Source organism: Pagrus major, chromosome 24 (genome assembly GCF_040436345.1).
Source record: "Pagrus major chromosome 24, Pma_NU_1.0".
Lineage (NCBI taxonomy): Eukaryota > Metazoa > Chordata > Actinopteri > Spariformes > Sparidae > Pagrus > Pagrus major.
In genome coordinates this window covers 6,700,162-6,822,057 of record NC_133238.1, presented here as the reverse complement: position 1 = coordinate 6,822,057, position 121,896 = coordinate 6,700,162, and the positions used below count along the sequence as shown (strand labels likewise).

General features: G+C 41.0%; 4 protein-coding genes across 6 annotated transcripts in view; 3 read left to right on the top strand and 1 right to left on the bottom strand.

Annotated features, from left to right (window-relative positions):
* The first annotated feature begins 7,705 nt into the window (after positions 1-7,705).
* Positions 7,706-11,372, top strand: LOC140992242 (probable ribonuclease ZC3H12C). The gene is made up of 5 exons (XM_073462531.1): positions 7,706-8,518; positions 8,663-8,802; positions 8,907-9,141; positions 9,415-9,521; positions 9,708-11,372. The coding sequence occupies exons 1-5, from the start codon at positions 7,710-7,712 to the stop codon at positions 11,291-11,293; spliced, it is 2,877 nt and encodes a 958-aa protein (XP_073318632.1). The 5' UTR covers positions 7,706-7,709; the 3' UTR covers positions 11,294-11,372.
* A 4,888-nt stretch (positions 11,373-16,260) lies between these two features.
* On the bottom strand, positions 16,261-43,964 carry LOC140992074 (radixin-like). The gene is made up of 15 exons (XM_073462312.1): positions 43,785-43,964; positions 39,944-40,034; positions 28,499-28,582; positions 28,090-28,185; positions 26,964-27,086; positions 26,436-26,587; positions 26,114-26,197; positions 25,643-25,789; positions 23,659-23,755; positions 23,398-23,561; positions 22,731-22,861; positions 22,147-22,307; positions 21,083-21,175; positions 20,594-20,830; positions 16,261-19,463 (listed from the first exon to the last, which is right to left on the bottom strand). The coding sequence occupies exons 2-15, from the start codon at positions 39,953-39,955 to the stop codon at positions 19,299-19,301; spliced, it is 1,746 nt and encodes a 581-aa protein (XP_073318413.1). The 5' UTR covers positions 39,956-40,034; positions 43,785-43,964; the 3' UTR covers positions 16,261-19,298.
* Positions 43,965-47,542: 3,578 nt separating this feature from the next.
* On the top strand, positions 47,543-112,533 carry mcf2la (mcf.2 cell line derived transforming sequence-like a). Of its 3 annotated transcripts, XM_073495514.1 has the most exons (35): positions 47,543-47,596; positions 49,532-49,653; positions 85,237-85,317; positions 88,374-88,488; positions 91,525-91,615; positions 99,189-99,302; positions 99,498-99,614; positions 99,774-99,923; positions 100,158-100,282; positions 100,381-100,495; positions 100,584-100,703; positions 101,070-101,261; positions 101,350-101,541; positions 101,680-101,833; positions 101,951-102,003; positions 102,140-102,219; positions 102,398-102,464; positions 102,647-102,762; positions 102,950-103,019; positions 103,107-103,199; positions 103,310-103,402; positions 103,495-103,620; positions 104,305-104,526; positions 104,614-104,706; positions 104,799-104,877; positions 104,966-105,038; positions 105,137-105,243; positions 105,487-105,579; positions 106,296-106,313; positions 106,645-106,719; positions 107,627-107,701; positions 108,917-109,026; positions 109,144-109,256; positions 109,341-109,444; positions 111,072-112,533. In XM_073495514.1, exons 1-35 carry the CDS (start codon positions 47,580-47,582, stop codon positions 111,149-111,151), a joined length of 3,645 nt encoding a protein of 1,214 aa, XP_073351615.1. In that variant the 5' UTR covers positions 47,543-47,579; the 3' UTR covers positions 111,152-112,533. The 3 variants fall into 3 exon arrangements, with proteins under 3 accessions (XP_073351615.1, XP_073351613.1, XP_073351614.1); XM_073495512.1 differs by lacking the exons at positions 105,487-105,579; positions 106,296-106,313; positions 106,645-106,719; positions 107,627-107,701; XM_073495513.1 differs by lacking the exons at positions 47,543-47,596; positions 49,532-49,653; positions 105,487-105,579; ... (1 more) ...; positions 106,645-106,719; positions 107,627-107,701 and adding an exon at positions 69,890-70,099.
* Positions 112,534-115,108: 2,575 nt separating this feature from the next.
* cab39l (calcium binding protein 39-like) overlaps positions 115,109-121,896 on the top strand; it is a 15,599-nt gene continuing 8,811 nt past the window's right edge. The window contains exon 1 of the mRNA XM_073462513.1: positions 115,109-115,327. The gene's annotated coding sequence lies outside the window, so the exon portion shown is untranslated. The remainder of the gene's footprint in view (positions 115,328-121,896) is intronic.

The window sequence follows — 121,896 nt, the reverse complement described above, 5'->3', positions numbered from 1 at the left end:
AGGGTCATCCTATCTTCTCAAATGTGAGGATTTGATGCTTATGTGATAGTAAAACTGACTGTTGGATGAACAAAATAAGCAACAAACAGCTCAAATACATTGTCTGACGTGAAACTGCTACATATTATTTATGATCGGTGCATTTTATTTAACTTTCTTCCACATACTGTAGCTACATATTGTTGTGTTCCAGTAGGAGTAGACCGATAAATCCGTTCGGTTGATTTAGGATGTTTCACAAATCGGTATCGGTGGACTCCATCGATAGTGGTGGACGGGAGGCGCGGCTAACTCACCCTCTCCACCATCCAAGGTGAGCAATTGTTCAGCGAGGTCGAGAGCCTATACGACAAGCACAAGTGCTGCCTTTCTGGAGTGAACGCATACAAGCTCCATTTCCTCCATTATAATGTCAGGCCTTCAGCTGGAATTTACGGTGGCCCTGAGGGTCAAAACACGACGACATTTGAGAAAAAAACAACATTTCTCAGGGAGGTGTGGCAATATCTCAATCAGAGAAATCTGCAGTCTGCAGCTTGTGTTGATGTTGTCGGCAGACATGAGGCTGATGTTACATATGTCAGGAGATATGTAGGATGGAGGCAGATCTGTGTAGTAACTCCTGCCCCACAACGCTTATTAACCTCGTTAGCTGTTTTCAACTGCAGCCACAGAGAGAGCCCAGCTAATCAGCCAAGAATTGAGCAGATGCTGTCATTCTCGCCGCCAGCTCTGAGAGAGGTTGTCATGATTGTGATGTTGCAGTATGATTATTGAAAGGACTTTATAAATAAAATGGGGATTTACATGATGAACAAGTAGCCGTGTGCAGTAATGATGAAAATTGAGATTGACAAATTTGAGATGAGCGTCAGAATCCATTGAGAATCGCCCTGCATGGCGTTGACAGCTGAACTGTGATCAAATCCAAATCTTGCGGCCAGTGAAGATTCACACCTCTGAAAATGAAACAACATTTTGAAAAACGTTTTGTTTTTTCTCAAACGTTTTTCGTGTTTTCTGAAAAGTCGCGTTTTGTGCAATCTGGTTGTGTTTTGATCCTCGGGGGCCACCGTAGAAATATCTGATCATAATAGTTAAAAACATATAGATTGTCACACCTACTGTTTTTGACTGATTAAACCTTTTTTGTTCCTTGTATCACCTTTAACTGTGTAATATTTAACTCTTCAATATGTGTTTGCACCAAAGACACTGGTGCAATTAAACAAAGATATTTACATTAGTCATTTTAATATGGATGTGACTTGTTGAACTCATCCAGATTCCGTTGTTTGCACACAGGCTCTATAATCGCATAAAAGACAGAAAGGCAGAGATTTGTGCTTCCGAGTCATCTGCCCGGAGTGTGCAGCAACAATGAGGAACATGTCCCCTCCTCATACTCATTGGGACATAAAACTTTTTGATGTCCCTCGCCCCCCACACTTGTCCTTTTTCCCTTTCAGTCTGGCCACACTCTCCTCTTTCCTTTTGCACTCTCTTAAAGGCCACGCTAGTCTTTCAGCCAGCCTCGGCCCTTTCTTTCTGTTTTGAACCCCCTCCACCACCACCACCACCACCCCCAGCTCCGAACAAAGAGAGGAGAGTGACTGTGGTGCTCTGTAGCCAGGTGTTCTCCATTGCTGCCCCGGGCCGTAATAGCACCAGCCCTCACACTGCAGCTGCCCTCCCCAGCCTCCCATTGTGCGGCTCTATTGTTCAGCCGCCCACCCCTCGTTGATTCATCGGCCACACAGGGGAAGCCCTTTCAGACTGAGGAGAGGAGTGTGTGTGTGCTGGTGCGCGTTGAGTACGCGTGCCTTGGGGAAACTGGGTGTTGCAGGCATTTGCCCACAGCCACTCCCCTCCTCCTCCTCCCCTTGTCTCTGCGCCTCATTGTAAAGGCCGCTCCGTCTGATTGGTGGAAAAGCGGCCACTCTAGACGAGGGAATGGCAGACATTGTTGGTCCATCTGTTCTGCCACTCATTGTCCAACTTGCCTGCCTCTGTGGAAAGAGGATACAGCTCTGGAAGACACTGAGGACAGAGGCTGGAGTTGGATGCTCCGCTGCACCATCAGCCTCGGATATAGCCGCTGTTGGAACTATAGGACTTATTTTTTTCTCAGCTTCCCCTGCAGTGTCTCCAAGGATTCAAATCTGTGGAAATGAACTTTCCTTTCTTCATTGTTTATTGATCTTTTAAGGTCTGGTAAGTGTGATGAAGTCCCCACTTTTTGCCTATAACCTGACTTTTATACAAAAATTTGACTTTTTAGCTTGTATTAAATCAAAAAATCTACTTTTTGTGGCTGTTTTCTCTCCTGTCTTGAAAAAGCAGAGATACTAGGACCATCAGGATGATGCAAAGGGCCCTACTAGCTACACTGTATCAGTGTTACCTGCATGACAGGCTGCAGAGCTGCAGCATCATAAGTCACTTCTTTGCTGCAAACGCACCAGAATGACTGGATTCAGTTGAGTTTAAAATGTGCCCGGGTCACGTAGAGTTCACATCGAAATGTTCAGAATACAGCGGGGATGGAGCAGTCCAGCTCCTCGGCCTGATTGATGATGGTTCTGGATGTAAAGTAGTGCAGTCTAAACACTTTAACCTCCATGTTACATAATATCTTCCTAGTCATAGGAGTTTGTAGCACTGTTGTACACCGGCCTGAACTTGGTGTCAGTCTGCAGCTGTTACACTGACACTGCAGTTGTTTGAATTTCAGTTTGATCTCTGTTGATATGAAAGTTGACGGGGGGAAGGGCCAGTGTTTTGGGGGTTTGGGGCGGGACGGGGGGGGGAACAAAAAACAAGCGTCTTCTTATGTGGGTCACATGAGGCTGGATGAGGCAAATAGTGCGTTGGCTAAAGATGTTAGCCTTGAATAGTGTCTGTGTATGTGTGTGTGTGCGCCTGTGCAACTTCACCATCTGACTGCGCGTCTTCAGTTTGTGTGTATCAGTGCCTGTGTGTCCTGCTGCGTCTTTATCCTCGCTCTATTGGATATTTGGAGACAGGGGTGCAGTGTGTGTCACTGTGTGTGTGTGTGTGTGTGTGTGTGTGTGTGTGTGTGTGTGTGTGTGTGAAAGGGAGACACCAGTTGCGAGTGCCGCTCAGCTCAGCCGACATCTGTTGCCCTGCTGCTGGCGGGGAAAGCCTAGCGCATCATCTACACACACCAACACACACACTTACACACAGTATTCCCCCGGCTGACTATTCTTGGACAGCCCCCCATTTTACAATAAGTTTTGCACAGTGTCAGGCTTACAGCGCCTCACCGCCACCAGACGGCCCCTCCCAGACCCCCACCCACCAACCTACCCACCCACCCCCACCCCTTCAAACCCCAAACCTTCACCCGCTGCACACACACTTTTTACACAAAGCTCCCAAATACAAAGCGCTGTAAGGACTGTGTTACATATTCATTGCTGCCTCCATCAAAGCCACCGGTGCTTCTATGTGTGGGAGCTGATGTTTTGAAAGATGCGCCCACTCAGCCTGGAGGTCTGGAGATGGAGCGATGAGGTCGCTCCACCATTGGTCCGTTAAGACCAGGATTCCATTAAGCACTGAATGCATTATTCTATAGAGCTCGGACCACACTAGAAGACTTTTTTTATCATCAGATTTGTCCAGATTGTGAACATTCAAATGAGGTTGATGTGATACAGCAGCACCAACTGCCTTAGAGCAAGAAACTGGCATTCTGAACCCTCACAAAAAAGAAGATCAGACATGACATTTTATAAGTAAAACAACCAATCCATAAGAGATCCTACAAGGACAGAGAAGTCGATCTGGCCTCTAAAGGATCCTACAAAGAAACAGAGTTTGTTTTAGAGCCAAACTGTACCACCAGACTGCAGAGCAGCTTCTTCCCTCAGGCTGAGAGACCCCTCAATTCTTCCTCAGCACTCTGGCCATAAAAAACTGTTTTAATTTTATGACTTATCCAACCCAGATAAGTCGGAATCTGACCAGGTGACAGGTACTAAGAAAAACTATTAAAACTACACAGAATATCTTCTCTTTGATGGCCTCGTTCGTTTATGTAGTTCATATAGAGGCATCAATATTTATTTGAGAATTTTAACATAACTAGTCCAAAGTATAACTGATAAAAATAATCATTATTGGCAGCCCTATTTCTAATTACCACTTCAGCTTAACAGTTTCTTAAAGGAAACTCTCAAACATACATTGGTTCAGTGTATGTAATAGTTTCTTGTCTTTTATGATCAGTGGTGCTGTGCTGAATAAGGCTGGGTATCATTTGAAATATTTCATTGTAATGCCAATATGATATCTGTTTTGGTAATTGTTCATTACCTCATGTTGAGGAACATTAGAGACACTGGATGCCACTGTTTTTTAATATATGGTGCTATTGACACATTTCGATTGGTATCAGAAGTAGCGAGATTTTATGTAGGTATGCACTGATCCAACTTTTTCTCTTCCAGTACCAACTACAATACCTCAACTGAGTATATGCCATTACAGAGTAGTACCAATGTGTTGTGACACCACTCATTTCTGTAACGTTTTAAACTATTTCAACATCCAGCCATAACTGACCGTGACTATAACTGAGTGGAAACACTGAATTTTATAATGACACTGAAGAGGAACCGTATTTATTAATAAGGACGGATCACATCATGACCAATATGACCGACTTAATCAGGTCGGTATCAGCAGTTTGATACCCAGCCCGACTGCTGACCCCAGATCCCAGTTAAACGACATCCTCTGGAGACATTTGAGTCATTTAGACTTTTCTGTTACAAAACGCTTCTTTAATACCTGAAGAGTTTCAGTGTAGTTAGATATGAGTAATGATCTCCCTATGTTTGTGTCCTTGACCAGTCATTGAACTGTCATGTCTACACAGCGGTGATGGTGCTGCTCATGCTTTGGCTGGATGATGTCAGAAGCTTTGAGATACTTGAATGGAAACATAGTCTGGCTGTCAGTCAGACAACAACAGAGTAGAGTGAAATGTTCCCAATAGCCCCACTCTCTCCACAGCAACATGAGTCACTATGTGAGGCAGACGTTGTACATGTGTGTGTGTTCATGGGCACCATCAACGCCCACACTGGTTGATGCAGAGATCCCGGTCCTCATAACTCCTGCAGCTCTATTGCTGTCTTGGCTGGCGGGGTCGGTTGCCAGTGAGGCACACGTAAGCCCCTCCCTCCCCCACACCAGACCTTTTTGTAATGTGTGTGTCTCTGTCTGTGTGTGTGTGTGCATGGAAGGCGGGTCGCCGGCTGAACGCCGCAGCCTCTGTCTTGGCATTTGGAAGGAAGAATGCTTTCAACAGCTGTAGCTTAGCAACAGTAGCTCAGCCGCGTTGCTAGGCAGCCCTTTTTCATAAAATGCGCACTCACTCCACCCAGACCACCCCCCACACACCCTCTCCCCTACCCCCCTCCCACCCACCATCTTTAAGTCACTTCCCTTTCCATCATCTGCTTTGTCCACATAATGTGGGCCTGGGCTGTTATTCTGGGTTGTGAGACACTGAAGTCCAGCCAGGTTGAGGGAACATCTAACTGTGAATTCACATTTATAGAAATTCCTAGTATTGTTTTATTCTGGAGGGTTTACTAAACTAGGGCTGTAACAAAAGAGTGGTCTCATTAGAGATCAATCTGTCGTTTATTTTCACGATTAAACTGTTAATTCTATAAAATGTCAATGTCATAATTTCCCAGAGCCCAAAGTGACATCTTCAGCTTGCTTCTTTTGTCCAACCAACAGTCCAAAACCATAAGACGATTTATTTACTCTCATAAATGACAAAGGAAAGCACCAAATCCTTACATTTAGGAAGCTGTAGCTATATATCCTCGTGCAGCAAGACGTCTTAAAAAAAACTTTAGATACTCATGTACCTTGGTCTAGTCAGCATACACCTGGCCTGTAATTTTGTTCCTAGAGATTAACATATCAGTTTCATGATCTCAGATTAGCTTTCCAAAGTGTTCCCTGTAATTTGTGTAGCAGCTAAAACCTTTGACACCAATCAGATTAGCCTAACCAGATCCTACTTCCTTGTTGCCCAAGAGCAATATGTTGATTGGCTCGGTAGCTTCGGAGCCCCTCAGTGTTTTAACGAGTGACTCTGCACTCCCCAGTGGGAAGAGGCATATGGACCTTAATTACCAGGTAGAATGCGAGGGGGGAAGGGTCTGTCGGCCCCATCACTAACGGCTTGCTGTCCTTTTTTAAACGGCTCACCCTCTGCTACCCTTTAGATTAATGTGCTGTGGCGATGGTGCTGAGGGGCCTTTAAAAACGCACTGGGGCCAGACTGGGGGAAAAAAAAAAACGCGGGAGTCCATTAATTAGGGTGAGAGGCCCCGTCGGCTCTTTGTGTTAGCCAGTCTGTGCCATGGCGGAGTCCCCAACTGCCCGCGACAGCCAGTCCGAGCCAGTGTAAACAGCAGCAGCTCTGAGCCTTATAGTGTTCGGAAGTCTTAGGCAAAAATGTTCTGAGTAAAATAAAGGTGAGAAATCTGATTTACCTAAAATAATAGTCAGTGTTGACTCTGAATGCAAATTATTTCCCAGGCAAGATAAGTGGACAGGTTGCTCGTGTAACAGACATACTTATGTAATCACCCAAATGGTTCAGGGATTTACCCAGAGGCATCTTATTCTGAAAGGGTCATTTCAGCGCACACCATTCAGCAAAGAACAATAACTGAACTACAGCAATAAATGGACTAACAGGTGAAATGAATTGCATTGATCATCTTGTTACAATTTAATGTTTGCTGGGAAACCTTTGGTCCAAGCATTCATTTGGATGCCAGTTGATACTCACCACCCACCCAAACGCTACTGCAGACCAGGTATACCTGCTCACGGCAACAGTACTACCCCAGTCTCACTGTGTTAGGGCTTGAGAAAGGTCTGGCTGCACCAGTTCTCACAACGGTATGAGGGAAAAACACTCTGGCTTGTTTGTATTTCTTCAAACTAATCACAAAATCAGGGGGCGCTAACCAGGATGCAGAGATGGTACCCCTGCAAAATTGGGAACATGTTTTGTGCAAAGGGGATCTGAGCCCTGGCATTAAAATGACTAAATCCCTGCAAAGGTAACTTGAATTTGGACACCCCCAGAGCTCCTGTGTCCATTTCTCGATGGGTCAGAGCCAAGTCCAATCCAGGGACCTTCATCATAAAGTATTTCTGATTCTGACTCTTGGAATGGAGTGGGTTCCGGTACTTCCCGGTGATTCTCAACCAGATTTTGATCTGAGTACTTTAGAGGCCAGATCGACTCCTTGAGCTATTTGTCATGTTCCTCCATTCCTAAGCAGTTTTTGTGTGAATGGCAGGGTGCATTGTCCTGCTTGGGGGGGCCATTGCCATCATTGCCATGACGGGGTCACCAACAGTGTCAGTGGGTGGTGCATATCATTGTCATTCACTTCACATGTGAGTTCTTTTAATGTTGTGGCTGGTCAGTGTATATGACGGATAACAGATTTTCATTTGATTACCAGTGCTTATCTAAATTACGTCTCTCACTGAGATAAACTGGTGTTAGGTCCCAGTATAGTCTGTATTTCACAGTCCATCCTCCTTTCTGTCTCTTCCTTAAGGCACCAATGAGTCGAGCTTTGTGAGTGGGCAGCAGTCAGCCCCGTGTGCTGGATGTCTGTGACAGATCCATGGGCCAGAAGGACCATGTGGAGGCAGGAGCAGGCCACATCCTCGACCTGGGGCTGGATTTGGAGTATCTCCACGTAGCGGGGGCTGACTGTCAGGCTGGCGCCGCTGACGGGCCCCCTGCTATGGAGGAGCAGGCGGAGAGCTCCAGCAACAGCAGCACCGCCAATTCCCCTCCGCCGACCGTGGTGGAGGATAATGCTGGGTCTGACGCAGAGGGCGAGCCGGTACCCTCTTCCAGTGCCACCCTTGCTGCCGGCTCTGACCCAGATGGAGCAGAGGGAGGGTCGACTCACAGCAAGAGCAGCCACCAGCCACTTTGTCGGACCCAGTGTGTGGACTTAGGCACTGAGGGTCCTCCTGAGCCCCCATCTGAACTCACATCAGAGCTTGAACATGACACCCCTGCCCAGTCCTCACCCAGCTCCCCATGTAAGCACCCACCTGAGCCTTCATCCAATCCAGAACCAGCATCTGAGGCCGGTGGGAAGGAGTACCAGGCTAAGCTGGAGTTTGCCCTGAAGCTGGGGTACTCAGAAGAGACGGTGCGACTGGTGCTGTCCAAGCTCGGCCCTGACACCCTAATCAATGATATACTGGGAGAGCTGGTCAAACTGGGAACCAAGTCAGACAGCGAGCAGCCAGCTGGATCATTAGCCTCTACCTCATCATCATCATCCTCCTCTTCCTCCTGCGGCTGTTCTGATTTACTGGATGGCCAGAGGTCGGACTCACCCTGTCCTTCGGACTCTCTGTGTGACCAGGACAACCTGCGGCCAATTGTGGTGGATGGCAGCAACGTAGCCATGAGGTGAGCAGTCTACGAGCAAAATGTCCTTTATTGATTCCACACAGCAGACTTTTACATCACAGAGTGTGTTTATTGCTGAAAATAGCTGTCTGGACCTACAAAAAGACCCCAATATATTAATTGTGTCATAATTATGTCCTGTAGCCATGGCAACAAGGAAGTGTTTTCCTGCCAGGGCATCCAGCTGGCTGTCGATTGGTTCCTGGAGCGTGGCCATCATGACATCACAGTGTTTGTGCCTGCGTGGAGGAAAGAGCAGTCCCGCCCCGATGCCCCGATAACAGGTCAGTGCAGGAGTCTGTTCGACACACACATGCAGTCGGTAAAGATAACTCTAGCACAGGATTTTTTTTCTCAACCTTGACATCTCTCTCTCCCTCACACACAGATCAGGAAATCCTGCGTCGCCTTGAGAAGGAAAAGATCCTCGTCTTCACTCCTTCGCGGCGCGTCCAAGGCCGACGCGTGGTTTGCTATGATGACCGCTTCATCGTCAAGCTGGCCTATGAGTCAGACGGCATCATTGTCTCCAACGATAACTACCGAGACCTGGCTAATGAGAAGCCTGAGTGGAAGAAGTTCATAGATGAACGGCTGCTCATGTATTCCTTTGTAAATGACAAGTAAGTGAGGGATGACTGAGGGACAGATTTAGGCAGTTCAGATCTCTGTTACTGATCACCTTTCATATCTCATTCACAGCTATTACATCATCACATCTGGCATTTCACATCACATTTTCACTTGGTTTTTAAAATGACAATTACAGCTTATTTTATTCTATCTATTCAGTTTATACTGAAATTGAGAGATGTAATCTAAAGAATGTGCCTTGTCCTTGACTTTATAGTCATGTAACTGTCTTGTCCTTTCTAATCTTTCCTCCTGTCTCTCAGATTCATGCCCCCAGATGACCCTCTTGGTCGCCATGGCCCCAGCCTAGACAACTTCCTGAGGAAAAGACCTGTCATGCCTGAACAGAAAAAACAGCCTTGCCCATATGGTGAGAAAAAAAATCACGTTTTTAGAACAAACTACAAATACACGTGACTGATAACATTATTTATCTTAGTTGTGATGATACCGTGTCTTCAAAATGTTTGAATGATTGTGAAGTGTATGTTTTATTGGGGGGTAATCTCTGTATATCTACTATGTAATGACACTGAGACCTTCTGTCAATTTCCAGGAAAGAAGTGCACTTATGGTCACAAGTGTAAGTACTACCACCCGGAAAGAGGTGCTCAGCCTCAGCGTGCCGTGGCTGATGAGCTGCGTGCCAGTGCCAAGACCTGTGTTACCACAAAAAACCAGGGGGACACTGGGCTAGTGAAGAGCCACAGCGTGCCAGCTGGCAGCATAGAGGCAAAAAAAGGCGCTCCGAAAAGGCAGTCGGACCCTAGCATCCGAGCTCTGTCATACAGCGATGCGGAGGAGAAGCTGCTGGCGAAAGGGAGAGCCGAAAGCCAGAAGAGCAGTCTGTGTAGCAGCAACAGTAGCAGTAGAACCATGTCCCCAGCCCCGGGAGGCGGCCCGCCATCCGGTCTTAGCCTTCCTCAGGACCAACAGTCCAGAGCAGCGACTCCTCATGCTCTACCAGCCCCTGGCCATGACCTTTACCCTCACTGTGAGTCTCCAGACTTGAGCTACTACTCAGTGACGCGTGCCTACTCGGGCCTGAGCCTCTCCTCCAGAAGGAGCCCAGACTGTCGCTTCCCTAATGACACAGACCTGCGGCTGGGCTCTATGGGCTCAGCGGGCTCCGAATGTGGCAGTGAAAGCAGCGTGAGTTGCGGTAGCAGCTGCGACTCGTATGGTGAGAGGCCGTGTCCTGCATGCCCCCCAGACACCTTACTGGAAGACAGCGTCCATTTTGCTAATCCCCACAGCCGGCTGTATCCCCATCACGCCTTGTCAAACCATGAACTTTGTGGCCTTCATCCTGCCGATTACACAAATATCCAACACAGCCACTCATCTAACGCCGGAGTACACAGCTACCACCTGGCACGTGGGCAGAGTTGTGCCCACGATCAGCCTCCACCAGAGGCACCCCCGAAGCGCCCTCTCTACCCTTTGCCCCCTCACCTCCAGCACCAGCCGCTGGCTGCACGCTCCAGCTGCCCAGGCGACTACCACTCTCTGCCCCAGTCCAACCCCCACCCCCCTGGCTCCCCCCTTGGCCGCTGCCTGGCCCCGACACGAGCAGAGAGTGTGTCCGACTCGCATCTGTATGAGCACCTCTCTACATCGCACCATCACCACAGGCCTAAAGCTCTGCCCAGCTGGGACACATACTACAGACAGCCTCCGTTACCGCCGTCCAGGTATGAGCCGTCTGCCTATCAGAGCCTGCCAGACACACGCCAGTCATCCTGGCACGCTCCTCCCTGGGCACAGGACGGCTACGCCCAGCACCACTCCTCTCACCCAGCTCTCCACCCATCCCCGACACATTACTTAAACCACCCACCACCTCCAGCCCACCCTCCTCACCCGCCTCATCCATCCAGCACTCCTCTCTCGCCGTACCCGCCTCACAGTGCTCACCTTTCAGTGCCCTCCCACGCTCCTCCCCCCTCCTACATGCCACAGCACCCGGAATCCCCTGCGCACAGCCGCTACGGGGACGTGAGGGAGAAAGTGTACGTCAACCTGTGCAACATCTTCCCCTCGGAGCTGGTGAGCCGAGTGATGGCCAGGAGCCCCCACATCACAGACCCTCAGCAGCTGGCAGCCGCCATCCTTGCAGAGAAAGCCCAGACAGGCTACTGAAGAATGAAGGAAAATGTGATCTCCTATTAGAGAACAATAGCAGTTATGTAGTGTGAGTAGAAAACACAGACTGTGGGTGTTTTGCATCAGAGCAAACTGGAATTTGCCTGTGCAAGCACGTTGGGTTTGCATAGTGGAATTTTAAATATTGGAATGCTTTTGGATCGTCTGCAAGGAGGGTTTTATCTTTTCTTATGACACTAATGAGACATTGCATAAGATTTAAGAATATAAAATGCTGAAGATAATCCAAATCCAGCTCTGGTCACTGTGCAGCGACAACGAAATCAACTCAACTATAACAAGTGTGGAGAGAGCGAGTCATTTGACGAAATCTATGACCTTGACAGAAAGTGCGACTTGTGGAGAAAGTTCTAGACCTGCCCAGTTATTCATTGTTATTTATTTAGTAGCATATTATATTTTCACACGTTCACATGTACGACTTGTTATGCATCACATTTGAAAAGGCACTTTTTCAGCCAAATCTTGTAAGTTGGTATCGCATACATCAAATATGACTGAAATGAAGGATAATTGAATCATTTCCACCACCTTTATGGCCAGATTCTGATGTGTAGGCACTACGCACGCACATTATGTGCGTAGTTCACTGTACTTAAGCTCAGACCTGAGTCAAATGGTGTTTGATATTTCTTGTAAAGCACCAGATGGATGGGATCTTCTACTTCCTAACTATAAAGGTATCACAGATGAGCATTCAAACCTCATTTGATTTGTGATTTTCTTAATCGGTTATGTTGCAGATCCCCATCTGGTACTCCATTATCACCTTTCACCACAGTTTCAAACTACTATTTTGCAGAGGTCTGTGTATCGTATTAATCTCTGTCTGTGTTGTGCGGCCTTTTGTGGGTTGTTTTCCATGTTGGTAAAAATGGGTGTCTGAAAGATGGTTGTCTTATTGGAGATGACGTCAGTATTTTGGTCAGAGTTGTAGCTGTAGAGATGGGTGACCCTGTCGTGTGTACCTTAGTTTTAGTAAGGGACATCTCTCTCTCTCTTTCTCTATCTATCTCTCTCTCTCTCGCTCTCTGGCCCTTTATTTTGGGTCAACTCTGGCATCTGCTACAGACGGAGAACATCAGGACATCGGTAAATCAAAAACATGTATGTATTGTAAATATATTTAACGGATTCCCCCGCTGGGCTTTTGGCTAACAGCGTCTACTGTTGTCTGTAGCAGATCCCAGCTGAATCCATGCTAGACGGAGAAAAACCTTGTTTGATACAAATTGTATCATTAACTAAGTCGCTGATGTTATATACAGTACATGGACTTGTTGATCTGTATTTATCAAACACTCTTGATGTATTGCTATATGATGAAGTGCATTGACAGCAGTTACGTTCCAATCGAGATGTTCCAACTTTTTAATCTTGTGGAAATTGCTTTGAGACAATTATTTCACATATGTTATGAAACAAAAGGAGTTGTCTGCCTACTATGTTTAGGTATCGCAACTTCTTTATCTGCGCTTTTGGGTTTGAAGCTGGCTTATTTTCCTACAAGAGCTCCAATTAAATTATGTGTGAGAAGTATTCTTTGGTTTACTGGTTAACTGGCCATTTGGAAAAAACAGATGCGAATTAGTCTGTTTTTTCAGTGAGGTTGGGGTCAGTTCATTTTAAGTTTTTTTTTTTAAGCTTCTTTATTAAGCCAGTAAGTAGACATTCATTAAAGTAACATAAAACATTATGCTTGAATAATCAAAAAAAACAAACGTTTTTTTCGTTAACTAATCTAGTGTTTCTATTAAATCATAAAATTGAGTGAATAGACCCCAACCATGTTTAATAAGTAAAGTTTTATATTTGGGTCAGTCCCATATCCCATGGCGGCCATTTTGAATGTCTGTGACACTACAGCTCTACCTGGAGTTAACAGAAAGACGAGGTCTTCATAGAACAGCTAGCTTAAATGTAGCAAGAAGTTTAGCTAGCTAGTCTGGTAGCTACTCTCCAGACACAAATGGGGAGTATTGATTTAAGATTGTCGGTTTAATATATTGTCTCTTTTCTTGTGTGTTAGAGGGTAGTATCTCAAAATAAAATACATTTTAAACTTCACCATAACAGAAAAAACGATGACTGTCGAGAATACCTGAGCACTTACTAAGCTAATGCTAACATTTCCTTAGTATTATTACTCACCTGACCTGTCCAGGATATAACCGGTCTATCGCTTATTGCATGCTGGGATGCACCTTTATAAGTAGAATATTCTAACAACGCCCCTTAGCTGTTCTAAAATCCCTGTAGCTCACAACCTCTTGTGCTTGCTTTATTAGCCTACGAGTATGCTAGGTCGCCGTACTTAGATTTATATGGCCAGATTAAAATGTTAGCTGACTGCTGATTGATCTGGATTCTTTGGATGATTTTATTTTAATTATTCAGTAATCAATAATTAATGTTTGTCAGGTTCTAACTGGTTAGCAGCAGGACTTAGCTCCGCTTTACTTTGACCAGGTGGAGACTAACAAAAGTGCAAGTTCAAAATGGCCGCCAAGGATTTTAAAGTCAACAGAGTGAGCTCGTCATACAGTTCATCACAAGCCAGCTACATAAAGCCCACTGGTTTCTTTCCTGTCCAACATGTCACATTGTACAAACGATGATTAATTGTACAATAACACGTGCTGTTGATGAGAGAACCTCTGTGTGTATTGAAGAAGCGCCTTCTCTCTGGCCTCCTGGCACTGTGTGTCAGTGTGGCACCTGAGAGTGGGCCCAAAGTAATGCCTCTTCATGGCATTGTGCTTATGACACATCCAATACTCTGAACTATGTTCAGCTAACTGTTATGCATGTTTTGATTTGTTTTTGGTTTCTGCATGGTTCCTTGTGTTTAATTTGTGTACATAGCTGTGTTTCTGTCCTGGAAGTTTTGTCTTGCCGTTACTGTGACATGATGCTAGCTGTTGAGACGCCTCGAGGCTTACTTATACACAAAACTGGCTTGTTTTTCTGCTAATGTTTCTGCTTCCGTTAATGTTTTATTGCATATATCAGTTAGTATTGGTTTCAGTGCAACACCCGTTGACATTCAGTATAACGTCAAATGGGAGTGCTGTCTTGTTTTCTATAAGGCCCTGACATTTACTCCAAAGTATCAGGAAGCATGTTTTTGGAATGCGTCCCACCTGATTTCAACGTCGTTTGCTTTGGAAGTGCACTTGGCCATAGCTAGTGATAACTGAAACCATGACGATGAATTGACTTCTGTGCTGTAGATATCTCTAGGCTGTACAGGCCAGTACACTAATAGGTTGAAAATCCTTGGTTTCAGATTCTATTAAAATTTACCAGTAGAATAACTGTAACTAATTGATTATTGTAACATTTTCACCTGTAACTGTGATTGTTCATTAAAGAGAGTACTGCTCTAAAACATCTGCCATCCATCAACATTGTAGTAGTTAAGAAATGCTTGTTTAAATAATAACAGTGCTGTGTTTTTTACATCTTGTAGGTATTAAGGTGCTAAATCTGATCCCTCATCACCTGATTTTACCATCCTTAGATTAATATAAAGAAGAGAGGGTTGCAATCAGTAAAATGTATTTTGATTAATTTACTTAATCAATGTACCTAGGGAAATGCACCAGCTGGTCAGAGCACAGTGGTTATTAGTTAATTAATTATTTAGTCTCTTTCATTATCAACTAATCTATTAAATCGTTTGACTACCACATATGACTGCAAACTTTTATATTTTGGATTTCAGGATTTTTTTCCTGACAAAAAATACTGATGAATCTAGAATGTTAATATTTATAAAGAGTTGTTAGTTGCAGCTCTAACATATGGAGGTAATGCCATGTGGATGCTTCTCAGTGACAGGGACCCAGTCTAAACTGACAGCATGATAAATGAGACTAAATACAAAAAAAGCTTTCTCCAGAGGGTGCATGACCTCAGAGCAGGGGTAAGATTCACTTCTTATACTGAAGCAAACTAAGTTCAAAACCAATATAACACTGTCAGGTCTTTGACAAGTTAAAGCCTGGTCTTTAACCCCGTGGATAATCTGCGGAAAGACCTTAAGATCAGTAGATCACAGGTCACTGGGGCACCCAACCAATCAGACGGGTTAAAAAGCACTTTCAAGTAAGAACTTGGCCAACACTAAAGATTAAAGCTGCATTGATTTGTTTATCTGCAACTATTTTAATAATTGTTTTGAGAAATGTTTTCAATAAATTACAAAATTCTCTAGATCTAGCTTCTCAAACGTGAATATTTACTAGTCTTATTGATCGTTAACTATTTTTGGGCTTTGGACTGTGAGTTAGACAATACTATTTATTTTAAAGATGTCAACTTGATGGCAATTTTCACCATTTTCTGACATAAAAAATAAAGTAATACAAATATTCATAAATAATGAAATAATCATAAAATAATAAGGATGCAAATCTCAGACTCGAACTTGAACACTTAATGATTAATAATTGGTACTTCACAGTTTATGGTGTATGTAAGTTAAAGTTTTTTGTTAATACATAAAATATTTATAACCCCTTTTTGTCAATTTGGGGGTATTTTACAGAATGTAGATGAACGAAAACAAAATTTAAATGTCCTACAAGGAACTTTTACCTGGTTATGAAAGTCTCAATTTAATACTACTGCTGCCTACATAAGCAAACATGACCATCAGCAAGAAGATTGGCTATTTCAGTATAATTATAGTTATTTTTAACGATCAGATTCCAACATATCCAGGGTTGGGTAGACAAAGTTGACTTTGTTTTACAGTTTTCATCTTTTGTCCACCAGAATGAACAAAAGATGAAAGTTCCTTATATAAGCTAATCTTTCTTGTTCAAGCCTATAATACAACAAAATGTCCAAAAGTGAAGAAACTCTTCACAATGCTTTTAAATCATACTAAATAATAAGCATAGATATTACAAATACAAACGGGTCAAAACACATGCTCAAAATTTAAAACTTTTATTTGTGAACCAATGAAATGGACTGCAATCCATCTGCGCCTTCTATCTCAAAGAATACTAACATGAACATAAGGAGAAAAAAAAACGACAGAAGAAAATAAACGTTGAAACATGACAGCTGGTGCCAGAGCAGGCATCATCACAGACGCTGGCTTCATTGGAGGGGACAGGACAGGCATAACATTTTGCTGTGAAGAAAAACTGAAGCCTTACAGCTCGAATGTTTGGGGGGGTGCGGATATGTCAACAGGAGTTTTCCCCTCCAGTGAAGCTGTCTGGTGTAGCAAATGCGCGCTGCTGGTTTAGGGTCTTTGAACACAATACAAAAATATGAGCTGGAAGCACAAGATGATTCTTTTTCCACCTGCTATGGCAAACACAACACTAACAATGGACACTGCGGAGTTAAACACAAAAGGCAGGCTTTCAGTGTCATGTTTCATACAAGTGCTTTAACTTTAAAATTGACTATTAAAAAAAATATCAAACCAACACCAGCTGTCAAGTATATTGTAACAAATAATACCATATCATTTTACATCATATTGTTAATAATTAAAAAAAAAAAAAAAAAGGAAAATTCATGTATTTAAAAAAAATGCACCCTGGAACATATTTTCCACCCCACAAAAGATGGAGTCAATTTGTTGTCTGAGCATAAACACTGTTTTTAGATGAGGGTTTATAATCAGATTTTAAGGGAAGAAATTGGCCTCCTCTCTATTTGAGCCTGGAGATTTGATCACAATAGCAAGGTCCCTTTACATCGACAACTACTAATAACTCATCTCTTTATGTATTCACAAGTCTCTCAGTCCCATGAATCATTGCAGGTCTGCAAACTGTCTCCTTAAAGTGAAAGTAACCGAGGAGATAAAGTTTTGAGCAGGCATTGAAGACCAGTTTAAACATTTTACAGGGGAGCAGGTGGCTCTGTAAACTCTTGGCTCCTAAATGCCTCACAGGACCCTGACAGGTAATGACCAAAGATTCTCTGTATACAGTGCATCTCCATTCTGATATTTGCAGTATTAGTTATTTCATCTTCCACATTGTTTGGGATTTTTCCCAAAATGAACCATAACATCTGAGCCAGCCCAAGGGCAAGGAGAGACCACTGGGTAAAAGTAGCTTCAAATGTAAGAAATAACACTTTTCAACCTACTGTACTGTACTGTAGACTCACCTGGGAGGTATGTTTCACATATACCCTTAAAGGAACACTTCAGCCAGAATTGAACATTTCAGGTTTTATCTACTACCCTCCATGGCAATGCAAGGTTGGGTGAAATTTCATAGTCTACAAACATTCCTGTAGCTTCACAGCAAAACAGCGATGCAGCATTCTCCTTAACATCTAAAGTAGATGGGGACTTGTAAATAAACCAACAAAAAAGTTCAGTTCTTTAGGAGAATGTTGCAATGCTGTATTGCTGTGAAGCTCCAGAAATGTGCTGTGGACAAGGAAACTAGGAATCTTTGGGTTAACTGTTGACTTGAAATCCTTCAACCAACGTACAGTCACAAAGTAACCGAGCTCTCACAAAATGTAGCCTGTCCAGGAGAACCACCCGAGGATGTAACAGCAACAAAGTAAAATCATGACCTTAACTTTCTGTTTTTTGAAAGGGAGGAGGGGAACAAATACATCCTGAGTGTTTGACTGTCAGCCACCACTGCTAACATAACTGAGGTAGAGATTTGTCCTGGGTCGAGGACCGATGTTTTCATAAGCTCCCCAGCCAGAGAGGTGCCAGGCCTCATCTTCCATACATTCTCCTTTCACTCACTCAAACACACGCAAAATACACCCAAACACTCAAACGGTTGGACAGACAGACAAACAGCCTCATATCTCGGTTCCTCTGTCTGTCCATGTAACAGCCTGGGTTCCTTTGTGAGCTGGCAGGCAGAGAAAACCATCTATGGTGACTGGGAATCAAACACTTCGATGCATCTGGGAAACACACGCAAGGCTACACAACTACCAATTAGCTTATCTCCGTAGCACTTTTAAGCTTGAGGGCGATAGTTCAGTGGCACAAGCTCATTACATGCTATCCTATCAGCTCTGCATGTAAAGAACACTTTCCCTTTGTTACCTTTGCTACATTCAATCATCAGAACCTGCCATGTGACAAGTTGGGTGGCTCTTTTCCCTACAAGGGTCAATTCGCTTCAATTTTATTCACAGAAAGGGGTTTTTCATCAAAATTGGAAAATACTGCTTTAGTTGATATTCAGCATTAACTTAAACTATTAAAATACTGCAGTGTTTTGTTTTTTTAGTTTGAATTGACTGAATAGAGTGACATGACCTCAACTCAGCGCTCTAAATACTCACAGATGCTAAGAGAGTTGGCAGAGCTAGCTTGTGATATGTTTTGACATTATGTAACATAGCAGCACTTTTGAAGCTGAATAAAAATAGTGATCCCCAAAAACTCCATTCTTTATTCATAGGCTGGGACTAAACCTTGCATCAATGTATTCAATAGACAACTAAAAAAGAAGGGTGTAATCAATAAAATGAGTCAAACAGAAGCAGAGAACAACTTAAAAACAAGGAGAGGACGGTTAATCTTAAACTGAAGGCATGGAATCATACTAAACCTTTGCATACAAGTCGTCAAGCAAAACAAAAAACAACAACAAAAGTAGCTTTCTATGGCCATGTTTTCTCAAAATAAAAAAATCCAATTGCTTCCATTTTGGTTGTACAGTCTCTCTTGAGGATTACAGATATTCTCTGCAGTACGATGGTATTTGCTTGTTTAGAGTGGTGTTGAGGCAGCTCCACATGAAGGAGATATCCAGAACTTTCAGAGTCGAGATGTGGGGCAGGACTTTGGCAGTTTTTAACAAGATGATTTCTCAAGATTTCCTTGGTGCATTGAGGGGGACTTGGTGGGATTACAAGGACGGCAGCATCTGTTGTCCATGAAAATTGAGCAGCCGCTTAGGGGAAAGTTCGGACACCCCAGAGGGAAACAGGGGCGAGGGGGACGCAGGTGCCGTTCTCACATGGACTCAAATTCATCGATGCGCTGCTTTGTGTTGCCGGATCGGATCTGGCGCAGCGTTTTGTATTTATCTCGGCCTGCTTTTACATTCTCGGCATGTAGGACGTCATTCTGTGTCTTCTTGGTTTCGTCTCTGGCCTCGGCCAACTCTGAACTTAATGTCTGAGAGATCAAAGAGAAGGACGGATGAGATTGTGATGAGCAAGGAAAAATACGAGACAACAGAGAAAAGAAGCAAGAATTGTTAAAAGAGAGAAAAAAAACAGTGGGCGATGAAGGAGTGTAGAGGTTGCAAAGAAGAAGAGACAGGACACAGGTGCAGGAGAGAAAGAAAAGAGGAAAACACAGCTCAGTCATTTCAAAGTAAACACTGGACTGACGCGAAGCATTATCTACATCTATACTTACCCTTGTATGTCAACATGTTTTCAGTGTTCACTGACCAACTTAATCCTTCCAATGAGGTTTAACAATTTAACTTTTACACCACACTGCAGTTACAGTGCAGTAGCTTTTCAGTGCTGTTCATTGGGGAGCCCAACGCAGGCTTACAGATGCAGTGGAGACACAGGCCTGTAACTTGATTAGTTTTGCTTGATATATCTGATAAAACTATCTGGTTGATGTTTGAATTTTTCTTGCCATAGCTTCAGTACAAGTCCTGGCCTATACGGTAGCCCAGCTTCAGCATGTGTAAGAGATTTAAAGTCATGTAAAACATGAAGATAGATATGATATCATCAGTTTGATCAATTAATTACCAGTAGGTCTGCTTTAAAGCCGGGCTACAGTCTAAGCCAGCACATTGACTCCTGATAAAAGCAGGAGTTTAAAGAAGAATGGACAAAGAAGTTTACCTTATCTTACCCTTATTTGCCATTTCTTTGCTGGGGTTTCTTCTTTGCAACAAAACTGCTGTTAGAAAATAATATTATCTCGTTGTTATTCTTGTTTGTGAGATGCAGATCTCTTTTGGTTAAATAAAAGTGATTAACCTTTTGTATAGATTAAAGACATATATATATATATATATGTTATTTTTGTATATTTTGTAGTGTGGTTTTGTTTTAAATGTTTTATTAATCTGTTTACCTATTAAATGGTGTTTTCATGTCATTTTCTTTAGGATTAGAATGAACTTAATATTGAGTGTAAAAGTTCATTGACCTTAGGACAAGTAGCTCCCATGGTCGTTGTAATTTTATATGTTAAAGGTTTGGGAATAACCTTTCAGACTTCACAAGCGGCCATTTTCCAACCTCACCCTGAAGGTATTCTCCCCTTGCTCTCACCTGCAGCTGTTGCTTGACCCTCTCGTTCTTCTGTGCTTCTGTGACGCGCGCCTCTTCACTACGGAGGTCCAGCTGGCTGACCCCCTCGTTGGAGAGCTCAGCGCTGGCCTCCGCATGGTTCTCATCCTGCTCATCGTGCTCGCTCTCAGCATTGCCGCCCGGAGGTGCTGGCACCACTGTTATTGCAGTCTTCAGTTCCTCCCTGGCCTTTTCCAGGTCCTCCTGGGCGGACATGGCCTGCAGAAGGAGAGGGAGAAAGTAAGACACAGACACATACTGGATTTACACCAGACAGCTGCCAGTGAAATGTGCTGACAGAAAATGAAGGCTGATTGTCTGTGGTTCTACCACGTTGTAAACAAATCTGCTGTTGATTACACTGAGTCTAAAGTAAAGTAAGTTAAGCTGTAAACAGACTCAGTCATTTTCCAAATTAGACAATGAAGCCAATGTTAGCCCATGGAAGATTGTGGGAGTGCAGACACGTACCTTGTGCTGCCACTCTGTGGCCTCATCGTCTTTCTTCCTTTTGGCTTCTTCCAGGAGAGAGATCTTGGCTGTGAATTCAGCCAGTTCAGAGGCCTGAGTTAAGATAGAGACACCGCTGTTACACATGTGGTACATTTAAGTACATTTAAAAACAAAAGAATGTGCTGTGAATATTTTAAACACCCATCCTAAATAAGCTAACTAGGGCTGCCCCCCCTTACTGTCAGCTGTGCAACTAATATGGGGAATAGTTGGTGTTTACGCTGCAAGCACAGGAGCGTTGGAGCAGCGGTAGGAGGAGGTTTTGTGGAAATGCAGCTTGCGCTGGAGCCGGGCGAGTGGCCATTGGAACTGGATTCAACAGCCTCCTATACAACTTTTCCACCAACAATGAACCAGTTCCATACCAGTTTAGCTCCTAATTTGGAACTGTTCTGTTTTGGAGCATTTCAACCAAGAATACATTTGTTGAGAACCTGAAAAGCAGGTTCCCGCTAGAACAAAAAATAGCAGGTTTTCCTTGAATAGAAGTGTGAACCAAAGTGGGCATGTCATATTCTATAGGTTGTTGTGCATCGGACAATGTCCTCTGTTGATGATGCATCCTTGGTTACAACAGTTCCGCTAAAGACTGGTGGAAACACTGGGTGGATCGCTAGATAGCACCAAGGTGCAAATCATCTTGAACTACGGAACTACAGCTAATTTGGCCAGTTTGATGACATGGAATATATTAACTGTTACCAGGGTGATTTAACATTACAGTGACTTAACAAGGACTTTAACTCCGGGCAGGCTACAGCAGGACAAGAGAGGCCTGAAGTGGCAGTTCCCCTGTGTTTTGAACAATGAGGCTTGTGCACTGATATCGAGTGAAGAAATAACATATATTTATGTAAAATTTATATAATTAAAATAATATCATAAAAGGTGCACTTACTAATCAACTAGGAAAACCTGTGGTGTGTGTTTAATTTCCCCTGACAGGGAATTGTGTGTGCAAAAACATATAAATATCAGTCAGACTGTTAAAGCTCACACCATCAGTTGAAACAAACACATACCAGTTGTTCCTGGGTCTTCTGCTGGTCTTCAGCCTGTCTGGCAAGCTCTGCTTTGGCCTCCTCGGCAGCTTTCCTGTCTCTCTCCAGCCTCTCGGCTTCCTCCCTCGCCCTTTTTCTCTCCTGCTCCAGCTCCATGGCCAAGCGAGTCTGTTCCTCGAGCTCTGGAGAAGGACACACACAATTACGTCTTTTCTAGTTTAATTCAATTTTCTACACATTTCAAATTCAAATATAAGTGTGCAGTGAGGTCAGATACTGTTGATTCAGGAAGAGAAATCTGGTGCACTTACAAACACAAAAAGTATGATTTGGTGATCAGGTTTGACCAAAGCATAATTATCCCTAAATATGATATTGGGAAAACACGTCTTTCTTAATTATAAACAGTAAAAGCAATAAAAATAACAAGTGGGTTAGGAGAGAAATGTCAGTCACCTTTACAGTTCCTTCTGGTTTTATGAGTATGATGAAAAGACATGACTCACAGCTAAAGAGATTTTCTAATTTGAAACAAGGAAGGGAGTGGGAGGCAGCAGCAGCAAAGATAAGCGAACAGACGGAAGGATAAAAGGAAAAGTGAGTACCTTTCTGAGCTCTCATTGTCTGCTCTTCAATCTGTCTCAGCCTCTCCATCAGCTCGTCTTTCTCGCGCTCTATCCTCTCCTTCTCTTTCTCGGCATACTCGCGCTTTTTCTTCTCATTCTCCAACTGAGCCCTGAGAAGTTTTGCAGTGACAGGTTTCAGAATACTTAATACATACTCTACGTTTTTCTAAATGACAAATACAGAGAAACACAACACTTGTATCCTGACATGAATACAACTTAGCTGTATACCCCTTCTGCCTCAGATAATGTATGTAAAAGAGGCAACACTGCCCTCCAGTGGAAAAGCTCTACCAGCTACTGTTGGTACATATTTTTATGCATTGTCAAAAGTCAGGGAAGGGGGGGGGGTAACTGTCTGAAAAACTATTTGCCAGTGATAAGCATTGATTAAAAGTTATCTTTTGATGTTTGAAAATAGCAGTCTGATCTTTTTGACTAACTGGAATTTACAGGTCTTATTTTAGCTCAAGTTCAAACATTTTAAACCGGAAAAGCTTTCATTAATAAGTAAGTATTATATTAAATATTTATAAGATCTACAAAATGTTGGATACGCATTATATTTGAATTATTTTTCCAGTGGGCTTTTCTCTGACATCAGGAACAAAATGATAACATGGTTGGGCATGTTGCTCTGCAGTACCTCTCCATCTGTTTGTGGTGCTTCTCCTCCCGAGCCTGAGCCTTCATCTGCTGCACCTCAATGGTGTCGGGCTTTCTCCTCCTCATGTACAACTCATGGTTACCCATACACAATGCCAAGATGCGCTTGTTGATGCGCAGTCGTGGTGCATAAAACACAAAGTCCTAAAAAAGAAGAGGGGCAGAAAATGTACTCTGTTATGAAGCAGAAAGTCAGATATCTGTTGACTTGTTTTATACTTCTGATGAAATTGACACTCACAGGTGCTTTCTTGTCAATGGGTTTGATGACAAACTTCTTGTCATTGAAAGAGATGTTTCGAATCTCACTCCAAGGGAAGCCAATCTTTGGTGTCAACCTGAAAAAAGACAGCAGTGGTTAACAATTTACACTTTAAACTTTTCAACTCATACGATGACAAACAGCACAGGATGTTACACAGTTGGCTGTAGAATGTTTGATAACACTCAGCCAGCAGACGGTGCCTTGTATAAACAGACAGCAGTTCAAGAAATCAGGAAAACGAATACTCTTTTTCAGTTTAGGTTTCATTCTTCAATTTGTTCAGTATACTGGTTAAGAATAGCAACAGGAAAGCAAAGGAGGTGGATGAAACCTACAATGTCGCTTCCTGCCAAGAATTAAAAGGATGTCGGGTGGAACGGAATAGAAAAAGAGATGAAGTAATTTCGAGGGAGTTGCTGCCTCAGGAGAAGGAAGGAAACTATCCCTTATTTCCTTCCTTTGTCACCTGGACAAGAGAAGGAGGATGGCACTTGTGATGACCTAAGATAACATACAGGAAGGGAAAAGCAGTGACAGGAAATGCTACAGGAGTTGTGATTACATCTTTCCTTTCTTCTACTAAAGCGGAAAGAAATCTCTGACCAGAGGACAGGAAAGACTCTCCTATGGACAGATACAGTCTTCCTTTCTCCACCTCTCCCTCAGATTTTTCACTTCCAAAAATATCTTTGCTTCCTCTAAACTTGTTCAACATTGTTCGTCTTATGTTGGCATGGAGCCTCTCGCAAAAGGAGAAAATAGTAGAGCAAGTCTGGCTGATTTATGGGCTAAGTTAATATCAAAGAACAATAAAATGCAAAGCAGAAAACTAAAGATTAGTTTGAGGTCCACCATTACATTGTTTTTCCATGAGAACACACTCAATCATGCTTTACTGACAGTAACTGCAAGACCAGCTCTGTGGACACTAAATATTGTTCGACTTATTGGCAAATGGATCTACTGCAGTCTGGCTTGTGAACACAGTGATAGTGCCGATTCTAATTAAACCAAAATACATGTGTCATAACTTAAATGAACAATGTCAAAACTAAATAGCCAGTTGTTCACATCAATAAAGTTCAACTGTCTGAGTTATTAAAGTAACTTAAAGTAAATTAACCCCTCGACAGTCTATTAAACATTTTAAAAACCATACTCAGATAAAAAAAATAAATAAAATAAATAAATAAATAAATAAAAAGCTCCAGGCAAAGACAAAAGCCAAAAGAAACATACCATTATGTTTTTCTTGTTATTGTCAACAATCTAAATGCTGGAGTAACTGCAGTGTCCCCACACAGGGCGCGGTTATGTGATAAATCCAGCTAAAAGTTGCCTGTAGTTTTGAGCCAAGAACTGATTTCAATTTTAACTTGGATTTCAAAATTCTTTACAAAATTCTGACATGTTTTTCACACAATTTCCAATAAATAAGAAATAAGGCTCTGATCTTGTAGTGAGGTTGTTTGACACAGCAGGTATAACAGATACTGTTATGACGACACGTGTGGACACACATCGGTTGTGACATGCTGTGTAATATGCCTCTACCACTTGTTCTCGTGTCTGTTGTCATGGCTGTTTAGTAATCAACTGCAAACCGCAGCTCTGAGCCCCTTGCAGGCACGTGTCTGTATGTAATCCTAACATAAAAAAAACAACAAAATAAAACATGACATCCATTTTGGGAAATAAATTGGGATCTGAATCTAAAAGCTGAAGTCTCAACATGTCTCAGCCTTAATGGCAACTTGAACGTGAAACCTGTTCAGGTTAACAACGTAGTATTTTAAAGGATCTTCTGTGTTTGCTTGATCATTTATCATCACTTAATCACTTATTTTGTAAATAAACTGAACAAATCCCTTTGTGTGCTGTGTGTGTGTGTGTGTGTGTGTGTGTGTGTGTGTGTGTGTGTGTGTATGTGTATGTGTATGTGTATGTGTGTGTCCCTTACTTGTCTTCGTGTTCGTAAATGTTGAGGCCAAGGGCATCCACGCCCAGCCACAGCTGTGTGCCCTTCTTGTTTTTGATCTCAAAGTAGTTGACTCCGTACATCTCCAGGTCCTGGGCAATTTTTAGATATTCCATCATAGAGTCCTCCCTAGAGAAGAGGACAAGGAGCAGGAGTTAGAAGATTTTACGTTATATATGTTTTATTGGAAAATGTCCAGAATCCAATCTGTGTGCATTGTAATTTTTCATTTTATAAAACAAATTACTACTAAATCATACTACCAAATCACACCTTGCCATATACTTAGGCAACACTCTCAGATCTACTCTACGATAAGCAATAGAACAGACAAATACTTCCACATCCGACATGACACAACAAGCCCAAAGGTGTACACCCAGACACAAATGTTTCTTCACTCTCTCAGGGTGTTTCAGGTAAAGAATGTGATATGGAAAGTTTGACACATACCTGAGCATTCCTCTGTGCTCTTCGTGCCAAGTCTGTATCCTGTCCTCCCATTGCTCTTTGGTCAGCTTGTGCTGCTCCAGGACTCTGTGCACACAAACACAATGTATTCACCTGAAGGGATGTCAAGCAGTACATAATTGTTTCCTCAGGAGGAAATCATTGAAAATTCCAGCAGAGAGCGAGCCGCATTCCAGGTTTCAACGGATCTAGTCTGTGTGTGAAAACTCAAGGAACGCCCTCTAACACATCGCTCTTTGCTTTCAGTCACTTTGGCTCACAGAAGCACTGTATAGAGTGTGACATATTTTGTGTGTGTATGTACCTCTGAGGCAGCAGTCTGTCATGAGTAAGGTACCCAGGCTTGTGCACATCTTTGTTGTAGTCTCCATATTTGGCCTGGACAGCGTATGACCCCAGTAGCACAGCTGTCTCTGGGGGACAGTAGTTCTCATCGTTCAGGATGGCCTCCTTCACCTGGCAGAACAGTAGGGAATGAAGGAGTTAACAAACTTTAGTTAGTTAGAACGTATTTATTTTATTCAACACTCTTTTTTTTCCTCCAAATAAATGTATTACTAATTACTAAATACACCATTTACCAGGTATGGCTTGCAAATGTGAAGCAAGCATAGAGAGCTGAATGGTGGTAACAACTTTATACGATATGAAAATGTTTTTCAATGGTTTAACACCGAACAAATAGAGAATTAGTGCCACTGTTTATCTCCAAGCATCCTAGGATTTGCATTTTATAATGGAAACACGTGTGAATTCAAATTTACTCTTGCCAGTTTCTGGAAACATTTGTACTACATTTGGATGGAAACTTGACGAGTGAGTGGCTTGTTACCTGAAGGAAGAAGAGTCTCTGGGTGATCTCCTGGATTAGTTCCTCTGAGACATCCTCAGGGAAGAACTTGGCTCTGAACTTAAACTGCAGAGGGTTCTCTTTCTTCACATCCTGTTGAGTCACCTGGACAATAAAAACAGCATCATCATCCATCCATGTAATCAACACATTAACTTTGTGTACAGCTGCACAGTGAGTGGACTGGATGGAAGAACAAGTCATAACAAAGCTTGTGACTCTGGTTTGTCATGTGAATTGTGCTCCTATTTAAATCATCCTTTTTAATACATTTCCTTTAATCAATATCAAAGCACACTAGGGGCTGTAATAAACAAGCATGACATAACACTTCTGTAATCTGGTCACTGAGACTCACTGTGAAATCTTTAGATGTCTGGGGACATGTGCTATTCATACTGTATGCACACAGTTGTTACCCACACACATACAAAATCGTTTTCATTGCTAGAAGCAATCCTGTCCTATCAGGCTGACATCATGGCTGGGAGGCCTCGCATATGCATACACATACACATCTGTGCTCAGAAACACATCAGTTTCACTACACAATGTAAGGGTAATTTTTCCATCACATTTTTCTGTGGTCACTGCCTCACTCTGTCGCTCTCTCTCAAACACGTGTAGAGTGTTGAGGGTACATTTCTTTCACGCACACTGAAACACAGATGCTCTGTAATAGCAGGGATGTTAAGGCTGGAGGGTGTGTTGGCCAGAGTGAGAGAGGAAGCCTGGTAAAAGAGCACATCTGAGGCTCCAGACCACCGCAAAGCTTCAAGGAAAATCCAGACAGACAACAGCCACTGACTGGATCAAAGACAAACAAATAAAGTGTGAAGAAAATGAAAGAGAAAGATCATTACTCGAATCGAGGGTCTAAGGACAGAGTATGTCGTTCACTAGACAGATTGTAAAGCCCACTGAGGCAATGTGACTGTGATTTTGGGCTATTAAATAAAATTGACTTGACTCCTGAGAAAGATTTCAAAAGCGAAGGCAGAGAGACAGTAAAAGAAAGAAGACTGTAAAAGAGAAAGCATGTAAACGAAAAAACTGTGTCTCTTGGTGGCTGTAACAAAGGAGAAGTTTAAAGCAGTGGGAGGCTGACCTTCTTATTGAGTTTGAGCCAGGTGATGTAGCCTTTACTGTCAACATACTGTAGGCCAAAGAACCAGACCTCCCGCAGTCCAACCGTCTTCACCACCTGAGAATAAAACAAGATGCAATCTGAATTTTGGGGTATGTGGGAGTACATTAATTGCTTTGTGGCTGACCATATCAAAGTCTAGTTTCAGGGATGCACGATATACATTTCTTTCAGCCGATACCGATAATTCATGACTGATATTGATAAGATTACTAATAATTTCACAAATATGTACAACACAAATATAAAAATTGTGTGTAAACATCTACAGTATATTCAGTAGTTACAAAGATGACCTCTATTACCAAAGATTTAGCCTTTCGAAGAGCAATAATCAGTCAACATTTTTGGTTATGTCACTCATCCTCACCTGGTCAAAGAGCTGTTTTCCTGTGGTATTAGGTTGGATAGCAAACTCCAACTCTGCATCCATGGTGGTCACACGGACGTTGATCTAGAAAATAAACACAACAAGGAGTTAACTTTGTTTGCCCTAATACACAGACAAAGACTTTACATCGAAAAAAATGTTTTGTGATGCCACAGTGACCTTGACCTTTGACCATTCAAATCTAATAAGTTCATCCTCGAGTCCAAGTAAAAATGTGTGCCAAATTTGAAGACATTCCCTCAAGACGTTTCTGAGATATTGCATTGACAAAAATGGGATGCCACAAGTTCACAGTGACCTTGACCTTTGACTACCAAAATCTAATCAGTTCATCCTTGAGTCCAAGTGGACATTTATTCCAAATTAGAGGAACTTCCGTCATGGGGTTTTTGAGATAACGAATAATATAGTTAATATGAGGAGATATGAGTTATATTTTCAAATCTGAGGTAGCACTGATCACTGTTAATTCTGACATCATTCACCCTGTTATCTGTTGTGGAATAAAAAGTCTTAAAAAGAGTCTTCCAGGAAATTACAGAATTCCTACAGAAGAGAATGGAAGAATGTTTACTCAGTATATGTGCAATGTGTCCATTTCCTTCCATCCTAACACAAGTTTAATAAAAGGGACTGTGTAAATGTGTCTCTCCCCCTCTTTCCATTCTACACTGCCAGAGTGAGCGAGCCCCACGTTCAAGGCAGCCTACTACTCGAAAGTCTGTTGGGGTGGAGCAGAGGATGAAACTCAGTCATTGGCTGTGCCCTGTTAAGCGGCACTGGCAGTAGGCCTAGCAGCAGCTGATGTTGCAGAACAGAGTGGGGCTGAACTCTGAGGCATCTGACATCCTTCCTCCTACACCTACGCACACACTGAGCTGAGCTGTATGTTGCCCCAGTAGCGGTTAACAACACATGAAGAGAGACCGAGGAAAGCATATTGTACAGAGGAAGGCGAAAAACCGAAGTAAGAGGCAGAGTGCAAAAGCAAAAAGTTTAGCAAGTGTGCACGAAGAAAGAAAAACTAAAAGCAGGGCAGATAGAGTGCAACGGGAAGAATGAGGGATGATCTAAATGTGCTCTCTTTGAGATTATGTTACAGCGAGGTTAATGTAGAGGAGCCAACCATAGAAAAAAAGGAGGGAAAGGAAAAAGGACAGAAAAAGAAACTAAGGAAGAGAACCTTCCATTTCCTGTAAGCAATTATACAAAAAACCTCAGGAACGCTGACTTTGCATTTCTCTCCCGCTCCTCTCAGTATCTCTTCACTGTCCCTCCTGCCTCTATCCCTCTGTTTCTCTCAATATCCCGGCAATGAATAATCCATGAAACTTGTGTCTATACAGCACATAGCTGGACTCCCCCGCGCCACACGGAGCTCAGACCACAATGTATCTGCTTTAGTCTCCCTCTCATTAATTACCCATGAAAAGTTGCAGCACTTTCTCTACACTATAGACATCCCGCATGAACTCTCCAGCCTGGCCTTCACTATTACTGTAATGCGTTAATTCATATAACATGACTTTAAAAAGGAACTAAACTGAATTCCACATGCTCATAATCTGACCTGCTTAAGGCCAGGACTCATTTTGGCTGGAAAATGTGGGCATCTTCCCAAAGAAAGACTAAATAACTAAATGATTGTATTCTGCCTTCAGTCAGTGTCAGTTTTCATTTGATTCAGTTGCTGCATCACAGCTTCAAATTCATCCCCTTTGAGAACAAATCTCTCACATGCTTGTTGCCAATGTGTCTTTCAATGAAGATTCCACACAGAGAGGCACTTTATTTTCAGTTCATGCCAAGACTGAGACTTAATTCCTGACTGGGAAATTAACCCACAATGTAATATATGCCAGTTATCTGCATGGGAGGAAAAATAAACAGATTCTCAATAGGATGGCCTCTCAGGCAATAAAGGTGAAATCAGAGTTCAGTATGTAGTAGAGGGGTGGAGCGTCTTATGATATGCACAGATTTTCTGTGTGAAACTAGCTTTCATATCAGTGGCATTATGTTCTGTGTTTTATTTTGTGTGTTCCTCACCAAATTGTTTCTTTTAATTTGTTGACCACACACACCATTGCAATACAGCCTACTATAATAACATTTGTTTAGCCTCTACTGAGTTATTCAAATTATCTTGTGAAAATGTCTGTATTTTTCACATTTCAATATACTGCATATCGCAGAAAACAAAAATATCGCAATGTCAGTTTTTTTCCCAATATCTTGCAGCCCTAGAAGAAAGCTTCATAATTAAATCAAGTGCCACTCTGGTGGTTGGATAATTTCTAGTCCTAGTTTAGTTTTTTGCGCGATTCCTACAAGTGATTCTGACATGTTTTATGGACAAGAGTCTAGATAGCTCATGGCACTCTCAACCAATGACACTGACATCCAATAACATTGGCTGCTTATTACAACACAGCCCTGTCAGCATCATTTCAATGAGGATGCTGAGGATATGGTTACATGATAGAACACGATCTACAGCTGAAAAGGACTCTTGACTCCAGCTAGTTTTTCTTAGATGCAGATACTTGAACATTAACAACAGATTGTTCATATACTTCATTAACACAAATCCACAATCAACCACAACAAAAAATTGTGAAAAAACTATTTAAACAGAAGCCAACAATTATATTTTGCAAAGTTCCATCAGAAGCTGCTATAAGGCAAAAAGTTGACTGCGTCCTATTTCATACAACTGAAGTCAGCCATTGGGAACACAGCACAGTAGATAATACAACTTTGAACCAAGAGGAACCATGACCCAGAAAAAAACACTTGTTAGCATTCACACCTCCACCCTCTTTTTCTGCGCCTATGCATATTGCCCACAGAGTGTGATATGATTGAGACTTTGACATGAACACATTCTGCCAAAGTTTCTTTCACATTTTCCATGATTTACCGTTTACTCCATGCTTGTGAGTCTGTGGCAGCGAGTAAACAGATTGTGGCTCTTTGCACTGTTAAATAAACAAACACACACAAAAACTTTGAGGAGTCATTTAAAGTTTGAGCTAGAGATGATAAACATCTGTGAATACTGGAGAGTCATTTGATGTGGGATTGAATGCCAGTGGCACCCATTAAATACAAAAAGTAGATGTTAGTGGGTGTTTTGTCCAGTGTGAAAGGGATACAAATGAAGCTAACTTAGGCAGAACATCTAAATCTGCTCTTGCAAGCGCACAAAGCAAGCCCCTGATGAAAGTCACATTGGCAAATAACATGTTCATGGTTCACTGATAGATGAATTAAGACTCTGGGTTAGTTTCAAGAGTAGATGCCTCATTGACTTTCTAAGACAGCAGCCGTTATGGAGAATGTAGTGCTGAGCTGGGGTTACCAAGTGACCGGCCTTGAATGCCCCTTCCCCAGCATTTGTGTAAGGCCCGCCTTTGTGTGTGTGTGTCTGCCAAAACATAGCCAACCCAAAGAGCACAGAGAGGTGGAATCCTGTATGGGCCAGACGGTCAGTTAATCCTCTCTCTCCTGGAGAGAGAGGGGGAGGAGACAAGGGACAACAACATGCCGAGGCATTGACACTGCTAATCACACACACTGACAACTGAGAAGTCTCAAAGGAGCAACTTTTGTAAGCCTGTCCTTATATGACACCGTCTGTCTGGTGATACTAGACACACTGATGGGGAGAAATTCTTAAAAGGACCAAATTACTCTTTAAAAAGAGAGAAAGACCAGTTATAGTTCGAGGCAGGAGTTAGACCAGCAGTGAACTACAACAGGGAGTCTCTAGGTAACCCACGACTTGATGCTGAGGGCTACGATGCGATTATTAAACTTAATCGATGCATCTTAATGCATCACAATTTTTGATTTCTATACACATTTTATTTTTTCTCACTGTGAGACTACTTGCTATTTTTAAAACATAACATATTTGTTATGATCCATTATTAAAATAAACAGATGAATTCAATTCCATTATCTTTGCTCACTTTCAGCCATCCTCACCAAATTTTAACAGGTAGCCTAGCTTTGAATGGTAACACAACGCACATGTTTATATCGGTTACATATCACCATCCAATTGGCACAGCAGTGAGGAACATACAGCCTACAATGATGTCTACATCATTTTTTCTTTTTAGAGGTGCTTGAAATGGAGAGTTAGGTTTAGATTTCTGATTGTTGACTTTAACAGACCATATTCACATGGTGGCCATTTTCCTCTGACATCACGCTCAGGGTGGGAAGCTAAAAAGTCATACTGCTGTGTTCCAGTTTGCAACTCCTATAATCTCCTTTAAAAGAGAATCTAACAAATTGTTATATTCACTGCTTTCTTATTAATTAGCACCCACCATGCTTCCTGGAAAATGACAAAGTTACCCATTTTGCTCTAAATTAAATAATTACATAATTGCCATCAGTAAACACCGGACCCTGTCTGCTTCTTGCACTCGCGGGAGGGATGCTGTTTTCTGGGGGAAAGTTCACTGAAGTCTTGGTTGGGAGGGCTCACCGTCGCGGTGATTATTTTCAATACAAGTTTCCAGAGACAGTAACTACAACAACACAATAGTGGAAGGCGACAAAGACATGGTGAATTAAAGTTTCTTGATCTGAATCACGTCACATAATCACCGCCATTCAACTGTGGGAGCTGCCCGACTCTCTCTGCCGGGGACGGACGCTGTTTTTTGGGCAGAAATGTGACGAAGAGTCTATAGGACAGACAGGATGACAGAGGCTTTTCCACGTATGGACGCAGTATTTTTTTTTCTCATATGAGTTGCCACAGACACTACCAGTTACCACATTACTGCTGTTTGGTCCTGTAACATTGCTTTGTGGGTTGAAGTGTGGGACATTTCTGTTTTATGAGTGACGTAGACGCCGTCTCGCCTCTCCTGTGGGTCTGATACTACCTCCGGAGGCGGATCAGAGCCGGGGCAAAACTGTCCCCACTCTCCGCATCTGTAACTGTCACACAAACGGTGAGACAGTATCGACGCACGATTCCCGCATTGAAAGGGCAGTGTGAATGGAGCTAGAGAGAAGAGCTTTTCGTGAGCCTAAAACAAGACACTTCCTTCACATACCCAGTGAACACTGGCACACTGGCTAGAATGGCAGCAGATCATCAGCAGATCAGCAGTTTATCTCCACCTCCGCAGCAGAGTCAAAATGCAACACAGCTGACATTGTGGGTAAACTTCATGTCCATCTACAATCACATGACACTAGGGTCTAATGGCAGGCAATGGGGAAGATATGACAAGGATTTTTTAAAGTTTTTAACTTGTTTGGATTTTCTGTGCTTTTATTGGCTAGCGGTTTCTTTTTTTCCAGTATTTGTTTCTCTGTATTTTAAACTGCATCTCCTCCTATCTTGAACAAAACCCTATAATTTACAGTCACTCCTACATGTACAGTGTCACTAAACAGACCTCATACTTCAAGAATGCACTAAAGCACTGACTTGAACAGCAAGTAAACAAATGAGGCCAAATAACATGAAAGGCTAATGAGTATTTCAATGGGTCTCATTAACATTTTTTGTTTTTTGTTTCTTTGCACTTTTGGGATGTTTCTAAATCCCCTCTCCATTTCAGCTGTCAAGATGAGTTCCAACTGAGACAGGCCCCTTGTTAAATGTGCAGCTGTTTAGTAACTGTAAGCTGTTAAGAGCAGCTTTGCTGAGTGAGGCCTTAAGAGAGAGAGAGACACACACACACTCACGCATACGCACATGCACACTTCAATCAGTAGAGCTACTAATCTGGCCTGCTGGGCTCTGAGCAGCTGTCTGTCCCTCTGATTAACCCCCCTGCAGTGTGAGGCAGGCTTCAGAGGGAGGGGGAATGGAAGGAGTTAGAGTGGAGGAGGAAGCACCAGCCCCGTTAATAACACAGATTGCACAATACTACCGCAAAGAAGACCCTTCCACCCTGTCATCCCAGCACTGTGGATGCAAAAAAGGTGTGACATGTAAGGCCTTGGCCACAGTTTTAAAAGTCGTAAGATCGCTGTGCTGTTCACACGTCAAAACTTAATGCTTTAGGATCAGTGACAGTGGGTCACAAATTACAAGAGCACAAATACATGACACAATGGACAGGACATGGGAACGATTCGTCCAAGCAGTCATGGTTGCCTATTGTGTATTCTGATAGAAACTATAAGCTATTATTGTGCCCGTTTCATACACACAGACACATGATAAGACTGGGGAGAAGAGTAGAGGTGTGGATTATAACAATGCATTGTGATGTGGACATGGAAGATTCTGCATCGATGCAGAGACGGAGCATAATCAAGAGTCTGCAGCTTATGTTGATTGTTGATTGTCCGGCCTCAGCTGGACAATAAAGTTACATCACGACATTGCACCCATGCTTTGAACTGTGGGCGTACTTTAGCGTTCAAATCGCTGACAGCTGAATTGTAATTGAATCGAATCGTGAGGCCAGTGAAGATTCACACCTCTAGAGCAGAGAGGGAGAAATGAGAAGAATGTCTGCTCTCATTGGATGTAGCTCGCTGCTGTCTCTCTGACTTGTCTGCGACTCAACCAGATATTTAGCTGGTTAGATATCCAGCACATGTCAGCAACATGCCAGCAAGCTGTCCCAGTTAGGGTTGGGTACCGAACTCTGTACTTTAAAGGGTACCGGCTGAATTCACAATAAATCAATCTGTGCAAAATGTTGGTACCCGAGAGCTCATCTTAAGCATAATGTTATGGAGAGAAAGAGAGAGAGACGTACCCCAGCAACAAATCACTTCTTTTGCACAGATGTCAGTTCAGCTCTGTTACTATCTCTGCTGCCGGCTAAAAGGTGGAAAAACAATGATGCTTGCCCACATTGTCATACTTTCCGTGTGGTCGCTGGGGTGATATCTTTTCAGATGATGGAAAAAATTAGTTGCGTTTCTCGTCTTGGGTGGAATGAACCAAAGGCATATTTTGCAGACTGTCTTAATCTGCTCTGCATGGTTTTGGAGATATCCAAACCACTACAATATAATTAATGTTGTATTACCATTTTTAGCTAACACTTTCCTCTGCTTTGGAGGATAAGGCAACTTCACTTTCAGCACTTGAGTGTGTCAAAAAGCATCACATATCTACGAGTTTGCGTTCCGCTTATTCAATAGGTGTTTGATAGAGGTCGATATTGGCCTTTCACATCTGTCAGTATTGATATTGGCCTGAAACGTTGCCTGATATGTGCCAATATGAAAAGTTTCTTTAAAGAGATTATAATGCAGATAAAGATGCCTTGGGTTATTAATATTTATTAAATTCTTTGTTAAGTTTATTGCTTCAGTACACTGGTGTCATTTTAGACAATGAAGTTTAATGTTAAACTGTAAAATATCCTACTCCATTACATATCTTTAGCACGTGTTCAATCGGACCCAAAAAAAAATCGAGGTTGGGCATCATATTGTCTCCCTTTTGGCACACTTACAGATGAATGAACCTTTTTGGTGGTGACTTTAATAAAATGTAAGCCATCCTAAAGCTTGTTTGATTCCCTTAGCTGTGGGCTCTGTCCTGAAGTTCAATTGCTGTCCACTCTGCAAACAGGCAGCGACACAGAGAGCAGAAAGGCAAAAGTTGCTTTTGTGGCCCTGGGTTCCTGTCATTTTTTCTTCTTTTCCAGAGGACATCCACTTTCACATCCACTTACTGTATGTGCAAGCCAAAAAGTGCAGAATGACTGGCAGTGGTCGGGTTAATTTCTGCTGTGTGATAGGCTGTTTGATCCATCCATATCGAATAAAGAATGTTCAAATGTACTCATCCTTATTGACATCAATTTTTATCATCCAACAGAGACTGTTTTATTGCCCAGCCCTAATCGCAAGCATCCTTTTCACAAGAGGACAAAAAAAAAAAATCTACTTAATCCATGTCCAGCTGACTGTAGTACAGAGAGGATCTGAAAAGCTTCTGGTGATTTTACAAGGTACACTAAAGGGATAATACAGAGGAAAATGGAGTCTACTTGATTATGTACATATCTTTTGTTTTGTAAATGAGATGAATGGTCAAACAATACTGGCAAACAGTTTTAATGTTGCCAAGCACCAGTACTGCAAATGCTCTGTTTCTCCTAAGTACTACAACAATTTCCCATGTCCAGTTCTCTCTCTCCTGATCTACTATAATTTCCAAATGTAATGTTCATCCATCTGAGTCCTTCCCTTCCTGACAGTGCCTCAGTGATAATCCTCTCGCTTCAGCTTGCTTCTGGTACCTCCACAGAGAGAGGATGTTGACATAGACTGGGCCCCAATATACACAGCAAAGCCCCTCTCGAGCAAACAGGAAAGCAGCCACGAGCTAGGAAGCCAGAGAGGGCCATCTTCCTGTGGGGTGCTATCACCTCATAATTCACCCAGTCCTGCAGCCTACAGAGAGCACTAAACAGGAGGGGTGGGATATGATGTCAGGAGAAACAGCACATTTCTCTGGATTAACAAAACTGTATGTTCATAGACTTTATGAAATGTATTGTTTGATGCTTTATCCATACTGATGTTAATGACATCAGATAGGGATACTTCCAGTATATCTTATTCATGATCTAAATATCATCATTAAAAAATCCATTGATATAATAACCACTTAAACTTAGCAGTTAACTTTAGTCATGAAAAAGCACTGCTGCAGCACTAAATAGGAGGCTTTCCTGTACCACTGGATGTAAACCCCAAAGACCAGAACACTAGTGTAGACTAGGAATGTACAATAATATATATATATATATATATATATATATATATATATATATATATATATATATATATATATATATATATACACACACATACACATTTTATATATACATATATATATTAGGGATGCAACGGTAGAGTTTTCCCACAGTTCGGTATGCATCACAGTTTTTGGGCCACGGTACGGTTTCGATATCTTAATATAAAACTACTCACACTAGCAAAGGCAATATTGCATGTAAAAATAATTAAAAGCAGATAGTCAAACCACAAACCTTATTATAAAAATTTAACACTTATCTTAATTGCCTTCCATAAAAAACATATGCAGTATCCAATCAAGTTAAACAGCAAACATTATTGTAGTATTGTATTGTACTGTATTGTATTGTATTGTATGCCTTTGTGTATTGAACCTAACAGGGCGTATTGAACGGTTCGATAAAATATTGAATATTGTTGCATCCCTAATATATATAATATATATAATATATATATGTATATATATATATATATATATATATATATATATATATATATATATATATATATATATATATATATATATATATATATATATATATATATATGATGATTGGAAATACATATTAGTTTTTATGAATGAAATTATAGTAGAGCTGGGCATATGGCCTTAAAATAATCGCACAATATTTTTTGACTTTCTCATGATACATACATATCTTGAAATTTAGAAATGCCTTCAAAAGCACTACATAAATGCTGGACTGGGTGGACAAAATCAAGTATTACAATATTTTTGACCAAATACCTCCTCAGTATCAATATTGCAAAAATATTGTATTGGGATGCACCAATTTATCGGCCTAACATCAGTATCGCCTGATATAGGGGTGGCTGGTTGACATCGGCTTGTCAGCAAATAAAGTGCCATTCAACAATACCAGTGGTTGATATTAATCTGTTTGCATCTCATTCATTCTGCACTGGGTACATGAGCTGTCCAGCCCCACCTTCCCACGGACTGCAGCCATATGCTTGCATTACTTTCTCCATGACTCTGGCTACGTGCCGTGTGCATGTGCTGAGCAATGTGCATGTGCTGAGCAATGTACTGTGTGCACGTGTGGTTTGTCTTCAAACAAAAGTAAAAGAAAATGTCGGCGGAGAGAGAGAGAGCAGATCACCCAAAGAGCAAGAGGACACAAAGGGACAGGGCCCAGCCCACTCAGCATTGTTACATTTTCATCTGTGTTTTATTTTTTTGTCACCTGTAATATGACCATAACCTTTGACCTTCGGCCTCTTGCTCAACCACATAGGAGTTAAAATCAAAACTGCAACAACTTTACCTCCAAACTGAACTTAACAGGATGTGTTCCCAGTTGACTGAAAAAGCATTACAGTAAACAAGGACCCTATGGTTTAAAAGAAACTTCTATAAAGTTGTGATTGTCATTGCAAAACCACTACTGAAAAAAAAAATCTGTATTTTATTTCTTGGTTACAGATGAGTGCTGACACTGGAACAAAAGAGGCCCATTCCAAAAGTTTTGATGTCTGGCACCAATCCCAGAGTAGGTCATGTCTGATGCTTCCTCTGTTTATTATGTCAGTGCCTCCCTGCGACAAGCTGTACTTTCTCTGTCAGTTATTGTCTGCGACAGAGATGCCGCTCTCAGCAGAGCGCCCAGCTCTGTCCTAGGAGCTGTTTTTGGGCTGGTGCCCTTGTGAATCAGTGGACTAGAGAGGGAAGTAGAGGATGACATCAGTGCCTGGCTGTTCCTCTTCTGTAGCTTCCCAAACCCCCCACCCACAGATGAACACAAACACCTACCACCTCAAGAGCTAGACTGGTGCTTTACTTGTAGACTGGCCTGAAGCCTGTTGTTTCCAGTTCCTAGGAAAGATCTGATGTAATCTTGAGCAACTTGACCTTGAAATCTTTCCATGAGAATAACTCTAATCAAATATAATGTAATACTAAGTAATCAGTACTGCTGTGTCATAGTTTGATTACTTAGAGGAACAAGACACCTAGACAACTTCATACTTTAAAAATCTCTTACTGTGATTTGAAAACTAGTTGTGTAACATGCAATATCCCCAGACTCCAGCATGAGCTCTACCCAAGTCTGTTTATGATGAAAAAACAGCACGACAGCGGTGGGACAGCCATGAAGGGGCTGCATCAAATTGGTTTTGTTTTGGCGTTGTTCACATCCCAGAACTCTGGCATTCTCTCCACCCTTTAAGTAACAATGGCAGCAGTGTTGCAGTTGTGAGGCCTGCGGGCTAGGCAGTTCATTTCACACTCTGGCTGTTGTTTACTTGGAAGAGGAGTACGAGAAGTGGGAGCAGCCTTGGGGATGAAACTGCCACTTCCCAGAACGCAGAAACATAGCTTTCAGCGGCAGTGCAGGCCAACTATTATGACATCTAGAGAGCAGTTCTGAAGATTCAGTTTAGACAAGCAGACTCAGGAACAAAGAAGGAACAAAGAAGCTTTCATGTTTTGTCTACTGCCTGACAAGTTGTTACACTGCAATCCAACTGTTTTACATCAAACCATCTGAATTAATTAGCAGGGAAAGTGGCTAACTCCTGGTTCCTTGGAGCTGCAGTTTTCTTTTATTTCTGTAGAACACCGTATGATTAAAAGGTGCTGACATTTATATGCCAAGTATCTTCCACAGCCTTTCAGCCTCTTACCGGTTTCGGCATCTTTGCTTCCTCTCCTTACACCCAGCAGCTGAGAGGATAAATCCGTCACAGGACGGCAACAACACCTGTATCACAGAACCTGAAAGCAGAAGAGAAAACTTTTCCATCAGGCACACAGTATACATGGGTGAAAAATTATGAGCAGCTGCCTTGGAACAATATTATTTATTTCTGTTATGTTAGAGCTGCAATGATTAATCAAGTAGTTCTCAGCTATAAAATAAATCACCAAACCAGCAGTTTGAGTATTTTTTTAAGACAAGTCAAAATTCTCTGAATCTAGCTTCTTAAATGGGAATATTTTCAGGTTTCTTTACTCCTCTATGACCATAAACTAAATTTCTTTGGGTTGTGGCCAAAACAAGACTTTTTAGGACATCATCATCGACATTTTTTTTTTAAAACCATTTTCTGAATTCTTATTGACCAAGCAACAATTAAAATAATGGTTAGTTGCAGCCCTAGTTTTTTTTGCGCTCTCTCTGTAACTAAATGATTGCCAGAAAAATAATTAATTACAATTCAATTATCAAGGCCTGAATTCAGCAGTGCCGACAGTTGAATGCATACAGAAGAAAATAACAGAGCATTAAGTTTTAGGAGAGGATGAATAAGACACACATTGAACTGAACAAAAGTAGAATACTCCAGAAAACTGACAGAATGAAAAAAATTAAATGATTCCCATTCCTAAATCTGTTAATGACTACAAGGCAAAGGCCAAATGCACAGAGAAGTTGTTTTGCATGCATTCTCAACATACTTTGTTGTACATACAGTAACTATTGCAAGGATGAATGGGGAAAATACTTTAAACATTATGCATTACATGATGTCTCATGGACACTGTACAGTGATCAGCAGTTTTACTTTATCATAATAAAAGACCTGCCTGACACAAATTACCGGATGAGAGGACAATGGAGTGGAAGTGCTGCTGGGTAATTCTGGTGATCACATATAGGTGTTGTTTGGAAACTTCAGGTGTACTCTGCTTATTCCATCTTATGAAGGGTTCATTGTATGGGAAATATAATCTTGATTAAAAACATAAAATGCAAGTCTCTTTCAAAAGCATTCCAAGGCACACTGTAGGACTTGTGCACAATTAAAATGCCTTTATTTGACATGGCAATATGTATTTAAAATGACCAACACGTTGGTTGCAACACATTGGTTATATTTTACCCATGCAATGAACTCTTCACAAGATGGAATAATCAAATTAGTGGATATTTGTCCTACAGCCTGAGAGATATATTGGGTTCACACAGATATAACTAATATTGGTGTATATATTGGCCGGTACGTGCCGATATGAAAAGTTAATAAGGCAGAGAAAGATGCTTGGGATCATTTTTAACTATTAAATTCCCAGTAAGATCAGTAAGTGTTGGTGCACTGATGTCATTTCAGACAACAATATATATGTATATATATATATATATATATATATATATATATATATATATATATATATATATATATATATATATATATATATATATATATATTAGTTTAACAATACACTTTGTTGTCTGAAATGACATCAGTGTCAACTGTCATCAACTGTCATCGTTGAAAGCTCTACCTGATTTGGCCCATTACTTATATCAAGCCAAAAATCTGATTTCACATTCTGATTATGATTTTGTCTAACTTGGACTGCTGTCGTTGATGAAGTCCCTGCCAGGTTTTCGTGTCACAGTCTAGGTACGCTCAGTTTTCCCCCAATCGAACGGTTTTCTGCCCAGCTGGGCGATTTTGGGTCACAGTGTGAAGGGTAAAATGGACTAGGCTGGGTTGACACAATTTGGGCTGGTTTACCATGAATTGGGCAGGTTTTTAAACTAGGCTACATTTAAGATAGTATATTTAGCATACATTCATAAACTGTAAAACTTAAGTATGCTAACACATTCAGTCACTCAGCACAACTTTGACTTGACATAATTTGTATTTGTTTTGCTGAAAGTAGAAATGAGTTACCATCATTACCAACCACGACTCTCAAACCCACACAAGCTGCAGTGTTTTTGCAAACCTGTATTTTTATTGTAACATAAACCTCTATGCTTGCAACCTTACACCATCATTTTTATTTGCTTGGCTTTTTGATTGCATGGGATTGTCTGCATACTCCTCTCTTCTCCTTCTCACATTCTGTCCACCTTTTGGTGCACACTTGTGTGTATGTGAGGGAGCTTTAGGCTTCTGTCAGGGCCTTTTGCAGATTACCGATTTAGATAAAACCAACATTTTTGGTATTAGAGCTGTCCCTGTAATTCTTCTTCATTTTCAAAGCAGAGGGCAGAAATGGAAAAAAAATTAGAGTTGCGTTGTAGCTACAATGTAGCCTTCTATCTTTGTTCTAGTGAACAGTTGAATTGTTGCTTATTATCTCATATTGAAAAATCATGATGAGCCATAATACTGTTGCTATTGTTTATGATTTTTTTAAAACATTTTTCCTTATTATATATTATTAAATTTTGTCTATTATTATTAGAGGTAATATTTGGGGTTTTTTGTTATCAATTGAGGCACATTTTGAGCAGTTATTGAGCTGATAAGCAATAAACTAATCTGGCAAAAACTTGTTATGCTAAAGTTGAAACACAATCCTGAAAGTTTGGGCATGACCTCTGCTGACCTGCCATATGATACTGAAATGATCCAGGAAAGGTCTTTGTTATTTGAACATGTCACATCAGTCCAGTCTGGATGCTCTTGTACCTGCTGTATTGTGCTATGTCATAGATAAAGTCTGATCTCAGAACTATACAAAGACTTCTATGAGCAAATGACAGAACAAGCCACCTGTGCTGTTTCCAATTTAGGAAAAGCTATTTTGACAATATGAGGCATTCCTGAGTTATTGGCACTACTGAGAGATTAAAGTGACATGCAGTTTTTCTATTGTACAATCCTGTAGTGACAGGTTGGTCACTAACCCAAATTAATTCCACCTGCTTTATTTTTAAACTAAGGCTCAGGGGATTCTCTGTTACAGCAGAATCCAAATCAGGGCCAAAAGGTCCAAAATACAGATTGGCAACAGGAAAAAAGAACAAAAATTCTCTTAACACTCAATGATAATGGCCTTAAAGGATGACAGTGTGACCCAAATGAAGGTTCTGTATGATAAAAATGTGCCAGTTAAGGACGCTCACTGAACATCTGAACTGCAGCTTTAGCTTGAGTACTCCAGATGAAGACATGCCCACTTGTAGCTTGTACGCAATTAGCTTGCCTATTTTGCCCGCCGAGAGTTGTCTTGTAATTTAACCACAATTTTAAAGAATTGGTAGACAACTGCTACACCCTAAGCTACAACAGCGTGACACAGTGAAATAAAAAAAAAAAAATACGTACGCTTGTCGTGTCAAAACGCTCTTTTTCGACTTAACCACACCAACGTTCAACCTTTATCAAACTCTTCATACCAAAGTACTTTCCGTGAAGTCGAGGTGGCCTGTTGAAAGGCTGACATTTTCAAGCTAGTGGGTGTAGTCTAGCTACATAACGGGACAAGCCTAGCCAACGTTTGCCTCGTTGGTGCATGTTAAGTTTTAAAGCCTAAAAAAAAGGTTGCCCATAATTTATTAGCCACACTCGCCACCAAAAAACAGAAACATTCCCAAAATGTTGCCTCAACAATACGTACGGCAAGCTACAGTGTGTTTACAGGCACTTTCAGGGGCACAACTTCGTAACAAGTCGGCATTTCTACCGTGCCGTATAAAATATGAATCGGTCGAACACGAGGATATCCGCTATTGCATCAAACTTGAAGAGAAGCTCATCTTTTTAGGGAGAGGCAACTCACCGGAGGGACGAAGTATCTTATCTTTGAATCGATGGGAGAGCCCTGGTGTCTTCAGACGTAACTGAATATCCACGATGAGAAGTCCGCACTGGCTCTCGTTGCTTATCTCTTGATGCTGTCGCCGAAACAAATTCCCGCAGACATAGAAAAACCGTGGAAGTCTTAACAACCGTAAGGCGATTTGGGGTGCCAGCGTCAAGTCAGGCGTGATGAAACACAGCGGCATCCGGTCCCACCTTTAAAAATAAAAGCCTCATGGAAGCCTGGGGAAAATGAGTAACTTATGGCTAGCCTATTGCAAAAATTTTAACGTTTTTCTCTCAATAAAAATAGTCAATAATTAATTTCTTTATTAACTATTAATAAAAGTTGAGAAAGACCGAGTTGCAACTGTGACTTTGCAAAAATCTCTTGCACCAATGACGCTGCTGGATTGCACGAGAAAAAAACACCTATGGAAAATAACAACAGTGCTGAAGAGCTAGTTCCACTTCGTATGTTGACCATCTAACCAACAGCTTTAAGATACGTTGAAAGATTTTTTTACTTCAGTACACCTATAATCATGGTTTTAGTTTACTTTGAAGGAAAGAAATGTGTGATTTCCGGTCACGTCTTCAGTTTTTGTCGAAAACCTGACGCAGCTAATAGTGGAGATGTTCAATATGGCTGTCAGCAGCCGAGGAGTGGATGCGAGGCATGTATGGGGCATGCATCGTGCCATGACCTGTATGGAGGGTGATTATTACCAGACTGAGCATTGTTATCTGTGACAGGGCTGCTTATTATCAACCCCCTAGACTGCGTCTGTGCATTAGCTTGCACTGGAAGTAGCAAGCCTGCCTTTGGCACAGAATCACATGCACCCAATCTGCAGCTGCAGTAGTTGCAGAGCCAATCATGCATCACATTCAACAGGTAGATATATCTAAACGAAAAAGAGCATTGACATCTGACATTTGAGCTCTGAAATTACATAATGTTAAATACATTTGATTTATAAATATTCCATACAAAGTAGATTTAAAGTAGACCAGGTTTCTTAGTGTTCCTGTACTTTGTTGCAGGCGGAATGTCAAAAATGTCCAGTTCAACAATTATACATTGTTTCAGTAGTCTTCAACCTATCTGACAAAATTGTCTCCTAGCTTTATGATTATGTTCATAAAATGAAAAAAAAAAAAAAAAGTATGAGTATTCCTTCGATTCCACTGGATACTTACCTGTGCCTGAAACAATTATATCTACATTTAAATAGTTAAATCAGAACTAATAATCCAAGGACCTGATGTCACATACAGCCACAGAAATAAATAGGCTTCTGTATCATGTATTTACATGTATTGTACAATGGTGTGATAGCTGCCATTTCTTATCGTTCTAATAGTTTAAATGTATAAACATACGATCAAAACTCTCTACATTACATATATGGAGCATCAGGCAGGACTTTTAAGGTTGCAGGTATCATCTGATCCACTTTATTTATGCTTCTACAGCTGATTAGGACCAGAGGCTTTATCATGTAATGGATATATTAGCTGACAGTCTTTTCGTAAAAACTGATCACATTTAAACAAGAGTTTAGGGTGGTGTTTTTCATCAGACCCCCTCCACCAAAACATCTCAAACACACATGTAGACAGTCTGCAAATTTTTTTGGAGTTCTCTCAGCAGCAGTGATGTTATAATGTTTTGGAATGAATAGTTGACATGTAGTAGGTTTGTAGTGTGGATTCAGTCATTTTCTGCACTCTTTTGTGCTACCACAAGATGTCATGGTGTCCCTTCTGTTGGTGGGTGGGTGATTAACGGCTCCTCCATTTGTTGGTGCATAAGAGGCATTTAATGTTGTATTTAATTTGTCGGGAGTGTGTTTGATGTCACGTTACCCTGTTGACCCATTCTTACAATCCATCCCACACTAGTCAGGGAACAGGTAGAACTGCTTAAATATGCCAATATCGCAGATGGTTTTCTGTGTTCAGGCTGTTACCTTGGCAGCAAGAAAAGGGATCAGAATGAACTTACAGCAAGCTTCAGTGGGTGAATACGTTCAGGATTTAGTCTGACCTGACAGCTTAGAGCTGTCCAAGGTTTGGATGCTTCTATTAGAAAGTACTGCAGACAAATAATCCATGACTACAGCGCTCAACACTAGGAAAACCCATCTGATTAAAAATGACATTGTAAGTGGACAATCTATTGACTCAGTATGAGGATTTTATCAAATCTGACAGATGTCATGTTTGACTGTAAATCCCTCCTTCCTTCCTACTTTCTTCCTCTTTTCCTTCATACTGCAGACGTTTGTAGTTCTTAGATATACAGAGAAACTAAAAGGACTATATTAGTGGCATGTTTTGGTTGAGTGTTTTTAAGATAGCCATATTTTGTTAATGTAGTTTTCAGAGGATTTAATGAAAAGAAAGACAAAAGAAAAGTCTGGACACTGTAGTTAGTTTCTATAAACATGGAAGGTATTTTCCCCCTCAAAACTCAATATTACCATGGACAACAGAGCTTTCTGATGACACACACCCAAAATTATTAAATAAGCATGATGTTCTAGTTATTTTGGGGATATTTCAATAAAGACAGTGACTCATAATAAATGATATTAACAAAAAATGTTAGAAATGTATTCATTCATCATTGAAATGTCTTCAATTCATATGTTGTACATAAAAAGTCATTTTTATCAGATTTTACGGATGCTGATGTCCATAGAAACATATTTTGCTTCATTTGAACGTAGATAAATCTCACTGAAATGTTTTATCTTCTGCTGTTTTATTGTATCTTAAATTGTTTGTTAATCTGTTTCAGTGTGTCAGTGAAACATTTTGGTATTTTAATGAAAATATGTACAGCACATTGAGCTTCTTAAGTGGTGTACCTTCTTTTTCCACAGCTGACAACAATGTTATCACATCTGGAGGGAAACATGAATGTCTGGATTAAATTCCGTGGCAATTCATTTATTAGTTGTTAAGACATTTCACTAAAAAACACAAACAATAACCTCATAATGGTATTATAGAAAAGTCAGAGCATCCCCCAAATCATGAGGCTACCTTGGCTGGGACCCATGAATGACTGAACAAAATCTGTATTTCAGGGGTGTCCAGACCAAAATAAGCAGCAATAATAAGATAGACTAACAACATAATACTACGGTGGCCCTGAGAGCTCAATGCACTGCAACTTAAGAAAACACGAACACAATCAGATATCTAGAAGAAACAACAAAAAATGTGCTGCCAGTAATACAGATAATAATGGAACTTCCCAAGGGTTTTTCCAATACCACACTTATGGGAAGCCAACTTCAATATCCTGACTTCATAAGTCACAAATCATGGCAACAACAAGCGCGTCCCAGCCACAGATAACACAAAAAATAAAGTATATGACAAAATCAAATTAAACAAATTCAATTACAGCTAAAATGCCAAAAGGAATCAAATAGCCTAAAGATAACATTTTAGAAGGACAATGTATGTGTAGTTTGGGACTCAACATAGGGTCATAAAATAAAATCTGCAGGGCCATAAGATGATTAAAGGGATAACACAGAAAGAAATATAGCCTAGGCATTGAAAAGAGAGGTGTTGTAGTTATAAATCTGAGTCATATTATAAAACAATTTTAATCTTGACCACTTTTTGAAAATATTTCACCATAAATGCATCATGACTTTATGTGTGCTGGTACCCCTTGTTTCCTGTGAGAGGAGGAGCAGCAGACTGAACTGGGTCCACCTTGGCTAATTGGTAGGCGGAGCTGTTCAGCATGGGGATAACGTGCAGGTAAGGGCACACCATTTTACTAGCTAGTGAGCTAACTGGGTACAAACAACATCCTCAATAACATCTACACAATAAAGAACAATATAAACTTACGGTGCACTAAGAATTACATGTATGCAATGTCCGAAAAGGACGCACGGAGGCAGCGCAGCCCCGTCGGTAGGAATCCTAATTAATTTACAGAGCCATGACTGAAGGTTTCCATCAAGCACGCCAAACTCCGTTTACAATCGGGTGCGTTAAATGTTTGCATATCGACAAAGGCAACATATTCATCCCACTCTGGATATTTTAATTTGTGCAGTCAGGCTGACAATTCGGCATGCAAATGGTTCGAGAATTTAATCTAATAATAATAATGATAATTTAATAACTAAATGGAGATATTGATCACATTTGAGTACACAGATCTTTGCATTGTGGGGGAAATGTCAAGACTTTATTGAGGTATGTGCTGCCTGATGTGTTGATGCCTATTTGCTAATATAAAGTACTGCTCTGTTTATTTGCTTCTGATAAAGCATATTTGGTATTTGACCAGGAAAAATAACACTTTGATTTTGGAATAAAGTTTGGAGGGATGATGAAGAAGAGAATTTTGTAAATCAATTTTGTAGTTGTGGTTTGTCTCTGACGTTCATGATAACATTTATTAAATGACTTGGGATAAGGTTATGAATTCCTTTTTGAAACTTTAATTGACTCCCAATGAAACCGAGAACATCCAAGTTTTTAACATCAGCAGGCCCAGGCTGTCACTGTCTCTAGATACAGTGTGAACAGGGGTGTTTGGCCTTCCTATGTGTCCTTGACCTGGAGCAAATATTTGTAGTGGTGGTAATCATAAACTGAAAGTGAGTTTGTGTGCTTTCTTGGGAAATCTGTTGACTTCCCCTAGTCCCATGTGCTCTAGACGTCCCCGGGGCCACTTCTGTAAACTTGGCTGTTAGAGGTGTCACATTGTATCGCATGTGGGACTGGTCTTGGTCTTTATTTAGCCTGGCATATCACCACATCACAAGATCTCTGTTCATATGACTAAGGGCATGCTGCTCTATTGTCAAAGCAATGAAAGGAGCCACTGTGAGGCGACTGGTAATTGGATGGGGAATTGGAAAAAATTGCTTTGATTGTTCTACCAGGAGTCATCAGGTGTATGTGTACTGTACGATCTGTGTGTGTCTTTGAAGACCAGAGTGGATATTGATGGACACACTCCTCACGTGCCAGTGAACAGTTTGAAATAGTGAACTTTGACACTGTGTTGATACTACGGCTAAATGGATTGACTGAAACAAGCCACCAACACCAGAACTATGATCAGCTGCAGAATACACACAATGCTTACATCATATGGCTTTTACTTGGATCATTCAGCAGATTATGGCACAGATCACTGGAGGCTGTGATCTACTGGGGAGACATGGATGAATTTGCTTGTGTATTAAGACATTTTGTATATTAAATGCTAAATGGTGCTCCAGTACTGTATGTCTCTACAACATTTTGTTATCTATTGTCATAAATGAACTTGTTGACCTAAGTTGACCACACACATCCGAAATGAGAATGTAAACTGCTGCACAGCTCAGTTTAATGAAAAGATAAAATTAGCGTCCATAATGTTGTTAACACCACTGAGGACAGACGTGTGTGTTTGGTACACAGAGGCATGGATGTTGTTAAGTGTTACGCAATTGCAAAAGTGCCTTTCGTACTGTCCCTGTGTGTGTCTTCCTTCCTCCCCTTTCTCCCCGTGCACTGCTGACCAAATTAAATGGACAGTGCATCAGTCTCTTTCAGTTCTCATTATTCCTGCTGTGTGCTTTCACCTGAGTCCACTGCTCAAGTATGGTCATGGTTCAGTGTTTTGCTCTTTTAGATTCACTCTTACCGTTGTCGTTTCAGTAACAGTAGGAATCTGTGCTCTTTTAGGAGCTGTGAAGTACAAAGTGGAAAGTCTGCTGAGGTTTGGTGTCCAGGGGCAAGAATGGGACAGCAGCAGTCGGTACCAGAAGACCTGGATCAAACGCCGGAGGTGCTGTCGACAACGAGCGGTAGGGAAACTTGCCTTATATTAACTTAGTCCTCTGTACTCGTGTAAGGAATGCAAGGAACACTTGGCCTGCTTTGCACCTCCTGTCATTTACACATATCTTTTATCAGGATTGTTATACAGTTTAGCAGGCTTTCATTTACACCTGGCCTCTGACAACACAGTCAGAAGATTTTACCTGCGTATGCTTCTGTTTGTTTGCAAGATGACTAAAAAATTGAATGAATGGATATTTGTCTGAAACTTGGATGACAGATAAACATTTGTCCAATGATCATTTGATCACATTTTAAATGGCTATCTTCACATGATTTGCTTTGTTATCCCGTAACTATGTTGGGTAAATGTGCTAGTGTGGACAGGTATCATTCTAATAGTCAGAAATTGTATTAAGGCCACACAAAAGACATATGAGAGGCTGGAGTTGTTGTTTTTTTAATGAGCATTTTTAAACTTTTCATCATCAATTAATCAGCTGATTATTTTCAGGATTAATCTGTGAATCATTTAGTCTTTAAAATGTAAGAAAAAAAAGTTCACCGCAGTCTCCTAGAGTCAAAAGACGCTCCATTTACTATCATAAATGACAAAGATGAGCAGCAAATCCTCAAATTTTGGAAGCTGGAACCTGCAAATGTTTGAGGTTTTTGCTTGAAAAGTAACTGAAACAATTAATCGATCAATTAATTGACTAATCGGTTGATCGATAAATCAGTGCAGCTCTAAACGAATCCAAAAATTGTTGTGTTCGGTTCATTCATTCTCATTCACTCTTTTGGATGTGTTGTGGGGATGTTCATAATTGTGCTGTCATTGACTGTTTTTTAAAATAACTCCAAGTGAGGCTTTTTTCAATCCAACATATAGGATCCATAATATAGAAGTCAGTAGTGAGATACTCATTCAATCTGTTCCTCGTTTAAATGTTTTTATGTCTCTTAGAGAAAAAATGATACCAAACTCACTGTATCCTGAGGTTGAAGATGCACTCAGATCTTGTATTTAAGTAAAAGTAGTAATACCACAGCGTAGTGTTACAAGTTAAAAGTCATGCATTTAAATTTCACTTAATAAAAGTACAAATATAAGCAACAAAATGTACTTCTAGTATCAAAAGTAAAAGTACTCATTATGCAGAATGGCATATATAAGAATAATATATATCACTGGGTTAGAATTTTGATGCGTAAATGTGTTTAACACTTATGAAGCTGGTAAAGGGTGTTTAACCCTAATCCTTTATAGAGTTTATCTGCTGGCTAGCTTGTGAATTTCCCCTCTGGGATCAATAACACTATATATATATATTTATAGCCTATAATATTACATCATCATTGATTTGTTGATTCAATTTTGTATTATTAAACTAAATCTGCTAAACTAAAGTTATCAAATAACTAGCGAAGTAAAAAATTCAATATTCTCATAAAAGGGCAATAGAGTATAAGTAGAAAATGGAAATATGAAAGTAAAGCACAAGTACCTATAAATTGTACTTGGTGCCTTGCGTGCGGTTCCATAAATTATTGTCACTCGCTGATTGGAGATAAAACTTATAAAGATAAGGAGATAAGTGCTCTCACATGTTCATGCATGGGCTACAAGTATGGTGCTTAATTTGATTAGTTAAACGTGTCAAAATGAATCCAAGAGAACATAATTTGAAGGTTGGGTTTGGGTTTCATCCTGGAGGTTACAGCAAAACAAAAAGTAATTTATCTCAGTAGGACAATATGTACGAGTGACTATACAGTTTGCTTTTACCGCTATCATCTTCCCACAAACAGTGTAGACAGTTTGCCAGGACATCTGTAGATGATGATGCAGAAAACTGTGACTTTTTTAGGGTTCAGAGACTTAATTTAGTGTACTACACGCAACATTCATTGAAATTTCAAGTTTTTCATCTGCTTTGTCATAATCTGAGTTAGGTTCAAAATATCCCGACCTATGTGCGCAAAGTGCTCACAGGCACTTTGTCAAACTAGCAGGAGTCACTATTGCAGCGACAAGGACATGATACTCACCTGCCTCTGAGATCACTTAAATAGAACACCAATAAATCAAAAAATCAAAAAAACACCAATAAATAGATTGGGTGCCCAGCCCGGCCAAAAGCACATATGTGTGGTGTTAAATTTAGTTTGGTCAGTAACAGCAAGATTTTTGGCTAATCCCTGCACATTTAAGTCAACATTTAAGTGTTGTCTACACACATTGATTGTAGTAAGTTTAGTTAGTTAATGACCGTTTTAAGTAACTCATTTAGTTGCAAAATATATTAATTCTTTCTTGCAGATGGAGTGTGACATTTTAGGGGAGAGTAGTAGATAAAAAAAAAAGTTCCAAGATCCAAGTTGAGCTTTTAGAACATATTCAGTGGTATACAGCCCCGTTGTAATACTGTGTAATACTGCGCCTGACAAGTTACATTTGTTTAGATTCACTACAGTGACCATCAAACATAGCACACATAAACCTGTTGGTTCTATTTGATCTGTAGCTGACCCTTAAAAACATAATGTCCATACTCCATTACAACTAAAGCACCTTGCATCTATGTTTCTGTATAGTGTGTCTGTCTGCTTTAACTGAAACAGAAAGGATTTTCCCAAGCGTGTTTCCACCCAAAGTGAACTTTTAGTCTGTGAAACTACTTTAAGGAACTAAAAGGTTCCCTCACCCATTTGTCTGTGTTTCCACTGTTGTTTAATACCCTGAGGCGAATTTGTCCGCTGACTTATGAAAAAGCAATGGCTCACTTTTGTTGGCCAAAATGTTGTCAGTCCATCTGTCATGCCCTTTTTTCAGTATCACCATGCTGATGCTTTGAAGTTCAGCGAACAAAAAACAAACTGGTTCACGCTATTTTTAAAAAAAAAGGTGGCTGAAATAAAATGCTGCCAGTACTCAAAGAATCGGAAATGTTCACCGCTGCGAGCAACACCCCCCAAGTACTACTATCAGGCACTTTTTGGGGTAAAATAATGTCCAGAACGTTGCGTAACAATTCAGTTTGAGCCCACAACCTGTTGCATGCAAGTACCTTCATTCCCTTGAAGTCGAAGTGCCATGTCATTGTTGTTTCAGATATAAATAGTGCCACTGTAAATAGACTGTAATGGTATTTAACAATGTAGGCAGTATTGACTCGTATAAATCGTTGTCAAGAAAGCAGTCTGACAATGGCCTTTACCAAGAATAAGACGGACTAATTAGGTTTATTGTCGCTGTGATTAGTTTTGCAACCACTTCAGAGTAGGAGGGCATCGGTTTTGATCTTACGGACTGTGACTCTTCTACTTGATGGACTGCTAAATCTAATTTCGCCATGTAATGAAAAGTGCATGACCATTCTGTGCCTGCTGCCTTTGAAGTTTAACTTGGGAATGTTTGTGTGATTGCGTGATGATAAATTAGATGAAATAAAGATAATGCGATAGTCTAAGGGAGGTGGAGACCTTCACAGATGGCACCAGTGTAATTTCAGGTATCTGCTTGTCAGCGATGATGCCTCAGAAAAGTCTGAAGCCACTAATGCCACAGTCAGAAGCTCCTATTGTGTAAGCTGCTGCATTCTTCTTAGAATGATAGGCTCCCGGTATATGAAAAACAGGACTACTGAGTAACCTTCAGGATTTGGTTGACATTGTCGAGACCAGAGAGACCCTTAAGTCATGTTTCCACTGCTATGGACCCTTGGGACCCAGTGCATTTCTACCGCAGCGACGGCCAGCGTTGCAAGATGGACCATTTTAAACTATTGTACCAAAGGCTTCAAATTATCATCGCCATGAGATAAAAATAGGCGTAGATGTGAAAATTTAAAAAACATACGTATGTTGAAATAAAAACTGGGCTTGCTGGGACATTCAAAACACCTCGACTTGAACTGTAGCATACCTCGGTGAGAAAGTTCAAGCTCCACCTCCAAGTCGCATCCAATGAGCGTTAAGTGGCAGGGGCACGACGTCGAATCACGTAGTCATAGCCTACGCCAAGCATAATTGGCCGAGAAGAGGTCTGGATCCATATTTTGCTATTCTGATCATGTCTGGAAATGAATTAAAATGAAACAGTGTAGACTTAAACCAACTACTAAAGTAAGTGTCACAAAATGGTCACATCATCGTACGTTATGGCATTTTTGATCATACAGAGGGCAAAATGATTGTACAAATACAATGCTGGGGACTAAATTAAGTTCTGGGGACATTATTTAACCCCCCAAAAAGTACATGCTCCAGGGGTAGAACCCTACAAAAGTACAGGAACTAGTACTCGCAGCATTTTAGTTCAGCCACCAGCTTTAAAAACCTGCAGCAGCATACCAGTTTGTTTTTGTTCATTGTGCTTTGGAACATCAACATGGAAGTACAAAAGAGAGCACAAGACGGATGGCCCGGCAACAAAGTTCAGGCCTTATCACATGCAAAAATGACATTTAAAAATTTCCATCACTTTTTCATACTGGACATTAGCATAATCTTTGCAGGTAGCAAACAAGAACAGGCTGAAGGAATCTTTTAGCTCCTTGAAAAGTAGTTCCTGGGTTGAAAGTTCTGTCTGCTTTGTCTGTTTATTGTAGCTTCTGTCAGTACTTGGCAACTTGTCACAAAAGTAAGTTGTAAAAACCTAAAGACAAGTTTTTATAACGAGAAGTTGACAAATGTTAACTATTAATTTGTCTCAGACCTGAGATGACGGTGGTTTCCTCGCTACCTTTATACCAATCGTTAAAGCTACTAGGAGGAACTTTATTAATTTTTTTGTGATTCTGGCGGCCCCCGTGCCCAAGAGATGATGATGATGATCACCAGACTACAGTAGCAGCATATTTCCTCAGACTGTGAGACCCTCACTTCATCCTCAGTACTCTGCCTTAAAATAAAAAAAGTTTAGCAGTAAATGAACTTAATTTTATGATTTATCCAACCCGGATAAGTTGTAATCCAACCTGGTGACAGACATTAAGAATTACTATTTAATTATACAGAAATAGCCAATGTTCTCACTGTTGTTATTGTTTGCTTATGTCGGTCATAGTGGCACCAGTATGAAATTGAGACTGTTTCATAACCATTTCACATTTAATCTGGACTTTCTATTCATTACTGTCTTAAATTGACATTCTGTAACTTGAGTAGTTCTTTTAACTTCATAACAGTGGAAGTGAACTTCTTGTATTGCACATCTTTGATCTAAAATCAGTGTTATGTCTGTGCAAAAAGGTCAGGTTTCCCTCGCCGTCTAATACATGAGGTTACCTCAGACAGATCCTGTCATTGCGCTGCAAATCTCCAAATCTTCTTTTGGATAAAACCACTATATAAAAGCAATCCTTCGTGAATGTTATGATGTTTTTAGAGGCTGCTTCAGACTTGAGGATTGTTTTGCAGGCATCAGTTCGTGTTTTATCTTCACCCTCATTTATATAAATGTGGTGGATGTAATCTTAGAAATGCTCTTGGTCTTGTTTAGGGGCTTTTAAAAGCTTTTATCAGCCTCTATTGTGCATATAATACTGGCAAATACAATATCATCATTCATGAGACTTAAGTGAGGTCATCCTGGAGAAAACAAGCAGCAGGTTTGTTTCTCAGCATTTTTATAGTTCATTGGTTTCCTGGATTTTTGTAGCTTGGTCTCCGATCTCTGCTGCCTACATGTTTTTTTTTTTTTGCAGTGATTCTAATAGAATGAATTATGAAGTGAAACAGAATGATGGTTATAAAGCTTGGATAATTTTACTTATTGATTCATTTGTTATTTTGATTATCGCTGTGTTAAATTTGGCCCAAAACAACGTGCTATATATATATATAATCTCAGATGTGAACAGGCTTTTATTTTGTAATTCTCTCCCCACATGGAATGTTACAATCACCTTACTTTAAAACATTTCCTTAGTCATATTGAAGCTAAAGTAGGGGTGGGCGATATTCCCTTAAAGTCTGTCACGATACACAATATTTATCTCAATATTTCCAAATGACAATTGGTGCTTTCACAAAAGGTAGGCAGTTTAATTGTATAGCACAATTCAGACACAAGGCAACTGCTTTACAGGGGCATAACGATTACATTAAAAGACAAAAAATTGCATTCAAAATACATTAAAACAAGTTAAGAAATAGGAAAGTAAGCTAAAAAAGAATAGGTTTTAAAAGAGACAAGACTGGAAAATAAAAGTCACAGTGCAGTTCAAAGCCTTGAAATGGCAAAACATGAATACAATGAGATTTTTTTGTAAAATAATCAACAGCAATGTGATTATAGTGACTAAGTGGGTAAAGGCAAGTACTAGAAAACAAGTAGAACAGTCTGTCAAGTACAGAGAATTACATCAATTTACTAATGTAGCCTTTAAAACCAGGAAAAAACACACATGCCATATCACCATAAAAAACGATAAACAAAATATAATACTATATACTTATATATCTATCTTATATCCGCATCAAATTGTACTCACTTGTATACCAGCCAGCTAAATACACCAGATTTTTTTCATCAAGATCAATGCGTTATTCCCTGATAATCAACAAAAATGTTGGAACAATGCTGTATCTCGCAATGTTAGAGAAAATGAGAAAAAAAAATGCCTGGATCCGTCCTGTTATCCTTATCTGCATCAAAAGTTAATGGGGTCTATTCTGGGCAGAGGCCCATCCTCCATTTACGTTTCATGGGAATCCATTCTGTAGTTTTTGTGTAATCCTACTGACAAACCAACCAATAACCAACTCACCAACAAGGGACAAAAACATGAACTCCTTGGTGGAGGTATTGATACAATAGTATCCTCCCTAGCAGAGAGAAGGGTACCCTCTTGTTGGGCATGAGAAATCACACACCCGATTGTACGTGTTTATGGAATTTAAAGCCAAAAGTAAAACCAGAAAACAGTATCTGTTTTAAGTGTACTTTTATACCTTGGTGAAAGGTCCAAATCAGTCCCTTAATTGTATAATAAGCTGTAGGGGGGTTTATGTCACAGCCCACCCTCCAGCCCTCTCTTCCTGTGATAAACACAGAGCAGACATGAAGTGAGATAAACAATCACACAGTCACAAGAACAAACAGCAGCTTCATTGAGGAGGAGGAGGAGGAGGAGGAGGAAGAGAATAGTCAGGCGGCTTGAACAAGCTCATAGACGTAGCATGAAGCCTGGTCTGATGTGACGATGTCTCTTTTGGAGTTAATTCAAGAAAGCCAAGAAGTGTTGAATCAGCTGCTTCACAATCTGTCCATATCTATCAGTTGGTTGACCCGACACACACACATCAGGAGCCGAGGACCGACCAGGAGAACAGGTTAGAGTTTTCTGTGTGCTGAAAACTGTAAAAGTATGCATTTTATGTTCATTCTCTCACGTTAACTGACGGTCCATGTTCACAGAACCTTCTGGTCCGTAGTGTCTGTTATATAAATTAATATGGCAGGATAGCAGCGCAGGATTTCCTGTCGCCGCAGGGAGATTCCCTCCTGCTGTGTTTCCCCCTCATTATTTAAACATCACTCTTTAGTTTCCTGCTGATGCTACAGCCAAATGTTGAAGATACAGTATGAAATTTGACCAAAGGGACCACAGACCACATGGTATTTGAGGTGTTACAGTATTTCGGTGTCTGAAATATATTCAGGTGCAAGTTCAGAAATCTGGCTCGAAGACAATAATCAGGTTTTGCTTGATTTTCAGCATTTACCTTTGAAAGATTAATGACTTTGGCTATAAAACATTTTCTATGGCTTATAATATGTTGTGGAACATATTGTTTGCACCTTAATTGAACAATGAAGGCCCATTTTTAAGGTGCAAATTCAGAAAATACATTTAGTTTATGAAGAAGCCCTGCTCCTTAAATTTAGCCATTAATTGTCTGATTGTCTGACTGAAAAATTAAAATGATGAAGGACTAATATTTTTAGATATATGCAATGAATATTAACACTTTCACATAAAAAAAAATTTCAAGGAAATTAAAATAATCCTTCTTTGAAAAATCCACAGTCAAAATAACCTAATAAGTGGGCTTTTCAGCTCTGAAGCTATATTTGGCATGATCTGCGGCACTCAATTTTTGTGATAGAACTTCATTAATACTACATATAACCAAAAAGTGAAATCTAGTGGAGATATGATTTTTTTGAAAATGACAGATAAAAAAATGACTTCCTGTCATTAATTTGATTACTGTAACCATTCAGCAATAACTTATAAAATGAATACATGTTGCTAAGTTTCCATAGGGTCTCTTGGATGTCTAGGACAAATTTCAACCCAATCCAATAAAAAATAAGCGATTGGTGAGGTTAATACACATACAGAGAATCACAAAAATGATTACATTTAGCTAGAGGGCCAAAATTCATAACTTAAAAAGTATTTGGAGTGGGGCGCCCGGGTAGCTCAGTTGGTAGAGCACACATCCCATGTATAGAGGCTTTGTCCTCGTTGCAGCGGCCCAGGGTTCGCGCCCAACCTGCAGCCCTCTGCTGCCTGTCATTCCCACTCTCTCTCATCTCATTTCCTGTCATCTCTGGGCTGTCCTATCAAAATAAAGCCATAAAAGTATTAATTAAAATACACAGCTATGCCATGAACATGAACTAGGAGGCCCTAGGTGAGTTGGCCCCAGGCTAATGACTGATGTACTCGCCATAGAACCGCTTAGTAGAGTCTACTAAAATAACACAGTCTGACTTCTGCTTCTTGTCTTTAATGGACAATTTACTGCTCACTGTCTTCAGTGTGTTATATGCAAGAACTCAAAACCATTGTCCATCCATACACTTAAACATTTCACCAATACAACAACCTTAGCCCAGGATAGCGGTCAAAAAAGATGTCCCTTGGGATGCCCAAGATGCAACATGTAAATATGACAGCGTTGTTGTTTAAAAAGACTTTAAGGGAGTTAAACTAACTATTTCTCCCTGCTTCCAGACCTTGTGCTAAGCTAGGCTGAATGCATTTGGCCAATAAGACAGTAAACAAATGTAAAGTGAATATTCCTTTAAGTGTAGACTCAGACCAACAGAGGCACACACTTTATGCAGTGTAATTCCTTAAACGGGGCCCTCTTTGGTGTTGGACCTTGGTAACTGATTACCTGATACAGCCCTTGTGAGTGTTCTAATTGATAACTTAGCTCATGTCTCAATGCACCGGCAGTCAAAACGTGTGTTCACTAGCTGGATAGTGGAAGGACAGATGGGACAGATAAACAGGCAGACAAACAGAGTCAAAGATTAGAAGGAGAAGCAGACTGGTGGATATTAATCATGTCTGCCAGCCTTTGCTGTGGTTGTAAGCCTGCACGGAGGAAACAGAATCATAAATGCACACAGACTTACAGACGAGGTGAGTGTTGTCTTTATGTCCGAATTTCTGTTATACTCCTCCTAAGACCCTGTTGAGTATAAAGGACAATCAGGCGCTGACACTGGTTGCACTTTGTACGGGGGTCATTTTAGGTTGCAAGTTCCTCCAGGCCGAGACTTTTAAAGAAGAAGCTGCATTTGATTGGTAAACACTCTCACGTTAGTCACGCGGCACAGCCTAATCAATGTTTGCTCACATGAACAAGTCTCTCACGGGGCCAGGAACTAGACAGGTCCGAGGATTAATCTTGGTTTGTAGACATAAGATGGGTGGTTGATTTTGTGTTTGCTTTTCTATCATATCTTATAATGAAACCCCTTCAGGCGCGTTATGTGTTTATAAAGACAGCTGACTTGCAGCATGTTGCTGATTCATATCTACTGACGACAGCGATACTAATAGTTAAAGCTAAGAACATTGGCTCTGCTTAACATTTGATAGTTCTAGCAAATCATTTGCAAATGCAACCTAGCAGAGGTTTGGATCACTGTTTGCATAATACCGGCAATATCAGTGTTAACATCAGAATACAAGCAGCCATGAGTGTTTGTGTAGTTGTGTTAATACTGTAGATAAACGTCTTTCTTCAGTTTAAGGCATGGAATAAGAGACAAGGATCTGTGCTGCAGGAGTCACACTGACAATCAGCTCCTGGCTGGACTTTGAATTCTTTATTATTTATGTAACTTTCATGTTCAGTACTCGTGTTTTAAAGGAAAAGCTCGCCCAAAAATGGAAATGTAGTCAGTATCTGCTCACCCTCATGCTTATACTACAGCCTGCTCTCACCCCCAACATATAAAATGCAGCAGCCTGGTCGGTGGCCCTAGTAATCCCTACAGTGAAGATTTTGGCTTAAAACAGGCTGTAAATAACATCTTTTCAAATCAATTAGGGATCTCAAGGTTTCCAGAGACCTGGATTATGCCAGGTACGCAGCCATTTTGTGTGTTATTCTGTTTAAAAGATGGCCCCATCTACTTCAGTTGCTTAGGAGAATGCTTAAACGCTATTTTGCTGTGAAGCTCTCAAAATGTTTTGTGGACCTAAGTTTCCATCAGTATGGGGGTGAGTAGATAATGAATGAATTTTTATTTTTGGGTGCACTGTTCCTTTAAGGAAAAGTAACTTTGAAAACTACCAGGTGTGTAAAATACAAGGCGACAAGGTGTGTATCAGTGTAGTTCTTAGTCTCCTGCTTAGTCAGGTATAGGTATGCAGATTTCCACAGCAGGAGGGAGGGGCGGAGGAGAGAGGAGTGGTGTAATCACTCAAGAAACTTTGACAGGTGTGTGTGTGTGTGTGTGTGTGTGTGTGCAAGAGAGAGACAGACAGACAGACTGGGAGGGTTTGTAAATGAGGAGAGCAGGATGAGGCGGCAGACACTCTTCTCTCTACCTTCGGAGATGGAGACGGTGAAGGAGAAGGAGAAGGAGAAGCAGGAGAGCAGGTGGAGGGACAGGATGGAGGAATGCACAGGAGGAGAGAGGTTTGTGTGCATCTCACTGGAGGAGATGGAGAGCTTCTACAGATACAGCCAGCGCTGTCAGCAGCTGCACTGTGAGTTTTGCAAGGACGTGTGTGTGTGTGTGTGTGTGTGTGTGCGTGTGTGTGTGTCATTGAGCTTTAACTGTGGTGTGTTGTGTGTCAGCACGTGTAGAGGCTTATTGATGAGTCAGTGTTGGGTTTAATATCATGGCTGTTTTTTATGACTTAATGAAACACTCTATGTGCCATATTTAGATGTACTTTTTATTTTATGATGCATTTTGTATATAAAGAGATGTTTGAACCATTTTACAGATGTGGCTCTTCAGTCTTGAGGGTTTTTTTCTCCTCCTCATAACTCCTAAGACTGTTAATACTGTGAAAAGTCTTCCCAAAGTTGACTCATGAAAAAGTAATTGCAACGATTAGTCAATTACTTGATTAGCCGATCAAAAGAAAAATCTGTTGACAAACTATTTTGATAATCAATGAGTCGTTTCAGTCATTTTTCAGGCAGAAATGTCAAACATTTGCTGGCTCCAGCTTCTTAAATGTGAGGGTTTGTTGCTTTTCTTAGTCATTTGTGATAGTTAAAGATGAGACTTTGGGTTTTGGACTGTTGGTTAGACAAAGAAGCAATATGAGGATGTCACTTTAGGCTCTGTGATTAGCATTTCCACAGATATTTTATAGATTAATCATGAAAATAATCATCAGTAGTATTTAAAGTCCTAATATCGACTAAGTAAATATGGCTAAACTAGTTTCAAGTTGTTCCCTTAAACTTCCCTTCTTCCTTGTTTAACAAAATGTCAATCATATTGTCATATTTGTTTTTTCACCCATATCTTGTATCACGATTGAGCTAAAAAATATTGGGATATTACTTTAAGGCCATATCAGCCCTATTCTATACCATGAACTATACAGCAGTTAGATTTTCATGTGGACGTAAAGCTGAAGAAGTAACGTTCTGCCTCTGATGAATGTCTCCTGTGGTTCATCATAGGAGACCGAGGTACACGTGGGAAAAGAGTAATTTGTTATACGACTACATCCTTGTTTACTCAAGGTGGTTCAATAAAATGGTCGAATAATTATCCAACAGCCTGTGTGTGTGTGACAAAAGAAAGAAGGAGGTGTGTGTGTGTGTGTGTGTGTGCATAGTAATTGATCATGCAACTCCTGGATGTCTGTGTGCATGTGCAGGACTGTGAAGTGCATGCTGGAGGATTTTTTAGATTTTGGTGGCTGTCAGTGATGGTTCGAGTCTATTCTGGTCCGTTCCCGCAGGCTTTGTACTGTATTTAGAGATGATATGTGTATTTTTAGTAGGAGCTATTCTAGAAAGGCTGTGTCATGGAGACAGGTGCAGCGTTTCTGCTCTTGATCTCCATTTCCTCCTCACTGCTGCCATATTGGCTCATGTTCACATCACTTGTTTGTTTGGGAATATAAAATGTTGATGCTAAAACGTGAGGCGAGGTACATTTATAGATTATATTTAGTATATTTTAATTAAAAAAAAATGTCAAGAAGTACTTTTGAGGCCCTTCACAGCTGTCTTTAAAACATCTTATTATCTTAAATGAATAAAGTTTGATGGATTTATACATGTTGTTAAAGTTGCATAGTTTTGTAAAAGTCAGCTGTGGTCTTTGGCTTTGTAACTTCCTGTGGTGTTTCCCTGGATGATGATCCATCGTGACAGATGATTGTCTTCCCCCCAAGTGGCAACTTCCTCTTTCATGAGAATTCACATGGTTTCATCTGTTTCACTTCATTTTAACACGCTTTCCCGTGCTAGCCTTCGGTAAGTCCCTCGTTTGATGCCAGCTGACTGTTTAACTTTAAGTTCCTGGTCATCATCTGAGTTGTCAGTGTGAGCGACTCCTGATCATTCCACACACCCGCACACACACACACACACACACACACACACACACACACTGCTCTCCTTCAAGTTCATCGTCCTCATCTTGACCAGGGAAAACATTCTCAAACTGTTTCACAAACATAAATTATTATTTTCTGTAGTTTTTTTCCCTTGCTGTGCACACAGGAGGTCCCAGTGTTTTATCTGTGCTCAAGACATTTCTAATTGTTTATGTATGTTATGGGTAAATTAGATTAAATGCATAGCAGGCTGACCTAGAGGTGTGCTAGTTTAACCATCAAAATTGATTTGATTATTTTCTTGAATAATTGATTAGTTATTTAGACTATAAAATGTCAAAATGGTGAAAGATGTTGATCAGTGTTTCCAAAGCCCAAGATGACGTCCTCAAATGTTTTGTTTTGTCCACAACCCAAAGACACTTAGCTTACTGCCATAGAGGAGGAAATAAAGCAGAAAATATTCAGAGTTAAGCAGCCAGAATAGAGAATTTTGCCTTTTTTTTTTTAAATCATAAAAAAATAGTCACTGATTAATTCATTATCAAAATAATTGGTGATTAATTTAATAGTTGACAACAATTCAAATAAATGATTAATCCTTGCAGCTCTGAACAGCTGTTAAGTTCAACTACAGTCATGTCTCATGTCCTTCAGCAGCACTTTAAAGGGGCAATTTGTAAGTTATGAACAAAATTTCAAAATCAGAATGTGAAGTGTAGTCTTCCATGTACGGTGTTGCAAAAACCTTTGGTGAAGTTAGCAAGCTAACCAGCTAGCCCTGGCCCGTCCTGTCTCCTAATATTACTTCGTACCGCAAGAGGTGATAGTCTGATAGTCCCAGTAGTTTCAGCTGGGAGATGTAAAAGTGGCAAGTTCGCTAGTTAGCCTGACAAGTACACAAAATACGCTTACACAAGGTCAAGTGTTTTCTTTACTAAACACAAATACGGTTGTTTAACAAAATACACCTTTAACATCATGTTTTATTTGGCATCTTAATGCCTTATGGGTAGTCAACAATAGAGAATTAAAATAAAATTAGGGATAGCGATGGGGATATTATCGCCTTTGACTTCTTCAGCTTTTGGACAGCGTACAAAAATAAATTAACTATATTGCAGTGGAGTAATTCTTGCTCAAACACAACGTCATTCCAAACAACCTTATTGGAGGGGTGTGCCGGATATGAGCCTGTGTTGTAGTCTCTACCATATGTGCCTTAGACACACGTTTCTCAGCTGTTTAGTGATTTACATTGGAGCATCCTGGCAGCGTTGAGTTTGTTTTATTGGGTTGTACTCGAGCATGTGGGTGTCAGCTGTTTGACTGTCAACAAGGTCTTGGGGCTCAGTTATCAGCATTATCACCAGGATGAGGGTTGTATCTTGTAAAACAATAAAAAAGAATTGTAACAATTCTGTCACATGTGTTTGGCATCAGTTTAAGTCATTGTTTGATCGGCTGTAATGCTTTATTGTTTTATGGATGGATGTATGAGTTTTCTTCTCTTCAAACCAGTCAGCCAGAGTCATTACATGTATGTAGCTAAAAAAAGAGTGAAAAAACCCTTTTGACCCTACAAAAATATCTCATTCAATTCATTTAAATGTGTACGAACTAGATGTTATTGCTGAGTTGAATGTCCTGCATGTCTTCACATCGGGACAGTCAGTCTCCATACCAAACGCTATCAGTGAATGCATATTATGTCATTCCTTAGAGACTTGGAGTTTCTCCATACATGCTCCCCATCTTTAGCCTGGTCAGATCAGGTCAATTTAAGCCTGTTGTAACGAGCACTTCCTGTTAAATCCCTGCAATGCAGCTAATTAATAATATCCAGTAGCAGTAATAGCCCTAACTCTGAGACACAGGTTGAATTTTCTTAAAAAGAAGAAATGCAAACATGGATTCCTGCAAATTAAAGTTAGCTTAATCTGAAAGTGACATGTTGCTTGTGTCTGATGCATGAGTCTGTCTTACTCTTTAACCCAGCCATGCAGGCTGCTTTCTGCCAGCTGTACGTGACAAACTCTACCAAGCAGTCAGCATGTCAAGTATGTCAAGAAGGCACCAGAAAATTGGCCTAATTACCGTGTGCTTCTGTATCTCCTCATCTACAAACTGCGATTTAGAGAGTGACAGGGATAGAAGACTGACGGACATTTTTCCAAACCGGATGGAGATGTGTTTCGATTCAAACCGTCCACTTGTTCACACCTTGTTTTGTTCCTCTGCTTTTCCCTCCACTGCCTGTTTGAGCCTCTGAGTCACTTCTCAATTGGTGTCTTCCTGTTTATGCTCCAACCGGCCAATAGTGTTTGATCCCGGAGCGGAAGCAGTCAATAGTGTTTCGTCTTTGCCGACACAGACGCAGGGGGAGAAGTCTCATATAAATAATTCAGCTGGAAGTTACTCTAGCTGGAGTCTGCGCCACATCCCTCACACACACATACAGGTCTCCTTTACATCCCGGAGACAGACGCTGAAGTCTGTCCTGCATCCCCACAGATGCACGTTCACACGTCATGAAGTGTATTTAAGTCGGAGTTGATTTTAGAGGCTTTGTTGATATCATCTTAATTAATGACCCGACTCAATCTCAGATCGTAGTCTTTATTGCCTTATTTAAGTTAAATGAAGGAAGTCCTGAAACTGACCTGAAGTCAGGTTAATTTGAGCTGCTGTAATAACACAGGAGTTATTTCAACATAAACTAATACCTTGATGAAATGTCAGGAATCGGTAATAGCTCAAAAAGAATTGAGGTGATCAGAAGTAATTATTCTTATGCATGTAAATAACTGGAAAAGGGATCCATAGATTTATTTTCATCAGGAAAGACTTAAATTACAATCAAATTGGTAATTTCAAGTATGAAACTCATTTTAAATCATTTTATATAAGATTTTGTAGGATTAGCTATTAGCCAAAAAGTCATCTTTTTTTCTGTAAACCAGTATAGCAATTGCAATAATTAAGGGATCGGTCTTGTTTATCACAACTTTGGTCTTATTACCTCTGCCAGGGAGGTTATGTTTTCACCCGTGTCTGTTTGTTTGTTGGTTGGTTGGTTGGATTGTCAGCTACTGAACAAATTTCCACGAAACTTGGATGGAGGATGGGTCTCGGCCCAGAATAGACCTCACTAACTTTTGTTGTGGATGTGGGACGGATTAAGGGAATTCATTCTCTCTTTCTGTAACATTGTGAGATAGATATGATGTTTTTGGACATTTTTGTTCATTTCTCAGGGATGCATGGATCTTGATGGAAAAAAAAACCCCCAGGCGTTCTTAGGTGTCTGGTATCTATGAGATTTAGAGTGATACAGTGCTATTGATTTTGATTGATAGGGACTGTTGGGCCTTGGACATTATAATAACATTATATAGGACTGGGCAATATATCAATAGTCAAAGTATCATCAAAGTACAGTCAATAGTCACCCCTACAATACTGTTGCAATATTGATATTGAAGTATTTGATAAAAAATATTGTGATGCCCTCAAGCTGTAAGAAGGTGGAAGTAATACTGTTCCAAAGTAAACTGGAGTGTTGATGGTGGAGCTGGAAATTGGCCACCAGTGGGTGAAGCTGGCTGCGTTCAGTACTGTTGAAGGATAAATTAGCAGAGACAGGAAATGACCCATTATAAACCCTCTGCCTTTTCCTGTCTCACAGCCAACATGCTCTATCATCTGAATCTGACATCAGCTAAACACACACACACACACACACACAGACGCACAGACACAGGCCTGCGTCACAACACCACTGTAACTGACCTCCATTGTTACATTCATTATTTTTAAATCCCGTCAGCTCTTGAATCCCTTCATGTATTGATAATCTGATCTCAGACTAGACTGAGAGAGTCTTTTTAATTTAGCCTTAACCTTATTCTTAATCTTACACATCCATTGTTTTCATGTCCATGTGCCTAATCTCAGTCCTTCCATCATTTCTACCAGCATATACCTTGACATTACTACATTTTAGTCCATCCATATTGTAGTAAATGTTCCCCCGGGTGAAGAAAACATTTCTGTTTTTGTTCAGAGAAACAGCCAGGATTAAATACTGTCCTATTTTGACTTCATTTTAAAAATCCCTGATCTTCAATTTGGACTTCTGACTGCAGACAGTTGTTGATGTGCTCTTAGTTAATCTGGGCCGGCACATAATCACTCTGGAAGTAAAATCGTTGTGCAAGTTACTAAAATGTGCTTGTAGGGATTCAGTAGACCAAAGACAGATTGAGTAAGGGCATGTGCATAGGTGAGCATGGATTGTCCCCTTTTTGCTGGTCAGTAGTGTCATAGAAGAGGTTTTATTCTCCTTGATCAGCCTCTTTCTAAGGTGTCTAACTCTAATAAAAGTGGGATATAGATAGCTGTATGTCACTTTGTTTAAGATGCACAGTTCTGACAACGATATCATACGTGTATGCAACATTTCTGCATTTAGATTTCTATAACGGACTAGACCTTTCTTATGTATTTTGTTGAGTTGAGTGCTTACATTATTAAGAATGATTCCAACAATGTTCAAACCGAGAGAATTCCACAAGATAACTCGCGGTAACGGTGCGTTTCATTTGGTCACCTGTTGCTTTAACTTGCGGGAGAGTGAGGGAGGTAGTCACCTAACAGGACCAAACATGATGTTGCTGATCCTGCAGTACTTACGTCTTCTGTTTTGTTTTAATTGAGAGATCCCTCGTGGCAGAAATGACCTGTCCTAAGCATTTTAGAATATATGCATTAAGTTCAATGAGGTTAAATCCACTCAAATTATTAAACACAAAGTGACACCGAAGAGGAAGAGGAGGGGGAAAGAAAGAAAAGTGGTTAATAGGAACTGTGCTCTTAAAGGGCCACTAAAACAAACAAAGGTCATAATTGAAGCAGCAGAGGCCATGATATGCTGAACTTACCCCATGTCCCATCATAATGCAGCTCATTAGCGATATTAGACCCAACCATTGACTGTATATAAAGATGGAAGACATGACAACTCCTCAAGAGTGAAGTGAAAACATTATGATTGCCCCCTGGTGGCTGGCTGCAGTATAGGTCCTAAACCTGGCCCTATGTTAGCAGATGGGACATGGGTTCATGTCTAAGCTCACTCCCAGACATCCAGAGAACATTATTTTGAGGTATGCGGGTGATCGACTATCATATCACTTAAAGGCCTGATTGCTACTGACACACTCTGTTTCTAATGACATATCCAGGATATTTTGGCTTCATTTTTGTACAGTGGGATGAAATGGAGACATCAGTCTTCATACAGTCAATGGACCCAATCCATGTTTTTCAAACTTCATATGTCCATTTTGTAACATCAGTGTGCTAAATAAGGACTTTGTCAACATTTCAATCCCCCTTTATTCCTCTTGTCTGTTTTACAGCATTTTTAATTGGCTGGGATTACTGAGATTCTGCATCAGTTTACATACACAGGGTGTGTATAGTTACTGTATTCCTTGTGGATGTGAAGCAACAGAACGGCAGTTTAAATATGTGTGTTTTTCTCAGCTGGGCTGCATTTTATGAACTGAGCTCCTGAGGGTCTATTCACATTTTCACCAGTTCAGCCTCTCACTGCTTCTGTGTGGCACATTGGGTCCCCCTGCTGTCTTGGCTGGCATTGTGTGACTTTGTGTGTGTGTGAGAGAGAGTGTGAGAAAAGCAGAGGAAAACAGAAAAGAGGCCTCCATTCCCTCTGGCACAAACATGGGTACAGCACACACATCAATGTTGGTTGGAATCTAGGATATCTGACACTTAAAAGCTAGCTGCAAACAGGCAGAAGAGGAGCAGTAAGCAAAGATGAACTAAGGACAAATGCAATTGTAGTGCCAAATTTTTACTAAAAAGGCTATGAACATTGTAGACTTTCTTCATCAGCAGTATGTTTTCTTAAGTTGCCCCCACCCCCCAAAAAATGGTGTCATGGTTTCGATTTGAAACTCAGAATCAGTTGAGATGAGTTTCCAATTTCGATCATCAAAAGCAGGATCTGCAATTCTGCTAGTATTTTTCTTTCCAGCCCCAACTAACACTTCAAACAGACACAAGCTATCTTACAGGTAGCGTGTAGCTGCGCTTCCGGACACTCATCCCTGGTGCATGAAGATGATGAACTGACTAGCACTAAGGTACACATCCTGATGCAATAAGTTTGCAATGGCATAGCCATCAGCAATGGAGAAACAAAATGTTTGAAAAGTCAATTCAAATCTGGTATTTGTCGAATCATGACATTACTACTTATCACAGAGTTGGTGGTTCAGTCCCCACCTCCTCCTGCCCGTGTGTCAGACACTGAACCCTGGAGTTGTTCTCAGCGACTGGGGAGACACAAGCCAGTGCATTCCTAATGGCTGGTCCCAGGCCGGGGTACATAGGGAGGGTTGGGTCAGGAGGGGCGTCAGATATGTGGATCATAGAAATAAGCTTTCCATGCCGGGTTGGTCGGGGCATGATTTGCCAGAGAGATGGAAACAGACGAACAGGGAGCTTCCAAATGAGTAAGAGATGGACAGGATTGAGATGGAAACTTTACCTAATAGTATAATTGTATAGTATAATTGATTTTTACCTCATCTTACCACATGAAAGCTAATTTCGTAAAACAGTGACTTCATGTATTTTAATTACATTTAAAATTTTCCATCTAATTCTACAACATAAGTTGATTTTAAAGGGTCACATTGAGTGCAATGTAACTATTGAGAATGTAACTAACAGTCAATACAAAATAACCAATTTGAAATTATATAATAAACCTTGAAAATCACATCGTTTATGTAGAATCCCCCTGAATTTTGTATGTAATAATTGAATAGACACATGAAGTCTATGTATCAGTCTGCATTCATTTATTTTAATCAGACTCAGATTTTTCACACTGACTCCACATGATAGAAAAAGTTAGAATCAAATGTGACCCTTTACTTTTGGATCAGATCCATCTCCATCCATCCATCTCAGCTAATTTGGACCACATTTCATAGTGTCTGATGTACCAGACAAAGATATGTATTCATGCGGTAATCGAATTTATCAACTTAATGCAATCAAAATACACTGGAGACTAATTATACAGATGAATGGTGATGAGCAATAATCATTTTCATGTGTTTGTCTGGGGAAGTCACTGTGAAGGGCTGCAGCCAGGGTCATTTTTTGTGAACTCCTCAGTTCATTGTTCAGGTTTTTAGAGACTTCCACGTTCTGTCACATCCAGTTTTTCTCTCTGTCAGTGAAAACAGTGTGAAATGTGAAACGGGGGGTGGATCATCTGAAACTCCGCCTGCTGGCTGGCACAAATGAGGAGGGGGGAGGTGTGTGTGAGTGTGTGTGTGTGTGTTTGTGTGTGTGTGTGTGGGCTGCGCTGCGCTGTGCAGTGACAGCTCAGTAAGCGGCTGAAGCGCTCGGCTGTGGCGGAATGGACTGCCTGAACTTCCACTGCGATGTCCTCTGACAGAATATGTTGCCGTGTGTGAATGTGTTTTAACAGCGCGTGTGTGTGTGTTTGTGTGTGTGTGCATGTGTATCGGGGGGCATACATGTACGGGCAACACAATGGCTCTCAACCGAGTTTCTCAACTCTGCCACGATATCACCAGGCTGTGGCTGCAACTGAAGATGATGACAGGTAGAGTGTGTGTGTGTGTGTGTGTGTGTGTGTGTGTGTGTGTGTGTGTGAGAAGGAGGACGAGACTGTCCATGTGTCAATAATGTGTGTGTGTTGAGTGTGTTTGTTTGTTTTGCTCGCTTCTGTGTGAATTAGTTTTATAGCGAGAGATAAGACGTGAGAGTTCTGCAGGTGCTTTCCTGCTTGTGTGTGTGTGTGTGTGTGTGTGTGTGTGTGTGTGTGTGTGTGCATGCAGTGCAAACAATGACAAAAAATAATATCCTGCAGTTCTCATAGGAGGTAAAGTAGAGCTGGTGTGTTTCATGTCTGAGTTTGTTTTTTGTAAATTTAAACTATCTTGATGCCCCGAGAAGCTGCAATATTCATCATAATCTGCAGGATGAAGGTGCCGGACACAATAAACTCAGCTTTTTGTCTCTTTAGAGCTTTGTACATTTGTCCAGGGTAGTGCTCGAGAAAGGCCACTGAGCGTTCTTCCTCTGTGAGTTACAAAGACCACTTAAGAGGAGCCCCAGACAAGTCCCAAGTACAAGAGCAAGTCAAGACAGAGTCCTTAAAAAAACCTAAACAGTATTCATTGAAAAATATAAGATTCAGTCTCTTAATATAGTTATATACTTTTTGGATGTAAAAAAGTTTGAAATAGTGACAGTAAACAATGTAAATCTGCCTCAGTGTTGCATTGTTTACTGAACTGGTGATTACTAAAGACAAAGTTGTAATTATTGTAGGAGTAAGCTATTTCACAAACTGTGCAAGTATGAAACCTTTCATTTGTGCACAAAACTCTACATTTAAAATGGGGAATCAGTGCATGGGAAATTAAGGTAAATATGTAACATATCTGCATTGAAATGAATTGAAACAGCTAGAGCTTTGTTATATATTTTGTTGAGCAGTGTTTTTTCATTATGCCAAATGTTTCCAGCAACGTTAAACCCAGAGAAATCCATATTTTTATTCAAAGTAATTTTTTCTTTCATTTAGTTGCTTGACGTTAAAGAAAGTCGTGGTGTTTTGTTTTGATTGAGAAACCTTGTGACAGAAATGACATTCACTGCTTTTAAAGAACTTTATTCAATTGCTACTGACAAGTCGAGATTCTGATTGGCTGGAAGGTGTTCATTAGCTTGTAGAAACCGGATGGTTTAACCAAAAAACCTTGCTGCAGGTGTTTGTTTGCAGTCGGGTTGTTCTCAACCTCAAGTCATCCATTACAATCATGTGTAGCGCAACTTGTCGAGTAATATCCCTTACTTGATTCTCGATAACTGAACTCTCCAGTCTGCTGCTGTCTGGAGCCAGCAAGAGGAAGAAGAAGAGCAAAAAAGGGAACTGGATACAGGTGAAAACCAAAGACTGTAGTAGGCAAGAGATGTGGCCGCTTCAAAACACAGAGAAAACACAGTACTCAAAGTACTACAGGCCTAGGAATAAGTTTGAAGTAACAACCATGACAAACACTGTCGAAAGAGAAAGTCTGTTTCAACTCTATATTGCCCCTCTCATTACATATCTTGGCTGTAGTGCTACAGTATTGAAAAATGATCATGGGATTAACAGGGGGTTATTAAAAAAGAATATATCGTGGTCGAGCAGTCAGCAATAGAGATCAATACATTTCCAGAAAATGAGACATTTGCTATCGTGGAAACAGATGCACTCTATCCAAGTAACACTAAATGCATCTAGGAGAAATATGCATCGATGTCTTGGTTTCCAACCTGACTGCTTTATTTTAATGGGAATTTCCCGGGATGAAACCCTAGTTGGCAACGTCATCATGAACCTCCTTCTGGGGTCAATGAATATCTATAGAAAACCGTCAGCCTTGTTGCTTTCAAAGATATGTTGGATGAAGACGAAATCATCACTGTGTTACAAATCTCTTGTTACAGGCCTTTTATAAATGGGTGTAAAACACTATGAATGAGCTTAATGAATGAACCTGACCTGACTTTGTTAGCTACATTGATTTTGTCTCATCGCCCAAAGATGCTTTTCCTGCTGAAGGCACTATTATCCATCAGACGCTTACATAATCCAATCTAAAGTGGAGAGTGTGTCCTGTCCCGAGGTCCTCGCTGTGTGTTGAAGTGAGCTGTACGTTAACGTCTCGGTGCGGCCGTCCTCGGTACAGTACACAGCAGCGCACACTGACAGCATGTTAATCACGTTCGTCCCCATTAACACAGTGTGTTTCCTCTTGTCAGTTGGGAGCAACGCTGGGACAAAACCCTTTTGAGAGTTTGAATGTCAACATCTCCTCCCCCTTATTTCCACTCTCAGTCGTGTGTGTGTGTGTGTGTGTGTTTGTGTGTGTGTTCATTGGGTGACTCCATCGCTTCCATCCAGTTTCTTTGTTTGCAGTGATGGGTAGTTATGGCAAATTTCTGAACCACAGCGTTGTTAAAAATCAACAGAGATATTTATGTTTTTCTTGGCTCTCTGCAGGCTCTTTCAGGTATGTGTGCGGCGCGGTGTGTTTTGTGTTGCCGAGCAGGGATCGTGTTTGCTCAACTGCAAGATGAGCCCGTGCAGCCCGATCACACACAGACACACACTCACTCACAAACACACAGATTGTTAGTGTCAAGGTATCAACCTTTGTGCCAAGTCGAGATTAGAAGTTGACAAGTCTCGGCTAAGCCCCTATAATGCAATCTGGGTTGTGGATCCATGTGTGTTTGTGTGCTACTCAGAAGAACAGGAATCATTTATCCGCTTGCATTGGATTTAGCAGCAGCGGCTGTTGTAATGTTACCTTTCAGTCAATTTATTTAGTCCCCGGGAGTCTTTCACAGCGAACAGTTACAAATGGAATCTGTCAATACAAAAGCAAGAGAGCATAATCAATGCAGTCTGTACAGACAGGTAAATTAGATTAAGTGTATTGGATGAATCTTTAATGATCCCTGAGGGCGGATAGGATGATGGCGACAACAAGACACAAGAAACAAACATATTGATTAAAGAGGCAGAACCAGATACTCACTGGTGATAACCTGAAATCCATTTTATGATATGTTGGTACATTTAACTCAATAACTGTAATACAATTTTGATCTTGTTGCATCCAAGTGTTATTCAACATCAGTGATATTGCTCAGTGTCTTTTCTAAAGTTAGAAGACGAGGGGAAAATTATGTAACAGAGGCTGATACATCATAACATTTATCCATCTAGATTGTTTTGGTATGAGTTGCCTGCCTTTTCTTGAATATAATGGAGCTATATGGCACAGGGCTTGTGGTGCTCAAAGCACATTTGAAAAACTCAGCAGCAGTGTTTCTCTCCAGACATCATGACCTGGTTACTCAACATAATCCACAGACTTTGATGTTTTACACTATTTTCTTTCTACCAGCCCAGAATGCAGACATTGCTGGTTAGCTTAGCATGGTTCTTCTGTGTGATGATACGGAAAAAAAGAATATTTCCTACCTGAAACTGCTCACAACAAGGTGTGTGGATTATCTGGAAATACCGGGTGATGATGTCAGGAAATTTTCCAGTGTACTCATGTATTCAGTCCGGTTCTGCTCGAGGTTTCTGCCTCCCTCTAATTCCATTATATTCGAGAGAAGGCAGACATCTCTACAGCCGATATCTCTAAAACTTGGCAGCTCACTCCAAAACCATTTCAAACAGACAAATAGCTCTACAGGTAAGAGGAAAATATGTATTTTTGACTTTGAGGTAAGCTGCCAGTTTATGTCCCTAGTCAATCCCCAGAAACACTGAAACCTACATGAGCATTTTTTCACGAGACCCTCCCTGCCTGGCAATCGACCATTCAGATGCCACACGCTCAGTAACATGAGCTTGAACTATAAAACTGGAGTGCCTCTCTAACATTGGTCAAAATAAATAGATTCTGCGTTATACATTGTGCAAACCTGCTGCCCTACATCAAACAGATGAGACATTCCTTCTAACTTAGTTGAAATAAACTCAAATTGCACCTCTTAAAAGCTCCGTGTCATACCCCGAAGCTGCGGAGCCTTCCGTCATAGCCTCGAAGAGAGGAATCACTTTTCTGCAGAGCATTGCTGACCTTTTGATTATGACCTACTCAACTTTAGCACAGATACAAAAGTATATCAGCTGATTAGGATCTCAACCTGGGTGTGGGCTGCAGTTTTGAGAGATTGCTCTCCATGAATATTGCAGTTGAGGTGGTATTGTCAAAACTTTTGTATATCCACACCAATGTGTTGGTAACCACATATCCATTTTGCTAAAGTGCCAAGCTAAAATTAAAACAAACTAAGGAAAAACAATATTTGGATTTTGTGATAAGATGGGTTAATGATTCTAAAAAATGACAAATCCACAGTCAGTGTGGTGAATCATTTCTACCTACTACTCTCCAAAACATCCTCAAGTGAATCCAGCACAGCCCCAGTGACCTTTAAGGCTAGAATAGAAGATAGGTTTTTGCTTCCAGTGCATGATGTAATTGTCTAAAAAGAGTAGTGTCGAGTTTTCCTACAGCTGCACGTTTTCCTTTAGGGCAAGTAAAAACACAGTCCTCCTGGATCCTTTACTTATTTGCTGCCTCCCTCTCTTGAACTTTGTCTATGTCATTTTTCCCTTTTCTTTCCCCTCTCTGCCTTTCTCAGTTCTCATGTTCTTCCTTGATCCGTGGCGTGTAATGACTGGTAGCTATGCCAGAGGTAGCTAAAAAAAAAAAAAAAGGCTGCTGTGCTGTGATAGCCGCTGGTTTAACTCCCAGCTGAGCTGTTGTTTTGATACTCTAATGGTCAAGAGGGAGAGGAAAGGAGGAAGGACCTGGATTTAAAACCCACAAGATTGTACATGCTTTTTTAGTTGAGTGAGTTGCACCACAGACGCCTCAACATTTTCCATAAATTTCCATACATTTCCATCAGACTACTGGTCAGGGTGTGCACTTGGAGCAGGTGGAGGTTCAGTGCCACTTTGGCACAGATTGAGACATTTTGGCTGGCACGAGACACAGGTCACACAACCAGCAGGCCAATCCGAATGCTGCTTAGCTATCAAATACTGACAACACAGCAAAATACTACCTGTCAATACAGTATTTTTTTGTATGATATTTAAATTAAAGGTTGGGAATCTTTGAAACCTATCACAGCCTACATTTTTAAGATAACTTCATGCAGTGGTTTGACATTTTGACAACCAGCGGAAACCCCAGAAAGTGACCCAACCAACCAAGAAATAGTCTGGCACATGACTGCATGTAAAACTACAACTGGTCATTTTACATATGTATTAGTCCGTGCACAAATTCTATCATCACCATCACAGTAATGGAATCTCAGCTAACTGTGGGTTTTTGCAGCAGACGTGAGTACAGTTTTCTCCACATGGCTGCGTGTCTGTGTGTGTTGTGACGGCAGCACAGACTACAGACAGGGGGACAGTAAGTGTATTGTTTCGCTGAGATGATGATGCCACCGTCTATTCAGTGGAGCAGGGCTCACTGCCAGTGACAGAGTCAGGCCTGAAGTCATTGTTCTAGATTTCCAACCGTTGCTGGAGTGGAGGCACATCACTTTCAGCTTCTTGGCCTTGCCATGTCACACATGAATGGAGCTTAAAGCGGCAATTTGTAAGATATGGCCATCATTTTTGTTCAAAGCAACACTGTATAGAAATTGGAATTTTGTGCGATTAGGGGCACTTTGTCAGAAGTGACATAGATGCTACAAACAAAATGCATTACATCGTAACAGTTTTATGTCTTGGAAAAACAAGTGATGGGCCACCCTATTACAAGACACTGTACCATCAATTTAAAGTTAGCATGCTAACCCAATTCTCTCTTTCTCCTCTGCTGCGTCACACCTCTCCTGTTCCCCACTTGACACGTTTTCTCGTCCCCGCAGTCATAGTCCTGGTCAGGACCATTGTAAATCACCTCCATACTGTATCCGCTGTCCTCAAACTGGCGTCAGTCGGCCTCAGACTGAATTCACGTGGCCATCAGTAATATTATCATGTTTGTCTGCTGTTTCTCCTGATCCACACTAATTCAAGCTTTGGGTTTGGGTACGGGCACACACACACTCACACAGGCCCGCACACACACATACACATTCCAGGCCACTGTTGGCCCTGTGACCCAGTTGCTGTTTGGCATGGTGTGTGCATGGTTGCCCTGTCCTGTGTGTGTGCACGTGTGTGTATGTGTGTTAGATACCACACAGCAGTGACAGATGGGGCTTCGGTAAACCCTGAGTATAATGACAGATAATACAGCTTGGATTCCCTCACACAAGTGCACGTACACAAGCACACAGCTGCAGAGCGGCTGGCAAATCCTTGCTTCTCTGCATGCATGTGCACACAATGCAAATGACCATCTCTCTGCTGGTGTTGTACACCAGCGCAGCAACTTTTAACCCCCCGGCCACACCCTGGCCATGCACACACATGCACACAAGCATTGGTTTATCCAACTTAGTGCCTTCAAGTCTACATTCCAAGTCAGTCCTTCACATGTGGTGCATACCAAAGCAACAGATGGAGAGCTAAAGTTCTCAGTGACACCTGAGTGCTGGACGTCTGTCACAGTGTCACAGCTGCTTTGTGCTTTTATTCTGAAGGTCTTGATCTGCTACTGTTTTGATGCTGTTTCATTAAACGTGACCAGCATATAATCTCAAAGGATATACTCGAGATCAGGGCTTTTCAATCCTGGACCTGGTGGCCTGTGCCCTGCATGTTGTAGGCTCCAACACACCTGACTGAAATGATCAGCTCATCATTGAGCTCTGCTGAAGCCTGACAATGACCCATTTCTTTGAATCAGGTGTGTTGGAGCAGGGAAACATTTAAAACATGCAGGACATAGGCCACCAGGTCCAGGATTGAAAAACACTGCTCTAGATCACAACAGATTTATATGGCACTCACATTATAAGCTCTATCTGGAAAGCTCTTAAATTGCCCCCCGGGGACAAGTAAAGTATTTTGAATTGAATTGAATATTGAGGTACATATCAGATAAACAAGCAATATTGTAGTACATGAAGTTACATAGAGTTTTTGCATACATACTAATACATACATCATTTTAGGCAGCAATCCCAGGAATGAGCCCTTTAATCTAGCTGATAAGTTACTGAAATGTGGCTACAGTCTCACAGCTATTTCATACACAACATGGTACTTTAACGTGTGCAAATATACTGTATCTTTCCATGTATTTAACATGCATTTACTTAAAATGAATGCTTCAATGACAAATGTGTGAAATGATAAGTATTTCTTCACAATACATACTGGAAAACAGTGAGTTATTTTAGTTCTAGTGTCTGGGGCCGTCGCAGGCTTGTATCAAGCCCGCCCAATTGAACAGGCTACCTGTCTGCCTCCTTCAAGCCTACATGCCTGCAAGCACTCTGCCCATACACTCATTCTGCATGACCGGAGTCTTCCACAAGGATAGACAGATATATTGCTAAAGCTTTTTAGCGAGCTGGTCACACAAGAATGGCAGAGAGAGTGCAGCCAAAATCCCCCAATGATAACATGCCTGCTTGACAGCGGTGAGCACAAACACATGCCATGTTCATTGTTACCTTCATTCAATGATATTAATTCAAACTTCACAAGGCTGCACACCAAACAAAATACACACCCTACACATTGATCAACAGATAACGGAAGTGAGTTGAATTGCGGCGCAAACCGGGGACAAATCAGTGAGTAGTTTGTGAAAATGGGTGTTTTTTCCGGGGGGTGTACACAGGTGGTGAAGTCCGGTGATTAAACGGGGCAGTCGGTGTTGGTGTAGTCAGGCAGTGTGCGTTCATGTGTTTTGGAGGAGTGGCTTTGGAAGTTGCCCTGAAGGGAAGTGGTGGGTTTTGTTTTTTTTTTGGCTTGTGCTGGTTTCTACAATCTCACCAACCCCAGATTTAACTTCTTCAAGCAAAGGAACAAAAAAATCCGTTCATGCCAGAGAAAGTGCTCACCACGGCTTCAGTTCCCAACATTTTCCTGAACTACTCACCCACATTACTTGCCTTAAATAGCAAAAGGTGGGGCAGTTGCTGACCTGTACAACATATCTCTGTAATATAAGAGACAAATGCAACCTTAAGTTATGATACTACTGTGTGTTGTCATTAGAAATTCCTTCAGTTCTTTACAGCAGTTAACCAGTAGCGGATATATCTTATGAATTATGCTGGAGGTACGTCTGCTAACATGTTTTGCCTTTTTAAAAGTTTTGCTGTTTGGACAGAGAAAGATTAAGCATATTTATGAGTAAAGGCATTTCCTCTCTTTTATAACTACATTTAGAATAACTTAATTTCCAGAATCATTTCTGCCACAGCAACCTCCGTGCACCAGACTACATTTTAAATGCATTTAAAACATTTAATGCATTTAAAACTTAAGGTAATTTGATCCCAGCAACAAATCATGAGAGATTTAGACTGTTATCAGTGGACCCTGGTGATCCATTTCCTCTGTCTGTTTCTGTGTGTCTGAGGTCATTTCTGTGTGTTGGTGCACCTCTGGGTCCAGTCATGTCATGTTTGTTTTTGTTTGCATAGTCCACAGCTGGGGTCGTGTGTGTGTGTGTGTGTGAGTGAACGTCAGACAGCACTCCGGCTTCCTGTGGCTTTGAACTGTCAGCCATTAACCAGCAGAGAACAGCTGGCTGCCATCTTTGAACTGAACAATGTGTTTGATGAAATCCTGTAGGAACATGACCGCAGAAGAAAGGAGGAGGTGTGTAAGGGTTTTTTTTGTCTGTCAACGAGACAGACAACGTTAGCTGCAGGGTCCATCAGTTGGTGTGTGTAATGGACTGTAGCTTTATGAGACTTAATTGGGCCGTTGCCTCTGCTTCACCTCGGAGGACTGACATAACCAAAGTGTGTCTCGTTACACAAATTGAGTTTTTGAAATTACAATGTAAAAAAAGTGTTAGCGGTAATCGAATCCAAACACAGGCATCCTCACAGTGTGTATAGTGACGGTGTACTCACTTACTGTTAACTATGTAGAAATTAGATGCTGAGATAAGTCTGCATGTTTCAGACCAAGACCGTGTTTTGTTTGTATTTCCATAGTGATGTTTGAAGGCCAATTGTGCTGCTTGACGTCATTTAACTGTACCAATACTGAACTAACCAGCTGCAATAATTGGGTGATTTATCTATTCGTTGTCAACTATTAAATAAATTGGCAACTATTTTGTTTTTGTGCCATTTCTCAAGAAAAAAAAATTCCAAATTCTCCGAGTCCAGCTCTTAAATGAGATTAATGACTGGTTTATTTACTCCTCTATGACAGTAAACTGAATATTTTGGGTTATGGAGAAAACAAGACATTTTTTGGATATCATCATGGGCTTTTGGAAACACTGACTAACATTTTTCACCGTTTTCTGACATTTTATAGACAAAACAACTAATCGATATGAAAACAACCATTAGTTGCAGCCCTAAGGCATTACCAAGTTCCAAAGAAAACAATATTTTCTAGACAGATATTGTACATGTGACCTATTTAAGCAAGCGTATTGCATAGTAAGTAAGTTAGAGCTTGCAGAACCGTTGGATGAGCATAATATGGGACCTTTAAAACAACAGATGATGCAAATAGTCTGAATCATTTCACTACTTCCTCTTGAGGAGCTGGTCTGGTCGGTGTGTATTTTACAGTTGTGAAGTGAAGTACTGCTGTTGACCCCCTACAATAGAGCAAACACATCCGCAGCATCAGCTAGCACCAGGCCAACACATTAAATATGTAGGCATGTGTAAAGAAACCCTGTCCACCATTTCATCCTTTTGAGACAAGAGCACCTCTACGCTCTTTTTTCCGACTGCCTCATTCCCCAGCGTTCCCTCCTCCTCCTCCTCCTCCTCCTCCTCCTCACTATCTTTTCACCTCTCTAAATCCAGGGCTTATTCTCTCTCTCTCACACACATACACATGCAGACACAGGCATGAGAGTGTGAATCGGTGTTATTCAGTTAGCTTTATCTGTTGTTCAGTGTATCTCATATTTAAATCCTGAAAATATTAAAGGTTATGCATATTATTGCAATATCTCTCATATAATTAAGAGAAAAACTGACTGGGAAGAAGATCTGACTTTTGAATTTGAATACAGAGAATTGTACAGAACTTAAGTGTGCCTGATTAAATAGAGTTGAACTGTGTAATATTTAATTTTGATGCCAAGATTGTTGGGTTATATATCAGGTTGCCCCTCAGCTAAGCCCCTGGTAAAAAAAGGATGAATGAAATGCTGAAGGGGTGCTTGGGGGAAGGGTACAGGGAGGCGGAGGGACATTCTTTCTAGGCCCCCCATAATCACTATTTGTGTTTGGCTTGCATTGCCCCACTTCTGTGTGTATGTGTGTATGTGTGTGTGTGTGTGTGTTGTTTGGTGGTTAAAGGGGTTCACTTGCAGCCTAGTCGCTATAGTTTAATTTCATTCATTCGTCTGAGGACAAAGCAGGGAGTATTAGAGTTTCAGCACAAGTGAAAAACAGCCAGACGCCTGAATGTCTGATATGTGGGCACCATTCACCCTTATAGGGATGCAGGATTTGTTGCAGCATTGATTATATTGTTGTTTGTCTGCAGGTTTTTTTTTTTTTTTAATATTAATATGTCTACCCTAAAATCCCCAAACAATAACAATACCAGTTAGTGGGTTAGGGACTTGAAACTGATGATTGAAAATCATATTATTTACATCCTATATTTTTTTTAAATGCTTGCAGTTTTAGCATTGTTTTACAGGTAGTTGCTACCTGTGACAAATAAAGAGTAGCTGCTGATCTCAACTCAGTGAATGAATGAAATAATGAATGAATCAATCAATAAATCAATCAAACAAACAGAGACCCAACATCTCCCCCATGAGCAGGCACTTGGTGACAGTGGTGAGAAAAAACTGCCTTTAACAGGCAGAACCCTCGAGCAGGACCGGACTCGATGCTGGGCGGCCATCTGCCTCGACCAACTCCAGTCTTTCTTTCTCAATTTCTCGGGGGTTTATCCGTCCAACTATATTGACAATAAAAGCAAGGGACAGGCTGAGATGAACCTACTTTTTTAAGTTTTAATCAGAGAGATTCATTCGATTTTAAAGAATGGAGGATAGAGGAGTAAAGAAACCAGACATTCACATTTAAGAAGCAACAAAATAGTTGCCAGTTTACTTAATAGTTGGCAACAAATCGATAAATCAACTAATCATTGCAGCAAAATTCAACAAAAAAGAAATAATTTGAATTCTTAAAGTTTTTTTTTTTTTTTTTTTTACATTATAATGCAGAAATCTTACACATTATTTCTTTACGGGGTGTATGCATTCACCGGCAAATTGTACTTTAATTTTTGGTTAAATCAAAACCCTGTTTTCTCCTAATGTGTCCGGTACCAACCTGTTCATTCCACTTTAAAAACTAAACAAATACAGTGTGGAACAGCTGTTATTCCAACCCTACATGTCAATCCTCAATCAGTGATGATGACCCAAAACATCGCCTTTGAGGAACAGCAATGTGAAAACTTCCATAAACTGCAGTTAATGACATACTTAGGTATGGATTATTACTTAGAATTGGGCAGCAGTTGTGACTATAATACCCGAGTCTGTTCAAGCTTTTAGTTTGTTATTGGTGATTACATACAGATACAGAGGCTGTTTATTTAGCATGCCTCTGGGTTATGAGTTTTGGGTTTAAGTTTGGAAGTCAAAGACACACACACACACACAGACACAAACACACACGCCCATACACATAGATGTGGATACAGTAGAGTTAAAAAGCACCCGCACATGTCTGGCTGCGCTCCAGAGTTTGGGTCTTAGCCAGGGCTTACTGCGTGACACACTGAACTGACAGCTGGCCCGACAACACACTGCAACACACACCCTGACATTATGACAACACACTTGCTCACACACAGTCGCAACATCTGAACATTTCTAAAGCAGAACCGTGGCTCTTTTAAGCTTCACGTATTGTGCGCACTTTGCTTAAAGGCACTGTAAAGAGAGTTACATTTCAAAGCACATCCTCTCTTCCCATCTCTTCTTCCTCTCTGGTTTTTGCTGAAGCACGGGCTAATTATAGCAGAGTTGCTGTTTTTGGTGAAATTACAGGCCGGTTGGCTCTGCTGTAAGCTCTGTGGTCTGTTAAAGTCTATTAAAGTGGACCTGCATTAGTGCCACGTTAACCATCTCTTTAAACTGGATCCTGCTAAAAGTGTTACCCTTTGTTCCTCTACTCTTTCCTTCCTTCCTTCCTTCTAACCTTTCTGCTTCAGTTTGTTCCTTTTTTGGTTTATTAATTCCTTAGTCATTTTGTTCCTTCCCTATTTCCCTCCTCTTTTTCCTGCTACTTCTCTCCGTCGCTTTAAAAGGTGATAAAAAAGGCTTTTCTGTCAGTGTAATAGTAGGTCCGGCTGTTCCTGTGTTCACAGAAGCTGGATGGTTCCTGAGTCACTGCTCTGTCATCGTAATGTAATCTCATGATTCTGGTGCATGCCCGGTGCCTTACTGGCATTATTACTGTATGTGTGTGTGTGTGTGTGAGTGTGCCAGTCATTGCTCTAGACCTCCACTGTAACAGATTCCTGCCTGACCACAGCAACACGTATACTTGTGTCGCCAGTTTAGTAGTAAAGTAACTTGGGCAACAGCTGTTCACACATGCTGCTCCGTGCTAAGTGTGGACTTCACATGAGACATGAGACTTACAGTATGTGGTGTGAGTCACTGTCTAGCCAATGACATGCTTACACACTGTGCATTACTGAGGATCTAAGCTCTTAATCTGGTGGTTTCTTCATCATATGGAGCGTCTGCAGAACACAAGAGTATCCTCAGATTTCTAAGATCATTGAAATAAATGGCTAACGACCATCAGAATGTGTAGTTTTCTTTCAGAATATCTCTTAAAAGATTATATTTATGGATGAGAATGCTAGCTGTATATAGTAGTTGTATAACCTGCAATGATTTCTCAGATGTCTATCGAGTTGGTTGCTTTGGTCTTCCCTTTGGCCCTTGTGGCTCACTAAACCACAGTCTTGCAAAAGGTTGCTTGTTGTCATATGGGTAAGGCTGGGAAGGTTCCAGTTTGCTGGTCCGGTCCAGTGTACGAGCTGTAACCAGCTCGATTCTGCACCAACCAACTGAACCGTCAGTTGTAACATCAGGTGGAGAGAACTAGCAGCATGTGGCTAGTCAGCAGGAGCCCTATCCCGGGCTCCTGCTAACTAGCTACATGCTGCTAATTCTCTGATTCTACTGTTTAGCTCATCTCCTAGGTGGTGCGGCGCTTATGTGTTGTTATGCTGTACTAGAGTTGAGAGTTGTACACAAGGTGCTAATCACACCGACATCCACAAGAGTAGTGAGCTGGTGAAGGTTATGCTGCAGCTTATTACAGTTACACGAAACATGGAGGGCGGTTACTGTTCATGCCTGTAAGATCTGACCAATCAGAGCAGACTGGGCTTTTTGTGGGGGCTGGCCTTAAAGAGACAGGTGTTAAAACGGACCCTTTAGACAGAGGGGGAATAGAGGTGCTGCAGCAATGGACAGTGTGGGAAAAATCATGCGTTTTTTGAACATTAAAGCATGTGACATGTTTCCTAGTAGTCATCTGAAATAAAAGTATGAATGTGCTCAAATCCTGGCAGGAAATATTATGAGATTAAATCAAGCATTCTATCTTTAATTGACTGCCGAGCTTGGAGCCTTGTAATGAGTGAGTAGAGCTGCTCCTTTAGGGGGGGGTTTGGTATCTGGCTCCTTCCTAAAATGTGAACAGTTTGCTTGGTTTGCACTTCGCTGGTAATTAATGCCTCTCACTGCCAGCCCTACCATACTGCTCAGAAACCTCGCCACACTTCCCTCACACCAGTCTGGGTGCCAGCCTTTGTCTATATGCACACACGCACCTCACAGCTATATTTCTTTACACAATACAATTCTCAGTTTTCGTTCACAGATGCAGACACGATCGAACACAATTAACGATTCTACTCCATGTAGTTGGCATGCGTGGGTCACACATGGCAAACAAAAGGGTGGGGGAAGAGTGCTTTTTCTCTATCTCTGTATTTCTCTGTCTGTACAAGTCTCAGAGGGCTAAATGAGATTACTGTAATCCAGCTTGACCAGAGAGAAGAGGAAATCCAAATGCTGTTTAGTTCATCCCCTGTCGGTGTCTCCACCTCGCTTTCTCCCCTTTATCCTCTGTGGATTGTTTCGCTTTCACTCTCCTTTTTATTTCCATCTTTCCTCCTTATTAACATATATTAAAAAAAATCTAGGATTTAATCTGCCTCTGAGTCAGTATAGTCTCAGTTGAATGTTGAACAATGTATGTCTGTGTGACAACAAGGCCGTGAAAGGTTGCCATGGCAGATTGTTAGATATTTGGACACCAATAGGAAGCCAGCTGATTTAATTACATGAATCTGTAATAAAAAAGATCATCTGATGGCTATAAATGGGTCACACTGTATTATTGGCTCCGTATCAAAATGTGGCTAATCAGCCACAATGCTCCCCACAGCCTGATTTAACCTCTTCTGTTTCTTCTTTGTCTTTGTCATCTGATCCCATTTAACCTCGCAACAGTCAGCGGACCTCGTCAGCCAACAGAATAAACAGCACATTAACGGCCTATTCAGTTTAGTTTTGACTGCTTAGCTCTAGGTTCAGAAGTGCAATCGGCTGTCCTTAATTGCAAAGAGCTGAGAACTTTTAGCATGGCCGCCAGCTTTACAGGGTGATGATAATGCTGCGTTCCAGTCAGTGTAGGAGGTCGGAATTCCTACTTGTGAATTCGGGGCACATTTATCTACCCCGACTTCACCAGGAGCAGTTGTGTGACGTCACGCAACAATGGCAGCACCCATGGAAAGGGGGTAGGGTGTACTTTTTCAGTTTAGTTCTGTGTACACTTGCCAATGAGATATCACTTCGGTACGGTCTGTCAGGCTTTTTGCTCACTTTTGACGTCTTGCACTTAGAGCACTTTGAAGTCCGGTGTTGTCTGGAACACAACACAAGTTGTAGGATGTGTTTTTTGTGTGGATACATTAGCATCTTTAAAACCTCTGCATCTGTGTCTCTTTTTCCTCAGATGACATCCTGCAGAGGGAGGAGGGTCTCCTGTGTGCAGAAATCGGCTCTGAACTCCAGAAACAGTTTGCCATCCTGCCAGGTTGGTTTGATTTCTTTTCTCTTCTCTAGGTAACACACCGGGGACGTGGGGCACAGCATGAGTCAGGGTCAGCCACCTCAAATACAGCTTTGTTTTGCCATGTAATTGTAAAATAGGATTCTGTGGTGCTTAATTTAAACAAATTACCAAATTAAATGCACCAGACATTTGCTAGTGACACATCCCCCCCTCCCACATTTTTACATCGTCAAGACCCAACATTTTGAATTAGCTAAATAAATGCAATTAAACGAAACTGTTTTGCAAGAGTTACGGTGAAGTAAAAAGGTGAAGTTTGGGATGGACTAGTAACCCCAGATAGACCTGGCTTTGTTTCCAAGTAGAAAGAATTGATTAGATTAGATCGAAAAACTGAGTTGTTGGTGGAAAAACAAGGATGGAACAAATCAGGGTTATTAACATAATACTTTGAGTTCATTTATGGGGATTTGTTTTACCGTGAATTTAGCTGTTATCTAAATATGTGTGTTTACCGCTGCTACATTGTAGATATTTGTTGCATAAAGTTAGTGTATCACTTTTCAGCTTCATTTATCCATTTTGCAGGTTTAACCAGGTAGATCTATTGGAGGCCTGCTTGTTTTGACAGCTTACTCTTTTGCCGACAGCGACAAAATTGCATCTGATATCAAAGCGAGTGTGTGTGTGTGTGTGTCCCTGATGGCAGGAAAATGTACATAACATGCAGCACAGAATTGTAATCCAGACTCCAGAAATAGCTCCACTTCAAACTTTAAAGCAGCGCCACTTGAAAAATGATTCTTTGACAACTGTCTCTGCTTATGTGTGCATTAGGATGAATACTTAACTCTTAATGTAAGGAGGTTTCAACTCTGTGTGTATTTTAGAAGATTATATTGTAATTTTACTGTAGAACGTGAGATTTCCATGTGTATTTTTTATTATAAAGCAGGTCTAGGTGCTGTATAAATACTGTGAAATTATCAAACCCCTGAATTCATGGAGAAATGCATAGAGACCGTATTCAGAAACTTTAAACAAGCTGTCGGGACTTCTGTAAGGTTGTGATGTCACAACCGCACAGTCGTGCTCGCAAAAGCACAGACTGAACTGATTAGAAGACACGGTGGGCTCAGGCCTGTGAGAGCTGACCAATCAGAGCAGACTGGTCTTTTAGGACGGGGGGGCCTTAAAGAGACAGGCACTAAAATGGAGCACTCAGACAGAGGGTGAATAGAAGTGCTGTAGCAATTTGACAGCATGAGAAATAATATGTTTTTTTTAACATTAAAGCATACAAACTTTTCTAGTGGACACCCAAAATAAAAGTATGTACCTGAAAAGCCGAACATAGGAGCTTAAATTAACCTATTGCTGTGTATCTAACTAGAAGTCAATACAAAACTTTGTTACCTCTCCAACTCAGCCCCTTAATTTCCTTCAGACACTAAAAGTATTTTTATATTTATCTATGTATGTATCTTTCACTAAGTAAAGAAAGACAACTACACATATCGCTGAAAGTTCTTCCAATGTCATCTTGACTTTGACAGTTAGGTTCTAATGAAGATAAGCATTAAGAATCAATTTACAGTTTTAAAGTTTGACATTTTATTTAAAGCGTTACACAGCCAGCAACTCACACAGAAATACACAAAGCAACATGAAAAACAAACGCACGCTGACGTACACAGAAACACACACTCAGGGCCCTGTGTTGGGTTACCATGACAATAATGCCTGCCCTGTGACGACGTGAATAATTCATCAACAATCACCTGCAACTTGACACACCAGTGAAGGAGAAGGCAGAAGGAGTGTGTGTGTGTGTTTGTGAGGCCCGTGTGTTTTAGTTTTTGTCTGTCCTTGTGTACGTCCCGTTGTCATTAGTTATTTGTCTGAGGTTTTTGTGGAAAATGTATCAAACAATAAAGTAAATGACATCATTATGTTTTTAATTATAATTTAGAACCCAAATGGATTTTAGATGGGCCGGGTCTCATTTTCACTTCATTTTACAACCTGCTGACAAATGGCCAATAAGAAGTGATGAATAATAAGAGCCTCTTTCAGGGATGCACGATATACAGTATGTCTGCCTGATTGATTATCGGCACCATATTGGGACATTTACATAATCAGTTACCGGCCTATAATGAAGGTAAACAGAAGTGATAATCTGAAGCCAAAGCGCACCATCTACACACTCTGATTGTATTTTACATACTCACTTACTGTTGCAGTTGGTTGAAGTGGCACTCTTTTTGAACTATTTTGGTATTTATGGTACTGCAACTAATGATTACTTCCATTATTGATTAATCTTCTGAATATTTTCTCCATTAATAACTTGATTATTTGATTTGTAAAACTTCTAAATATAATTAAATGACAATTACCCAAAGTGACACCTTCACAATGCATGTTTCTGTTGTCCATTCAACAGTCCAAACCTCAAATGAATTAATATACACCAAAGTAATTTAAAGGAATAGCAGGAGATCCTCACTTTGATAAAACTGGAGCAATGAAATGTTTTTGAATGAAAAAATCTGTCAATCAACTAATGGATGAATCGACTTTTTCAGCTGTACTTGTGTATACTGTTGGGTTATTCAATTTTAAACAAAATATTATATTTCATCGGCTATAAATATCTTTTATATGTCAAAACTAGTAACTAAAACAAGAGGAAAAGACTTGAGTAAAGTACAAGTACCTCAAAGTACGTGTGGAGTTGCACTTTAAGTACAAGTACTTGTTTTTTGTATTCCACCACTGGTGATATGTCAGTTAGAATTATTTAGGTTGAGTGCTGTCATATGTAGAACAGTGAAATCAGATCAATAAAAAACAATGAGCCGTAGGGAAGGTATAGATTGACATACATATTTTTGGGAAAATACTTTTCCTGTGATTATCTTTCTGATATGTATTTTGAATTTTGAGGCCATTGTGATCCATGAAATAAACTGATTCAGAGAGTCTATTTAGAAATCATAGGAAATCACCAACAAGCTGGATGTCAAGCTGACCTGTCTGTGTCTGTCCCCCTGACCTCTGTGTCTCACCAGGGGGCCGCGGGATAAACGGCAGCCCCATCATCGTCTTCCCAGAGTTCCCGGCTTTCGGCGAGCTGGAGGAGGAGGAGGTCCAAAATGTCCTCAGCTACCTCGCCAGCGTCCCCAGGTGGGCATCACACACACAAACACACACACACACACACGCACACACACACACCATCCTTTTCCGCAGCTTCAGTATGTTTGACAACAAACAAACTGTGAAGGGAGTCTGGCCAATTGGGGAGGTGTAGGTACCACGTGGAGCCAACAGATGGCAGCACAATACAAAAGGCCTGTCACAGGGAAACAGCAGCATGACATAAAGACACAGCTTTTAGACCAAATGAAAGAAAAGGGATTTATAGAATGAAAAATAAAGGATAAAAAATGGTTCCAGAGAAGACACAAAAATAAACTATTTCATTTGGACTATCTACTTAAAATCAGATGATTTAAATCTCAATGTAGAATTTGCATGTAATTTTAAGTATTTTTTAAAATAAACTACCACAATAGCCCTTACCCTGAAAGAAAGATTTTAGTTCCAACCCTGAGGTAAAATCAACCATCATTTGTTTGGTTAATTAATATTTAATTAAATCATGATACACATCTCCTTTTCTTGTTCCTTTCCTTTCTCCCTCTTTATTCACTCCTCCCTCCCCCTGTCCCTCCTCCCTCCTCCCTCCTCCCTCTCACCTCCCCTTCCTTCATTTCACCTTTCCTTTACTGCTGAGCACTGCTCTCCCAACACACGCACACACCATGACATTCACACACATAATTAAGGGGGGGATAAAGGATGGAGATGTATGCATCTGTATATCTATATATGTGTGTGTGTATTTGTATGTGTGTGTGTGTGTCATGGCGGCCACAGTTTTTTTTTTTTTTCTCCGTGGCTCATCACCTTTCATATCCCACTCCCCCCCTCCTCTGAGTCCCCTCCCTTTCTCCCCATCGGCTACATGCACCCAGCTGCCAATTGGCTGCACTCGGAGCTCCGATTGGCTGTGGGGGAACAGCAAGACGCAGGGCTTAGTTTTGATTGGCTGAGGGCGAGAGGCAGGTGGTGGAGAAGCAGAGGGAGAAGGGAAAGGAGGAGGGAGATGCTGTTTAAAGATGTGAACGGTCACCTCTCTCCATCTGCGAGCCGCACACAGATGACTGTAGATGCAGGAATTGAACAGTGACAACAACAGAATAAGGAAAAATGGATTATTTCTGGATGATAACAATGGAATATTAAGGATTTTGATCTTTTTTTATCCCAGGATAGCAGATATTTTCCTCATTCAGCTGACATCATTTATGTGGTCTGAATATTTTCTCCAGTAGAGATGGATTGAGGATTTGCTGTCGCAGCGTTCACTGGGTACTGTAGTGTGTTCATTTTCTTAATTTGTCTGTGTATGTGTGTGATGATGATGAAAACTGGCTAATTATGACACACAGATGGAGCAACTCAGCAGTAATATTGGCCCTACAGTGTGTATGTGTGTGTGTGTGTGTGTGTGTATTAGGTGTCAGGATGCATGTCAATTTGTCCAGCAGGACCTTTGCAGGAAAATACTGCATTCACACGCACACTCACACACTGACACACACACATTAGCTTAATGAGGCCACTACATATGGCACAGCCTGTGGAATGAATGGCAAGATTTTCGCATACACACACACATTAACGCAGAGCCAAGGTTGCCATGGTTATCACAAGGGTCTCTTCCATAATCATCACTTATGACAGATGATGGCTATAGTTTGTAGCGAGGCTTTCACCTTTTTACCTTTCCAGGCTTTTTAATTCCCAAATTATATTTTTTCCTGTCATGACGACCAGCAAAGACCTCTGAAGTCCTGTCATTTCTATGAAAATTGTATATATGATATATGTGACAAAACTTGATAATGATTATGACAAAGAGAGCTTTAGCTGAAAGCTCCAACCAGGCTCTACTTTGCTGTACAGCCACTCCAGTGGACTGAAACGATACGTTTCATATTTTTGTTAATGATCACTAGGAAATGCAGTGCAGGACTATATGATAGCAATGGGTGATCAGTACCAAATAGGGCTGCATAATTAATTGAAATATTATTAAAATCTCAATATGGCCATGTGCAACATCCAAATCACAGAAGCTGCTATAACTGCAATATAATGAAATACTGTAGTGCTGCAGAGATGCTCTGGCCTACAACTCTTGTTCTCCTGATGTAAGAAAACATGTTTTGACCCCAACAGCATCACATCATCATGACTTCGATGCTGTTTTTTGATGAAAATGAAAATTTAGATCGTGAATCACATCGCAATATCTGTCAGCATATTTGCAATATGATATTTTTTTATCATACCTCTCAGTCTTAGTACTAAAGATGGGGACATATTTGCAACATATTTGAGGATTCAGTCTTACAGTGTGTTCCGTGATTATGAAAATACCTGAATAAAGGTGGATGAAATTAAAGAACAGTTCACCTATGAATGAAAATGTGTTCATTATCTACTCACCCCGATGCTGATGTAAAGTTTCAGTGCAGTCTGGTAGTGCACAAAAATATTTCAGCGTTGCAGCATTCTCATAACCAACTGTAGGTAGATAGATGGGGACTTGTTATAAAACATTTAAAAAATCAACATAAAGAGTATTAATAACTTATTTTCAAATCAGTTGGGGATCTCGGGGCTTCAGGAGACTTGGATTATGCTGGACAGGCTGTATGGAGCCCTTTTGTGGTTGTCTTCCTACATTTTAAAAGTCCCCATCTACTTTGCTGAAAATGCTGCATTGCTGTTTTACCATGAAGCTCCAGAAATTTGTGGACTACAAAACTTCACCTGACTTTGCATCATGGGGGTGATTAGATAATGACTGAATTTGACTGAATCACTTTTGGGGGAATTGTTTTCTCAATGGGACAAGAATCTTGCCGGGGACACCCTGGAGATCACTCAGGTACTGCTGCTGTTGGAGCCTCACATCACATCAACATGCTCCTTAAAATTGCCTTGTTGGATTAATGTGGTGCCTCGTACGGCAGCTTGACCTGATGTCTAGACCTTAACAATTAGATCTCAGCCTGCAGTGCAAACACACACACGTGTAGAAAAGTGGTTCTCCCGGTGATAACAGTGATTGCTTCTCTCCTGCAGCGTCGCAGCATCAGGAGAGGGTTTCATCCTGGTCATCGACAGACGACTGGACCGATGGGCCGCCGTCAGGGCTACCCTGCTCCGCATCGCTGTAAGAACCTATTGGTTTGTCTGTGTATATATGTATGTATGTTTGTATTTGTTTGTGTGCATCATTTGCTGATGATAGCAGTTTCGGTGTGTGTGTATTACTCTAAACATGGGTGTGTGGGTGTAGTTGCTGGTGTCGGCTGTGTGTGTGTATAATTTGGTTTGTCACCACTCAGAGTAATGGATGCTTTGGTCTATTGTGTGTGTTTGGTGGCTTGTACAAACTGTACATTATGTGCGTGTATTCATTAGCTGTGCATGCGAAGGACATGTAAACTTGTATCAGGCGACGGTCTTTTTTTCTCTCTGGATGTTGGAATGAGGCAGGAGGGGAGTTAAAAATAGTGTGTTATGCTGGAGTGGGTGGCGGAGTCTAACAACGTGTGAACACACTGCGAGATACCGTCCTGTTATACATAGAAAGTCCACGCTGTGCGAGCCATTAGTCTAATCCTGTAATTGTTTTTATTTTTATCATCCGCGTTGTATCCGTGTGCCACTAGCCTACTAGCCTACTTCTTGGACGGTGTGGAACTTTCGCTCTCCTCTAAGATGTTGAATTGAAACAGCAGAACAAGAGTGACGAGGTGAGAGTGAAAGCGAGGGGATCCAGGGAGATGCTTTTAGAGGGAAACAGGGGAGGCCAAAAGGAAGAATAATGATCAGAAATATAAGCCAGCAGAGAGAGGCAGAGGAGTAGAGGATTTACATCAGACAGACTTGAGAATCAAAGTACTGATAGCTGCTCTCCGAAGCCCTTAATAAGGAAAAACATTAGAAAAGGAGACTGCTCTGTCTGAAAGAAGTGTGGGGTTAGGGTGTCTTCACAGCTCCCTTGGCAAAGTAGATTTTTGGCAACATTCGTCTTCCATCTTTGAATCATGACTTACCAGCTCTGCCAACATTAGGATGAAGCCTCACCACACCCTGCACATCTGTTGTTAAGATGCTCAACCTGTATTACACCGTTAAGCATGTTTAGGATATGCAGATATATGCTAATATATGCTAATTGGACACTGATTATCATCAAACCTGATGGTCCTTCTCTAGAACAATCCCCACCGTGACGATAAATCATTACGAAGCTCCTTTTCTTCACTAACTGAACTCCAGGATGTCAGTTTGACCTGTACGCACAAACATCTGCACACACAGGAGACACTCCCCCATCAGTCATAATGGACCATTCCAGGTCTATTATCTTATTCCAGTCCATTGGCTCTGCCTGTGTCCTTGAAAGGGACGTCGATGGACTGTGGGTTCTACTGATAGCAGTGCAACAATCAAGAGTTGATTGATTGTTTTAATTGGTCTTACTGCATAATTGTGTGTAGGAATTTGAAAAAAAAAAACAAGATACGTGAAAACAGCCATATATAAATGTTATGATCTGATGAGGTATTAATATAGATTCAGAGATATTACCGTTGTGTCTGTGTCATTATTTATTATTATTACAACATTAAAGTCAAGTTGTTTGACATTTTGGGAAATGCTCACTTTCTTGCCAACAGTAAGATGAAAAGATTGATAGCTCTCTCATGTTCTCTCTGTTTAGCTTAGCCTGGCATTAAGACTAGAAACAGTGGGAAACCTAATAGCACCCGTAAATCTCACTAATTAACATACAGTATCTCATTTGTTTTAAAGAGTGAAATAGTGGCATTATGTGTAGGTGTCATTTATTTGGCCAGGTGCAGTACCTTTCTGGAGTCTTGACATAACCTTTAATAAAACCACAATTTGTTGTTTTTAGACTTAAATTTGTGTATGGACTAAACAACATTGATAATGAGTGATTTTAGTAGGTGTACGTTGTTACTTCTTGACAAAGCCAGGCTGGCTGTTCCAGTCTTAGTCTTGCTAAGTTAAGCTAACCGATCTTCTCAGCAAGAGAGCGAATAGCTAGAAATGCTATATCTGTAATGCTTTATCTACACAGAACCTGCCCTCTGCCTGTTTTTTCTTATTATTTTGCTGTGTCCAGGATGTCTCTGGATGTCATCCTCTGGACAGTGGTGCGTAGCCCCCAGTCTCATGCAGGGTGTGAGGACTTTTTAATTACATTGCTGTCTCTGTCTCTCTCCGCTGCGTTTAGTCTGTCATAAAGAGCTACAGGTCTTTGTGTCTGTTTGACTGACGGCGGGACGAGCTACACAGACACACAGGCAGGGCAGAGAGGCCAAAACGATTCACTGCTTTGCTATTGCCAACGCTGCTCCCTCTCTTCATTCACTCTCTAGCACGCTCGACCACCGCTGCCACGTCTCTCGCTGTCTCGCACATTGAGCCATGTAAAAGGGAACATTTTAATTGCGTTCAACTGCAGCTGACAACATCTGCATAGTACGGGTTTCCCTTAATAAAGCTCTAATGTTAAAAAAAAACATTTTACCTGCACTGATTGTTACTACATTTACCTTTAGTTGAAATTAAACTAAATGAAGATATACTTTCCTGAAATGTTTTTGTTTTTACCTCAGTCAGTAAAACTGGGGAAAGAAAAAAGCGTATTGTTGTTAAGCTCCAGTAAGGTAAATGTGTCTCACAGCCTGTTATACCCAGTAGAAATCCTCTGATGAAGAGAGATAGCAAGAGGTTTATCACAATGATAGCAGAAGCTTCTCTGCGGGATCGCTCATCCTCGCCATCCTCCTGCTGATCACCTCTCTCTCTGTCCCTCTTCATCCACTGCTTCATTTCTTTGTTCTCTGTCTCTCTGCTCCTGGAGTCATCCTCTGCTTTCCCTGTATTTTTTCAGAATGTCTGTATATTTTTGCCATTTAATAGCAGACTGTTGTTGAAAAATGAAAAATGCTAATCACAGTTCCAAAGACACTATCCCACTATATAATTCAGCAGATTTAGATGACAAAGGCGTCTTAAATCCAGATGTATCTTAGCAAAGTCTAGTAAGTCTATCACAAGATCAAATCAAATCAATTTTTATTTCTATAGCACAGTCATATTGCCTCAGTGGGCTTTACAATCTGTACAGTGAATGACATCCTCTGTCCTCAGACCCTCGGTTCAAGTGAGGAAAAACATGTCATGTTGAGAAAAAAAACCTTTTATCAGGGGGGAAAAAAGATGGAAGAAACCTCAGGAAGAGCCACAGAGGAGGATCCCTCTCCCAGGACGGACAGACAATGCAACTTGTAAACTATGATCTATTGCATGACAGAATCACAAGATCACAATTAAAAAAGAAACAGGAATTGCAGCTTTAAATCCTTTGGCGGTTTGGAATACATGAAGTCACAGTGTGTGAATAATGTCTCTTGATGGAAGCAGATAGCACTATAACTTAACCTGAAGGCACCAAGAGCAGGTGGCGTCTCGCATCCTCTCCTCCTCAGTCCCCTATGGCGGATGTCCTTATTGGACACGCCTGCTTTGTCCACCAACCAATGACACGCAGTCTTACTGCAGAATGAAGGTCGTACATCTTCCCATGGGACGCTTTGCTGCTCAAGGCCGTTCAAGGTCGCCTGCTGGTTCTCCCCGTCGCAAAGAATAAAACACGAGGAGTGGGCAGTATTGTCATGTAAAAGCCAGGGATTAGTGTACAGCACGTGCACAGATGCTCTCACTCTGCAGACGCTGAATGTCTGACAATCCACAGATGGAGCTGACCAGTGATGTACTGTAGCGGTAAATGAAAGCGAGTATGACATGTGACCTCAACAACTGCAGCTCACAAAATTACAGAAATTCAAAGTAACATCTTTTAACAATGGGATTATTTTGCTCTGCTAAATTGAATTACATTAGGCTCCTTTGGTCATTTGTTTGCAGTGTCTCCACCCTTGTTTGTCCAGAAAAATCCCTCTAAAAAGGACCATTCAGGTCATTTATAACCTTTGTCAGCCTCAATCAGTGACCAAATAACTAAAGCAACAGTTTCCAGTAACGACCACTCGTGTTTTAATGTCGGTGTCCTACTTTTCTTAATCGTTTTGTTGCTTCCCTGCAAACCTGACAGTTTCAATTCTTCCCTATCTTATTAGCCAAAGTTTTTGTGTCTTTTTTTAGATGCTTTAACCTCAGGCTTCCACTTAAGGGACCAGTTCACAGAAAAAATGAAGGTTCAGTCATTATCTACTCCCCCCCACGCTGATAGAATGGGATGGTTGGTGAAGTTTCGTTGTCTACCAAACATTTCCGGAGCTTCACAGCAAAACAGCAGCTGCAGTTCGCCCAAATAACTGAGGTTGCTGGGGTCTTTAAAATGGCTCTGTACAGCTCGTCCTGCTTAATCCAAGTGTCCGGAAGCTGTGAGATATTCTTTTTTTTGTTGTTGAACTGTTCCTTTAATTTTCCGTGTATACTCCAAAATCTCACAGTAAAGCCACCATCCAAACAGCAGAATTTGATTAGGTGTAACAGGGTGAATCAACACGCGCTGCAGTGGATGATGGGACATCATCTCTGTTGCAGCCCCTCTTCGCTGTTTAGGGTAATAAATATGCAGTTAGTCAAGCATACAGGAACATTGCTGCGGGGTGAAGACAGAGACGGCTCCATCAGCCGGTGCAAAAAAGAAGCTTGAATTTGTTACAGCCAGCTAAAAAGCAGTTTCAGTGCAGCAGTCTTTGTCAAGATTCACTTTCTCTTTGTCATAATTTGAACTCCCTTCATGTCCCAAGGCAAAAGCGGTGAAACAGGCAGAGGGCCTTTGAGCTCATGATGGGAGCCGGTTTAATATCGCGGCCATCCAACTCCCTGGAGAACACTGTGGATGTCATTAGAGGACATGAGTGGAGTGGTTTTCCTCCCCTCGATCTCACTGGAAGAATATAAATAAGGCTGGTCAACAGAAATGATATTCTAATCCTTTATCATTTATTTATGTGTGCTTTTTATCTGTGAGAAGTGTGTGTGTGTGCGCATCACTTTAATGTAGAAGTGTGTGCCCAGGGAGGTGTATGCGCATTAACATGCCTGTGTTGATCCGTCAGGGGGATGCACCGAGCAGATTGTGTATTATCATGTTAATGCAGAGGTACAAATTAAACCAGGACCTCTCTGGGTTTATTGAATTTAATGGATTCCAATTACAGATAGATTGCTTACTGTGTTCTGATTGGTGTGTTATTGGTAGAAGAACCATGGAAGAATTTGAATAAAAAAAAATTTATACAATATTCATATGTGAATTAGAATGTGTCTATAGTGGAGCTTTATAATATGGTCCTTGTAATACGTGTAAGATAATAGGTAATAAGGCTCTACTTTATGTGTTACTAAAAATAAACACCTTTATTGTTCATAATTTAAAGAAGAAAAGGATTATAAGACACAAGCAAAAACACTGTAAATACATGCAACAAAAGATATATTATTACATTTAATAAGGCATTCTTCTTGCTTTAGATCTGGGAGTTAATTGCTAATAAATGCATAATAAATTATGTTTTAATCTTAATAAAGGAACCAAAAAAAGCTTAGTGAAGTAAGTCTTAACCTTGACATAACAGGCAAGTTAGTGAAACAATTAGTTTAAGAAGAATTAGAATTATAAAAATTATAAAATACTCATTTTCATTAATGTTCATAAGCAGTCTATACATTGTTAAAAAGTTTATTAAAAGCCCTCATGGCTGACTTCTTATCATCTTATCATGTTTTATGATGCTAATATTAATGCTTATATAGTTTTTTTTCTATATAGTTTAATAGTTTCCCTTATTACCTCCTAAATAATGCTTATTGCAAGGACCTTAATATAAAGCTTTACTTAATCTACATTTGATTATTCTTTCCGACACTTAATTTTCTACAGGTGTGATTAAGTGGAGGCGCGTTATTGTCAGGTCGTTTGGAAATTGCAAAGGAAGCATGTAGAGTGAGCATTGAATCTTCCAACCTGGCTGTCTTTCATCAACATCGCAGCAGGTGGGGTGTGTGCATGTGTCTGTGAGAGCCAAAAATAAATGAGTGGAAGAGCAGAGTGGAGCTGCGGAGCCATCAACATTACAAAACTCCTCCACACAGGGAGACATCCGCCACTCTCTTATTCTCTCTTAATTTGTCCCACGCACGCACACACACACACACACACACACACACACACACACACACACACACACACACACACACACACACACCCTGTCTCTCCCTGTATCATCACTCTCGCTTGCATTCCGTCATCCATCTCTCTCTTTCTCTCTCTCTCTCTCTCTCTCTCTCTCTCTCTCCATCTCCCTCCATGTGTTTTCAAGGAGAATGGTTTCCATGGCAACGCAGTGCAGGCATTTCATGACTATGATGTATGTGTGGCACTGTGTCACTGCCGGTCTCCTTCTCGATTAGATTAAAGCCATGTACCACGTATTTTATCAGCGTACTCGTGTTGTCTGTTTTCATGGGTTGTGATTCTGATACATATCGGCTTTGTGATGACGATTACGGATGCGGTCAGTGGCTGACACCATTTTGTAGAACACAGAGCGTCACATATGCAATATAACTGGTGGATTAAACGTCTGTTTTAGCGGGAAGCAGATGTAATAAATCTGTAAATAAAGATGTAATAAACCCAGCAATGGCTATAGATCAGTGCCACCAAAATTTAATCAGCAGAAAAGCCAGGAAAGACCAGGAATGCCCGTGATGTTTGAGTGGGAGTTGAAGGAAAACAGTGTCAATACTACAACATATCTAAGCCAAAAATAATTAAATCCTTTAAACGTTGTGAATATTTTCTTGTATCTCTTTTTTTCAGACTTATTTATGGAAACACTAACGAATTTATGAGCCTGTCAGACATCTCTGAGCATACCTCTGGGCCTGTGTGTGTGTGTGTGTGCGTGTGTGTACAGATGTCACCCCACATCGATTTATGATGCCTAACAGGGTGGTGTAATTCACCAAGGGTTTTAGAGGGAAGCCGTAACCAATATAGCCTTTCAGCTGAGTGGCCTCTTGGGCTGTTGTCTGTGTAAAGGCTTTTAACCTGTTAGTGTGCAGGTGGAGGGACACAAAAAATGGGGGTTACTCCCAGAGACACAGGACTAATTTACCCTGTAGCCACATGTGCACCAAGGGAACAACTGTGAAGAATTGTAGGAGATGTAGGGGATATTAAATTCCAGAAGCGCTCTCGTCGCGGTCGGTTCAGGATTGCAGCAGAGGGACAGCCGCTCCATCCAGCTTCACACCTCTACAGGATTGTGAGTCTGGAGGCTGCGTTAACCAAGCCTTGTACTGAAAGTGCTGATAAATAACTGTTATCATTTCTAATGCTGCAATGAATGCTATAAGACAGTGGTACCCAGCCTTTCCTAACTGACGACCCCTGACTAAGTGACATATGTTATGGATATTTTGTCTTATTTGAATGCAGAACAACTGATAGAAGTGAAGAAAGCTGGTATATTAAAACAACAATGATTGTTGTGTTTTTTTAATTAATCAAATATGGCAACTGTGAGCATTTTCTGTCAATCCCACTATAAAAAAAGAATATAAATTGATTCAGATCACTGATTTCTACGCTGCAGAAAATAGAAGGATACACAAACTCACATACTTTCTACTCCTCTTTTTTTTTTTTTTTTTTCTCCCAGGGCTCATTTCCAGGGAACTTACACTTGGTTCTGGTGTTGCGTCCCACGACTTTGCTCCAGCGGACTCTGTCAGACTTCCTGTTCAAGTTCAACAGGGATGAGTTCAAAATGAAGGTGCCGCTATGACTTCTACGTCGCATGCATGTGTCTTTCCTTTTAATATTTCACTATCTTATATTATTATATATTACTATCTTATATTGCTTTTATTTTAATTTATCTTGATCCACGGAGTATTGTAAGTTATTTAGGGTTATCTTTTGATAAGTGATACCACATTAAATGAGTTGATTGTGTGCGTTTTATCAGGTGGTGATGCTGAGTTCGGTGACTGAGCTCCATGCTTATATCGACCCAGGACAACTGACCACAGAGCTGGGAGGCACGCAGGAGTACTGCCATGACAGCTGGATTTCACACCGCACTGTATGCACACACACACACACACACACACACACACACACACACAGTTTTTTAATTCATTTATTATTTATTTTTTACTTATATGCATGTGTTTCTGCATCATTTTACCTGCTTGCCTATTCTTTTGTGTATTTATGCGTACCTGAACATTTCCTCCCGCAGGCGATCGAGGCTTTCGCCCTCATGGTGAAGACCACGGCTCAGACCCTGCAGGCATTCGGCACTGAGCTCGCAGAGACAGAGTTACCTAACGATGCCGAGGCCACCACCAACCTGCTGCACACACACACTCTGAAGAAGGACAAGATGAAGGTCAGATACGCTTTTCTGTCTTTTCTACACATGTTAACTAACTGTATGTCCCTCTGTACCCCCCATCTTTCTCTCATACATGTTAGGTGAAAAGTTTCAAGGCATGTAGTGTACATTGGAAGGGATCGTAGAAAACAAACAGACTTTTCTTTGTTGAAACTCATTTGAGACCCCAGTGTCTCCAGTTGCCCCGAGAGCTTTAGCACTGAAGACAACTATTTGTTGAATTTCCAGGAGGACCTACAGGTGGCGCTCTCTCAAGGGGGGCGCCTGTTGGAGTGTATCAACGAACCTCTACAGACGGACCCTGAATACAGCATGACTTACGATGAACTGGAAAACTTAGCTACTGTACAGAGGTAGAGGAAGAATAGAATCTATTCGGTGAATAGAGGCATAAATGGGTGAGGCAGTTGTCTCTGGACACATGAATAAAAACCCTCTCTCTCCCTCTCAGACTCCTGGGTCAGCTTGACGAAACAGAGGCGGCGTTCGATGACTTCTGGGAACGTCACCGCACCAAGCTGGAACAGTGTTTACAGCTCCGCCATTTTGAACATCACTTCCGTGAAGTGAGTTGAGTCACGGGGAAACGCAGTTTTAGTACAAATCAGTTAGCTGACACGTGCCCTGATGACATGACCTTCTCTCCGCTTGTAGGTGCGCGCCCAGCTCGATGTGACATCGGAGCGATTGGCGGGTTTCTCTGAGGTCAGCGTGAGCCCCGCCCACGCTGAGCACGTCCTCCGAGAGCTCAGCGGCCATGAGGATAAGGCCTGCGTAAGACACACACACACAATACTGATTCATCCTGCAGCTCACGTGTCACAGAAAACACACACTCAACACTTTCACCTTTGATGCATCCTTGACGCCATATGGCTAATGATATAATCAATGTCATGCCCTGCTCCCTCCCTCACTCAGTTTCAATTCACTTCAGCAGGCTTTACTCTTTGGGTTTTGGACTGTTGGTTGGACAAATGAAGCAATAGGTCACATAGATGTTGTCCATCTCCATCCAGAAACCTCCACTCTACTAAGAGTGAGAGGCATTGCCATTGATGGATGATGTGTCCACTGCAGTGCTCTCTATGTAAGTGCATTCTCATATTAACAACAGACATCCTGACTGTGTTTCCTTAGGACGCACTGGACCGTGCCCTATCCCTGGCTGCCGAAGGTGACATGTTGATAGAAAATTCCCACTATGCCGAGGACTCCATCAGGCCCAAGTGCAGCGAGCTGAGAGGAGTGTGCGAGGAGATCAGCTCAACCTTGAGGAGCAAGAAGAGCCTCCTGCTCAGGGCCATGGAGCTCCACAACGCTCTGGAGAAGGTATGAATGTGGCTCAGATAAAGAAAGATGATCTGCTGAGCCTTCTTTTAGCATCCACATCATGCCTCTGTAAAACCTTTCCTCCCAGGCGTCACGGTGGTGTGAGGAGGGCATCTTCCTGTTGGCCAGCCAGTCGGTGGACCGCTGTCAGTCTCAGGATGGAGCTGAAGCAGCTCTGCAAGAACTGGAGAGATACCTGGACACGGCGTCGCTGCACACCCTCGCCGACCGCAACGCCATCTGCTGCCAGTACGAGGCAACGCTCACAGCTCAGCTCAGGGTCAGTAGCAAGTGGATTTAACAGATTAAATAAATGCTTTTCTGACAATGATGATGCATTATTATGTTACCTCCTATGGTCAAACTAACCTATTTCAGTTAATTTACAATATCTGTGGTTGTGTTTGCTCTCCATCAGGACCAGGTAGAGAGAGTTTTCCAGAAGCAAAGCTCGGTCCAGGAGATGTTTGAGAAGAGACGCGTCAGCCTGAAGAAACTCGCCGCCAAACAGACCAGACCAGTACAGCCGGTAGCACCAAGACCGGAAGTGAAGTCTCCGCTCTCCTCTCCCAGTAAGCCGGGATCAATAGATGACGATTTAATGAAAGAGAGCAGCATGTATCAGGGCTCATCTCACCTGGTTAGCGGTACGAAGGGATAAATCACATTGTTTTCTGTCTGTCCTTCAGATCAACAGAGGAAAGAGAGAAGATACTCTGCAGATAATGCTATCTGCAAAAAGGTAAACGAAGGACGATAAGATTTTATTTAGTTTTTCTTTTGATAATTAAGTAGAAGTAATTATACCCAAAAAAGATAAGAAATGTGTTGTCAAGGCAAAGCAATATGGACTTAAAAAGGTGAATATGTGTGTCCAGGTGGAGTCTCCCATACATAACGGTGGCACCAGACATGCTTCTCTCTCAGAAGAAGAAGAAAACCTGGCAGTGCTTAGGCGGTAAGGTGTCCAAGGTCGTCCTCAGAGCCTTAGATATGAATACAGTTAATGGACAATGATACTGTGATCACTTTACTCTGCCTGTATCACACTTAAAGTAAAAACATGTCTTTTAAATGTCTGAATGATGCTATATTGCCTTGCCTATAGCCTATTATTTTGTTTTTCAATGTTCTAGCCACGTTATGAATGAACTGCTGGAGACGGAGAGAGCATACGTGGAGGAGCTACTGTGTGTGCTGGAGGTGAGTGTTCATGTGTCAGTTCATGCATATTCTGAGCAAAATACATGTTAAAAAGTAGAGAATAACAATAGAAAAAGACAAAAAGTAGGTGGATCAGTAGTTCACTACATGCATTTGTTGTCTGTACCAGCGTATTTCTATACATGGTCAGTGAGTCTGTTGATGTCACGTCTGTAATGTAGGGCTATGCAGCTGAGATGGACAACCCTGCCATGGCTCACCTCATCCCCAGCACCCTGCTCAGCAAGAAGGACGTTCTGTTTGGCAACATGTCTGAAATCTATCAGTTTCATAAGAGGTGGGCTTCGTTCACAAGTTCACCTAGCCAGGGACGATTCAGTCAGTCAGTCAGAAGCCTTTATTTTCAAGTGCTATTGAAGCCGCTGGATATGTAACATCTCTGCCTTTAAATGAGTGGAAAGTGCATTTATGAAGATGTTGATATTCATGCTCTGAAAATGTGTTTTACATTGTTTTGTCTGCAGGACATTTCTAAAGGAACTGGAAGCGTACACTGACTGCCCAGAACTGGTGGGCCGCTGCTTTTTAGAAAGGGTGAGCACTGGCATCCTCCACTCTGGTCTGGACTTGTTGCTTAGAAAGAACCAATAAGATAATGTTCATCTTATGTTCTGTCTGTAGATGAAGGACCTACAGATCTACGAGGCTTACTGCCAGAATAAACCTCGCTCTGAGAGCTTGTGGAGACAGTGCTCCGACTGTGCCTTCTTCCAGGTTGCCCTCTCACCTTTTGCTTCGAACTGTAGCAGCACCTGTGTTTTCGTGTGGCTTCCAAGAACAATAAACTCTAAGTATGTTAATCGTTTTTTTGTTTTGTGACCCAGGAGTGCCAGAAGAAGCTGGAACATAAACTTGGTTTGGACTCCTACCTCCTTAAACCTGTCCAGCGAATCACCAAGTACCAGCTACTGCTTAAGGTGAGCTGTGTCCATGCTCTGTACGTATGTGTTTATCTCAAGAAGGGAAGACTCACTGTGTTCTCCACATACTTTCTGTTGTGTGTTTGCAGGAGTTGTTAAAGTACAGTAAGGGCTGCGACGGCTGTGATGACCTACAGGAAGCTCTCTCCTCAATCCTGGGGATCCTGAAAGCTGTTAACGACTCCATGCACCTCATCGCCATCACAGGATACGAGGTCAGAGAAATGACACTGTTGAAATGATTCTGAGAGATTCTGAGAGGAGGTGACTTTTGGATTAGCTCAGTAGAGAAGGGCAATTTTGAGTGTTTGGAATGAGTGGCCTGACCAATCAGAAGCTTCACATGCGATATATACTGAACCATTTACATTTCTACAACCTGTACTTACAGCCTCTCTTGTCCCTAAACACAGCCTATAGTTCAAATTTAAGTGAATTTTTGTCACGTCACCATCGGTCTTAACCCAGTCATTTATGTTTTTTTTTGGTGTTTTTTACAAGATCTTGATGATGCAAACAACTTATTTTTTGGAGAAACTTTAAAGGAGACAAGCTTAGGTTTAGTTGATGCATTCAAGAACCATCAGAAATGTGTAAATCCAATAACAATTTCTATTTTTAAAGCTTCTGTCTCTCAGATATTATATTTACTAATAAGAATCAGTTGGTATAACATCTGTAATGTCGTACAATAGTATTCTAACAAGCAGATGAGAAGCACAATTTGTTTTGAGTGAAGTATCTAACATTTACTTCTAACTTCAAAGTCGGTTTGTCTATGTGGGTCAGATTCTTACATACTTCTTTGGTGAAGCCTTTTCAAATGCAAAGCACTGAGGTGTTTATTAGTGTCTGCAACCCAGACCATAAACACCACGTCTGTCTTTCACATTCCTCAGGGCAACCTGTCAGAGCTGGGCCGCCTGCTAATGCAGGGCTCCTTCAGCGTGTGGACGGAGCATAAAAAAGGTCACGCCAAGGTGAAGGACCTGGCCCGCTTTAAGCCCATGCAGAGGCACCTGTTCCTGCACCAGAAGGCCCTGCTCTTCTGCAAGAGGAGGGAGGAGAACGGGGAGGGCTACGAGAAAGCTCCGTCCTACAGCTTCAAACACTCCCTCAGTGTAAGCAGCTCACGTTGGTCAGATTTTGATATTTGTATAGAGAAAGATCAGGCCTGACTGTGTGCTCTCCTCTTGTTCTTCTCTCAGATGAGTGCGGTGGGCATTACAGAGAACGCTAAAGGAGACAACAAGAAGTTTGAGATTTGGTGTAACTCGAGAGATGAAGTTTTTATCGCGCAGGTAAGGCCCCTCAGCCTCGCTGCTTAGAACAAACATAGATGCAGACGAATCACTGTTAATTCTTTGTAATTGTCATTATTTGTCTGGTGCAGGCTCCGACACCAGAGATTAAAACGGCGTGGGTGAACGAGATCCGCAAAGTCCTGACCCAGCAGCTCCAAGCCTGCAGAGGTATCGCGGACACACAGAGCCGCACAAGCTTGTTTGCATGACTTCCACCCACCTGCTTCTAACTGGAGTCGACTGTTGTGTATTTCAGATGCCAGTCAGCAGAAGAGCTCGGACCCTGTTTCGCCGAGTCCCACCAGCAACAACACCTCCATCTCCCTCAGGTTTGTGTCTAGCCTTATAAACACTGCAAACATAAGGTACGCCCACAGATGAGAAGCCTGTGTTTAGTCTATTGTTTTCTTCTTCCTCTCTTCCCCAGTCCCTTTCGTAGCAGCAGTCAGAAAAACCAGAAGAAGCAGGAGGAGAAGAAGGTGGAGGCGAGCACAATCTCTGAAGTCAACTCCTCGTCTTCGCCGAAACACAAAGGTGAATGTTTGATAAATGCAGCATCAGACAGAAAATGTGTTAGTCACCTCTGGCTAGATGCTCAGAAAGTTTTATTTATCTCTGCAGTGTAAGCTCTCACTGATCTGGACTCTTTCCTTCATCATCTTCATCTTCATGGTTCCTCTTTCTGTCTCTCTACCTCTTTTTTTTCCTTCTTTTATGACTGCAACACTCTGTTGTCTGTTTTCCCTCGCACTCTGCATTTCAAACCATTGTTTCCAGATGAACCGGTGACCAGTCCGACCACTGACAGGTCTTCAGTGGCTAAAAAGCGTTTTACTTTGCAGGGCTTCAGCAATCTCAAGAGTCCCAAAGGTAACAGCAGACCTGAGGAGGTTTATAAAACAGTTTAGTGTTACACTTCTGAACGTTGAATTAACACATTTTATTTAATAGATGACAAATGGAATTCACAGGCAATAAAACACACTTTTGCTTAAATTAAATACATCACACATTACAGCCTTACTTGGTCTGCTATGAGCATTAACTTGTTTATATTAGCATTGGCTAATGTTAGCAAACTTTAGATAGATGTTCCTGTGCATAATCATTTCCTTACTTTACTTAAAGCAATGAACGACCACTTAGAGTAACTTACTATCTCATTAGAATGTATTACAACTGTGAGAATTATAATACACTCTTCTTGCAAATAAAAATGTAAGTGAATGGTCAGCAATTATGAAGCATTATGATACCTTATAAGTCATATTATAATGTAATATGATTATTGTTATGAGGCATTATGAATATGTTAGTTCTTTCACCTATTACACCATATTGAAAGTGTGTTTATAATGCGTTGATGTCATAGTGTGTGATGATTGTTCTAAAGGATTCTGAATATTTGCAGATAATGCATTATAATGCAAACTAAAACTGAAGCATGTTAATTATTTAAGAAAAGCAGCAACAGATCGGTGCGGTGTTTTTAATTATCGCCCCCTGTTGAACCTGATTTAGAGCCTGATGTGGCACATCTGGTTTCCCTGTAAGGTTAACTGATGAGCAAAGTTTTTATGTTGCAGACACTATGCCCCCTGGTGGTAAAAGTCTAATATTGCCACTGCTGTAGTTTCCCACTGCAGTAGATAGACCAGACCTTCAGTAGCAAGTGTAGGAGTTTCTCTATGTACAGAAATTAGTGCCTGTTGTTCTCCTGTCTCCTGCAAATCAGAATCAGTGGATCTAAGCTATTTAGGGTAAATTCTGTGGGTTTCTTGAGTGATGGTGATTACAGGATTGAGGTTACATAAGCTTCTCACTGGTTTACATATTTAATGACAGTGTTAAAGTCTCTAAGGCCTTCTCTTTCTCACTTTTCTCTTCTTCTTCTTCCTTCTCTTCACTTTTTTACTCCCCGTGTGGCTCGGCCAGGCTCGGCCCTGAGCCCCGAGCACGGCTCCAAACGCCACTTGGTCAAGAGTGACCCCACACCCTTTGGGTTCAAAGGTACCTTGACGTCCCATGATAGGAGTCCATCTAATACTAGAGGCCATCGTTCATTTTCCCATCCCTCACCACTGAAGTGTACTCCAATCTCGTGTGTTTCCATCGTTTGTGTCATATAGAAGGATAAAATAGAAGCTGTTCTCCATGCTATCACCCTGTGTTCACCATGACAGTACTGTACATGTGTGGAGAGTGAAATGTGTTGTGCTCATCTGCAGGTCCTGGGAGTCTTCAAATCAGTGATATAAAGGATTTAAGTATTATAAAAACATCCTAAACCCAGTTGTAGTTTCATAATGATACATTTCTTTTGCCCTCTTTGCAAACACAGTACAATCTGCATCCAGTCTGCTGGATTACACATGTTTTCCCAGCACACTTGCAGTTGCCATGTGCACAACATTTTTTCACGGGTCATAATCATCATTATCACTGAATTCTAAGTCTTGTAGACATTTTGGGAAATAAGCTGCTTTTCTTTGACTTTCTGAGAGTTAGCCACAGCTAATATTGCCTTGTCCAAAGATACACGTGGATGGACACACATGGATTTTGCCACCTTTGGATGGAGCTAGGCCAGCTGCTTCCTCATTTTGCCAGCTTTTATGCTAAATTAGACTGGTTGCTAGCTCCAGCTACATATGTCCCATGAGAGTGTTATAATTCACTCATTTACCTCTCAGCAAGACATGAATAAGCATATTTCCCAAATATCTTGTGAACATTCTGTGTCCATTTTCATTGGGGAACACTCAACAAATAATGATGTATGTACTAACTGACAAACTGTCTGATCCGTGTGAAGAATCTCAGTGCCAGTGTTTCGGGCGGGATTACACTACCAGCTAACCCCAGCTGTTTGACTACAGGACTAGTTCAGATGTCTCACTGTTTCTCCCCCGTCTAGAGCCGGCTCCCCATGTCACTCTGAGCAGAGTCAAATGGATGAGCACCTCTAGTCTGTTACAGAGCAAGCGGCGAGGTACAGAGCCGCTCTGAGGATCAGCCACTGTGGGTGTTTGCTGTGGTTTGTGGTGGTCATGATTGATTGTACTTGAGGTAAAGTGTAGCAGAATATCTCCTCTCCTTTCCTTTAGCCTCGTATTGAGTCTTCTCTACCATTGGCTTGAGATGAGTTTCAAATTGCCGCTCTTTCTACTCGCAAGTAAAAAGAGCGGAATAAGATTTTAAGCCTCAATTCTCGGCTAAATTGGATTTTTCATCAATTTTGCAAAGAACCTACTGTACCTCAAATCAATCATTCTCTCCTTCTACTCTCGAGTGTTTTGGGTCAGCCGTTGTGTGGCATTGAGAATAATGAGAATTAGAAAAATCGTATGCAGTGCACGATTTCAACAAATGATTTTTCCGCCCCGGCAGTCAGAGCAGCCTTGAAATTAATCCAGGTGATTCAAATCTCTGTGTTCTCTGATCATGAATCCTTTGATTACTGTGATCGGTTTCCTTGATGTGTTTTACTTCTGCTGTCTCCGCTGATCTTCTCTTGGGATTTTGGAGGATTTTTGGTCTGAACTTTGTGTGTTTGAGTGTGTGTGTGTGTGTGTGTGTGTGTAAACATGTTGATTTGTCAGACAGCCTTGACTGAAAAGGTCTTTCTGCTCTTTCCAAGTGGCATTCAGTTTGCTTCACTCTCGTCACTCTAGAGCTGGTTTTGTTGATGAGGTTTGAGCCCACGCACCAGAAAAAAATGTTGGCAATATATATTTATATTTATTACATATATTTTTGCAAATCATGGATATGTTGCAACTTGATGTTTCTTTAGGTTCAGTTGTCAATTTTTCTGGTTCTGTCACCACAATAAAAGGCTAAAAAATGTCCTGATGTCTCGTCAGATATCTCTGGTTTGGTGCTGCTAGCTTGGCTGGAAAATGTCCCGACGTCTCATCAAGTACCCAGTTTTGTTTTAACGTATCTGTGGTTGACAGAAGAGGTACAATGCCGACATTTTATTCTGGTGACTGGTCTGTGAATTTTTGTAAGTCGTGACCCAGGCAGCAGCATTTTAATGCCACGGGGGGTGTGAATGTGTGTGACACAGATTCAACTCTACATTTCCTCATGCCGGCCTCTTCAGCTTCTCATTATTCCACTCCTCTCCTTTGCCTTTAAATCACCTCACCTGTGTCTGTCCTCCCTTCTCCCTCCTCTCTACACCACCACCACCCGCCTCCAGGCTGGAACAAGGCGTCTCTCTCGGTGGATGCCTCAGAAGAGAATGATGGGTACTCCAGCGGCGAGGACCCCATGAACTCTGACCCCGAGGACGACATTGTAAAGAAGCTGGTGAGACTGAACCCGAAGAGGTTTACATTCATTCAACTGTAGTGGTTTCCCATTCTTGTATTTGTCTGACTCCTTTAAGCTCTTACTGACCATCTTCGGTGACCTTTGACCCTTCAGGCTCCAGGAAAGTATACAGTGGTGACGGACTGTGAGAAGGCGGGACCTCAGGAGCTGTCTGTCAAGAGTGGAGACATGGTCCAGCTAATCAGAGAAGGAGAGGATGGACAGTGGTAAGCATCTCATCATTTTGCAGTCAAAAGAATCCAAATGTAATACATTGTGGTTAATGTCACTGTTTGCTTAACCCTCTGTAGGTTTGTGAAGAACCTTCGTACCAGTAAGGAGGGCTGGGTGGCAGCAGCAAACCTCCTCAGCCTCATCTCAGAGTCCAAATCATCCCAGTCACTCAGCAGCTCAGGTACTATTTCCTTATATACAGTGCTGGGTATATAGACACATGCTCAACTATACTTGTCACTGATAATGTGTCCTTTACTGCCCTCATCTTGGAATTTATCAGCAATTCAAATAGATGTGTGATAGGTGTCTTCCTCATTGATTGCTGTGTCCTCGGTTGGAAAACAAGCAACCAAAGCAAGAGCTTTGTAAGCAGGATTATCTTCAGAGTGTAGGCATGCGCAGCTGAGATTGTTGCAGCTGTAAAGGTTGTTTGAAGTTCATTTACAGAAAATATTAACTTGGTGGTAATGAAAAATGTTACCTGCTCCCAGCAACTGCTGCTGTTGCATCCGTGTCGACTGACCATGATTCCGGGACAGCTTTATCAGTCGATGCTGATTGGTTAGGGTTCAGTCACTCCTAATAACAGAGCTAACAACATAGTTACTATTAACTGAAAGCAGTAGTCAATGGTTCCCTGTGGAGTTTCTAGTAAACTAGTCCAACTCACAGGAAGTAAGCTGTGGGTAGACTGAATCAGGACAGCAGTCACTTCTTGGTAGACATTTATTTGCGTTGCAGAGATATGTGAAATCGGCAAACTTGTTTATTTCTGTTGTCATTTTGAGCCATAACTGTAACATATAAAGATATATAGTTTATATATAAACATGACGGTCTGACCTGTCTGATGTTTCTGCTGTGTTTATTTCTGTTGTCATTTTGAGCCATAACTGTAACATATAAAGATATATAGTTTATATATAAACATGACGGCCTGACCTGTCTGATGTTTCTGCTGTGTTTATTTCATGTACTGTGTTGTTTTGCTAGCATCTTTGATATCTACCAAATGGCGACATCTCAGACTAATTGCTAGTTTGGGTAAACTCCAGCTGTGTTGTTATTAATGAGATATAAAAGCATTAAACTTGCATTTAAGATTAATTAGATATATACACTTTGAAATAACCTGATCAGGAGTTATTATAAACAATAATTGTGATTGGTTCTATGAGCCTGCCATTGGCTAGATTCTTCATGGCAGTCTTACATTTTGAATGCAAATTATGCCTGAAATTTAACATCCTCCAGGTGTGGAGTTTCCTCACTTGGTACTGCTCCTCTGTCATCAGTGCAGACTGGCAGGGTAGCAGCATGGGTTGCTAATGTTAGCCGAAAAGCACCGCTGGTGGCCAGTTAGTGAAGCAGCATTCTTTTTTATTTGATGACGTGACTGAGAGTGTTAAGTTGTGAACGAATTGCGAGCGTCCATGCTTTTCAATCTCGATCAGATAAATTGCAAATGGCATTGTGATAATACCAGTATGCCACAGTTACACAAGAGAAATCACCACAGCTGAAGACAGAATGTTGGAAATGTCAGGTTGTGTCTGTTAGCCTTAAAATCATCACTGACTACTGATGTCGTAAGACGGGGGTATTGCCCCAAAACTAGAGTTTCCTGGTCAAAGATTGCACTCCTGAGAAAGATACACTGCACTGAACTGAGGTAGAATTATAGTACTGTTAAAATACAATATAATATATATATATTTGCATATATTCAGCTATTTGCGTGAGGAGTTTTGCTTCAACTTTATATGAATATTGCCAACACCGTTGTTTGTGTGTTTGTCCTGCAGATGGCAGCGTCTCCGGGAACCTCAGCACTTCCTCCAGCTGCAGTGAGACCTACACCAGTTACTCCGACATCAAACCCTGACCTGCCGGCACTGCCCCGCACTCCATCCCTCAAACTAAAAACAATCTCCAGGCGGAATTACAAAAACCTAAAGCTGACCCTGACAGGAGGAACAGGACCATTTGTGTTTTCATCACACAGACATCCATGTCACAGCTCGTCGGATCCAATCAGAAAACCAAAGCTATCGTCGTGTCTGCTAATATTACCAGTGTTTTAGCTGAGTATTTGCTACACCCACCTTTCCTATTATTTACAGTCAGTCCAGTTGCAAATGAAAAATACCTGATTTTCACTCTTATTTTAAATCCTCTCAACCTTCAATATGATAGATGCATATGTAGAATGTTAGGTGTATTTTAACAGTTCATTCCAGTCACAAAAAGTTCGGATAATTTAAATATCAGGGAAAAATATTTCCTCAAAGTACATGTGATGTATCGCCTCCTGTCAGGCCTTCTTAAAGAAACACAATAGAGAAAAGCTCAATGTCTTCAGTCTAATAACTCCTGATTATGTAGCATTAAAGTGGAACAATTTAAAGAATCTCTGCACTATCAACCGTGCTCAAACCCCCTTCCAAGTCCACAACATCACAGCATAGCGACAGATTCTCGTGTGAAACATCTACAGATACCGCGACGCTGGTATTTCACATGATACACCGGCTTTTAGTGTCAGACATTAATCGTGCACTGTGAAAACTGGCAGCTGGCTGCAACAAGAAGAAAATGCTCTCCTGGAGCATCACTGAGCAGGTCAAATGTTCAGGGCGTGATGCTGTGAGTCCTGTACGTGTAACACGCACCAGGTGACGCGTGTTGAGTCGCTGTAGTGTTTGGCAGGTCAGTGATGTCGAAGCATTTAGATTTCCATGCTGTATTCTTCCCATTTTGGTGATATGAGCTTCCCTTAACCCTGGTTCAATGGTATTAACTACAAATTAAAACACAGTCAAATGTATCACCGGCTGAATGTCACCAACAGCACAACCTGGCGGTCGGATCTCTTGCACTTCTCCAGCTATGCGTACAAATCACTTAACACAGAGAGCGGCAGCTTGGAACAACTTCAGAACCTCTTTTTATTTTTTTGTGTCCAAGACTGATTGTCTAACTCGCCTCTGACTGAACAGCTCTGGATTTACCTCTCAGGAAGCCCAAGAAGTTGCGCGAGCAGGCAGGTGTGACCGCATACCTGCTTGTGTCGACTACATGTCTTTGTGTGCATTATTGCACATGTGTGTGTGCTTCAGAATACCTGTAATGTCACCAACCCCCAGAGAGATCTGTGTAGAGATAGTAACACAATTAATTTACCGGCTGGATTAAAGGGTAGCTCCACCAATTTCACACATTAAAGTGTGTTTACAGTTCTTGGAAAGCACTGCTACATATGTTAAAAAAGTAGTATAAAGCCTTTTGTGGTTCTAGAGGAAGCTGCATGTAATCTGATAAATTACCTCCAGTGATCAAACACAAATGAACAAATGATCAAAATCAATACAGCAGAACCAGAAATATCACCTTTTTTATTCCATACATTACCCATGATGAGTAGCATCACTAGAGACAATTTATCAGATTACATGCATCTTCCTCTAGAGCCACAAAAGGCTTTATAATACTTTGTTCACATATGCGGTGGTACTCTCTAAGACCTAAAATTTCTGGAGTTACCCTTTAATTTCTATGCAGGTTTACTGATAACTTTCATTCTTCCCATGAGCCCTGTAACCTCCAGTTTTAAGAACCCAAAAATCTCTACATGAACCCAGTTTTTGTGTCACTGCCGCTGTGCTCACCTATCTTTGGTCTGCACTGCAGCAACAAAAGCAGGCTTTGTCCCCTCCCTGTGCTACCAGTCCCACAGGCATGTGACAGTGGCCACTTCTCTCTCTCGGACCTTCTCGACACGCTTGCACCACCAGCCTGAGCAATATTTGTTTACTAGACACCACAATGTAGCTGAGTAACCGTCACAGTCGTAACGAGGTGCAACAGAAATGACAAAAGTCTGACTTTCATTGTGAGCTGCACAGCAGGGGTGGTGAGCAATCGAAGCCTTAGTTGGCCCTGTTTCGACCCTGGTGTGGAAATGATGTTGGTGGCACACCTCTGACAACCAGCTGCTGTGACACCGTCCTTCACACACAGAGCCTGTGCTATTCTGAACACTGAATGACACCTTTTTTCTTACCTTTTTTTCAAAGGTGATCATGTTTTTATACCCCAGCATTTCTACTGTATTCATGCACTGTAAAACAATCTCTTCCTTTTTCCATCCTTAATGTTGAATGTGTGAAAACAGGAAAAAAAAACAAAAAACAAGTGCAGCATGCTGTTACACTTAAACCAGTCCGACCAGTTTATGACTCAGAATGGGTTACATTTGTCCACTGGCTTAACAAAACCAGATTTGGCCCTGATTTGTTATTGTTTTTCCCTGCTCAAATCACAAAAAGCATGTCCTCCTCCCTATGAAAGGAAAGACTTCTTCGGAAAAAAGGAAGAAACTAGTTTACAGGCCTTTCGGTGTCAAACTGTGAGCTGAGAATAAACTGTGGCTGGCATTATGTGTTGATTTGTGTAAGTTCTGTAAGACTGGCAAATGTATGTTACACTTGTACAGATGTGTCCTCTATACCTCACATTGTTTTCCTCGAGAGCATGTATATTCTGAAGAGGATCATGGTTTTTGTGAGTCTCCTTGTCTCTCTGTATGTCATCGCTCTTTGTGGCATGTTCCTCATAGCCCCAATTTTAAAGCTCTCACATGAAAAGCCCTGAATAAGGCAAGTATTTTTACCAGGCACTGTTGTATTTTGTGAGAGTTTATTTTCTGCCCTCATATGAAAGCTGACGCGGGCACTAAACTTGTCAGTGTTTTATCACCGTCACACAATAAATCTTATTGAATTATTTGTACTTTTGACTCGGAGGCCGGAGAGATGAGAAGGGTTATATTTTTTAATTTGTTTTTATGCAGCACATTGCAGCAACCACTGTCTTTATTTTCCTATTGTATCTACTGAGTATGGTGTTGATATGAAGATATTATGAGACATATCTGTGTATATTTGTAAATATGTAATTCTGAATTGTATGTAAAATGAAAAAGCAGCTTTAATAAAGTCTGAGATGGTTTCCTCTATTGGGATTTTGCCTTTTTTTGAAGCTATTGTATTTTATTCAAGCCTTTAATGTTAATATTTTTAGGCCAGTGTCCGCATTATGTGTAGGCTTTTGGAACCAGCACATTCTGTTTTAATTTTATAAATCAACATTTTATTAATTATTTTTTTGTAGTAGTGAGTACATTTACGAGTTTAATAACATAAAACACATGGATGAATTCCCAATGTTATGAATCATATATTTTGATCCGGAAGTGTAATACCACCCACGTGATATCTAACCTCCAATGAGCGCTTTCCAGTTTAGACAGTCATAATTTGGCCTGGGGCTCGTCCTAATATGAACGCTACCCTGCCTCAGTGTCCTTTCTCCTTTATCTTTTATCCCTCGGTGGTGAATAAAAGTAAATAATGTCTCGCAGGAGACTCTAAATTTAAGTATGATGACTTAACTTGTACTTTTGTCTGTTTGAATGGCATATTGTATAGAGAGACATGAGGCAAGGAGGTTAAAAGGACTTGATGTGAGCGGATGTGAACGAGACTCATCCGCGGCTGGAAAGATACAGATACGTCAAGTTTGCAAACAGGAGTCGGACTACTACCGGAAGTGCTCTGTAAAGAAAATTCATCTGTGTGACAGCGCAGTAGTGTGCCACTAGGGAAACTATCGCTTGAATCCATAAATACAGGCAATATTTTGATTAATATCAGCCACATCAGTTTAAATCACACTTCGCTCCCGCTTCTTCCTACATTAGCGTAAACGGGTGAGTGGCCGCGGAGTTTTTATTATGAAAATCCACACCGGAAGCCCTTAAGTCTATTCGTGTTGGCGTGACAGACGACTGGAAAGCGACCAGATGGGATTCAGCTCTGCCTTCTTAACAGATTCCACACATATTAAATTGTATCGCATACATTTTTAGCGGACTTCCCTGCTTACGAACAGCCCTGGCGTGACCACAGAAGCCTACCTCGGAGGCTCGGCTACGCTGTGAACCGGGACAGGAGCGGTCAAGACATCTAGAGACATCCTACCAAACATCTTCCCACTGAAGGTATCATGTCTAGCTCACACTGTCGAGGAGCAATAGCTTGCAGTCATCATAATGGTTTATTGTCATCGCCCTTGACAGTCTGTGTAACTTCAGTCGGGGTTGAAACGTAGAAATGTGTGTTGTGGTGAGACAGGAGAGCTAAATAATGTCTCTTTCAGCTGGTTGTATCTGAAATGATACAGACATTTCAGATTAGCTTTGGAAATCTGTCAAACAAAAAGGGAGTTCAGCCCGGAGGCGAGAGGGGTGTAGCCTTGTTAAATCACACAGTCTGGCACTGTTTATGCGGCCTTTTGTGTCACTTAATGGCGTCTGCGTTACAAGCTCTTATTCCGCAAAAACTGTCGTTCACGGGACGTTTAATTCTTCAGAGGCATAAATACAGTGAGTGTTTTCTGCTTTTGTTTTTGTCCTCCTTGCTATGTTACTTTACACGACCAGCGGCAGGCTAGCCAGAATGAAAACAATGCAGCTTCCGGTGACGTATTTCAAAATAAAACCCCGTCATACGATTAAAGCAGATCCATTAGATGATTCATCTATTAATGCCCAGTCATTAAGGACAGTAATCCAGTACATGTGCTCTGGTTGACTATCTCAAATGTGAAGGTATTTGTTCTGTGTGATTTCAAATTAATATCTTTGACAGTTGAACGGTTGGAGGCACAGAACAAGCAATTTGTAAAACCTGTCCGGGCAGCTGTAATTGGCTTCTTTTAAATAATTTCTCACATATTTTGGATCAGATAATTGATGAATTGAAGAAAGATGGATCCATATTGGAAAAAAAAACTCCTGTTTGTAACTCTATGTTGATATCTTATAAAAGTACATCACAGAGTAATGATTTACAGCCACGGTCTAAGTCAGTTTGTAATGCATTGACGCCAATTAATATTTAAAATGCTATTTACCTATGTAAGGATTTGACTCTGATTGCTGACTCATGGGACTGATTATATGCTGATTTGATCCTTCTCTCTGATGGGCAGTATCAGCTTTTAATGTGAGACTCAAGGGTGGATTAATGTGGATTAATTGTACACTCATTGTGTATTTGAGAATGCTTAAAGACCTGTAAGTCTGTTAGTTTGTTAGCTATGTCGCTGAAGAGTTTCTGAGAAGATTCTATTAATTAGTTATTAAAAGATTGTGTCTGCACCAATTTGAAGGTGGACTAATCGTCAAGGCATTTTTATCAGATTTTGATATTTTCAGGTTTTCCTAGACTTCCATGATGATAAACTGACCATCTTTGTGTATTGAAGTGTTGGCCAATCAGTGTTAAAGATGTTCTCAAGCTGCTCTGCTTTTAATTTGAAAGCAAAGCAGCCTAACATCCGGTGTTCCTTTCATTCCCCTTGACATATAGACAGACCAGAATCAGATACAATAGTCTCTCATATCCTGTTAGGACAGGCCTGTCTGTCACTGGTTCACAGTATTATCTGTTATTCACCCTGCGCATTACTGCAGCCATCTACTAACTCTCCTCATGGTACAGCTTTACATAGTGTATGTGGTCAATATAGTCCAGGGCTACTGGACTGCCAGCCCCTGCATCATGTATTGCATTACCAAGGCTTTCAGTAGTAATAATCTGCTAAAATTCATGACAGCTAGGGGATATTTTAAACTTGTAACTTGACCAAAAATTTTAAAGTTCTCAAGATATTCTGACCATTGATCATGTCTTCTCAGGCTATGTAATACCCCTTAATAGCTCTGCCAGTTAAATTCTTAGGTTAGGGTTAAAGCTGTGGTTGGACTAGGGTTTGGAAGGTGGGCTTGTTTCCTCCTCACTCAGCCATGATACTATTCATCAGAGCAGTTGGAAATGCAGCAGGTGATGGCTACTCTGACTCAGCCAATAGCACAGAGCCATGACTGAGTCTTTATTGATAATGCAGGTTTCTGTTTGCCTCAGTGAAGTGCATCAGTGTTCTTAGTAATACTGCGTTGCTCCTGCTGCACGGGGACATTTTTGGCAGTCAAAAAAATCCTTTTGTTTTCTGTTCAAAGTTTGAAAAAAAGAAGGAGTTTTTTTACATCATTATCAATCTTAGGAATGGACCCGATGCGCTGATGTTTGTCCTTTTGAGAGAGCGTTCCTCTCAGGTTGCCTGGGAGAGGACAGCCTCCTCATGAACGTCAGCTGTTTGTAGTTTGAGACGGGTTGTGATCAGACATATCCTCATTTCTCTCTCTGGGAGCTGGCTCTGTGGCGAGGAAAGAGCAACAAGTCTAACCACTTTTTCAAGACAGAATTTGGAGCGATCTAGGGTGTTTTTAAGGACTTTAAAAGCCCTGAAATGTTTTAAAGTGGATCACTGAGATTCAAGGCTCTTAAAATGTGCAATCTGTAGGTCCTGACTTTGATTTTAGAAGTGCTCATCAGCTTTTACCAGCAGTCATCATTCATGCTGAGTGGGTGATCGTTTGAGGGTTAAATATCGTCCTTGCTCCTCCTTAAATGCTTGAATTCCAGTTGTATGTGTTACATCACAAATGGCTGCCTCTGCGTTCCAGATAGTCAAGAAGAAATGCTGTCAAATTAGAGGCAGCCACCTTTCTTCTTTTCTGAAAGGCAGTGCATTCATCACACTGCAGAACGCCTCCGTGACGTAATGAAATAGGTTCGCAAGCATTCCTTTAAGCTTTAAAAGGTTACAAAGGAGTTCACAGGCGTAGAAACAAATGTTTTCAAATGAAGAAGTAGGCTTTTTCATTTGATGTTTACATTTTGAGTCTGATAGTTAATGCACGTATCACATGCTGTCTGCTGCAGTGCTTCTTATTAATTGGTTGAGTCATGCTGTGGAGAGCACTCTTCCTGTCATTTTATGTCTCAGGTGCTTTAGCAGCCTGTGTAAAAGGTTAAAGACTGTTAGCTCATTTGCTGTGTTTTGACAGTAGAACATGAAGTCACTCCACGTGCCGATGTCAAACCTGTTTTTAGCATGAGCCATGGAGTGCCTAACTTGTATTGACTACTGCTGTCAGAGTGACATGTAGGTGTGATGGATCACTACCTTGCCATGCTAGAGTTGACTTTGATTAGTCATCAAAACCAGCCACTATAAGTGTAACTACTTCTTTCAGTGTATGTTACTGTAATGTGATGCTGCAAAAGGCAGCTTTTCTGTTTGTGCTGGCAATTGATACATTGGTAACACTTCATAATGATCATCATTAAACTTCAGTTAGGTTATTTCACTGTTTCAGTGTCAACTGATGTTTATAATATGTTATAAATGGTTAATAAATACTGTGTTGTTAAAGTTAAACATTGTTTTGATGGTGATTATAAAGTTGACAGATCAACTGGTCATAAACCTTTACAATTGTTTAACAAAAGGTTTATAAAGCATTTCATCATTAACAGTGAAATACTATTAAATAAAGTTTAATTAACTATAAATTGATCATGTTATAATGAGGGTTATTATAAATTGCCATCGTTACATTTATGGCAGACACTGAAGTTAGCATGCTGGTAACCAAGAGGCCTGGCTCGTCCTGCCTTGCAGTACCACTTTTTTTACCTAAAGAGGTAATAGTCTGATGCTGTCTGTTTGCGAGTTGCAATCTCGCTTAGCTTTTATAGTTCAATAAATAAACAAAATGAATATGTAATTATTATGTCAATAAGGGAAATAATCTTACACCTATTTTGTTATTTAACAGAAAAATACAACCATACTCCTGCATAACTTAGTCATCTTAGGGCCACTAGCTGCACAGCTAACTGAGCTAACTAGCTTACGGCAGCTAGTGGCTACAGCCATAGATAGCTACAGCAAAGAGTATAGTATATTGTATAGCAGTTTGCGCTTACTCTGGTGATATTCTGCCCCCTATTTGTTTGGAGCGACCTTTGAAAGGTGGGCATTTCTTACATATTGCACCTTTAAAGTAGTGCATGAATAGGGTTAGGTAGAGTTCAGGAAGACGCAATAGCAAAACAAACTTTACAGTCAGTCAAGCGGCTTTAATGCATATTGTGTAGGACAGTCTGAATTATTTAGAATGCCCTGAGCGACTGCTCAGCGCAGGTCTGGTAAAGATGGAAGTGAAGGATATATTTTTTTAGATGTCTTCTTTTGCATTAAGTCCACGTGTCACAGCCAAGGTCGTGTTTAAAGATAATCCAGGAGAAATTTGCTTACAGTTGAAATACGTCATCATTCTTACATCTCTGCTCCAGTCAGGGGAGTTTACTGTGAATGTTTGCTGGCAGCATAAAAACGATGACTGTCGTGTTTCTGTTGGGCTCCAACATAATCTGATTGTCAACATACTTTGATGTTCATGTGTCACAAGACAAGACACATCTTGATGCAATTATAGAAGGGGTGGACAAGGGGGATTTTTATTTAGCTAAAAGAATTGGTTGACTAATCCATTAGTCAATCAGAAAAAAATCGTAGTCCTTTATTTTAAAAATTGTTCAAGTTGATTTTCAGCCAGAAATGGCTCAGCTGAGGGGACTCACTTCTCTCTTTGTCTGATGTGAAAGCAGACTGAATATCTTTTGTGTTTGGACAGTTGTTCAGAAAAAAACAAGTGATTTGAAGACGTCACTTTTGGCTTTGGGCACAATTTTCAAAAATATTCAAAAAAATATTTGTGTGTTAATAGGTTTTTCTTTTGATACAGAATTGTTAAAATCAGCATTTATTCTGAAGAATTAAAAATAGTTGCAGGTTTAGTGTGAGGGCAGAGAGAGCTGATAATCTGTATTATCTTTACAGAAATATATAAAGCAATGATTAAACACAAAGAAGAAACAAAGCGTTTTCAGGAAACTACAGGACATTTTTATTTTTGTTATTAAAAGAGTATAAATCTACTATTTACTGATTGAAATATTGTTGATAATTGCTTGTTCCTAAATAAGCATTTTACGTTCTTTAGCTTTATTCTGTATATCTTTATCTTTATTTGGTCTTGCATAATTACAGCTGAAAATTAATATTCGGGGCAACGTGGAGCAGATTTCTCTGTTAGATTATACTTAAACAGAGCAGCAAGCTGTGTGTTTAAGCCCAGTGGGCACCAGATTAATTCCATTACATAACACTTAGTCAGTCTTAAGCAGGCTACAAGTGAAAATGACGACTTCACAGTCACCTAGAGCTTAAGCTTTCCTCGACTCAAAGAAGAATTATGAGATGATTAAAATGGACCCTTTAAGTATTCTTAAACAATAAGAAACATGTAGCTGCAGCAGTGAGGAAAGAGTGGAAATATTAGACATGTTATCTGACACAGTAGTCTACAATATGATTGGATTAAAGAGCATGAAGTCTTGTGCAATATGGCCCTCCTGTACTGATAAGTACTTCCTCATTGCCTGCAAAACCTTTGACAAATATTGACTGGACTGCAGTTCTGTAGGCATGAGGTAATGTGACGATAAAGTGAAACAGAAGTAGCCTTATTGTAGTTTTCTACGTTAGTCACAAACCTCAAATGTGTACTTTACACCCATGTTACATCCTGACATTAACATTCAAGTTGAATAGACTGAATAACGATTTGAAGCACCTCCACAGCCCGCATAACGAACTTTGTCTGGCCCAGTGACGGGCCACACAGCCCACATACACTCAATGAACCAAATACAGCAATAAACTAGAATGGCATTCATTAAAGTGCATAACTCTGCTAAGACTTGATTTGATGGCCCTGTATCATATAAATTTAAAACCACCCATAACTGTGTAACCATAATTAAGCTCACCAGATGTAGGATCCAATTGTACTAATAGATAGACTCATCATGGACTCATCATAGACTCATAGATACCAGCCGCCTCAACCAGGCCTACTAACCCGATGTTATTCAACACTAGGGTCTATTCTGGGCCAAGACTCATCCTCCATTTAAGTTTGGTAGAAATCAATTTAGTAGTTTCTGTGTAATTCCGCTGACAAACCTACCAACCAACCAATAAATGGACATGAGTGGTCCAGATCTGGGGCCTCATTTATAAACCTTGTGTACACATAAAAAAGGGGCTTGAAAAATGCGTACCCCACTTTCTAAGCATAAATTGGGATTTATAAAATGGAAATATGTCTAAATTTGCTGAAACTCATGACCTATGAATACAAACATTTTGGAGGCAGGGGTAATTGTTTGATATCAAAAAGTACTTAACATTTTATAAACGAGGCCCCTGGCAGCTGGAACATTGGTCACATATTGGTCCACGATATAGCCAAATCTTTGGCAACTGTATGACAATAGCTGCTCCTATTCATTTTGTTTAATTTGATTTGGGTAATGGTAATTCAGAATGGCTGGTTACTTTAAAGGACCACTAAATTCTAAAATGCCACTTAAACTGAAGCCAGGCATTTGCAGAAAGCATGTGGTCACATTAATAACACAGCAGAAAAGGTAGAAACTCAGTATGGCAATTCCTCAAAGTGATGTGTCACACCAAATGAATGCATCGTATTTAAGAGACTCCAGGGCATTTAAGTATTTAAGCATCTTGAGTACAAGTTGACCTTCTGATGGAGTGTGACTGAAATCTTTTGTGTCCAATTAGCAGCTT

Excerpts from the sequence above, each read along its gene's own strand:
- LOC140992242 (XM_073462531.1), top strand. The coding sequence starts at position 7,710 with ATGGGCCAGAAGGACCATGTGGAGGCAGGAGCAGGCCACATCCTCGAC. Across the intron at positions 8,519-8,662 it reads GGCAGCAACGTAGCCATGAG|CCATGGCAACAAGGAAGTGT; the intron begins GTGAGCAGTCTA and ends TATGTCCTGTAG. Across the intron at positions 8,803-8,906 it reads CCCCGATGCCCCGATAACAG|ATCAGGAAATCCTGCGTCGC; the intron begins GTCAGTGCAGGA and ends CCTCACACACAG.
- LOC140992074 (XM_073462312.1), bottom strand. Across the intron at positions 22,308-22,730 it reads GACAATGAGAGCTCAGAAAG|AGCTCGAGGAACAGACTCGC; the intron begins GTACTCACTTTT and ends GTCCTTCTCCAG. Across the intron at positions 19,464-20,593 it reads GGGTCAAGCAACAGCTGCAG|ACATTAAGTTCAGAGTTGGC; the intron begins GTGAGAGCAAGG and ends TTGATCTCTCAG.
- mcf2la (XM_073495514.1), top strand. Across the intron at positions 100,283-100,380 it reads AACTTAGCTACTGTACAGAG|ACTCCTGGGTCAGCTTGACG; the intron begins GTAGAGGAAGAA and ends TCTCCCTCTCAG. Across the intron at positions 109,257-109,340 it reads GAAGGAGAGGATGGACAGTG|GTTTGTGAAGAACCTTCGTA; the intron begins GTAAGCATCTCA and ends AACCCTCTGTAG.